The following is a 144,179-nucleotide window of genomic DNA, read 5'->3' as shown; positions in this document are numbered from 1 at the left end:
GTAACGGAGAGCTGTACAGGTGGAGCCGGGAGCTGTCAGTGCTGAAAAAAAAAAGCCCATACAATGAATGGGCAGCCTGTGATTGGCTGAGCGCTCTCTTAGCCAGTCAGCAATTGGCTGAGAGAGCGCTCAGCCAATCACAGGCTGCCCATTCATTGTATGGGCTTTTTTTTTTTAAGCGCTGACAGCTCCCGGCTCCCCCTGCCCGGCTCTCCGTCACTGTACCCCGCAGCATCCCCTGCACGCTGCCTCTGCCCTTCTAGCAGCGCACCCCACCAGCAGCCCAGCAGGTCAACTTTTTAAACAGGATTTACTCGAACCGCTCGCGGCTACACCGGTCCCTGCGGCGAGCGGGAGAATAGAAAAAATCCTATTCAAAAGACTGGGTTGGCTGAGAGCTCAGCCAATCAGCGGCCGGCCACCCAGATTTTGAATAGGATTTTTTTTACTATGCTCCCACCGCTCGCCGCTGCTGACTCTCCGGTCCCCGGGGCGCCCCCTGCCACGGACCCTCTCCTGCAGCCCCCCACTGCTCCCCGGTTTACATGTGATAAATCGCATCCGACTTATCACATGTAAAAAATGGCACATCAAGTGCCAATCTTATCAAGCTCCCCTGGGGAGCTGTCGGGGAAGCTCAGGGGAAATCGGGGCTGACTTGTCCTTAGGACAAGTCACCCTAGTGTATGGGGGCCTTTAGAGTTAGGCTGAGGGAGGGTCCGGTTAGCATCCCATCAGTCAGGATGCCAGCGTTCAGTATACCAACATATAGAGACAGGCTATGGGCGTGCAGGAGGGTAAAGCTGGCCATACACTACTGCGATGACATTGCTAAATGTTGACTCAAGAAAAATGTCAACATGTCAATGGTCAGCACAGGAAAAGGTTGACGCAAGTTTTTTCACATGTTTTTTTTTTTACCGATTTGTTCTTACCTCAAGATCCAAGTGGGCATAGAAGGAGAATACAACAGTGTTCCCGAAGCAGCATGGTGAGCACAGCGACCTATGCATGGGGACGTGATGCAAAAATATGGTGTCCATGTCGACTAACGTCACCAGAGACAAGAAAATTTGAAAAACTCATGTCGACCTTTTCCTGTGTCGAGCATTTCCATGTCAACGTTTTGATTGTGTTAACCTTGTCAATGTCAACCTTAGTGTCGACCTATTGCCTGTTTAGCAATAGTGGTCGACCTGTTGGCGAAGTGGGCTTTAAATGGCTAGAGCTGGGGTAGACCACCTCTAGACGTCAGATAAGGTGGCAGGGCAGAGCGCTGAGACGTGGAGAGGGCATCCCTGGCACATGTGCTCCTGGAAATGGGGTTTTGCCTCATGCTGCCCCGTTTGTCAGTATAGGGGGTCCTTATGGACATGCTGGGCTGCCCCCTAGCTCTCCCTCACTGTGAAAAGATGCCGTGTGCATTCACATTGGGGGGAGTTTACTAATACCCCTTTTACACCAAAATCCCTGGTCAGACAATGGTCTTTGAACACGGGAGTTTCCAGGGTTGGACCCAGCTTCCTACCCCCTTTACACAGCACTGTTACCCAGGTCGGACCCAGGTCTGCGCCGTTTACACTGAACCTGGGTCAGCCTTGTTTTTTCCTATGGATGACATTAAAAATGTCCATTTTAGGACAGATAAACTGCCATCCAACATTCCCTCAATGATTTCAAATACAAATTAGAAGACATGATAATTGAAAAATGTTGGTTTGTTTATTTTGTAAAATATTTTTCAAAAAGTTGTATTCAGTGCTCAAGCGCACATAGCGGTATAAAAGTGCAGCATCACCCATGTGCTCTCCCCAGCCCCTTCCCCTGCAGCAGCAGATTGAGGGGCAAATTTATCAAACCATATTTGCGGCGGAATCCCGGAAAACGCACATTTTCGGGGTTTAGCCGCAAATACTAAGTATCCCCTAAATGTATCATAGGGGGACCGCAGTAGGAATCTCCGATCCCTGCTGCGATCCTCCCTGCAGTGCCGCCGGCCGCATTCCCCATAGGTTTCTATGGGGGTTGCGAAGCTGCCCGATGTATCAACATCGGGCAGCCCGGCTTCGCACCCCTGGGCCATCGCCATTCTGGGATGGCGATAGCCCATTGTAGCCTATGGCTGCACATCGCACTGCCGAGCAGGGTAGTGCGGTAAGAGGGGTCGGCGGGGGTCAGCGCATAACCGCGCATGCGCAGACCCCCTGGCTTCCGGCTTAGCACTTCGCAGGGTCCCTGCAGTGCCAGGGATGATACATCCCAGTGATCTGATCGCATTTTACAATGCGATCCTGGGCGGTAATATTCTGCCCAGATCGCATTGTAAATGCGATCATGATAAATGTGCCCCTGAATCTCCCATGTGCTCCCCCCAGCCCCCCCCCCCCCCCACACACACACACAAAAAAAAAACCTACCATAAATGATACTGCATCCAATTATGATCTCTGTGTGCACTGCCTGTATCCTTCCTGGCTACTGTCTTTTGTCACTGCAGCGCACTGTGGAAAGGCGTCCAGCACTTCTGGTATACTTTCAGCACTACCCAAATGTCCCAGCCTGGGTTGGGACCATTTACACTGCCCACGACCCAGGTTCAACCAGTGTTCAACCCTGGTCAGGACCTGGATAGGAGACCAGTGTTACTGGACCTGGGTTGGCCCCTTTTACACCAAAGCTGACCTGGGTCCAACCTGGGTTTTTCCTTGGTGTAAAAGGGGTATAAGATGAGAGTTCTATGTCACATGGGAAGTTGCTATGGGCAACCAATCAGATCCTGTCTATTATCTTCTAGAAGGTGCTAAATAAATAAGAAATAGGTTCTGATTGGTTGCCCATAGAAACATCCCATGTGAAATAGTACACCCATCTTAGTAAATTTCCTCCATAGTTCCTATTCAAGGGTGGTGACCATTAACCGCACGTTTTCTGACCTGCAATACACTGCCATGCTCAGGTGGGGGCAGCACAGAGCAGGCTGTTTTTGTGGGGCACCGAGATAAGGGCAGGTGCATTTGGTCATTTAAAAATCGGGCAGGGTGTTGCGCCCCGCTAGCATGAACACTATGGGGGGTATTCAATCTAGGGTGACATTTCCACCAGGCGGAAATACCGTCCGCTCCCGGCAAGATTAGGTCAAATTGACATTTGACCTATTTAATGTCGGGCTCGTTTTTCGGCCTTTAGAAATAGATTCCGACACTCCGAATCTCTGTCAAAATCGGTGGTGGACGACTTTAAGCAAAGTCGAATCTGCATGAGGAGAAAATGGATTGATAACCAATATTTTCGCCTGTCGGAAAATCGGCCACCACTGAATAAACCCCTATTGAAGCAGAATTTTTTACGCTGCATTGCTTTGCTGGAGGTAGCGGCAAAGCGGTTTCTCACCAGCGACATGGATATTAATTCTACTATATAATATACAATTAGTACTTCACATTGTGTACATACAAGCAGGTCGTATTTGATTGCAACACTCGCGCGTGCCTGACGGCTGTGTTTTCAGTCCAGGGGTGAAGAAGGGTGAAGAGCCTGCGCGGTAACAGTATATGAAGGGCTTAGTCTGACGCATGCAGTATAGAGAAATTGTGGTTTGGTGCTGGGCATGTGTCAGCCGGTCACGTCTCTGAGGGATGAATCAGCAGCCAGTGTGTTTTGGGATTTTAGACTTCGGGGTGAACAGCTGCCAGTTCGGACAAGTGCTGAGAGCAAGGTGTGAAATGTGCAGAGTGGCATCTGAGAGTTTCCATGGCACATCCAGCTTAGTCTCCCCCGCTCTGTTTGCCCTTTTATGGGTTGACCCAGATCTAGGGATTATCAGGGAGGTGAAAATTGACATGAGAAGGATTGAGGGGCTTGCTGTGTGTGTGTCAGGCCACAAGGTGATAGATCCTCTCCTTGTAGTAGCAGGAACTGGGCCCTGAACAGATGACAGGCTGCAGCACATCGCACCTCCGCAGTAATGCCCATGTCAATATTTGCCACTTAGTCAATTTGCACCAGTTCTACCTGTACCTTCAAAAGGTTCTTGTTTGCCGTCAGCTCCGGAAACAGGTCCAACATCACTGTACAATCTATTACGCTCATGTAAACATCGCGTACAAGGCTGAACTGGGGATAGAGGGATGTTACACAACACAACAAATACATACAGGTAATGTGTTTGCAGTAACTAACAACGTCCAATAGTAATGGGCCTACACACGGGGCGATTTCAGGCCATTTTCTAAGCGATCTTACTAGATACATAGTTGCCTACTTTTGAAAACTATTTTCAGGGAGATTATAGTTGGTAGTCGAATTTTGCACAGCGCCCGATTGAGGGGGCGTGTTATGCTCCACCCAAAAGGGCGTGTCTAGTTCCATATATGGAGAGATTGTGAACGTGGCACCTAGAAGCGTGGGTGTGTTCTGTTACATCTGAGAGGAATCTTGTAAATGACTTATATCCAAATGTAGATAATCCCCCAAAGCAGTTAGTAAGAGATACTATACTTTCTAAAGTGCTGGGAAATGGTGCTGACGATTCAGTGTAACTGTATCTATCTCTGATTCCTTTTCCCCCCAAAAATGTAACAGTGTAATGTGGGCTAGGAGAAATAAGGGAGATTGCTAGACTAATGAGGGAGAGAGGGAGATTGCTGCTATGTCAGGGAGTCTCCTGCAGAATGCAGGAGGGGAGGCAGCTATGACTAGATACGGTGGTTAGGTTGGCCCAAGAAAGGTCGACACTCCTTAGGTTGACACCGGAAGGTTGACAGGCAGAAGCGCGGCAGGGACTGAAGGTCGACAGTGTCCTTAGGTCGACCTTTTGTAAGGTCGACAATGCAGAAGATCGACACAGGTTTTTTTTTTTTTTCCCCCACTGTGGTTCCAGAACAGGCGGTATTTCATGCCCTACCATCCACTAGGGCATGGAAGGAGAACAGAATAGTGTGCCGAGCGTAGCGTGGCACTGTGTCCGAAGCATGGCGCGCGCACAATGTGAGGGGCTGCTGAACACTTAGACAGTGACCCAGAACTAGACGTCTAGATGAAGATGCCTAAAAGAAATCTTAAAAATACGTGTCAACCTTCTGCATTGTCGACCTTCTGCCTGTCCACCTTCTGGTGTTGACCTAAGGAGTATCAACCTTTTTTGGGTTGACATACCCCTTGACAGATTGCTCATACACAGAGCTGACACATCGCCGCAGGGCCGCCAGTAGGGGGGTGCTGTGAGTGCAGCTGTCCCAGGCCCTGGCCTCTGGAAGGACCTGGGCAGCTCATTTTTCCCACAGCAACCCACTGCAACCCCCCTAATGCCTCCGCTGCACTCAGTGCTCTGAACAAAGCAGGTCCTGGAGCGCAGGCTTATCAACCCAGGACGCCAATCAGAGCGGCTGCTGGTATGCAAGCTCTGATTAACCCACCAGCCGGTGCTGCATTTTAATTGGCCGCCAGAATCCTGAGTTGAAGAAACCTGCACTCCGGGACCTCCAGGCTGCAGCTCAGCGGAAGAGGAGATGGGGGAGCAGGAGCCGGGTTACAGTAAGTCAAGTGAGGAGGGGGGCCCGGGGCTCTGACTGGCTATATAAGAAACTGTAAACAAATACATAAATGAGTCCCGGGCCCCAAAATTCCTGATGGCAGCCCTGCATCGGTGTGCAGCGCTGTGTGCTGAGCGTTCTTGCTGAGCATTATATGGTATACCACTGAAGGTTGACGGGTCCTAGGTCGACACAGGAAAAAGGTCGACATGCCTAAGGTCGACAGGGTCAAACTGTCAACACAAGCATTAGGTTGACATTGGGAAGGTCGACAGTCAAAAGGTCAACATGTTTTTTTTTACTTTTTTTAGCCGACGTGCCGACAGGCGGTATTTCATACCCTGCCATCCACTAGGGCATGGTGGGAGAACAGAATAGTGTCTGAAGGATTGTGAGCACAGCGAGCCATGCCAGGGGACGCGTTGCACTGATACGGTGTCCAACATGAAAACCCATGTTGACCTTTTCACTGCCGACCTTTCCATTGTCGACCTAATGCTTGTAGTGACCTTAGGCATGTCAACCTTCAGTGGTCGACCCAATGTATGTCAACTTTATGACCCATACCCTTCTGAGCGATTCTGAGCAATCTACATTGCTCAGATCGCTCAGCAACATCTCCCTGTGTGTGTGTCCCCTTTAAGAAAATGTTGCCGGACCCCAGACCTCCACTGTTGGGTTGACACCATTTCATACCTGCCGACTTTTTAATACTCCTCTCCAGGAGAAGCCCGGAGAGGAGTGAAAGAGGGGTGGGGCGTGGCTTCGTTCTGGGGACGGAGCAAGACTGACATCACCAAGCCCCGCCCCCATGGCAGACAACCACATTCATTCGCGGGTTCGCGGATGGGGGAGGGGCTGAAATGACGCAAAATGATGCAATTTGCTGCATTTTAGCCACGCCCCCTCCCCGCAGACCCACGAAAAATCTGTTTTATACCGCGGGGAAGGGTGGGACCATGGGGCTGTGGCGTAATGCGGAAGACTTGCCCACCTTCCCTGGGGGCTGGTAGGGGGTTAATTTTGTTGGAAGACAATTAGCCTACCAGTATAGTTTTGGATTGTGGGAGGAAACCGGAGTACCCGGAGGAAACCCACGCAAGCGCGGGGAGAATATACAAACTCCACACAGTTAGGGCCATGGTGGGAATCAAACTGCTTACCAGGTCCATTAGACTGTCAAATCTATTCTATCACGCAACCCACATAGGTGCTTATTCCAATGCACTTTATTCTACAGAAACAAATATCGCCAGCTTATTTACTGCAGTCACAAAATGAGAAACAGACAACAAAGGTGCCCTTTTCTCTTAATTGCATTCCTCCGAGCCCCGGCCTTTGCTGCATTCTTGGGCTACCTTACGTACAGGCCTTACATTCAATGCGCAGATTTGTTACGGAAACACTGAAAGTACAGAAAAAAAATGTATATATAAACACTCCAAACCCCCCCCCCCACACACACACACACACCCACACCCCACCCTGCCAAAATAATAAAGTGTGCTAAAGGCGACCAGCGACCTACCGTCCTCCAGCTGGCACATTAAGTGCGTGAGTTAATAACTGTAAGAAACCAAATATCCCTGACACACGTGTGTCGCTGGTTGGACAAATGTACAAGATGCGGCTGTACTGTAGCCAGCAGCTGCTGGGAGGGTCAGCTGCACAGCTGATGATACAGACAGCGGCCCTCTCTGACCAGGCCTGATTTGATTACTGTGCGGGCTGGTAACAGAGGACCATGGTTTTATTATACCCAGAGTCATTTTTCTGTTCCTCCTTACCACTATAGACGGCTGCTAATTTACAGATAAATACTGGATCTTTTATTTAAGCAGATGAACGCTACCACTGAGGACAGCAGTAGCAATGACAGAATGTCCCCTGGGGGATTGCTAGCGGCAGCTGGCATGAAGTGTGGTGAGCGGGTGCATATTTTCGGTGGGGAGTTGGTGATGAGGCAAATGTACATATGCCTTCATTATAGAGAAACACTAAATAAATGGGATGCAGTTACAATCCCGGCGGTCAGAATCCCGGCGGTCAAAATCCCGACGCCGGGATTTCGGCCCCCTTTGTCAAGATTTCGGCAGTCGGGATTTTGACGCCGGGATTTCGACCGCCGGGATTTGGTACCAATCCCAAATAAATACGCTTAAAGCACCTGTTATATGGGGTTACAGTGACAATTAGTCATTAGGGACATCACTTCCCCGTTCTGTACCTGATATCAGTAAAACTAGCTCTTTAATAATACACGTTCGCAATGGGCACGGTTATGCCCTCTAGGGGGCGATACGCCATTGTGTGGTGTGAGGGCTACAGGGCAGGGATACGATCCGATGCGCATCCCTGCAGCAGGTACGATCTGGAAATGACCATTCAGCTGGGTACAGGTCGAGATCGGATCGGATTTAGATCGTAAGCAGATCATGTGCTCCAACAGATCGTGAGCTGATCGTGTGATAGTCTTACCACCAGCTCAGGACCTGCATCGTTCTGGTGTGTACCCAGCATTACTGTAATTAGGAGGTTCATAGGGATGTGCTGCAAGATCAGACTTAGCCGCAATACAGCCATTGGGGGTCAGGCTGCCCCTAGACACAACAAAATTGGTCGACCTATTTCATGTCAAACTTTTGTCTGCTCCAACTCTTCTTCAGCTTTTAGCATGGCCTGGATCAGATGGCCTGGGTCACCTATTCACATTGCAGGCTACCCGGATCCTTGCTGAGTCTCATCCTGGTAGCTACCAGGAAAGGATGCCAAGAAGTCATTTTTTAAGGACCCTTTTACCCCAAGCTACAGTGAAAAAGTGATATAAACCTAGGTATGAGCTTGTTCATTCTAATATTCAAAGCATTGGGCAGCATTATAAAGGATTTAGGGACACATTTATCATTGACCGCTTTTACAATGCGATCTGGGCAGAATATTACCGCCCAGGATCTCATTGTAAAATGCGATCACTTCGTCGTGCTGTATCATCCCTGACAGTGCTGTATCATCCCTGACAGTGCTGTATCATCCCTGACAGTGCTGTATCATCCCTGACAGTGCTGTATCATCCAATGACAGTGCTGTATCATCCAATGACAGTGCTGTATCATCCAATGACAGTGCTGTATCATCCAATGACAGTGCTGTATCATCCCTGACAGTGCTGTATCATCCCTGACAGTGCTGTATCATCCCTGACAGTGCTTTATCATCCCTGACAGTGCTGTATCATCCCTGACAGTGCTGTATCATCCCTGACAGTGCTGTATCATCCAATGACAGTGCTGTATCATCCCTGACAGTGCTGTATCATCCCTGACAGTGCTGTATCATCCCCTGACAGTGCTGTATCATCCCCTGACAGTGCTGTATCATCCCTGACAGTGAAGGAAAGAAGAAGATTTGTCATGGTGTGGTGCACCAACAAGAAGTTTTATTCATAAAACATAACTTTTATTTATTGATCTTTAAAGCAAGCAAAAAATATTTAAAAAAAACACAAATAGACAGACAAATGACGGGTAGTGCCGTGTGCTCCACTTGTTTTAAGCTTTCAAGCAATTTCAGGTCAGACAAGCTCGATCCAGCTTATTACTCAACCTGGGAATTTATAAAACTCCTTTGAACAGATAATATTTATAATATTTATGTTGTGTGCTAAACAAGCAGATTCTGCAACAATGTATCGGGTTCAAAAGATAATTGGTAACAGATGGTTTCCCCCCATCAATGGCACAGCAAAATAATGTTTTGCTTTTTCCCCCCAAAGTGCCGGGGCATGTTTTGATTGGCTAACAGCTCAATCAGTCAAACACAATGGATGACCATCAATAGGTAAAAATATCAATGGTCATCCATTGCATAGTAGCACTATTGATGGCCAGCTGCACTATTGTCATCGATGGCAACAATCAATGGCAATGACAACGATGGCCATCCCTAATACCTGCTGGTTCCTCCTGAAAAATAGCACTGGTCATAGGTATAACTTCCATTTCTGTCGGCGGGATGTACTAAAGGGAAAATGCGGTAAAACGGGGGTATCTGGGTGGCGATACCCTATTGAAGCCTATGGGCTTCTATTGCCGCCCGCTGCCTGCTGACCCCTCCTCTCGTCCTCCATCGATCTCCTCCTCCCCCAGCAGGTGTCACAGCCGGGAGGACATCCGGCTGCAGGGGGGAGGAGGAGACGCAGGGGGACACTGACAGCCGCCGGGATGTGACGGAGACCCCCGCACACCACATTACAGGTATCGCGGGGGTCTCCGTCACCGCACCCGGATGCGTGACGGAGACCCCCGGTAGCATCGCGGTGGCTGGGCGGCGATGTATATTAATACATCCCACCCACAGAGGAGAGAGAACTTTCTAACATTTGTCTAGCAATGGCAACGATGTCCATCCCTATCCCCCCCCCCCCCCCCCCCCCATCCAGTGATTGTCTGCACAAGGAGGGGTGGTGTTTGTGGGGGAGGGGGGGGGGGTGTCTTTCTGAAATAGCCAAGTGCCTTAAATCCTTCAAAACGTCAGTTTCCATGGGATTAACAGCTTATGTGCCTTTGATAAAGATCCATTAAAATGTTATCTTTTCAGATGTGATACTGCCCAGAGTTTCTTAAAAGTTTTCAGAGAAAATGAAAAGTAAAAAAAAATACCTCATGGAAATTTAAATAAAGTTCTGCATTTATATACTGTATGTAAATAAACCGGCGATTATACTAGTCAGATTGTGTTTTTGGTTTGGCGGTACTTCTAGGGGACAATCTTCGGAGTCTGAAGTTGACATCCTCGTGTGTCCCAATGCTATTTTCAGACCATCACCTGTCCTATGATGAGACACCTCCCAACAGTTGTTCCGCTTTACAGCTTGAAATAAAGTAGACGTATGTTGTTTTTCCATACCACACAGATAGCCGGGAGACCATAACATGCGTACGATGCCACTTGTCACCCACCTACAAGCCACCCAGGAATAAGGGGGTTATAAGCAGTACTATTTTCTGGAAAAATAGGTCCAGAAACTCCAGATCTGGGAGTGGATCAAGGAAATAAATATTTATTATATTTATTTAACAGTTTCTTATATAGTGCAGCATATTCCGTTGCGCTTTACAAAGGAGACAGTGATACAACAAACAGGGTATTTACAGACAATCAAAAGGTAGGAGGGCCCTGCTCGCAAGCTTACAATCTATAGGGAAATAGGCATTGATACATAAGGATAGATACTGTGTTCTTTATTGCATGGATTCCACCAGAATGAAAGGTTCCGTGACTGGTTCTGGAATTTGATAAGCTGCCTGAAGAGATGAGTTTTTAGGGAACGCTTATAGGTTTGGAGACTGGGGGAAAGTCTTATTGTGCTATTCCACAGAGTGGGTGCAGCCCGTAGAAAGTCATGCAGTCGGGAATGGGAGCGAGTAATGAGTGTGGATGAGAGACGCAGTTCTTGGGAGGAGCGTAGAGGTCGTGTTGGATGATATTTTGAGATAAGAGAAGATATGTATGTTGGTGTAGTTTGGTTTATGGCTTTGTGTGTAAGTAAAATAATTTTGTATTGAGTACGGTAAAATACAGGTAACCAATGAAATGACTGACACAGTAGCTTTGCAGATGATGGCTAGGAAGATTAGCTGCATTCATGATGGACTGTAGTGGTGAGAGTCTGTATTGGGGAAGGCCAATAAGGAGACCATTGCAATAATCAGTGCGTGAGATGATGAGAGCATGGATTAGAGTTTTTGCAGTGTCTTGTGTAAGGTAAGGGCGAATTTTAAATATGTTTTTTAGGTGCATGTGGCATGATTTAGAGACAGATTGAATGTGGGGTACAAAGGAAAGCTCAGAGTCAAGGATAACAACTAGGCAGCGATCTTAAGATGTAGGAGTGATTGTCATCTTCTCAACAGCAATAGAGATATCTGTTTGGTAACTACTATTTATTGGCGGAAATATAATTAATTCTGTTTTTGAGATACTCAGTTTGAGGTGGCGAGATGACATCCAGGATGAAACAGCAGAAAGGCATTCAGAGACACGGCTCAATATACAGTAGATGGGGACAGGACAGGGGAGGATAGAGCTGAGTATCATCCGCATACAGATGATACTGAAATCCAAAGGAGCTGATTAGTTTGCCAAGAGATGAGGTATAGATTGAGAAAAGTAGAGGACCTAAAACTGAACCCTGAGGTACTCCAAGTGAAAGAGGTAGCGAAGAGGAGGTACTGTAGAATCAGAGAAACGAACACTAAAGGAGCGGTTAGATAGGTAGGATGAGAACCAAGAGAGGGCTGTGTCTTTAAAGGCCCCCATACACTACACGATTTGGGCCCGATTTCACCCGATTCTGGAGGATCGGGCTGAGAAATCGGGTGAAATTGCCCAAATTGTGTAGGGTATGACATCCAATCCCGGTCTTGTGCGCATCGGATCAGATCTGGATGTCGGACGGTCTGCACATAAGATAAATCTTATATACAGCCGGCATTGAGCTGGTCAGTGGGCGTGGGGACCGGAGAGCAGGGTCCGGTCCATGTGTGATGAGAGAGGGTAGTCACCTAGCGGCAGGAGAGGTGGCGAGGAGCGGGGTCCGGTCCAGCTGCAGGAGGGGTAGTGAGCTAGTGTGTGGACTGGAGACTAGGTAGCGGCAGCTGCAGGCGGGGAGCACGGAGCGCACGGCGCATTATAACAGAGTCCGGGTAGCGGCAAGTGGGAGAATAGGACACATCCTATTCAAAAGACTGGCCGGACGCTGATTGGCCGAGAGCTCAGCTAATCAGCGTCCGACCTGCCTGCCCAGTCTTTTGAATAGGATGTTTCCTATTCTCCCGCTCGCCGTTACCCGGACCTCTGTTATGCGCCGTGCGCTCCGTGCTCCCCTCCTGCAGCTGCCGCTACCTAGTCTCAGCTGGACGTGCTCCCCTCCTGCAGCTGGACTGGACCCCGCTCCCCGCCACCTCTCCTGCCGCTAGGTGACTACCCTCTCTCATCACACATGGACCGGACCCTGCTCTCCGGTCTCTGGTCCCCGCTCCCCCAGACGGACCCTTACGCCCCCCTCCCCCCCGCCTGCAAGCTCCCCCAGACCCTGCTCTCCCACAGCTCCCCCGGATTTACATGTGATAAATCGATCTGATTTATCACATGTAAAATATGGCACATCAAGTGCCAAATCATATCAGGAGCTGCTGGGGGAGCTCAGGGGAAGTCAGGGCCGACATTAGGCCGACTTGTCCTTAGGACAAGTCAGCGTAGTGTATGGGGGCCTTAAGACCTAGGGATTGTAGTGTTTGTATGAGAAGTGTGTGGTCAATAGTGTCAAAAGCAGCAGGGAGATCTAGAAGAATTAGTAGTGCATAGCGGCCTTTAGACTTAAGGCCCCCATACACTATGAGATTTATCTGACCTGTGAAATTGCATCTGATTTCCCTTGAACTTCCCTGGCAGCTTTCCAGGAGGCCTACATAAAATTTGACACTTGATGTGCCATTTTTTTACATCCAATTTGCGTCAGATAAATCACATGTGATTTATCGCGTGATAAATCACTTGTGATTTATCTGAAGCAAATTGGATGTGCCATGAGATTTATCTGATGGGATGGCCCTAGGGAGTGGCCTGAACAGTGCTATATAAAGCAGGGGCCCTTTTAACTTTCTGCACACTCTGCTTTGTAACTAGTGAGGCACTCTTGTGTACTTGCGCATGCGCAGAGGAAGAACGGGTGGCCGCCGCCGCCGCCAGGATGTGCATGCATGCGCAATAGAGCTATACCTGATGCAATGAATAATAATGTTTCTTCTGCGCATGCGCGCGCCGTGCATGTACCCGGGATGGGTGCGTGTGCTGCGCGCGCATGCGCAGAAGAAATATTATTATCCAGCACGTCAGGTTAGTTCTGTCACACATGCTCGCACCTCCCGGCCGGGCACATTCTTCCTCCGCATGCGTAAGACTCCCGGCTCCCACTGTGCCGTGGTGGGTAAAAAATTTTTTTTAATATATATATATATATATATATATATATATATATATATAGCGAAATCGGATGCCATCCATCGATGGCATCATACTATTTGGCTCTCGACTATCGATGTCCAAAACTTCGGGCACTAGGTCCTGACCATCGATGTTTGTCCCGACCATCGATGTTTGTCCCGACCATCGATGTTTTGGAAACATCGGTAGCCGATGGCCATCCCTACACAGAACACTCACCCTCCCCCAGTAAACAGTATGCTCACAGACCACGGCAGAACTCCAGCAGCAGGGGAGTCTCACTTCTGCCGGGACTGACAAACTCCTGCAGCACGAAGAAGGGAAGCTGGCTTGGAAGAGGAGGGAGGAGGGGGCCCTGCTGGAGACTAGACTAGGCTGAAAATAAACTGCAGCAGGACGGGGGGGGGGGGCTGGCTTCGGGCTGCTGCCGGAGCTGAACATGACACCCAGCAGAAGGGGAGAGGTAGGGGAGTCGGGCTTCTGCTGCACAGGCGGAAAAACTGCAGCAGGATGGGGCAAAGCTGGCTAGAGTTTACCATGACACCCAGGATCAGGGGAGAGGGGGAGTCGGGCAGTGATGCTCGCGCTGACAGTTCTGCCCACAACCATATTTGGGTCTTCCCTCCTCTGTCGCTTGAATGTGGGACGGACGCTGCTGCTGCTGCTGTCTCCTCTACCCCTCTCACTGGCTTTCCTCCCCCATTGCGCCTGCCCCCTCCGGTGACGTGTGTTCCGGATGTAGCTACTGTGGAAGCACCGAACAGGTACACACAGATATATCGGATCTGAAGCATCGTGGGTGCTAAAAAGCACCCACGATGTGCCCATGATGGGTCAGATTCCGATATATCTGATGTTCAGCAGGTCCGACGCCCTGATCCGATCTGATGCGCTCGTGAACGCGCATCAGATCAGATCAGATGTCAAACACATGCGATTTTTGTCCGATTTCATCCGATTTATCGGCCCAAAGGGCCGAAATCGGGTGAAATCGGCCGAAAATCGCATAGTGTATGGGGGCCTTTAGCAGTGACCAGAGCATTCACAACTTTAGTCAGTGCTGTCTCTGTGGAGTGTTGGGCAGGAAAGCCTGACTGAAGTGGGTCCAGTAAGTTGTGCGAGTTAAGAAAGTGTGTGAGGCGAGTGTAGTCAAGTCTTTCAAGTAGTTTGGAGGTGCATGGAAGTTGAGAAATGGGACGGTAGTTTGAGAGAGAGCTTGGATCAGAATTCTGTTTTTTCAGAATCAGAGTAATAGCTGCGCATTTGAACAATGAAGGAAAGACACCAGTAGAAAAAGAGAGGTTAAAGATTTTAGTTAAGACTGGGATGAGCACAGGAGACAGAGATTTACTTATTTGTAAGGGTATAGGGTCAAGAGAAGAGGTAGTAAAGTGGGAGGAAGAGAAAAAGTGCAGATACTTTATCATTTGTGGGATCAAATTAAGTAAATGTGTGACAGGCTCACTGCCACGGTGCGGTGTGATGAGTACATCAGAGGGCTCAGGTATGGAATTGAGCAGATCACCAACTGAGTTGGAGCGTACCAATTAATTAAAAGTAGGAAGCAATATCTTGTGCATGGATAGTGGTTGGTGGCAGTTTCCAGGGCATAACTATAGGACTGGTAGATAGTCTTATATGTAAAGAAATCCATTGATCTGTGAGATTTACGCCATTTACCCTCAGCTTTGCGTGAGAGATTTTGTAGGCATCTTGTTAATTTAGAGTGCCACGGTTGGCGTCTAGGTCTACGTGGCGTGTGGTGGGTAACTGGAGCCACTTCATCCAGGGCTGTTTTGAGGGTTAGGTTTAGGTGTGATACCGCCATCTCAGGAGTAGTGAATGCAGAAATAGGAGCAAGCTGTTGTTGCAGTGAGGAGGAGAGTACTTGAAAATTGATATCATTAATATTTCTGCAGGCTTGAGGTGGATTAAATAGAGAGAGAGAGAGAGAGCGAGAGAGAGAGAGAGAGATGTATATATTGTATTTAGAAACAAAGGCAATCAGCGGTGACTTTAAAATAAAACTTATCTTATGGAAAGTACATTTTGGCGCAGTACTGGTTCCGGAACCCTGATCCTGATGATGTCATATTTAATTAGAGGTTCAGGCAGGGCCGGATTAAGGTCTGTGTGGGCCCTGGACAACAAAATTGTGGGGGTCCCCCCAGACCAAGACGAAGGTAAGTCGTAACTGGGCAGCATGGGGTCTAGGCAGCGGGGATCTGGGCAGTGCCGCAGCAGGGTCTGTGCAGAGCTGGAGAGGCAGCGGGGTCCCTGCGGCAGATGGGCAGTCAGCGGCGGATGGGAACTAGTAGCAGTATGGGCCCCACTGCTGACTTCCCATCCACTGCGGAGATCCCGCCGCTGCCTGCCCAGCCACCGCAGGGACCCCCTGCCCGCCCCGCCCTGCCTACCCACCTGCCGAACCCCACTGCCTGCCAGCCACTGCCTGCCTGCTGCCCAGGTACCACCTTTCTACCCTGTGCTGCCTGTCACGAACCTGCCCGACCCCCCCTGCCTACCACCTGCTGCAGCAGTGCCGATATGGGGGCCCATGAAGAATTGGGGCCCCGGGGCGACCGCCCCTGACACCCCGTGGTTAATCCGGCCCTGGGTTCAGGAACTGAGTTCCTACTGGTTCCTGCTGAAAAATAGCGCTGGTCATAGGTATAACTACCATTTCTGTATGGGATAGACCTTTCTAACATTTGTTTTATACCTGATGTATTTATATCACTAGTTAGATCGAAAAAAAAAAATGAACCTTATGTGGTACATTTACTAACACAGACGTTCTGCTGAAGATGGGACAGTGTCCATAGCAACCAGATTCTAATTATCTTCTAGGAGGTGCTAAATAATTAAGAAGTAGGATCTGATTGGTTTCTATGGGCAACATCCCATCTTCAATAGAACTCCTCTCATCTTAGTAAACGTAGCCCTCTCACTGCGGTGGAACGAGCGATTGTATGGGCTCACACTCCTTCGACCGCTCCATGACCTGCATACGACCTGGTCGTATACAGGTCATCTTGATGTATGGCCAGCTTTACCCATAGCAGCCAATCCGATTGTAGCTGTTATCTGCCAAAAAGATCCTAGACAATGATAAGTCAATTATAATTGGTTGCTACGGGAAACGCCTCCACTTCTATAAACCCACATTTAGTAAATATCCCCACTAGAGTATATTTATTTACAAACATTACTGATGGCAGCAGGCGTTCCCCCAGAATCTGCCGGGGCCATGTCCTATCCCTGTGTGACCTTGGCATTACCCTACTATTAATTTGGTGATTTCTTTTGTGCTCTGTAACCTGCAAACTATCAAATAAAGAAGAAAGACATGCCGACCCTTAGGGACCACACTAATTATTTCACATCGCCCTTATCCACAAATCAGTGGCCTTAATCTGCTGCATTCGGCTATTTGCCCTTTTGCACTTTCTGGAGACATTGTGGGTTTGATATATAGGAGAAAGGATTCTTATCTCTGAACTCTGTGTGAATGGGCCAAGGGCACGGTCTCCTTAACCTGCCAGCCTGCCAATAAAACACACTAGCAGCAGATAGCAAAAAGCATCTGATCAGGTTTTCATGAGATTTGGGAGTCCTGGAAACCCGGGTCATAAAACAGGCCCCCTGCGCTCTCTGCCTTTGTATATTGTCAATCTCTTTGGGACGATAATGGAGGGAATGAGGCAGCATTGAAGGCCCTTAGGCACACAGAGCAGCACATATGTGTATACAAGTAACAAAAGACGCGTGAGTTACTACTATGTGTGTGTGTGTATATGTGTATATAGATAGATAGATAGATAGATAGATACCGGGGCGTAACTAGATATTCCTAGGCCACATAGTAAAAGTTTGTAAGGGCCCCTATGTAACAACTAATGGTGCAAAATTTATATAGCATATAATCAAAATGGGCCCCCTCAGCTCTGGGCCCCATAGCTGCTGCATCCCTTGCACCTATGGTAGTTAGGTTCTTGTCTATATATATATATATATATATATATATATATATATATATATACACACACACATATAGATACAGTTGAGATCAGCGGCACTCATGGGATTTATAATTAGAAACAAGACAGACACACGGGTCCTCAAGAAACATTTCAGTCTTTAATGATCGTTTTTAAGAACGTTTTGAGCTTGAAAACGGTCATTAAAGACAGAAACATTGCTTGGGGGCCCCTGTGTCTGTCTTGTTTCTGATTATAAGTCTCGTGAGTGCCACCGATCTCAACTGTATCTACCTATCGTGCCACGTGGGAGGCCAACCGGGCAGTTATCACAACTCTTATTTGACTGGAGTGCCACTCACCTGCTTTGTATATATATATATATATATATATATATAGAGAGAGAGAGAGAGAGAGAGAGAGAGAGAGAGAGAGAGAGAGAGAGAGAGAGAGAGAGAGAGAGAGAGAGAAATACAACACTATCGGCACTCACTTTACCAACTGAATAACTGGCCCCGGTGCCCGAAAGAAAAAGTCCATATATCTCTCCAAAGGGAAACAGCACTCAAGAGGCAATTTGTGATAAAGAAAAAAGGTGTATTTAAATCATAGCGACAAGCTTTCGGGGTATTAGCCCCTTCGTCAGCTAAGTAACACCTACTGGATATATATATATATATCATACTTGCCAACTTTTGCTGGCTGCCTTCCGGGAGAGGGCAGCCAGCTCTGTTGTACAGGGGGCGGGGCTATCGCCGGGAGCTTAAAAGAGGCAGATTGGGGGCGGAGCCACAGACGGGCTTTCCTGTTGGGGGGCGTGCCTACAGTGATCGCGTCATTTTAGCCACGCCCCCCGCCGTGCAATGCCGGTATTTCAGGCATTGCACGGTGGGGGGCGGGGTTAAAATGACGTGATCGCGTCGTTTTACTCACGGACCCCCCCGCCGAGGGGCGGATCGCGGGGGATTGGGGTTAATGCGGGAGGGTTGCCCCCCTTTCCGGGGGGCTGGGAGGGGGACCCGATTTCCGGGACCCTCCCGGCCATTCCGGGAGGGTAGGCAACCCTGATATATATATATATATATATATATATACATTCATTCAGCATCTGTCAGGGGTGCCTTCTGAATGAGAGAGGATAGTTTGCGGCGTGTTCACAATCAGCGGCACTCCCAGGACTTTTTAAATGGTGCTAATATATAATCCTACGTTTTGGGGCCTTAAAACCCCATTTTCATGTTTTTTGTACAACTGGAAAATGGGGTTTTAAGGCCCCGAAACGTTTGTTTACATAAAAGAACCATTTAAAAAGTCCTGGTAGTGCCGCTGATTGTGAACACGCCGCAAACTATATATATATATATATATATATATATATATATATATATATATATATATATATATATATATATATATATATATATATATATGTTATCATTTATGTTAATAATGAGGTATAAAAGTACAGATTAAGCAGATCATTGATTTGGCCCTGGAAGAGCATACTAGAGACAGACATTTGAAGCCTAAATGGGAATAAATAAATAAATTGAGTTCTGTAACAAAAAGATGAGCGCTGTAATGAATGTAATATATGATGTAACAACAATACCATATGAAAGCTAGAAAAGATAAGGCCCCCATACACTACATAGTCCGATTAGGACCCCTTTCCACAAGATTCCAATGCACTGGGCCAATAAATTGTGTTAAAAGTGTCAAAGTGTATGTCTTTCCGATTCTGATCCGATGCACACTTCGCATCGGATCCTCAGATTGTCACTGCTGTGCCAAGGATACATTGTGAATCACTCAGTGATAAAGTCTGTCCCAGTTACGTGGAGGCAAGATAAATATTGGTCCCCCCGCATACCCAGGATTGGAACCTGTGACCTGTCTTACTGGTGGTAAACACCTTACTGATAGAGCAGATTGCTTGTGCACTCTAAGTATGCAGATTCTGGCTATGTATAATTGTTACTTCAAAACCATTACTATGGGGCAGAGCCATGTAGTGTAGTAACTTCATATAACTAGAATTTGCATGCTTCCTATGCAAGAGCAAATAGCTCAATCAGTAAGGTGTCTGTCTCTAGTGTAACAGGCCATAGGTTCTAATACAGGGTGTGACACTTGCAAAAATTATGTTTAGAATAAAGAGAATGTGACGTCTATTGTCCTGCTTGGAGGGGAGTCAGCCACAGAAGCGATATCAATGACTTTCAAATAATTAATTCAAACTAGCAAGGGAGGAGAGGTGCCCCCTTGGGAGCAGGAGCCCGGCGGCAGATGACTCCATTGCTTCCCAGAGTTACGCCTCTGGGATCATATACAAAATGATTGCATGTATGTATCATATACGATCTTGCTAACGGGGAGTTGCCGAGATATTGCATGCGATACCTCAGCTTAATGTATGGGCACCTTAAGAATGTAACACTCGTTTGCAACAGGACCGACCTTGCTTGGAAACAAGATATATGATCTTTTATGAACGACTGAGCTTGGGGTTACACAGGCAACCATGTAGCTACGAGTAAAGAAACGCACAGTTGGTTCCCCTAGTAACTGCCAATCACGTTCCCGTCAACCCAACGCTTGTGTCTAACTTTCGTTACTGTCGATGTAGATCTCTCCACTATCTTTAGGCGTCTAACTAGACGCGTTTGGCCAAGATTGTTTGACCACGTAATTGCGAATCTAGACGCCGTCGATTCGTCCAGTGGATACGGAGATCTATGGGGATTGAGATAGGAGGCGCTGACATAGGCGAATCTAGAATTATGGTAATGGGTGGTCCCAAATCTAGACACAACAGCAGGGGGACCTTAGCGCGGCGCAGCCGCACGTCAAAAAGGGGCGTGGCCTCATTGGGAAGGAGGCGTGGCATCACAAAAAGGGGTGTGGTGTTACACTTTAGACCATACACAGTAATGCCCATAACACATTTTAGCAAACTCTGTAATACCCATTACACATAAAGCCACACGCCGTAATGCCACTTACACATAAGGCCACACACCATAATGCCCATTACACATTGTGCCACACATCATGATGCCCATTACATACTATATAACAAACCGTTATGCCCATTACATATTTGCCACATAAGTGCTGCTTACCTACGTGCTCATTGCTAGGGGGTTCTTGCTTGATGGCACCATAGTACCCACTACACATGATGCCGCACACCATAGTATCCATTACACATGATGCCGCACACCATAGTACCCATTACACATGATGCCGCACACCATAGTACCCATTACACATGATGCCGCGCACCATAGTACCCATTACACATGATGCTGCACACATAATGTCCCTTACACATGATGCCGCACACCATAGTACCCATTACACATGATGCTGCACACCATAGTTCCCATTACACATGATGCTGCCCACCATAGTACCCATTACACATGATGCCGCGCACCATAGTACCCATTACACATGATGCCGCGCACCATAGTACCCCTTACACATGATGCCGCACACCATAGTACCCATTACACCTGATACTGCACACATAATGTCCCTTACACATGATGCCGCACACCATAGTACCCATTACACATGATGCTGCACACATAATGTCCCTTACACATGATGCAGCACACATAATGCCGCTTACACATGATGCCCCTTACACATTAAGCCACACATTATGCATAATGCCCCCACATACCGCTACTTGTAGCGTCCCTTAAGCAATGCCCCCAAAAGTGCCACTTACTGTAAATTTTTATATGAGCCTTCTCTGCTGCTGCAGGGAGAGATGGAGAGCGGTGCAGCTGCTTCTATGGGGAGAGGAGCAGAGCGCAGCGCAGAGCACGCTCACACTTCCCTCCTGGTGTCCCCTCTATCAGAGTGGACATTTGAAATATTGTGCGCGCTGTTGTTGTGCGTGATGTCGGGGGAGCACGCCGGGCGCCGGCACCACATGATTAAGGGGGGGGGGAGGCTGAGGTGAAAGCGGGAAGAAGAATTGGAGTGGAAGCTGCAGGGGTGACAGTCATTGACAGCTGGGCAGAGAACAGGGGGCTGCCCGGCTGTATTCAGAGCACTGCAGGTCACAGCTGTTTGAAATAATACCCCTTTCACAACAGAAAATGCAGGGATTTACCCGGGAATATGGTCCCAGGATCATGCAGGGACATTCCCAGGCTGACCCCTTATACACCAGCCTAGTCCCTGCATTTTCTGGTGTGAGGGGGAGAGACAACCACTCCCCTCTCCCTATCCCCCTTTAACCAACCAGCTATATATTCAGAACCAACTGACCCATTTACATGAGACCAGTATCATATTGAAGAACTTTTGAGTTGGCTTCAAATGATTTTGGTCCCATGAAACTGGGCTGTTTGGTTACAGAGAAATCTGCCCTCAAAGAACATAAACAGTCATGAAATTACATTTAAGAAATGAAAAAAAAAAAAAACGGTTTAACCTCAATATCCCTGGAACCAATTAACCCATATGGATCCAGCCTGGTATCAGATTAAAGGCCCAGCAGTTTGTGTTCGACTGAGATCAACCTCAAGCTTCAGTGATGCCGAAGGGGGAACTGGCAGCCGTTGAACTGCATACCTCCCAACTTCTGGCCGGAGGAAATAGGGACACTCGCGCGGCGAAGCCGCGCGAGCGTCCGAAAAGGGGGCGGGGCGTATGCAAATGAGGGCGCGGCTTATGCTAATTAGCCGCGACCTCATTTTCATACGAGAATAGACGCTGTGCGCATGCGCACAGCGTCTATTCTACTAGATTGGGGGGTCTCCCAACTGCCACCCCCCGCAGCGGGACAATGCCTGCCGCGGGTGGGACGTCGGGACAGGACCCGAAAATCGGGACTGTCCCGACGGAATCGTGACAGTTGGGAGGTATGGAACTGGGTGGGGGTCGAAATTAGCGGGTCCCATGTTATCCTATAGGGAAAATGTTCCAACTTTGCCTGGTCGTATCTCCGGTTCCCAGGGGGCTAGAAACACGGGGCTGGGCTCGTTGGAAAGCTCCATCCCTCATCTACAAAATGGGCTAATGGGTGGTCCTGTGCACCCCCGGACCACCCCCTAGATTCGCCTATGGGCGCTGAAGTTCTGAAGAAAGTTGAGTAAGGCTTCAGTTTCATAAATGGACCGCGATAACTTAATTTCTCATGGATAATCCAAATAATCCAATTTTCAGCCACTCTCTTGTGTCTCTATATTAATGGTGCAAATCTAAAGCAATTAGAAGTAATAAATGTTGCCTGTGTCTCCGAGCTTCCTCTGTGGTTACCTCTAAGTGGTGGTCAGTAATAATTCACAGACATTTGCTGCTTAGACACTAGGGAGAATGGTTCCCTCTTACTGTAATCGCCACGTTTCCTGTGTCGGAGTAAGACTGACAGAAGGTACTTCAGGTCTCAATGTAAATTCATTTTTAGCATCTGCTTGGGGACAGTTTTACAACATCGGTCCTGTGACTTGGGCCATAAAGCAGGGCCGAGTACCGGGGGAAGTGCGCTAATTATATACAGGCTTGTGGCTGTCTAAATCTCTCTAGAAATGTCTTCTACCGTCTCCTATGAAAGGAGGGCGGGGAGGTGATTGTTTGAAGGACAGATGTCACTGGAAGACCCCCAATGAGTTACCCTAAGGCCACCCAGCAAGGACAGCTGAGGGAGAGCGGTTCCTGAGGACATATAAGTGACAGCAAGACTTTATCTCTTTGTCGCTGTCCATCATGGCTCAGTGGGGTCTATATCTTGGTCGTCCAGCGACAGGTGACCTTGTCAGGCAGGGCGATGTCGGCTCCTTCCGGCAAGGAAAGTGTTAACCTATTACTAAAAGAAATACACAAAAGTCAACTGGCTATAAGTGAGTGCAAAGTAAAGGAGGGATTTAACACCTCCTCCTATTCAAATGATGATTGGGAGATCATGAGGATCCCAGAGGCTTGTGCCGGCCCTAGTAGGGGGGTATTGTATCAATGGTCTGGTGTTTACAGGCAGGAAGCAGCCCAACTAACACCCCATTAACAGTGTAAACTGCTAACAGCTCCTCCAGGGCTCCCAGCAATGCGACCGGCTCACTTCTTTTTTCTGTTTTGTCATGTCGTATTTGGAATGAGACGTTACTTTTTGTAGTGTAACAGTCACCGGCTCTGCAGGTGATACAGGATCATCTCTGTCTAGCCAGCCCAGGATTGTGCCCAAATCCGATTTCTGGAGATATGGCGGATAATGTAGTGTCGCACGCCAAGTCCAAGATCAGGATGGATATTGCCACTCTCCCCGAGAGGACAGCCAGTAGGCAACCCTGATATATAGGGGTACATTTAGTAAAGGGGTATGGGTCATAGGGTTGACTGTATGAAGGTCGACAAGGTTTATTTCCACACAGGAAATAGGTCGACATTACTAAGGTCGACAGGGTTGGGAGTTCGACACAAGCATTAGGTTGGCAGTCAAACTGCCTGTTTTGGGGGAAAAAATTTGAAAAACTCATGCTGACCTTTTAACTATTGACTTTCCTATTGCCGACATAATGCTTGTGTCGCCCTTTGACTTGAAATTTACTAAGACGGGATGTTTCCCATAGCAGCCAAACAGATTCCACTTCTCATTTAGGGCGAGATGTACTAAAGGGAAAATGCGGTAAAACCCCCGTTTTACCGCATTTTCCTATGTACTAAATCCCGTTCGCAGCGGTTTCGCAGGGCAGGGTATCGCCACCTTTGGGTGGCGATACCCTATAGAAGCCTATGGGCTTCTTTTCGCCGCCCGCCGCGTCGCCGCAACCCGCCGCCTCGCCGACCCCCCCTTTCCCCCCTCCCTTGGGCTTACCTTCTTGCAGGTCCTCCTGGACCCCGGAAGGTAAGCCCTTCCTCCCCCTAGCAACGCAGCCGGACGTCCTTCCGGCTGCAGGGGGAGGAGGAAGCGCCGGGGACAGCTTCCTTAGCTGTCCCCGGCGTGAAAGCTGCAGAAGCCGGCAGGGAGGTGACGGAGACCCCCCGCAGACCACAGTACAGGTATCGCGGGGGGCCTCCGTCACCGCATCGCGATGCCAGCCGCATATGTTAGTACATATGCGGCGGCATCGCGGCGGGGGGGGCGCGAAGGGCGGCGATGTATTTTAATACATCCCGCCCTGATTTACCACCTTCTATAGCAGGCATGTCCAAACTATGGCCCTACAAGTCCCAGCATGCCTTGCCACAGTTTGGCTATTAGGAAATGATAAAACTATTGCAAAGCATGCTGGGATCAGGGGCGGATTTAGGGATGAGGGCGCCCCTAGGCACAACAATAATGTTTACTAAGTAGGACAGTTTATAGGGGCAGTATCTGCATGTCCTATCCATTTACACTCTATTTAAGATGGAATATAGTACAGTACAGTGGATATTTTGCAGTTATTGGTACATTTTGGGCTGACAGTACTATCACAGGCATCCAAGTGCCGCCCCCAAACATGTGCCGCCCCTAGGCCGGTGCCTCACGTGCCTAATGGGAAATTCGGCTCTGGCTGGGATGTGTAGTTTCGCAACAGCTGGAGGGCCGCAGTTTGGACATTCTACCTGTTCTAGATAACAATAGATGGAATCTGACTGGTTGCCCATAGCAACATCCCATCTTCACTAGAACTCCCATCTTAGTAAATTTACCCCCTTGTATCTAACAAAAAGAATATTTACAAACCGTCGACTTTCAGTATCAACTGATAACCAACATCGGTATCAGACAGTTCCTGATGCAGTAAATGCCGTCGGTATCGATCTTTTCAGTTCAGAACCAACAGTTAATAGCAGTTACAATGTGATGACATAATCCCCCCCCCCCCCCCAAAAAAAAATCCCACATATAATGAAAACCGAAACATCGCATAATTATGATCTGTGCGGGCAAATAAAATAAAGGGTTAGGGTGGGATATATTAAAGGGAAAACCGCATTTTTTTTAAAACCGCATTTTTATATGTACTAATTGGGAGATGCCGAGCTTTTGTGCAGAGGGTAATACCATTGCCCTATAGGAGCCTATGGGCTTCATTCCACATTGTGCTGTCATAGGGATCCAATCAGATCTCTCCTAGCACCCTTTGTGGAAGTTGAGAATGCGCTGGCCCCAACAGCAGCTCTTATTGGTAGAGCTGCCCTTAGAGTTACTGATTGCCTATGTCAGTGCATACGCGGTATACTTAGACAGTGTCCATGCTGAATATGTCAGTACATACCCGATATACTTAGACAGTGTCCATGCTGAATATGTCAGTACATACCCGGTATACTTAGACAGTGTCCATGCTGAATATGTCAGTACATACGCGGTATACTTAGACAGTGTCCATGCTGAATATGTCAGTACATACGCGGTATACTTAGACAGTGTCCATGCTGAATATGTCAGTACATACCCGGTATACTTAGTGTCCATGCTGAATATGTCAGTACATACGCGGTATACTTAGACAGTGTCCATGCTGAATATGTCAGTACATATGCGGTATACTTAGACAGTGTCCATGCTGAATATGTCAGTACATACCCGGTATACTTAGACAGTGTCCATGCTGAATAAGTCAGTACATACGCGGTATACTTAGACAGTGTCCATGCTGAATATGTCAGTACATACGCGGTATACTTAGACAGTGTCCATGCTGAATAAGTCAGTACATACGCGGTATACTTAGACAGTGTCCATGCTGAATATGTCAGTACATACGCAGTATACTTAGACAGTGTCCATACTGAATATGTCAATACATACGCGGTATACTTAGACAGTGTCCATGCTGAATATGTCAGTACATACGGGGTATACTTAGACAGTGTCCATGCTGAATATGTCAGTACATTCGGGGTATACTTAGACAGTGTCCATGCTGAATATGTCAGTACATACGCGGTATACTTAGACAGTGTCCATGCTGAATATGTCAGTACATACCCGGTATACATAGACAGTGTCCATGCTGAATATGTCAGTACATACGCGGTATACTTAGACAGTGTCCATGCTGAATATGTCAGTACATACGCGGTATACTTAGACAGTGTCCATGCTGAATATGTCAGTACATACGCGGTATACTTAGACAGTGTCCATGCTGAATATGTCAGTACATACTGGGTATACAGTACTTAGAAAGTGTCCATGCTGAATATGTCAATACGTACGCGGTATACTTAGACAGTGTCCATGCTGAATATGTCAGTACATACGCGGTATACTTAGACAGTGTCCATGCTGAATATGTCAGTACATACGCGGTATACTTAGACAGTGTCCATGCTGAATATGTCAGTACATATACGGTATACTTAGACAGTGTCCATGCTGAATATGTCAATACATACGCGGTATACTTAGACAGTGTCCATGCTGAATATGTCAATACGTACGCGGTATACTTAGACAGTGTCCATGCTGAATATGTCAGTACATATGCGGTATATTTAGACAGTGTCCATGCTGAATATGTCAGTACATACGCGGTATACTTAGTGTCCATGCCGAATATGTCAACATTCAGGATAACAAAATCCCAAAAAACTCATGTCAACCTTTTTGACTGTCGACCTTCCCATTCACTGCCTAATGCTTGTGTGGACCTCCCAACCTTGTCGACCTGAGCCATAACGGCCTATTTCAGGTGTCAACCTTTGCTGGCCAACCCAATGTATGCAGACCTTATTTGATTCGACCCATAGACCCATAGCCAGTTGGAGAAGGCCTTGTGCGTGGTGATGAGGAATTTGACGAGGATACTTTTAAGACAATGGGGGTCTAGTGAAATCCATGGTATTGAATACAGATTACAGAGGAGCGAGATGGGAGCGAGGGAGTCTGGTGAGATGAAGGTTGCTGTAGTTGGGGCAAGAGATGATCAGTGATTGGACAATGATTTTGGTGTCATTCTAGATCCCTGTTTTAAGGACTGTGATGATCAGGTCTCGGGTATCAGGATTCTCCCTATGGGCGGGATGTACTAAAGGGAAAATGCGGTAAAACAGGGGTTTTACCATATTTTCCTATGTACCATTACCCGTCCGCCCCGTCTCCGCCGGGCAGAGATGTACCATTACCCGTCCGCGTGACCCCCACTCCCGTCCTCCATCGATCACCTCCTCCCCCAGCAGGTGTCACATCCGGGAGGACATCCGGCTGCAGGGGGGAGGAGGAGACGCCGGGGACACTGACAGCCGCCGACATGTGATGGAGACCCCCGCACACCACATTACAGGTATCACGGGGGTCTCCGTCACCGCACCACGATGCTAGCCGCATATGTTAGTACATGTGCGGTAGCATCGTGGCGGCTGGGCGCCGAGGAGCGGCGATGTATATTAATACTTCCCGCCCTAAATCTTGTTCACCATTTGGGACAGCGCCTATTTCAGACAATTCATAACCTTTTATTGCATTTTTAGGAAATAAGGTGGAAACTTCTGTATTTACTTCCCAGGTGTATTGCACATATTAACAGAATGCTGCGCCAATATGATTATATATGATCCAGATCAGTGGTCGAAGTGGAAATTTTGAAGTGGGGGTATGGAAATTTTGAAGTGGGGGTATGGAAAAGTAAAGAGTGAATATAGTGCGCACCTTCGGACACCCCCCTGTCTATCAACGTCCCCTGCCAGACTGCCCCGTTGTACAGGGGTATTACAAAAGCACAATATGCGCTGCTGAGTGATCAGAGAGCATCCTGAGGGGGAAAAAAAACTTTTTTTTTTTATCTTCAGATTAAAGTGGGGGTATGCCATACCCCCGTATACCGCCCCACTTCGACCACTGATCCAGATAGAAGGGTCTAAAGGGGTGTACACACGGAGCGATCCTTCTAAGCGATTTTGACTACATAGAAGGTTAGTAAAGATCGCTGTCAAGGTGAGACAGATCACCACACAGACAACACCTCTGTAGTAATCATTAGCTCACATCTCTAGCAGTAAGTACATTGCTAGAGGGGACAGATTTCCTTATCAATAAATCACATACTTTTTTTTAATACCGAAACAGGCGAAAGGTTGGATTTACGCAGTCCCATAGCTACGGGTAAACGGTGCTCCTGCCTGTGGAAGGCCTTAGGTCAGGCATGTCCAAACTGTGGCCCTCCAGCTGTTGTGAAACTACACATCCCAGCATGCCTTGCCATAGTACTAGCATTCCCTAATAACAAAACTGAGGCAAGGCATGATGGGACTTGTAGTTTCACAACAGCTGAAGGGCCACAGTTTGGACATGCCTGCTAGAAGGTGTTATCATTATGATATCTGCATGTTTACTGTGTATCCTCCTCAGTTTCCCAGAAAACGAAAAATGACTGTACAATTATTGCACATACTGAAATCATGGAAGATAAGGTTCAAGGCCAGACCGTGACACTGATAACCGTAGTCAGTGCCTATCATGTTGGCCAAGGGTGTAACTAGATATTTGTAGGCCCCAAGGCAAAAGTTTGTAAGGGCCCTTATATACCACCCATCGTGATAAATGTGTATATAACACATGTAACTACCATCCACTATGGCGTGGTAGGAGAATATATAATGTACTGAGCGCAGCGAGGCACCGCGCCCGAAGCATGGCGAGTGCAACGAGCCATACAAGGGGACGCGGTACTCTTAGACGGTGTCCATACTGACCTATCTCAACATAGACACCATAGACACATTCATAGTCGACCTTTTGAATGTAGACCTTTTGACCATGTCTCCCGTATGACTGTCGAACTTTTGACCCTGATGACATTTTGACCCTACCGACCAATAGTGGTCAACCTTTTGACTGGTGACCAAGAGAGTCTAGATCTAATATACAGTAACCAACTGCCACTGCAGCCTAACGCTATCCCTCCCCCTAGTGCCTAACCCTAAACCCAACACATGTATTGACATGGGACTCTGACCGGCGGGTTACCACTTTCAGTGGTGAATTTATGAAGCTTGGAGAAGTGTTATCTATCCCCATAAAGAACGTTATGAGCAAGGTGATAATGGTTCAGCCAATCAGCTACAATATGTAAATTGACAGGTAAGAGCTGATTGGCTGAACCATTATCACCTTGCTCATAACGTTCTTTATGGGGATAGATAACACTTCTCCAAGCTTCATAAATTCACCCCTGAGTCTCCTAACTGTATGGATTCTAGGTGTCCATACACTTATCCGATTTGGGCTGATTTCATCCGTTCGCGATGGATCGGGCCGCAAAATTGGCCTAAATTGGATGTGTTTGACATCCCCTCCGACCCAATGCGTGGTTCCTTGCGCAACAGGTTGGACCCTACAGATTGAACCTGCTACAGATCGGATCGGACCCAAGAGCGACACATCGCAAAGGCTTCTTAGCACCCACAATGGGTTGGGTCCAATCCGGAGGTGTGTGCCTGTGGTGAAGCACCTCTGGCACACATCTATGTGCAGGGGTGGACAGTGGCGGGCAGCTGGTAGTGGCAGGGTCTGTGCAGCTGGTAGCGGCAGGGGCTGGGCAGCTGGTAGCTTCGGGGAGCTTGCTAGCGGCGGGTGCTGTATGGCGGGGCGTGAATATTTTGAAAAATATTTTCAAAAGAATGGCTGGCTGCTGATTAGCGGAGAGAATTCTCTCAGCCAATCAGCGGTCAGCCAGTCTTTTGAAAATATTTTTTAAAATTCAGCAGCCGCTTCCCGCCACCACCAAGCTTCCTGCCGCTACCAGCTGCCTGGACCATCCTGCCCGCCCGAGGGCAGCCAGAAAGTAGCTAACTATGTCCTAAACTCTTTAGTATATTCAGGTAAATCTAAAATAATCTGAGAAGGGTGTGAAAACACCCCATTTCACATTATTTTAGTCAAATTAATCTTAGTAAATGTATCAAAGGAAGGGAGTTAAGTTTATCGGGGGAATGTGCTAAGAACTGGAGAGTGATAAGTACCAGCCAATCAGCTTCTAACTGCCATGTTACAGGCTGTGTTAGCATACCTTCCAATAGTCCCGTTTTTCGCAGGACCATCCCATTTTTGGGGAAGGTCCAACATCCCGCCCGGGGCCAGCAGTGTCCCGTGGAGTGCAGCGTGGCAGCTGGGAGTCCTCCCAGTGTGAAGGAATAGACTAGTCTATTCAGCATACAGAGGGTGAAAAGGGGGCATGGCCTGATGGTGAAACCATTTACATATGACACGCCCATTATTTGCATATGCTACGCCCCCTTTTTGGAGCGTGAGAGTCCCGCTTCCTACTTTACAGAAGTTAGGAGGTATGTGTTATTAAAATGACAGGAGCTGGTACTTTATCTCTCTCCTGTGCTTACTACATCTGTGCCTAAACATTGTCTTTTAACATTTTCAATATGATGGTGTTAGAGGATTTAGGGCCTTTTAATTATCCATCGGAAACGACAGTTTGCACACAATGCCTGTTTAAAAAATACCTAATGTACTTGTAGGAGGTCAGGGATAAAACTGCATTAGGTAAGGCCATGGGGAATGCACTCACCGGCAATGTATCATAGGAAGTGGGTTAGTGCTGGCAACGCAGCAGGCTTCTGTGCTCAGTGCGCTCCTAGTAACCTCTCATTATTCCCTGCGCTGCTTCTGTGCTCAGTACACTTCTGGTAACCTCTGATAATTCCCTGCGCTGCTTCTGTGCTCAGTACGCTCCTAGTAACCTCTGATAATTCCCTGCGCTGCTTCTGTGCTCGGTACGCTCCTAGTAACCTCTGATAATTCCCTGCGCTGCTTCTGTGCTCGGTACGCTCCTAGTAACCTCTGATAATTCCCTGCGCTGCTACTGTGCTCGGTACGCACCTAGTAATCTCTGATAATTCCCTGCGCTGCTTCTGTGCTCAGTACACTCCTAGTAACCTCTGATAATTCACTGCGCTGCTTCTGTGCTCATTACGCTCCTAGTAACCTTTGATAATTCCCTGTGCTGCTTCTGTGCTCAGTACGCTCCTAGTAACCTTTGATAATTCCCTGCGCTGCTTCTGTGCTCAGTACGCTCCTAGTAACCTCTGATAATTCCCTGCGCTGCTTCTGTGCTCAGTACGCTCCTAGTAACCTCTGATAATTCCCTGCGCTGCTTCTGTGCTCAGTACGCTCCTAGTAACCTCTGATAATTCCCTGCGCTGCTTCTGTGCTCAGTACGCTCCTAGTAACCTCTGATAATTCCCTGTGCTGCTTCTATGCTTCGTACGCTCCTAGTAACCTCTTATAATTCCCTGCGCTGCTTCTGTGCTCAGTACGCTCCTAGTAACCTCTTATAATTCCCTGCGCTGCTTCTGTGCTCAGTACGCTCCTAGTAACCTCTGATAATTCCCTGCGCTGCTTCTGTGCTCAGTGTGCTCCTAGTAACCTCTGATAATTCCCTGAGCTGCTTCTGTGCTCAGTATGCTCCTAGTAACCTCTGATAATTCCCTGCGCTGCTTCTGTTTTTTTCAAATACAACTTTTAAATTCAAATTTTAAAATGTATTCATCCAAGGAATACAGCAGTCTATCCTGTGTTCCTGTGTTTCCCTTTACTGGTGCATTAATCTTCAGGCCTTTCAGTGTTCGAACTTCATTGAAAGTAAATGTATAAAGTCTCCATATATATATATATATATATATATATATATATATATATATATATATATATATATATATATACACAAGTTTCAACTCATTTCCTTTTTTCAAATGTATTTATTTAATAAAATAAATTGGCTCAGAGGCTGAAGACGCTGTAGAGCACGCCCACCCCCCCACCCCCCCACCCCCCCCGGTCTAGTCCGTCTCCTTCACATACACACGAACATAGCCAGTCTAAATAAACAGTACACGTGTACAGCTGGGACACCTTCCAAACCTGCAGCCAATCTGCCTTTCTACCATAAACCCTGCTCAGCACAACACGCGCTGAATCTTATACGTCCCCCCCGATTCTTCCTATTTGTTAACACCGGCGGTCGGAAAATTCATTTGTACAAATGACAGTGGAAAGATGGTTTAAGATGCTATTAAGAGAGAGGCAGCTGAAGCTTCACGCCAGCTGTCTTTCTTACTATCAGATGTAAAAAGCAGCCTTCGCAGTACAATACACGTTCTGTCAAACTCACACCCACTAAAAGTATTTTAAACTTGACCCCATCCACTTCAAAAGCGACATCTGAAACCTTGCGGGACACAGAATGTGTCTCCCAACAGCGGGTTACAGACCCATCTGGCCTTCTCCCCACACCCGAATGTTAAAAATAAAACATATTTTGCCAGTTGTTACAATGCAGGGTCTGTCACGCACACGCCCTGACGCGGTGTGCTGCGGCCTCATCAAACGAGGCCTGCAAAATCAATAAACGAGAGGACTGCTGAGGGTAAGTGGGGTACGTTTTCCGTACTGTGTTACAAGCCCTGCGTTTTGAACGGCCTGCCAGATCCTCTGTAGCAGTTCCAAGGATTTGGCGTGGAATGAGAGCGGAGAGGTTAGCAGCACGTGCGGTCGGCCCAGCTAGGTGCAGCTCAGGACAGGACACAGAGTCTTGTGTTACCTGCTCGTTGGCAGGGATCCCCGCAGCACCTGCACTGCTAAAGTAATCCCCTATAGAGGAAAGGGTATACACTCAGCTAGAGGTAAACAATATATCGGTGTGCCACATGTGCACAATCGTTACACTGTGTCATCTGCCAGAAACAGCTATTATTATACCAGCGGCAAATTCAAATATTTGCTTAAGATAATTAAAATGACTACTACATGGGGAGAACAGATGAGCCGCTGTGCTCCTGCTTTCTACAGCTTCCCACTAAGGCAAAGGTGTTCAGGGCCAAAGAGATATATGGGGGGTTCTGGATAATGCCGGGGGGGCTAGCAAATTACTGAGGCCTGTCACTTTTGATCTGAAAATGTAAAATAAAAATATAAATGTAAAATAAAATGTAAATACTATGCGTGCAGATGGGGGGGCAGTGGCTCGGAGAAGGGGGTTAAGCAGGTACTAATAAACCCAGGACCTGGCTTGTAGGAGGGGACATGGACCCCTTTTACTTTACCCTCTCTTATACCCCTTTTATACCAAAAACGCTGGGTCGCACCCGGGTTTTTGACCCCCGCTTCAAGCCGGGGATTTTGCTCCCATTTACACCACCGCCGCATCCCCCCGGCCGCTTGGAGATTACGTAATCTCCAGGCACCGATCGCCGCCGTCAGGACCCGGAGCGCTGCGCTGGGGGCAAGCCCAGCACTAAGGTAATCTGCTGGGCTGCCCCCAGCCCCGTGCACCCCCCAGCCATTGTCCGGGAGGTGAATGGATGCCGCACACAGGCATCCATTCACATACCTCCCAACTTCTTGTGAACCGGAAGAGGGACAGGGGACTGCGGAAAATGTCGGGGGCGTAGACTGATTTCAGGGGCGTGGCCTATACTCGCGGTTCACCCGCGAGGCCACGCCCCTGTTTTGACACTATGGGGGCATGACCCAGAGGCTCTGTGAGCCTCTAGCCATGCCCCCAGCCCCCTGGCTGCGGGAATAGACGCTGTGCGCATGTGCACAGCGTTTATTCACCGCTGCTCACCACCTGACAGGGGGGACTCCTAACAGCCCCCTCCTCACCGCGGGACACTGCCGGCCGCGGGAGGGACCCGGGAATGTCCCCGAAAACCGGGACATTCCCGCGGTTTTCGGGACTGTTTGGAGGTATGCATTCACCTCCTCCTCCTCTGCTGCTGTCTACAGGGTAAAGCAGACAACAGCGCAGGCTGTCTGTGCCCCCCATCCAACCTGCGGACTCTGTGGTCCTCAGGTTGCACGTCCCCCCATTGATGTAAATGGGAGCCGGGTCGGATGACCCGACGTACCCATTTACACCGCCCTCTACCCAGGTCCTAGCCGTGTTCTACCCAGGTCAGGACCTCGGTAGATGTCCCATCTAAAGGGGCACGGCGTGACACATTTTTTCTTTCCACACCTTTCTTGTAGTGGATGTGGACACACCCAGTGGGGTAACATTAGCCCCGCAGACCCAGCGGTGGCGGGGAGGTGCTTAGTAACTGTGGGCACTGGAGATCTACGAGGGATATCACTGCGCTGCACTGCCGCTGCCTGGGACGTGCATTAACCCTCTGCTTGCCGCCACCGGGACCCGCAGATCTTCTTGTCTGCTTCCCGGCACTCCTCCTGGCTCCTGCTGTTTATGAATAAATAGCCCTCTTACAGACAGCAGACCGTTTTTGAGGATGATAGAGGAGGCCATTTTGTGAAGGTCATCTTTCATGAGCAGCAGGAGCGATGAAGAGCAGTGGGATGCAGACAAGTGATGTGGCAAGCGGAGGAGTAAGGCAAGGTGGAGGTTTTTTTTAACTTTACTGGCGGGATGGCGCCGATTTTGTAGTTAGGCCACTGAACAAGCCTCTGGGATTAGGCCACGCCATTACTGTTGCCCGGCCCAGCGAAGCTCTCAGGTCCTGGCTGAAATGTCACACATTTGTTTAGAATTAGCATTGTCTGAAGTAACCTCCCACCTGTCAGTAGTTGTACTCTGCATGAGTCATCAAACTTGGGACATTTCTGAAAAGTGGTGCAAACCTAATCTCTTATATATTTAGCCAGATCTGTCACTCATCCACGTGTAAATAACACTGGTCAGGGTTACAAGAGTGATTGACAGTGTTAAACATATATAGTTTCTGCCTTAGGCCCCCGCCCAGCGTTATACACAAACCCGCCCCCCCCCCCTTGGCAAACACATCCCCCCGCCCACAGCAGCCAACAGATGAGCATCGGGTCTGCGTGCATACCAACCCCCCCCCCCCCCCGGATCAGTGGGTCTGCCGGCAGCCCCCACCGGAGCCGCAGGTCTGCCAACACCGCTGCCCACCCCCTTCCCTCCCCCAGGGCAGCGGGTCTGCGAGCACACCCCCCCCCATGATCAGCAGGTCTGGCCACAACCCCCCCCCCCCCCATCAGCGGGTCTGCACAACCCCCCGTAAGCGGGTCTGCCCCCCCCAAACCCCACCCCCGCGCGTGCAGGTCTGCCTGCATGCACCCAAACCCCCCCCCCGATCAGCGAGTCTGCCTGCACCCCTCCCCCCCACGCGCGAGCAGCGGGTCTGCTCACATACCACCCCTGGATCAGCGGGTCTGGCCGCAACCGCCCCCCCCCCCCATCAGCAGGTCTGTACCCCCCCCCCCCAACAGCGGGGGTCTGCATGCCCCCCCCTAGAGCTGGTCTACATGCACCCCCCCAAGCGGGTTTACCCGCACACACCTCTGGGACACGCCTCTGGGATTAGGCCACGCCCTTACTGTGCCCGGGCCAGCAAAGCTTTCTGAGGTCCTGATTGGCTGTACGCTAACACATTGCCTCGCATGCAGCCACATGGCCAAAAAAAAAAAACATTTTATGGTCGCTCGCCATCAAATGATTTTTCTGCCGTACGCAATGAAATGCCAGTCTGGACTGATTTTTCATTTGCATGCTGTCCTGTGAATTCGGGGCAGGTGTCGTCGGCCGCCCGTCCCAAGCAGGCATCGCCACGCCCGCATCTGCAGGGGTACGCCCAGTAGTGTGGGTGATTAAAGGATATTTACCAATGTACTACTGCAACACCTGACTGCAATCATCCAATCACAGCTGTGCTAGCACAGGGGTCAGAGAGCAATTTCCCCATTACTAGCAAATCCGTCCAGTGTTATCACTTGCTGCGTCGCATGTTCCACGTCTCTGGGGTAAAACATTATTTATTTATTTAAAAAAACAAGAACATAAAAAAGTTCCCCGCTGACCACATCCTAATGTCAGATCGGGGGACATTGGTTTAGGGTTAACATCGTCTGAAGAAACCATCGGTAAGTAGTTGTTGTACTCTGCATGCGTCATAAAAGTTGGGACATTTCTGCACAACGAATACAGTATATTCTGTTTATCCTGGTGGCCAATAAGATGATGCTTTTTATTATGTTACGTATAAGTCGTTTCTTAAATTGACAGCAAAAGAGAAACAACGACCTGAGGCTTCATATTTGGAATTAATACTTGCCAAGTTTTAATTGGTGCCTTTCGTGCCCATACTTGGAACGGGATACGGTCATTGGGCATGTTGGTCAACTGTCATTTGGTCGACAGCATTAGGTCAACATGAGTCTAGGTTGACATGCAGGAAGGTCGACATGAGTATATGCCGACATGTGTTAGGTCGACAGGGTCATTAGGTCAAAAATTAGACATGGGGTTTTTCACATTTTATTTGAGTCGACGTGCCGAAAAATTGCGAAAAACCCCATGTCGACCTTTTGACTGTCGACCTACCCCCATGTCGACCTAATGGTCATATCGATTTAATGACCCTGTCGACCTAACCCATGTCAATCTATATGTCTCATGTCGACCTTCCTGCATGTCGACCTAATGGTGTTGACCTAATGACTGTCGATCAACATTGTGGTGTCCTAATGATCCACAGCCCCCAGAACTAGGCAATGTAGCAGTAGCAGAAGACCCGTCATTTTTCCTATGAAGCCTCCATTGCAGCGTACGGTACAGTGAGCACTCCTTTGTACCAGACACAGGGCCTTATTCAAGTTCACTCTTTCTGACGAAATCCTTCTTAGATGGAGCCATGAGCACTGCAGGAGGGGGGGGGGGGGGGGGGGGGGCAGATGTAAAATGTGCAGAGAGAATTAGATTTGGGTGAGTTATTTTGTTTCTGTGCAGGGTAAATAATGGCTGCTTTATTTTTACACTGCAATATAGATCTCCCTTTGAAGTAAAACCCCACCCAAATCTAATTCTCTCTGCACAAGTTACATCTGCCCCACCTGCAGTGCACATGGTTTTGTCCATCTAAGAAGGATTTTGTCAGAAAGAGTGAACTAGAATAAGGCCCACAGTTCCGCGAGCACTCTACAACTGTTCCACATTTTCTGCTTTGAAGTCATTATGAAAACTCCTGGAAGGGGCAGTGGAATAAACACCGCAGAGGCTCAATGAGCTTTTGGCAGAATCTTGGGGTCAAAATTTTTCGACATATAAATTCTGACAATGTTACGGGAAAACTTCTAAAGAGATTTCCTTCCATGTAGCACATAACAGCGTGCGAGACAGGACAGCGTGACATGCAGGCTTTGTACGCAGGACTGGGAACCAAACAGAAAGCTATTATTTCATTTGTATTATTTCAAGTCACCCCTGATGGGAACAAGTTGTCCAAAGCTAGAACATAAACAGCCCACACCCATTGGTTAATGCATCTTTGGAACGTTGATATCACATATTTGGGATACAGATGCCTTTGCCTAATCACACACCCATTGTACAGGGAGGATACAGGGAACAAAGGGATAGTCCGAAATCAATCAGCCTGTCCATCGCCATCAGTATTTGCCTCTATATACAAATATGTGTAGGGAACCTCAACCCACAACTCCCGCTTCCAATATGGTCACAGCAAGGGAGGTTTGCTCTGGAATTTACCACTGCTCTCTGAGGGCATGGCCATAAGTGGTGCTTTATATTGTTGTTTTACCATCAATTGCTCTAAACCATCGATGGTGTGAACCATCGATGAGCATCTCCACTGTGGGAAACGGCAGGTTTATCGCGAATGAGGGCAGAGCTCACACCTTCCTCCTGCAACAGGGAAACAAAAAACATTGTTGAGTCTCTGCCATTGATGGTAAAGAACCATTGGACCTACACCATCGATGGCCAAACCATCGGTGGTCAAAATCATAGATATTGGTTTAAACTACACGCGTTCCGCGCATGGGAGGATATAACATAGAGCCACATTAATTATATGTATTGCTTTGTCACTAAAGCTGGGCAAACACTATGCAATTATTGCCCCGATCCGCAGATTATTGGTGGAATAGGCCTTAAAGCAAAATGTATGGCTGTGACCAATCAGCGATGATCGGATGTTCAGGCATGCAAAGTCTTCCAAAATGCCCAACTGATTTGATTCAGAAGAAGCAACGGGGAAATGTTGAAGTTGCAATGTTCCAATGCTGAAAGTTCCTTCAGGGAGGCTTCCGGTCCCTAACCAAGATGGCCACCAAACTTATTACTGAGCCTGTACAGCATCATCTTGTCCCTGTGTTAAAGCACCATAGTTGGAGACGTATATCACATCCGCAGCAGTTAGACACTGCTATCACCACTAGGGAGGTTGGTACAGCTTCCATCCTCTACTGCAAACCAGATTTAGGCCCTCATTCTGGTTGACTTGGTAAGCAGCGAAGCTCGAAGTCTCCCAGGGCGCACCCCACCGCCCCGCCACGGAGATACATCCCCTCGCACGTCCTGCTGGCGGAAAAATCATTAGATGGCCGAAGACAAGGCGAGAGGCTGACGTCATGTGATGTCAACCGCCCGCCCCCGGCGCCCCGCGTCACACCGTCATTAGCATGGGAACGCCCAGCGTTTGCAAGGGAACGCCCATGAAATGTTGGGCATTACCATGCCCCCTCACTGCCACCGCCCCCATCCACCCACATTGGCCCACCTCTGCGCCCCCCCCCCCCCGTGCGAGCACCATGCCGGGGACCGAGGGAAATAGAATAAGAGCCACTTGCGACTAGAGGTGTACATACACTCATACCACTGCAGCCTGCACATACATGGTCCAACAAATGTCTCCTTGAAGGGGCAGGGCCAGATTAACAAGGGGGTGAATGGAGCTCCAGCTCCTGCCCTCCTCATAAAAATAGTCCCATCACCATAACAGTATGTTGATAACAAGCTTCCTAGCTGGCCACATGGTCAGCCATAAATCATGACTATTAAAATTGTATTTCTACACAGTTCTGCAGTTTTTATATTGTTATGTCCAATTGTAAAGCGCAGCGAATTATGCTGCGCTATATAAGAGACTGTAAATAATAATAATAATGTATTTTGTAAGGCAGATGCACTAAGCTTCAAAAGTGATAAAATGAAGTGATAACCAATCAGCTCCTAACTTCCATGTCAGACTGTGTTTGAAAAATATCAGGCAGGAGCTGATTGGCTGGCTGTTTATCATTCTACATTTTATCACTTTTGAAGCTTAGTGCATCTGGCCCTGGGTCTGATAGTGTAGGGGGTGTACACAGCCACACAGCACTGACCACAACCACATGGAAGTGTCCACACCCACACAGCACTGACCACAACCACATGGAAGTGACCACACCCACACGACACTGACCACACCCACATGGAATTGATCACACCCACACAGCATTGACCACACCCACATGTAACTGATCACACCTACACAGCACTGACCACACCCACATGGAACTGATCATACCCACATGACACTGACCACACCCACATGACACTGACCACACCCACATGGAATTGATCACACCCACACAGCATTGACCACACCCACATGGAATTGATCACACCCTCACAGCACTGACCACACCCACATGGAACTGATCAGGGCTATTTTTGTGCAGGCTCTAGCAGGAACTGTGGCCCTTATTCTAGTTCATTCTTTCTGACAAAATATTTCTTAGATGGACAAAACCATGAGGACTGCAGATGAGGCAGGTGTAAAACCCCACCCAAATCTAATTATCTCTGCACAAGTAACACCTGCCTCACCTGCAGTGCTCATGGTTTTGTCCATCTAAGAAATATTTTGTCAGAAAGAGTGAACTAGAATAAGGGCCACAGTTCCTGCTAGAGCCTGCACAAAAATAGCCCTGGAACTGATTATACCCACATGGCACTGACCGCACCCACATGAAAGTGATCATACACACTACACTGACCACACCCACACAGCAATGGTCACAGTTTCTTCCCTTCTCAGTATAGGCCTGTAAAACATTTTCTGCCCAAGGCAAACCTCCCAACATGTGTCTCCAGGAGGGACACAATGCTCTGTTTCTGGACTTCCCTCCTAATGTATGATTGCCATCACCTGTGGTGAACCACCTTTGTTGTCAATGAAATAGAGCATTTTGTCCCTCCTGGAAAGGATCATGTTGGGAGGTGTACAAGGTAGTGACACATCCCCCCATCACTTCCATAGTGACACAACCCAGAGCCGGCCCTAGGCATAGGCAAACTAGGCAAATGCCTAGGGGCACCAGCAGCTTCTGCTGATTAAAATTATATGCAGCATGCCTTTATTCTGTGTGTGAGTGAGGCTGTATCTGCATATGAAATAGTGTATTCATGGAAATCACTGCATTCCGTATGCAGGTACAGCCACAGTCGCACACAGAATAATAGGCATGCCGCAAATCATTTTAATCAGCAGAAGCTCCTTGTGTGTCCTGGTGATATAACAGAATACAAATAAGATGAATTTTCAGCAAAAAAGGCACCCAACGTTAGCAGAACTGGCCAGGAGCTGCATGGCCTATTGAGTCAAAATGTATGAGGAAACATCTGTATCCAAGCAGAGGCAGAGGTCACAGTGTTAGCGGCTGTGCGAGTGCTGTCTGCGGGTGGGTTAGTTGTGCAATAGTGTTCGGCATATGTGTAAGGGGCATTATATGTGTCATGTATAAATGCATTAATAATGTGCGACATATGTGTAATGGGCATTATGTGTGTCATGTGTATAAGGGCATTAATAATGTGCAACATATGTGTAAGGGGCATTATGTGTGTCATTATGTGTATGAAGGGCATTAATAAAGGTTGGCATATGTGTAAGGGGCATTATGTTTATAAGGACATTAATAATGTGTGTCATGTGTAAGGGGTATTACTGTGTGGTATTAGAAAGGGGTAGGGGGTACAAATTACCCAGGCCAAAGTCTGATGGAAGGGCCCCGGGCCCCCTGGTCTCCTCCCCTTAAGTGACAGCAGCAGATGCAGTTCTCCTCTGCCCAGCACACACTGCTTTGTGCTGGGTTGCAGTGTGGCCATGTTGTTGCTTAAAATACAATATTTTCTCAGGATTTTTTTCTAATGGTATAATGTGAATAATGTGAGGAGTAATGTACAAAAGGTAAAGTGGTTCTACAGTGTGATGTAATGTTAATAAGGGACACCATCACATGATATAATGTGAATAAAGTTGCACTACTGTGTGGCATAATTTGAATTGGGGGTACTATTGTGTGGCCATGCCCCTTCCCAGCAAGAACACACCCCTGTTTGGGCTGCGCACCGAATGTGTGCAATGTTTCTATTTAATATATTGCGGGTAGGAGAACCAAAATGATGACTGCTATGATGAGGGTTAATGGTGCTGGGAAAGGGGAGCAGGGTCAGAGGCGGAACTAGTGGTGGTGCTAGGGGGCACCAGTCAAAATCTTGCCTAGGGCATCATTTAGGCTAGGGCCGGCTTCGTCACCTGTATAGTCAGTGAAGCACCTCTGTTTGCTTATCCCTCTGTAGTTACACACATTACACACATGTCTGTAGTTACACACATTAACCTAGGACAGAAGCTTCCACCCCTTCTAACATGACCTGTCTCCTCCCCATAACCAATCACTGTACTAGAAAATAGTGACATCACTGAGGCACATGGCTACTTCCTGTGCGTGTAGGCGACTAGTATAATATAAACAATCAGAGAAACCCACTTGTTGTTTGTTCTCTGTATTCCAGCATCAGTAATAATATTAGATCTTTTACACTTGGAAGGCACAGCCCTCAAATGGTCTTTTGGCATTCCATAATGTGTTCAAACATATATTATTGGCTACATTGTTTCAGGCTTCTGGATTATAGGGAAGTAGTCTAGAAAGAAAACAGCATCCAGAAGGCAGCGGGACTGAGCCTGTATCTCCAGGAATGTTATACTGATGAAAACTGGGTCAGCTGGCAGCAAACTCCTTCCCGGTCTCGTGACTTTTGGCAAGCTCCGTGTTCCTAAATGGTACACTGCAGGGCAGGTGGGTGACAGGAGAAATTATGGCCAATGCGCCACCGCACGTGGTCTGTGGTAAAATGGCGCCCCCCACTGGCCACCTTGAGCAGTGCATTTAAAGTCTGGATTTCCAGGATTAAAATATTGTCATCTGCCAAATTCTCCAAGACCATAAATTGAAATTAAATGATCAGTTTAATCAGACATTAAAAAGTGTTTAATACTCAGGAGCTTTTTTTTGTCTTAAAGTTGTAATAACATAGTAAAGAACTATAAAATTAATTAGTTTACTTATGTAAATGAAGAATTCCTTAACGTCCCATTGCCCAGCGCCACACTGTAATGATATAGATGGCAGGGGGTGGAAAAATATTAGCTACCCAGCACATGTACCATTAAGAGGCCATGTATCAGAGCAGAGTGAGGAGTGTGGGAGTGTGGCATTTCAGGGAGAGAGGAGAGACAGCAGCATGACCTTCGCATTTATAATTATCGCATATGTTCTAACATATGCGATAATTATAGCAAAGGACAGCTCTTGCGTTAAGAGCTGTCCTTTGCGGTGAGAGTCGCCGGGTCCCAGCAGGTCCCGGCGGCTCCCCCTTCCCTCACACACCCGGCGCTGCTGCTGCTGCTGCTGCGCCGGGCTCTCCTCCTCCCTGCACCCGGAAGAGGATCAGTGCAGGGAGGAGGTCACAGGTCCGGGCAGCACAGCTCTGTGCTGCCCGGACACAGGTGAGGAGGGAGGGGGCGATGCGGGGCGGTGGGGGGTCGTTGTGGGGCGGCGGTGGGATGCGGTAGAAGCCCATTGGCTTCTATGGGGCATCGCCAGATTTTTCTGGCGATGCCCCCCGCCGTGGTTACCTGGCGGGGGATGCTTACATCATCCCAAAATGCGGTAAAAACCCCTTAACGGGGTTTTTACCTCATTTTTCGCTTAGAGAATCTCCCCGAAGATCTGTTCCATGTAATAATAGGAAAAACCTCATGTCGACCTTCTCATTGTTGACCTAATGCTAACAGTAGTAGGTTATTACAGCGGGCGGTAAGATATTTTCTGTGGCCTGACAGGACAATGGACATATATCACCACATTACTTTTTGGTTAGGTAATGCATACGAAGTTTTCACCAGAGAAGTCTAGCGAATAGTGTCCTCAGCAGTATCTGTGACCGGCAGGCCGCAGTAGGCCCCAGTAACCCCATGATGTATTCAGAGGAACTCGGACTGGTGCAAGTGAAAACAAAAAATCTATATGTATTTGTGTGTTACAACAACTGGAACTGCCTCCTCTCTTGGCAGTTGTATTTTATACATATGATAACAGTGACACCTTGTGGCCAAAGTGGATATTGTTTGTTGTGCAGCTCCTTATTGAGGTGATTGACAGCATTTACAAGCAAATGGTTGTACTGAAGTTTAAGGGAAAGCTCTCATGCTGAATCTTCCATTATCAATCTCTGGCACAAATCATTTTGTAGGGCCCTTAACAGTGTGTTCAGTGTCAGGTTGTATTGCTTCCAATGCAGTCACATTAGGTATAGAGTTATAAGGAAATCACCAAGGGACTGATTCAGCCTTCCCGGGTGGCAGGATCACATGCAATATATCGCAGCCAAGCCAGCCCAAGTTGGATACAATCTAGAAGATTGCTTCTGCAGCTGGTGCGAATAGCAGGATCCAGTATGATGGGCACGGGAACGCTCATTGCTTTGGAATTGCTGTCAATCACATTCAATTTGGGAACTTTTCATACGATTGATCGCTGTACTCCCATGAAAAGTGCCCAATTGCATGTAAATCACCTTTCTGGTATCTTTGGCTCATAGTTGCCTACCCTCCTGCATTCTGCAGGAGACTCCCTGACATAGCAGCAATCTCCCTCTCTCCCTCATTAGTCTAGCAATCTCCCTCATGTCACCTAGCCCACATTACACTGTTACATCATAGTTACCTCCCCTCCTGCATTCTGCAGGAGACTCCCTGACATAGCAGCAATCTCCCTCATGTCACCTAGCCCACATTACACTGTTACATCATAGTTACCTCCCCTCCTGCATTCTGCAGGAGACTCCCTGACATAGCAGCAATCTCCCTCTCTCCCTCATTAGTCTAGCAATCTCCCTCATGTCACCTAGCCCACATTACACTGTTACATCATAGTTACCTCCCCTCCTGCATTCTGCAGGAGACTCCCTGACATAGCAGCAATCTCCCTCTCTCCCTCATTAGTCTAGCAATCTCCCTCATGTCACCTAGCCCACATTACACTGTTACATCATAGTTACCTCCCCTCCTGCATTCTGCAGGAGACTCCCTGACATAGCAGCAATCTCCCTCTCTCCCTCATTAGTCTAGCAATCTCCCTCATGTCACCTAGCCCACATTACACTGTTACATCATAGTTACCTCCCCTCCTGCATTCTGCAGGAGACTCCCTGACATAGCAGCAATCTCCCTCTCTCCCTCATTAGTCTAGCAATCTCCCTCATGTCACCTAGCCCACATTACACGGTTACATCATAGTTACCTCCCCTCCTGCATTCTGCAGGAGACTCCCTGACATAGCAGCAATCTCCCTCTCTCCCTCATTAGTCTAGCAATCTCCCTCATGTCACCTAGCCCACATTACACTGTTACATCATAGTTACCTCCCCTCCTGCATTCTGCAGGAGACTCCCTGACATAGCAGCAATCTCCCTCTCTCCCTCATTAGTCTAGCAATCTCCCTCATGTCACCTAGCCCACATTACACGGTTACATCATAGTTACCTCCCCTCCTGCATTCTGCAGGAGACTCCCTGACATAGCAGCAATCTCCCTCTCTCCCTCATTAGTCTAGCAATTTCCCTCGTGTCACCTAGCCCACATTACACTGTTACATCATAGTTACCCCCCTCCTGCATTATGCAGGAGACTCCCTGACATAGCAGCAATCTCCCTCTCTCCCTCATTAGTCTAGCAATCTCCCTCGTGTCACCTAGCCCACATTACACTGTTACATCATAGTTACCTCCCCCCCCCCCTGCATTTTGCAGGAGACTCCCTAACATAGCAGCAATCTCCCTCTCTCCCTCATTAGTCTACCAATCTCCCTCATGTCACCTAGCCCACATTACACGGTTACATCATAGTTACCTCCCCGCCTGCATTCTGCAGGAGACTCCCTGACATAGCAGCAATCTCCCTCTCTCCCTAATTAGTCTAGCAATCTCCCTCATGTTACCTAGCACACATTACACTGTTACATCACAGTTACCTCCCCACCTGCATTCTGCAGGAGACTCCCTGACATAGCAGCAATCTCCCTCATTACTCTAGCAATCTCCCTCATGTCACCTAGCCCACATTACACTGTTACATCATAGTTCCCCCCCTCCTGCATTCTGCAGGAGACTCCCTGACATAGCAGCAATCTCCCTCTCTCCCTCATTACTCTAGCAATCTCACTCATGTCACACCTAGCCCACATTACACTGTTACATCATAGTTACCCCCCCCCCCCTGCATTCTGCAGGAGACTCCCTGACATAGCAGCAATCTCCCTCTCTCCCTCATTAGTCTAGCAATCTCCCTCATGTCACCTAGCCCACATTACACTATTACATCATACTGTAGTTGCCTACCCTCCTGCATTCTGCAGGAGACTCCCTGACATAGCAGCAATCTCCCTCTCTCCCTCATTAGTCTAGCAATCTCCCTCATGTCACCTAGCCCACATTACACTATTACATCATACTGTAGTTGCCTACCCTCCTGCATTCTGCAGGAGACTCCCTGAAATAGCAGCAATCTCCCTCTCTCCCTCATTAGTCTAGCAATCTCCCTCATTTCACGTAGCCCACATTACATTTTTTATTTTTTTTGGGAAAAAAGGAATGAGAGACAGATACATTTACATTGAATCATCATCAAGTATAGTAGCTCTTACTAACTGCTCTGGGGCTCATCTACATTTGGATATAAGTTAGGCTAGGTGACATGAGGGAGATTGCTAGACTAATGAGGGAGCGAGGGAGATTGCTGCTATGTCAGGGAGTCTCCTTGCAGAATGTAGGAGTGTAGGCAGCTATGCTGCAAGGGAGGGTTTGGGACCTACGGAGCAGTCTTCGACTGTTGCCATTCTGACCACTAGGATATCATATGTACTCCATCTGCAATATAGCAGACCATAGGCTACCATAGGCCAATGCCATCTGCAGATAGCATTAGCTAACAAGATCCTTAAACCCCCCACCCCCTTAAAAAAAACAAAAAACCTGATCCTTATTTACTGTAAAAATGAAGGAAAATATATTTAATCTAAACGTTTAACAAGAGAACAGAGAATTCGGCAAAGACACAGCGGGGCCTGTACTGAACACAATTTGGGATATTACCGGCTTTGTGGTAATTATTGTGGCTTCTAACATTTCCTTTTGGAACATTGTACGGTATGAATATAAACAAAGCGAAGCGTCCAGGGGACTTCAAAGAGTTTATGACATGAAGGATTTCTCCAGGAGTGTTTGGACACATTCTGGAAAGATAACACGGGAATCTGTTACAGTTTCAAAGGGTAACCAATGTACTTCAATGGGTCTCAGGACGTTTGTAAGATTATACGGCGAAGATTAGTATACAGCAATATATAGGCTTTGGTTGGTTTATCCCACATTGCCTGAATCATCTACTGACTCAGAGATTTCGCCCTTTGTTGTCTGAGGTAATTGGGTAGAAGGTTGAATGCTTTATTTTGCTTTGAGTCCTTAAGAAGATAAGGATAATGTGGTGATCGGAAAGATAATTTAATATATATAGATTCGGTACTTGTGTAATATCTGAGCGACTGATTTTTTCATTGTATTACATCGCATCGCATGCAATATAGTGGCATACAATTCATGCAATGTGATTTTTCATTGTAAAGACCCGATTTTTAATTGTATAGTCACCCATGGGTGATTTCATGTAAAGTAATCCGCGTCCCCTCACCACGCTTCGGGCTCGGTGGCTCGCCACACTATATAAAATCAACTCCATGCGTAGTTGGATAGTGGGGGTATGAAATCACCCATGGGTGACTATACAATTAAAAATCACATCACATCGCATCGCATGCCTTAAGTAGTGGCATGCAATGAAAAAATCGGGCGCCAAGATAATACACAAGTACCATATATTCTTATTAGGTGCTAGTCTATAAATGTCATATTTCTCTTGTATTCTAAAACTAGGGCATAGCCATAGATGTTTGCTGAAGACAAGGTGTGAGGGAACTGGAGAAACACAGAGAGTCGTGGGGACTGCTGGAAGGACAGGGGCAGGGAGTGATAGAGGCAGAAGTGTGTATAAGGGGCACTACTGTGGGCATTGTCAGTGGCCTAGCTACGTTTTGGGCGCCCCTCCGCCGTTAGGGGGGGGGGGCGCCCCCCGCCGCCCATTCAAACCCCCCCAATTCCCTGCAGCCTTACCTTTCACGCTGGTCCCGGCGGCTCTGTTCTTCTGCTGAGGACCACCACAAAATGGCCACCCCCATACAGCAGACAGTTTCAGAGAACTGTCTGCTATATGGGGGCGGCCATTTTGTGGTGGTGCTCAGCAGAAGAACGGAGCCGCCGGGACCAGCGAAATAGGTAAGCCTGCGGGGGATTGGGGGGAGGTGTAACTATAGCACCGCAGCCCCCGGCGCCCCCATATGCACAGCGCCCCCCCGCGGTGGCGGGGGCTGCGGTGCTATAGTTACGCCACTGGGCATTGTGTGTCTAAAGGGTACTAATGTGGGCATTGTGTGTGTATAAAGGGCAATATGACTGTGGAAACGGTGTATAAGTGGGACTAATGTGGGCATTGTGTATAAGGAACACTACTGTGTGGCATAAAATGTATAAGGGACACTACTTTGTGGCATCACATGTATAAAGGGTACTACGGTATAGGATAACATGAATAGGGTTCAGAATGATTTCTCAACAGTCTGGATCCCGGCTCCAGAATGCCGGCAACTAGGGAGCGCAACAAGGGGGCGTGGTGGATCACTTATCTCGCCACATGTTTCTATTCCCCATCTATGGGGGATGTGGACCCCCACAAGGGAAAATAGACCCTGTGTGCCGGGATTCTGGCTTTGGGTAATGTTGGCGTTGGGATCTTGCCGTCGACATCCTTCATAATGCTCCATGAATAAGGCCCAACATTCCCATAACTAAGGACACAACAGTTTTGTAGGCTTTGTATTCAGTGTTGTCCGACACCAGTTGGAACCAGTAGTGGAGCTTCGGCGGCCAATTTGAAAACGGTAGCAGCCCGAAGTAGCCGTGACCGCGCATGCGCAGCTTCCCTCCATCAGTGCACATGTGCTCAATCATGTGCTTTTCTTCTTTCGCATTGTCTTTGCGGTATTTGTGCCCTCCGCGATCTCCGTCTTTTTTATTTTTTCCTACTGAGCATGCGCCACAGTGGCAGATATTCAATGCTGTGGGCGAGCGGCGACAGCGAGCTGAACTTCCTGCTCGCTGTCACCACTCACCCTGTCAGTGTTCAACGCAGCCCCCTCATACGCCAATTTCCCCTTGCTCCATTTGCTTTTTGAGTGAGGGGGAATTGGCGTATGCGGCTCCAGAAGCTGCGAGACTCGCGGCTAAATACAGCGAGTTTTCTGCATTAGCCGCGGGTCTCGCTGTTTTGGGGAATTCTCACCGTCCTGTGACGGCGAGGATTTCCCCAGAACGTTGAATAGAGCGAGCGGCCGGCGCGGGGGTTAAACAGCGAGGATCGCTGGTTTTCTGCAATCCTCGCTGTTTAACCCCCTCGCCGGCCGCATTGAATACCTGCCAGTATGTTGTACATTTTTTACTAACTGGAGAAAGAAAAAATGTGACTATAAGTCCCACAGAAGCGCTGGTTTGTCACTGGTGGTAATATTTAGATAACAGATTTTATTTTTTGGAGTATGGTTGCAGCTCTCTATTCAGAGGAATTGTGTACCTCTTATTGTATATAAACAGAGAATAATCTTCACCATTTTTCTGTTTATAACTGACGGCATCGGCAGGAAGGTATATTATGTAGTTTATGAATTAAATATTGTACAATGTTTTTTTTTATTTCAATAACCTAAAACACCGCAAATAATCAGCTTTAGGATGACAGGTTAACGGCATCATACAAAACAGCTACTGTATTTACGTCGACACATAATGGTCGACATGCATTATGTCAACAGATACCAAGGGTGACATTCTATGGGATGAGATTTGTGTTTTTTGGCGAAATTTGCGCAAAAAACGGCCGAAATCCCGTTTTCGCATATTTAATGAGATGCGAAAAACGGCAATCGCAGATTTTGCCGCAAAATCGCACTTTTACAAAGTGCAATTTTAACTCGCGCCGGAACTCGCATCCAGATGTTTTCCCATTGAAAAGTATACAAATCGCATATTTAATGAGATGCGAATTTGGGAAATGTGTCTTAAATTAGGCAAAAATTCAGACCAGGTTCTGATATGCGAGTTGGCCAGAACCCTGCACAGATCATTGAGATCTGTGCAGGGTTCTGTGGTAAAAAATGTTTTTTTTTTTGTTTTTTTTGCACTCAATCGCACTTTTCTTGCCGGAAAACGCACCACGTTAAATATGCGAATCCAAGGCAAAAATGCGATTTAAAAAAAGTGCGATAATGGGTGAAAAACTGACGTGCGAAAAACTCTCATCCCATAGAATGTCACCCCAAATGTCAACAGAGGATAAGATCAACAGGTACAAAACGTTGACAAGGGTAAAAATGTTACCCCTCCTCAAAAAAGTGAGATGACCACTGACATGTGTGGGGAAATTTACTAAGATGGGAGTTATATTTCTCATGTGATGTTGCTATGGGCAACCAATCAGATACTATCTATTATCTTCTTGTAGGTGTGACAACAAATAAGTATATTCTGATTGGTTGCCCATAGCAACATCACATGTGAACTAGCACTCCCATCTTAGTCAATTTCTCCCGTTGACCGTTTGAACCAGTTAACCTTTTGTACCTTTCATCCCTAAGCTCTGTTAACATTTCATTGGTCAGTGTTTTGTACCGGTCTATCAAATGCGTGTTGACTATATGGCTTTGGCCTTGACTATGGACGCTGTGGGTGAAATTTATTAGGACGAGAGATTCAGAGGGTGGGATGTATTAATATACATCGCCGCCCGCTACCGCATATGTACTAACATATGCGGCTAGCATCAGGGTGCGGTGACTGAGACCCCCGCGATACCTGTAATGTGGTGTGTGGGGGTCTCCGTCACATCCCGGCGGCTGTCAGTGTCCCTGGCGTCTCCTCCTCCCCCCTGCAGCTGGATGTCCTCCCGGCTGTGACACCTGCTGGGGAAGGAGGAGATCGATGGAGGACGGGTGGGGGGTCGCGCGGGCAGCGATAGACGCCCATAGGCTTCTATAGGGTATCGCCACCCAGAGGTGGCGATACCCTGCCCGGCAAAGACGGGGCGGATGGGTAATGGACATAGGAAATTGCGGTTAAGCCCCCGTTTTACCGCATTTTCCCTTTAGTACATCCTGCCCAGAAAGAGAGAGATTTGGTAAGAAATCTCCAGTTTTTATAAAGCAGCAATCACTTTACACTGAAAAATCAAACTGTTTTTTCCGTGTAAATGATTTCCGCTTTAAAAAAAACTGGAGATTTCTTACTTTCTGAATCTCTCATTCTATAAAATTTCCCCCTCTCTGTCAATCAACCAACCAACCAACCAACCAACCGGAAACCCACTGTTTGGCATGTTTCTACGGCATTGTTGTCACAATGATAACCGAGGAATTAAAGCCACTTTAATAGTCTGAATAAATGCTCTGAATTCTAAAAAAAACAGCATGAAAAAAGTAAAATATATAAAGTTTTATTGGGTTTGAGAAAAAATCATGGGAACCAGTAAATAAAATAAGATTTATACAGACATGTTTTAAAAGCCCATTTTTTTTCCAGGAAAAAAAAATAAAAACACAACCTATAAAAAAAGAAATAAAAATCTATAGCATTGTAAAGATAAGTGGTATTGGTAATGGTACTACTTAGTATCAATGAAATGATACCAAAGTGAGAATACCTCAGTACAAAACACAGCTCACATTCATAATTTAATAAAACTAAGACTTTAAAATCTTATTCTATTATTTGCACGGTTTTAGTAGTTAAAGTTACATCATAGACGTAAAAGTTCTGTCACAGGCTGAACATTGGTTCAACACACAAAATGGCTGCCACCACCGTGTGAGTCACAGGTACACGGTCATTCTGGACCCAATCTCATTTCAGATACATCGGTCTACATGCGAACAGTTTTATTTACACATTTTGCTTGAAGGATTACCTCAGAAAGTAATTTTCCCAGGGAAAGGCGGGAAACATGTGCGTTACTTCTGAACATGGAATGAGGGTGATGAGATCAAAGTGGATGAATATAAGAACTGATAAAGTGAGGTTTAAAATGTCCGCTCATTGACGGCTACGCAGAACTGAACTCCATAGCCTGCTACATAAGTGGTCATGTCCATATACTTGGCAGTAAACAATATGAAGTGCTGCACGGAATGAAGTTGCATTGACCTAAAAACATAAAAAAGCATTTTAGGGAGTGATTATTTTATGTTAATTCACTGATTAATCTCTTGATTAGGAAATCACTTAACTGTCATAAATACCCCTAACAGATTTTATTATACTGTACATGGCATGCGGGTAGAATTTTTTGCGGTGGTGATGCCGGCAATGAAAATACCAATGGTAGTATCCCGACTTGTGAACAGAAGGACAGCGCCAGAAAAGTGACATCGCTGGAGAGGACGGCTCTGGAATCTCGACTGACTGCACTCCAATCATAAGTATCTTGGGTCGGTTTATGCCACCGGGGTGGGGTGGGGGGGGGGGGGTAAGGTTTAGGCTGCGGGGAGGGAGGGTGCGTATTAGGCTACAGTGGGGAGGCATAGGGTTGGGGTATAGGGTAGAAAGATTAGGGTTAGCTTGTGGGAAGGAGGGTTGGGGTTGCAGGGAGAAGGGAAGCTTACTTACCAGACCCCGGTTGGTATTCTTTCCATTGGGAAGCTGCTGTCAGTCTTCTGACTGCCGGCATCCCATCTGCCGGTCACCCGAATGTATTCCCCCACCATACTATTTATACTACTTACCAGCCCATCAAAATTAAGAAACAACAGAACAGAGGCGAGGTGAAGCGTTAACCTTTTATTACGGGCAGTACGGATGGTGTAATGGTTAGCATTACTGCCTCACAGCACATGGGTTCAATACCCACCATGGTCCTAACTGTCCAGAGTTTGTATATTCTCCCCGTACTTGCGTGGGTTTCCTCCGGGTACTCCGTTTCCTCCCACAATCCAAAAATATACTGGTAGGTTAATTAGCTCCCAAAAATGTAACCCTAGACTGTCTGTGTGTGCGTCATTATGTGGTAGGAAGCTTAGATTGCAAGCTCCACTGGGGCAGGGACTAATGTGAATGGTCAAATATTCTCTGTAAAGCGCTGCGGAATCTGTTTAAAAACTGCTAATAAATAATTATAAAGGAGTCAAATGCATATGTTCATCTAAGCAGTCTGCTAGGCTACCAGCAGGGGTCACCGTAGTTGCTGGATACCTCCCTCATGGATTGATGGAACGGTCTTATTGAGATCCCATTTTAAGCTGACATTTACTTGTCATATGAAAGTGACACATGTGGGGTTTACACCAGTGTACTAATCTGTCATCATGTGTGTTCTCTCTCACTGGGATCTAGTTATGAAAGCGAGATAAACCTGGATGTTTTCTCTAGGAGTTGGGTTTCTCCAGTGAAAGCATCACCGCCGCCTATGGAAGAAGAATAGTAGCAGACAGTATACATATTTATTATTTTCCCGATTGGGCAACTGCATGCAGCAGGACTGGTTGGCGACACGGTAAAACGTATCTGATCACTGCCAACCAGTATTGCCCAGACTCTCCAGTGTCCCCGTGACCCCCGTCCCCTCCTTTCTCACCATGGCCCAACATTTCTCATGGTTGATTTTCCAGACATCATTAATCGATCTTTATGTGCCAGCACTGGCGGCTGTACTCCTGGCTTGCTGCTTACCTCACTTATAGGTGGGCGGCGGCGTAGTGGTTTTTACCATGTCACTCTGCTGGAGCGCGTCCACAATCCAGGAAAGCGCCTTACCGCAGTATTCAATCTATAAAACATATTTGTCGGATTACTCTACGCGATACCATGCACCCCAATGCTTTATTATTAATACCAACAGAAAAAAGACTTGTGGACGTTTGTCTAAAGGACTCGTGACTGAATGGGACCTACGGCCCGCCAGCGCTGGAGGGGTTAAGGTAAGATAAACAGATGATGCTATGGGACAGGATCTCATTTCTTCTTATCGCCTCAAAGCCTTGAATGAACTCCTGGGGCTGGCTGGCCGCGTAACAGGATAGCCTGGATATACATGTACTTTTACAGTCTCTAGCCAAGCTGACGTCCTCCCTCCTCATGCTGCGGGGTCACCTTCGCCAGGACGTTCAGGGATAGTTATATAGCAAATATAGTTCAGCAGGAAATGAACATGGAGAACGGTCATTTTATCCAGGGCCGGACTTGCCACCAGGCTTGTGCTGCACCCCGCTTGTCACTCACCACTGCATGTTCAGCCATGCACATGAATGATATTTGCAGTCCCGGCTTCCCGGTCCGGTGGCTGCAGTCTCGGCTCACGCGCCGCTATAACAGTTCCAGCTTCGCCTCATTAGCGAGGCGAAGCAGGAGGGGACACCGACAAGATGTATCAACATCTTGCCGGCCGAAGCAGGGGAGCGCTAACTCCCCCCCTCCGGCGATGTCCCCTCCTGGAGACAGTGCATCAGTTAATACTGATGCGCCGTCTCCTCCCCCCCCCCCAGCCGGCTGACTGCACATGCGCGGGATCGCGCTACTCTCGCGAGATCCCCAGCGCAGCTCAGAGCCAGCAGCAGACAGCACTATCCCTGCTGTGGGCATAGGGCATCGCCGCCTGCAGCTGTCAAAGTCGGTAGCTGCAGGCGGCGGAACGGTCAGCAATGCTGACCGTTCATAAATTAGGCAGGAGGCAGGTGCGCACCACAAAATATCATAGCTGCGCTATGCCACCTGCCCCACAGCACCGCACACTAGACACCCGCTCGGCGGATGTCGTAGATCAGGGGAAGCGCTATCTCCTGCCATAACGCACAGGGATAGCGCATATCCCCCTGATCGACTAATAATAAATCTACCCCTGAGCCACTGCCGCCCGGTACCCATTGGAATACACACAGCCTATTGACTGCTGTGTATAAAATTGGCGTGCAGGAACAGCTGAGGCTCCGGGTCCAGTGGGCAGCCAAAAATATTGTAGCTAGGGGCGGCCTTACCCCTTAATTCAGGCCTAATTTTAACTATCTATCTATCTAGGTGAATGTAGCTGAACCGACTAATCTCCACCACATTTTGGGTAGTTAATCTTTGACCTATTTATGCAGTGAAACGCGTCGGTGGCAGGAAATCGAAACTTCTTGTGCTACCTGCTTTCCAGTGGCGGATTAAGGCAGGGGCGATAGGGGCGGTTGCCCCGGGGGCCCCCACACTCACGGCGCCGCTGCCAAATGATGCCGGACAGCATCTGAACGAGTGCTCAGACACTGCCCAGGAGTTCCCGATCCCCGGCCTGCAGTCTGAAGCGGGTATAGGCAGTTCGACCTGCGCAACGTGACCTCTGACCATCACGCTGCGCAGGCCGCACTGCCCATATCCGCTCCAGAGTGATCCCGCCTCAGCCCTCACTACCAGTCCTGACTCCTGTTGCAGCTGCGGCTGCCCGCCCTCTGGACGGCTCTGCTGCTGCCGCCACCACCCACCCACTCCTGTCTGCCCTGCTCCTGCTGATGTCTGCCCTGCTGCCGGCCGCACTCCCACCCTCCCATGTAAGTAAATTAATGTGTGGGGCAGCCGGGGGGGGGGCATCATTGGCGTGATCTGTGGGGGGGCCCCCACAAATTTGTTGTCCAGGGCCCCCACAGACCTTAATCCGGCCCTGCTGCTTTCTATTTGTGGGTTACCATAACTGTGCAGTAACTCTTTTGCAATGTACTTTTAGAAATTTGCCCAAATAATTTAGACATTCGTTAAAAAGTCATGTTACTTTTAACATGATGGTGGCTTTCCGGACAAGCGTTCTTGTTGATATTTCTACCCTACCACAAAACAGTGAGAGATGTAGCAACTTGTACCTCTATTTCCAGAGACTTCAACCTTCGGTCGTGTTCCTTAATCTCAATCAGTTGCTTCAATGCCGTGTCCACCCTACAAGAACAAAAATATGGGGTAACAGACTGACGGGCGAGTTTTTCGAAAGTTCGTCTTGAACAAATTCCCTGATGGTTTCACTAGTGAGTGTTTTCCAGCACCGGGGCTGGTGCGGAGCTGAAACTGCAGACATTTATGTGATACCTGGCAGGCTCTAGGATCCTGCAGTTCTGCATTACAGCACATGACCCGTCAGTGTAAAGGAGGCCTAGGCTGAAGGGGGTTAATCTGCCAAGCAAGAGGGTTACGTTAACCTTTGAGTGCCAAGTGAATTTGTCAAATTAGGTGTGAAACCTGCCAAACAAACATTTTTTATTCATCATAATGACATGTAACATTTACCTAACATAATATTTTATACAAATTTTTTTTTATTTGAATTTATATAACAAATGTAAGCATTTTTAGCCAACATTATCTCTCACAGAGAGGTTGGCACTGAAAGGGTTATGGTACTAGGTAGTGGGGCAGGGGTTAGGGATAGCAGAGAAATACAGGAATGCCGATGTATTGGAGGTCTAACCGAGCAAGGTCATGTGACAGGTGACTGTCACACGACCTCGGTGGGGCCATTGCATCCATTGGGAGGTAAGTCACCGCTGAGCCACCAGGGTGATATGTCAGCATTCTAACATGTTGCCATTTGATAACTGTCTATTGTATGAAATTTGACATGGTCAATGCTGACATAATGATCATGTCAACATGATGTCAACATTATGACTGTTAATCGGTCGACATGGGGTTTTTCCCTTTTTTTATTCGAAAATGATCTGGTTTGCCATTTTGGATTGTGTGACCTGTACTAGCCACTAATGAGATATCCACACAGCGATTACTTCTACCAGCGCTGCACATTATACCATACACGGTCATTATAATTCATTAATAAAAAGGCCGCGGCAGACGCCATGTGACACCGCTGTCCTTTCAGCCCTTACTTTTGGGAGGTGCGTCTCAGGCGCTCCGTGTCGCTGTCCCTCTTTAACTTGGCAATATTCACCAGGTAGTTCTCCTTCTGCACGGCTTCCCAGGTGAGCATCCTGCTGTCCAGGGGCTCCTTCAATTCCAACACTAGGAACCAAGTAGTAATGTATTAGTGAAAGGTAAAGATGGCCATACATCAGAAAGACCTGTCATGATTGTGTCCAACTTTCCCTTCAACTCTCCGCCAGTCCTTGGTGGTTTTCAGACACATAATGTTCTCACAATCCGTCATACAATCCAGCTGCTGCATACGGCTGATCGTCTCACAAACTATTTATACACCTAAACTGCATGAAAATCGGCACTCAAATGACACCAGTTTTATGAGCCATCGTATGACGATTGCATGCAGGGCCGGTACAAGTCACGTCAGCGGCCCAGATGTGTGTGGGGGCAGGTGCGTCTGCGGTTGCCCCACCACTCACCCGCTGCACGGGGGGCTTAGATGCAGCCGATGGCGACCTGCTCCGGGGGGGGGGGGGGATGGGGGGGCTGGTGCGGCCGCCTCTGACCCGGTCCAAGGGGGGTGGTGGGGGATATGTGCGGGCGTCGCCCACCTGGCTCTACGGGGGGTTAGCCTTGCTCCAAAGTTCCGCCGCCCTCTAGTGGCCGGCACCCACAGGCAAATGCCTAAAGCTGTCTAGTTGTGGCGTCGGCCCTGATTGCAATCAGCTTCCAATCCCAACTGATCAGAAGTGCAGAACATCTGATCAGAGGACCAATCCTACAACCCGTGGGACCATTGCACAATTGTGTACATGCGATGTCAGCACAGTCTGCATACAATCCTTCATACAATCCCTTGAGATTGTATGATTGGGTGCAATGTCTTTCAGGTGTATGTGGGCCTTAAGAGCCATATTCAATTAGCCCCGCCCATTTATTTACTACATACTACATAACCCACTGTGATCATTGACAAGTGTACCGCTTAGAAACACCGGGGATAATTCATGTTTGTATCCTATGTATCCAACTGAGCATATGCCTGCAAACTGCGCATACACTGCAATACGCACTGCACACGTGCCATGGTTCCGCTTTGATTCTGCTGGCAGTGAGGATTTACTTGCAGAGTGAATGACAGTAAGAGACCTTTGGGGAAGGAGACGGGGAGTGGTAGCAAATCACAAGCCTTACGGCAATTTTCAGGGACTGTATCATCCTTCAGCTGCGATCACGTATGTAGAGAAACCTTGTTTTTCGATTATTCTGAGAGTTAAAGCAGCAATACCCTATACTTTTTACTACTTTAAGTAGCGAGTTTCTCAGCATGTATCTTAGCTCTCCAACTCCAAATCATTATCTCCAATTCAAAATCTCCCTGGAGGGCAGATTAGTATGGTTGTCTGTAACACTCCCATAAAAGTGAGCTCAGAGGATAGTTCCTTAGACTCTCTGCTGCTTATATTACATGTCATGTGACTGTGGTTGCCATGGTAGTTACATGAAATATGCAGCAAAGAATTATCATGGTTACACCCAACCACACAGCAATCTGCACTTTCTATCCATTCAACTTATGATTAATTACATTTCTAAATGCTAGATAGGTTGCTGGAATCTACATATGGGATAGAAGACTCACTGAAATGCCTGATTTTCTGAGAAGCCACTTTGCGGATCTTGCGCTTGATAAACGTGTTAATGTGGCTGATGATGATGAAGGGCGGGGCCAGAGCCGGACGGTTGTGATACTCCACAATCAGGTTGTAGCGCTGGAATTTCCAGTAGATATCACTGTTACCTTGGACTTTGGAGAAGGTGTAACTAAGCAGAGGAAAGACAGTGCAACATGAATATATTGTAAGCTTGCAGCAGGGCCCTCTAACCTCCGAGTCTGTCTGTCGTTAACCCAGTTTGTTTTATCACTGTCTACTATTGTAAAGCGCAACGGAATCTGCTGCGCTATATAAGAAACTGTATATAAATGAGCAACGGTACATGATTCAAACAGAATAAGAAAATATCTAGGTAATGTATTACCACTGCAGCAACCTATGTGTAACACAACCAAGTCTCCAGATTACATTGCATGCTTTTGCGGTACAGTTTAGAAATTCCAAATTTTAGCAATGGAGAGCTGGACGTGTTTGCACCCAACGTGCATCCATAAAACATGCAATGCAGAAATGGCCATACCAGATGCATTTGTGCATTTTTGGGTATGTGAAACTACTGGTCCCAGCAAGCTTTCGCACCCATAAACACTCTGTGCATGCCAATGCTTCTAGACCAGGGCTGGCCAAACCGGTCCTCAGGATCTAGCAACAGTTCATGTATTTCAGGCAACCTGTGGATCTATAGTCAGGGCCGGTGGGGGGGGGGGTGATTCGGCTGCTCTACGGCGGGGAAGGGGGTGTGTGATTCGGCTGCTCCATGGTGGTGGTGGGGGGGGGGGGGAGGTGTGCCGGGTGATTCGGCCGCCGGGTGCAGAGAGCTGGGGGAAACTTACCCCTGCTGCCGGTGTCCTCTGCTAGTCTGCACAAAAGGGTAGGGGGTGCCGGGTGATGCGGCGGTAAGGGCCGCCAAGTCACTCCACAGGGAGGGAAGGGGGGGGTTTCATGCGTTTGATGGGTTTGATTTGATGGTGGCCGCTGAGTTGCTCGGGGGGGCTAGTAGGGGCGCCCTAGGCAAATGCCTAAAGCTGCCTAGTGGTGGCCCCGGCCCTGTCTATAGTAGGAATGAATGCAGCAGGTTTGAAAATGTGACAGTTAGTAATGACTGCACCTGTGCACCAGCTAGGGAGTCTGGGTCATGTGACAGTTAGCAATGACTGCACCTGTGCACCAGCTAGGGAGTCTGGGTCATGTGACAGTTAGAAATGACTGCATCTGTGCACCAGCTAAGGAGTCTGGGTCATGTGACAGTTAGTAATGACTGCACCTGTGCACCAGCTAGGGAGTCTGGGTCATGTGACAGTTAGCAATGACTGCACCTGTGCACCAGCTAAGGAGTCTGGGTCATGTGACAGTTAGAAATGACTGCACCTGTGCACCAGCTAAGGAGTCTGGGTCATGTGACAGTTAGTAATGACTGCACCTGTGCACCACCTAGGCAGTCTGGGTCATGTGACAGTTAGTAATGACTGCACGTGTACACCAGCTGGGGTAATTTGGAAAGTGTGGACCGTTGGTGGATCTCAAGGACCGGTTTGGCCACCCCTGTTCTAGAACTACAAGCATGCCCTTGGATTTCATAGCAAACCGTCACTTGTACAAATACAAGCACCAACATGCACTGTCATCCAGGGCTATGTGTGACCTGTAGTGCCCCCAGTGACCATTGAGGCCACTTGATGGACCAAAATGACTCCTTTGTATGCTAAAAGATGTCGTAACAGAAAGTGAATGCAAATTTTGCAGGGACACTGATCAGTTTCAAACTTGCTGGATATGGATAAAGGGAGCTGTGAAGACAGAGATTGGAGGTAGGAGCAGATGGCGGACTAGGGATGGAGTGGAGAGTTTTTGGGCTAAAAACTGTCACCGCTCAAAGTGAAAGTACATTGCAGAAGCCGTCATTTTGACCGGCTTTCTTTAACTAGTTTGAAAATCAAAAAATATGAACAACAACATATACAAATCACAAAAATGGGATAAAAAAGGTCTCTATCTATCTATCTATATATATTATAATAACCTCAATACTTCTCCCGCGCTTGTATGCACAAATAAAATTCCAATTTAGGTTGCGGCTGCTTAACCACCAAGTTTCCTGAGGGCTCGGAAACCGTAACCACAATATACTCCCCAAATAGTGGTGTAGCGCCTAAATTTCTAAAACATTACTCCAAATGTCCCACCAAAGATCATGAAATGAGAAAGTTGGATTGTGATTGTCAGGTGATTTCCCAGGTAGAAACCTCTTAATTGGGAATATTAACTTTTGTTATAGCCAGATTGATAAAAATGGTTAAAATAAATCCTGTGACTATCCTGTGTAACCCACACTGGACCAATTCTTATAGACGGGTATCAAAAGAATGTCCTGTATCGGTGTCAGTGGATGAAATCTCCTATTAGGACTCCTGTCTCATGCAGGGATAGCCACTAGAAACATTCTAGTTTACTACTGTATCTTGTTCTAAGGCTGTTAAACAGGGTTGCCTACCCTCCTGGAATGGCCGGGAGGGTCCCGAAAATCGTCCCCCTGACCACTGCGTTTAAATTACCCGTATTGCCAATCTCTGAGGAGGGGGCAGGGCTAGTGTCATATTTGCGTCATTTTAGCCACACCCCACAGAGATCAGCAAATCTGGTTATTTTCCATCCTGGGGGTGGGGCATAATGATGTCACGCTCAAGCCCCGCCCCCGAAGTCCTGCTGAAAGTATCCTGTCAGGGCTTCTCCCAGAGAGGATATTTATTTATTTTATTTATTTACAGTTTCTTACATAGCGCAGCAGATTCCGTTGCACTTTACAATGGGATATTGCAAAAGTCGGGAACCCTGCTGTTACATGAAAATGAGACACCCCCCTCTCCCCTCCTCTCCTAGTTACCTGAACATGGCGATCAGCAGATTCAGCAGAAGGATGTTCGCAACAAGCAAGAACACAACCAGCAGGAGGATCACAAGCCAATTGGCAAACGTATTGGGACATGGGGGCAATACCTCGTTCATGATGGCCACAGGGTCATCTGTGCAGTTGACATTTTCTAGTAGTCCAGCTGTGGGGAAATGGAGACACAACTTCATAATGATGGATTCTGCACAAGGCTTTGGGGAGTAACATGAAACTGAACATCCACTAAACAAAAACAACAGAAATAACGTGTTCTCTTCATTTTCTCTATTTCGCTGTATCTACCCGTCGTAGGGATTGTCATCAGTGGGTTCTCCATCGATGGAACCATTGATGGATAACCTCGATGGTGTGAAAACATCAATGGTTTTACCCATCGATGGTCACCCATACTTTAGTGTTAGATGATCTGTGGGACAGTAAGAGCCCAGGGGTGGGTCTTTGCCGGGGTGGTCAAGGCTCCGTGTCCCCCCCACCTTGAAGAAAAAAAAATGGTAGCCTTGTATCAGTGCGATTAAGTGCGATAATGTGTGATTTTTATGCATTAAAATGTGCGAATTTGTGTTTTTTTTTAAAATGGCGTGAGGTCCCCCCTCTTGAGCATAACCAGCCCCGGGCTCATTGAGCCGGACCTGGTTCCAAAATTACGGGGCACAAAAAGCATAGGAGTCTCCCGTATTTCTGAACCCAGCCCCGGACTCTTGGACCGGTCCTGGTTCCAAAAATACGGGGGGACAAAAAATCTGGGGGTCCTACCGTAATTTGAAACCAGCACCGGGCTCCAACAGCCCGCGGTGTCATGCAACAGCCGGGGGACACTTTTTATATAAGGTCCCCCGGCCAAAACATGAGCACCATGGCTGGTCAGCCTTGGAGGGGGTAGCTGGAGGAGTGGGGACCCCCCCATCAGGCTTCACCAGTCCAGGTCTGAAGCCCGGGGCTGTCACCGGCATCCGTGGCCAGTGGACGCCGGCCTGATAAGGTTAAATCTCACATACATTGCTTTATGCAGGAGACTTATAGTTCTCCAAGTGCCAGCAGACCTCCTCCGCATGCTGGGACTTGGAGATAAGTCCCAGCATGCGGGGCATTAATGGGCCTGCTGGGACTTGTAGTATAAATAAGACACACACACACAAAAATGTATAACTTTATTTCACACACAAACACACACCTCACTTTTACACCAACATACATCCAGGATCCAGCGCTGGTCTGTCTCCTGCATAGCCAGCTCACCCCGCACTGACAGCGGGGTGAGCCGTCTTTCTCCTGCGCAGCGAACACCTTCTTTAGCGCTGTCCCAGGGCTACAGAGGCTGATAGTGTCTTGGGCTTATGCATCTCCATGGAGACGCATCGGCCAAATACGCTATCAGCCTCTGTAGTGCTGGAGCAGCACTACAGAAGGTGTTAGCTGTGCAGAAGAAAGCCGGCTCACCCCACTGACAGTGAGGGGTGAGCTGGTTGTGGAGCAGGGAGGCAGCGCTGGATTCTGTATCGGTAAATATGTTGGTGTAAAAGTGTGGTGTGTGTATGTGTGTGTAATAAAGTTATACTTTTCTGTGTGTGTGTGTGTTTTATTTTAACATTCTTTTTTACAGGTGGACTATAAGTCCCAGCTGGCCCATTAATGTCCCGCATGCTGGGACTTATGGTTCTCCAAGTCCCAGCATGCGGGGGTTCTGCTGGCACTTGTAGTTCTCCTGCATAAAGCAATGTTAGGCTTGTGAGATTTAACCCTATCAGGCCGGCGTCCACTGGCCACGGACGCCGGTGACAGCCCCGGGCTTCAGCCCTGGACGGGTGAAGCCTGGGGGGGACACCCCTTCATTGGGGGGGTCCCCACTCCTCCAGGTACCCCGTCCAAGACTGACCAGCCACGGTGCTCATGTTTCGGCCGGGGGACCTTATATAAAAAGTGTCCCCCGGCTGTTGAATGACACTGCGGGCTGTTGTAGCCCGGTGCTGGTTTCAAAACACGGGGAACCCCCTGATTTTTTTGTCCCCGTAATTTTGGAACCAGGACCGGTCCAAGAGTCCGGGGCTGGTTTCAGAACTACGACGGACCCCTATGCTTTTTGTCCCCCGCATTTTTGGAACCAGGTCCGGCTCAATGATCCCGGGGCTGGTTATGCTCAGGAGGGGGGACCTCACGCCATTTAAAAAAAAAAACTTTCACACATTGTTTTTTACACAGGACCATGCACAGATTCTCATTAAATATGCAAATTGTATACTTTTCAATGGGAAAACATCTGGATACGAGTTCCGGCGCGACTAAAAATCGCACTTGCAGAATGTGCAATTTCGTGGCAAAATCTGCATTTTTTTGCATCTCATTAAATGGGAAATTCGAGGAAAAGTGCGATTTCGGACGTTTTTGTCTAAAAAAAAAAAAACACAAAAAAAAAAAAATCACATTTTTGCTTATTAAATGTCACCCGTAGTATTATGATTCTCTAACCATCTATCTTGGACAGTTCTATCTGACCAAAGATCTGCAGATAAGGCCTGTAAAAGACTCGGCGGAATATCCAGCCCAGCCGCATGTCATTGGGGTGTAGGAGACCCTCCGTCGCCACGCCATAGGCGATAAGCCAGACAAACAGGAAGAAGAGGAAGAAGAAGACGTCCTTCATCTACGGGGAAAAGCAGAGATACAATGATTATAAAGATGATGTAGGTGTTATGCCGACACTAAGCTGGTGATAGAAGTAATGAGATGCCGTCTATGCTCAACCATTCATGGAGCAGGGAATTCTGGGAAAGCTGCTGGTCATCTTGAAATCTTTTCAGGGAAGAGATAACGGATATGACGGAGACTAGAGTAGATTAATTACTAGGTATGGCAGAGAATAAGGAGACACACTATATGGCTCATAGTGGTGATTTATCACCATATGCTTCCTCAGATGTGCTGTGATAATATAGGTCCAACCCACAATGCGATAAATGACTACACTGCACGGAGCTTGCAAGAAAGCTCTGTCCCTGTAATGCTTTTTGTGAAAAATAACCCAGTTATGAGCCCCTTCCCTTAGCATGCCGTGACCATCCACCGCATACTTACCAACACATGGTAATCGGAGCTCCAGTGGGAAGCCGGTCATGAGGGACTTCCTGCTTTTGTGACCTCCGATGCTGTAAAGTGTGCTGCCACTTTGCAGCATTGCTTCACTGCACTGGGAGCCATAGAGCAGCAGGGAGCACAATCACCAGCAGCCCTCAGTGATCTCCGTTCCCCGGGTAGAGGAGTATATATATATATTTGTTTCAACAAAGCAGATCACAGTGGCCTGGATCCCACAAGGATTTGTCTGCCTAGGGGTGGAGAGGGCAGGCATATAGCAGGGAGCCTTGCGATAACGTTGGCTAAAGCTGGCGTTATTATCACAGGGCTCACTATGGGTTTTTTTTTTTAAACTTGTCGAATTTGGTTAGATAGCATTTCTCATCAAAAGTATGGGAAATGCGATCTGGTTACTTAAAAAAAATGAGCATTTAGAAGGTTATGGAGTAGTTTTGCATGAACTGCTTTAAAAGCTCTTTAAACCCCTTTTCACAATAGTTACAAAAAATCAAGAATAAATCTGCACCATACTTATTTTAAATAAAGTTATTATAAAGAAATATTAAATTCCATACAAAAAAAGATATAATCTAAAAGGTAAAGAATACTGTAACATTAACTAGATGCCTGTAGTGCCACAGCTATGCATATAGGGAATATAAAATACTAATTAGTAAAATAATAGAGACCATCTGCTTTAATCCCCTTACAAATGAATTCACTGATAGCGCCATTCATTGTCTATGGGGAAGACAATGGGGAATATTAATCATAATCCGCATCTCAAATGCAGATGTGCTGTGTTACATTCTACCAAAATGGCATTGTGATATTGAACACCTCACAAATCATTTATGGCATTTAGCAATTATCATACGCAGGGACAGAGCTTGCAAGAAAGTTCTGTCCCTGGAGATCCACTTACTGCAATTTTCAGGGTAAAGCAGCAGTGGCACCCGGTACTGCCACTTACACTCAAATGCAGTTAGGATCGGTGATTAGGGAGGGATTGGGATCGGCAGGATCCAGAGATTTAGGCCCAAAATTTGGGGGCAATTCTGACAATTACGTATATGGTGATGCCAACAGTATACTCACCAACATGGTGGGAGGCCGTGTGGTGCAACCAATGGTGTCATTGTGGTCTCACCCATTGCAAGATAATGGGAGATACATGGAACTGGATTGAGGGGGGCGAGACCGTGAAACGCATCATTAGTGGGTTGCCTGGGGACTTGATGATGGAATGTACAGTGAACAGCTTCATGGAGGCACTGACCCATCCTCATACAATTTGTGGGAGTCTAGATGGTACTTGTTTCCTAGCATGGCGCCACCGATTTTAATTGTATGCAATCGGGTTGCAAAAATCGGGTCAATCGCATTGCATGCAACCAAATTGCATGCAATGCGACTGACCCGATTTTTTACATTGGAACCAATGTTAAATGGTCCCTGAGACCCGATATTACATTGGCCCCAATGTTAAATGCCCCCCAGACCCCATTTTTCAAATGCCCCCCCATTGTTAACGCCACGCCACGATCAACGTGAACCCGAAGCGTGGCGAGCTCAGCGAGCCCGCGAGGGGCGGCGGTACGCATCCTCCGACCTTTTCATACCCCCACTATCCACGTCGCCGTGGAGTTGATTTTGTATAGTGTGGCGAGCTAACGAGCCCGAAGCGTGGCGAGCGCAGCGAGGGGACGCGCATTACTTTAGACGTATTACGTGTCCGCGGTTGGCGTCCTTCGTGGGGTGGTGTTAACAATGGGGGGGCATTTGACATAGAAATTACCCATCAGGGTGGGGATACAATCAAAAATTGGGTATGGGGGGCCATTTAACATTGGTTCCTATGTAAAACCGGGTCCATCGCATTGGTCGCATTGTATGCCATTATAATGGCATGCGATGGACCCGATTTTACATTTGTCGGGAAACCTAAAAAAAAGCCAGAAAATCGGGTCCGTCGGGTCCCATCGCATACCTTAAGTTAAGTTATGCGATGGGACCCGATGGGCGCCGTGCTAGGAAACAAGTACCGTCCAGATTACATAAGGGAGACGGACCAGCCAATCACAGAGCTTTGGGCAACCCTCCCCGTCGCTCCCCCTCCCCCTAATCTCTGCTCCGGGATCGCAAGCCGGAGCTTCCGTGCACTTCCACTGCCGCAGCCTTCGTTCATAACATGTGGCAGGCTTGGGGATGATCAGGGCAGCTCGGGAGGACTCGGGCGCCCAAACTCCCGAGTCCCCCCGAGCCGCGCCGAACATCCCAGAGCCTGCCGCCAGCCGCCTGCTTACTACTACAGCCATTGGCGGCTGGGACACGGGATCTCGGGGGGGGGGGGGGGCATATGATCGCCGGAGAGGTGAGGGGCAGCGGTGGGTATTGGAGAGTGGCCACTGGGGGGGGGGGGTGCCCTGCCAGGTGATGCGCCAGTGGTGCCCAGCTGCAGGCACCACTGGCGCTCACCTTCTTCTTAGTGGTATGCCCGGAAAATTTCAGGGACAGCACGTTGCGGCAGCACTCAATTGGTTAAATGTGGAGTAAAGGAATGCGCCCTCTCACTAGCTTGCCCCTTTATATTACACACACACACTTTAAACAACTGTACTGTATTGTTTTTGTACCTGTATATAAGGAGTTTTGGGAAAAACTTACCATCTTTCTGACAATAATTATTTTGGGCCCCAGCTGTTTGTTGACGGCAAAAATGTGAATAAGCCGCAGGGTGAAAACCATGAAATCAAAACAGAGGATGGTCCGTCCTGACTCGTACGTATGATCCATCATCCTGCGGGAAGGACAGATCGCATTAAACGCTCCGCAGTGGAGGACACATCCTCAGTTCGCTCCTATTAACCCTTTGAGTGCCAAGTGAATTTGTCAAGATAGGTGTGAAAATTGCTAAGAAAACATTTGTACTCATCTTAATGACCGGTAATGTGACCTTATATAGGAAATATGCTCTATTTGTACACAACATTTTTTATTATTTGAATTTATATATCAAATGTGAGCAACGCCGGCGTTTTTTATTCAGATCTGATCGCAGTACAAAGTTGTTTGGAAAATGGGCAAATCCATGCTGCACTGTAGGTGGGGCAGATGTAACATGTGCAGAGAGAGTTAAATTTGGGTGGGGTGTGTTGAAACTGAAATCTAAATTGAAGTGTAAAAATAATGCAGCCAGTATTTACCCTGCACAGAAACAAAATAACACAACTCTAACTCTCTCTGCACATGTTACATCTGCCCCACCTGCGGTGCAGCACGGTTTTGCCCATTTTCCAAACAAATTTGAGCTACGATCAGATCTGAATAAAGGCCAAAGGGTTAAACATATTAAAAGACGAGATTTAGGTGGGAGATATAAAAAGAAGAGATTCCAAAAAGTGGAGAAGCAGACCAGTAGCAACTAATCGGCTTTTATCTGGTACATTCTATGAAATGGAACGAAGAAGCTGATTTCCCATTTAGTTAAATGACCCCCCCCCCCTCCCCCCTAATCCCCAAGAGTTGTTTCCAGATATAATATACAGCAAAACAATGTTATTTAGCAACATATTGATATGTAATACTTGCCTACTCTCCCGGGAGCATTCAGAAGACTCAAGAAAATCGAGTAGCGCTCTCAGCCCACAGGCAAGTCTCCCGAAGGTGCCCTCATCCTGCCACCCAGCTGCCCACTTACAAAGTAAAATGTGCAGACCGGATGGCCAATGATGCCATTCTCGCTCAGTAGCATAATCGGAGCTCCGCCCCCCCGCAGCACAATGCAACCAATCTCGGCAGTGTGTAGTGAGGGGGCGTGGCTACGATGACAGAATGGTGCAGCCACCCATAGGCTCTTGTGCTAAGCCACGCCCTCTGCATATATATATATATATATATATATATATATATATATATATATATATATATAGTTATAGTGCAGAAAGGGTTTTCACTCTATATTATCATGCACCGCTTATACCTGCAGATGACGCCGATGATGAACATAACCAGGGCTGTGATATCCACATGGTTCCAGGAGTCCTGTAAGTATTGCTTGACTTTCTGCGCTACAGGCATAGTACCAATGAAGAAACTTTGCCGGATTTCTTCACAAACCATAGTGAAAACCCAAAAATAGAGGATGATCTCTGAGGTGGCTGGGCCTTCTGGCGGTGGCAACTTGAAGTCCAGAAGGAGAACATAGGAGAAGAGGAAGAGAAATGTAAAGTACATGATCACGTTCCCAAAGAAGGCTGTGACGGGGGCGCTCCAGAACTGTTTCCATCTGCGTAACCACGTCGGCCTCCGCTTCTCCTTAATGACTTCCCCGTCATGGGCTCCATGGCTTGAGTTAGACGACTTGCCCGGTTTCAGTTCTGCAAGTTCACTTTTTTCCTTCATGATTTCTTCCCTGATTAGGAATATACGACATAACATCCATTACTAAATGCGTACAGAGAACGGTCGTTCCAAAGCTGAAAGGTATAGAGCCACCTACCCCTCCATGATTTCGGCCACCGTGGTCTTTATATCGATATCTAAGCTGTCCATTTCCACTCTTTGATTTTCAAGTCCGTTTTCACTGTCGAAGCTTCTACTAAGGAATAGAAAAAAGTGAAAAGAAGAAACCCCCCCCCCCCCCAAATAGGAGACGAGAGGCTTTTAACTCTGGGCCTTATTCAGAGCTGCAGGCCGCGCACATGTTGATGGACATGAGCAATTTTTTGTGAATACGCAGGCGTACAACCCCTAAAAGTGTACACGTTCCACACAGGTGCACAGACACATGGCGTCAGATGGACCAGGGCCTAGGCCGCACCTGGGAAACAGCTAAACAGACGCATGAAGATGGCCGCCTTATGGGTGTGTCAACAAAGTATTTGCATACTCAGGGGTAAATTTACTAAGTGTGGCATTCTATTGAAGATGGGATGTTGCTATAGTAACCAATCACATTCTGTCTATGATCTTCTAGAAGGTGCTACATAAATAAGAAGTAGAAGCTTATTGGTTGCTATGGGCAACCTCCCATCTTCAATAGGACTCCCATCTTAGTAAATTTACCCCTCAGACTCGCAGTCAGGGCCAGGTGTACTAAGCTTGAAAAGTGATAAAATAAATAGTGATAAACCAACAGCCAATCAGCTCCTAACTTCCATGTTACAGGCTGGGTTTGAAACATGGTACTTAGGAGCTGATTGGCTGGCTGTTTATCGCTCTCCATTTTATCACTTTTCAAGGCATAGTACATCTTGTCCTCGGCCGCACTAAAGGCAATGCTCAGACTCTAAATTGGCTACTGTTAGTGGCGGTTTTTACCTATGGGCTGCAGCCCCCCCCCAGGTAAAATCCGCCACTGTAGTGAAGCCAGACTTTCTATTGGAAGTCCCGGCTGCCAGTCACCCAAGGCAGTTCTCCCTTCCCAGGGGAAGACAAATTGGCACTTAAAGAACCTATACCCAGTGAAGGGGGAGAGCACAGTCACAGAATGGGACTAGGGGGCTAGGAGTGCTGGAAGCAAGGTTAGTGCTGTGGAGGAACATGAGGCAGGAGGGCCCTGCCTGTGGCACTTACCAGCGATCCCTTTAGTATGTACAGCATGTGCCAAAATACAAGGGTTGAGTTTAACGCTGTAAAGTACTGATCCACTTACTTGAATTCAATGAGATTGGTGTAAATGAGAGGCGGGCAGAAGAAGGTTAATACCATCGCCCACACAGGTGTATTCTGCGCCATCTGACCCCACCAGTTCTCTGTCAACATGGACTGCGAAACAGAGAGAGACAACATTAAGATTACAAAGATCATTTTAAATAGAAATGGTAGTATTCTGGTAATACTATAAGGCAGTGGTTCCCAAACTTTTTTGAATCACGGCACCCTATAGCATCAAAAAATTATCAAGGCACCCCTAGGCCAAATGCTTCTTATCGAGAAATTCAGAAAAAAAAATTAAAGTAAGTGCACACAGTTTGGGAACCACTGCTATAAGGGGTGGGGTACTACTGTTTTTACACCAATATAATCCCAGTGAGATCAATGACCAGTTTTGGTAGCTCTGGAGCACAGAGTGCTGTCAGCACTCCGGTGACAGGAATAATGATAGGAATAATATGGGGAAAGTGGCTATACACAAAATAACATCAATATATTCATTGGTTCGTTTAATCAATGTACAGTTGTATCAAGGGAATACATTGTATCATTGTAATTCATTGCATGTAAACATCCCGTGTGCTCTACTGGCCAAACAGAAAGGCTTTATTATGGTTTGACCAATCAGAGTGCAGATGCTCTGTATTGGTTAGCTTCCTGGTCAGTCATTATTAGGGGCTGTACCCATGAATAGTTTATTGCTCAGCTGGGTATACCTGGTCAGATAAAATGGGGACGATTCAGACTCTCTCATTTAGGTCTGAATTTGTCCCCGTCTCCGACGGTGGTGGACGGCACATAGGTGGTAATGGTGCAGACCCCTGACATTTTCACTTGCCGGGGGCGTATGCATATTAATTGGCAGCCAGGTGGGCGTGCCCACAAAACCAGTGGGCACGTGCATGAAAAAGTAAGGCACGCCCATGGAAATGCTGGGTGGGCGGATGATGTCACATGACATCAGTGCCCACCCCTAATTTGAGCGCCTACTTATTTGGGTGAATAATAAATTAGTGAAGGAAATCGATCTGCGCACTTATCTATGCTGGTGTTTGTAGTTCTTCAGGTACCAGCATACCCAACAGTTTATCAATAATATGGCATGCTGGGACCAGTAGTGCCACACAAAGAACTCATTTTTATCTTTTTCTTGACCCATCACCAGGGGCATGTGGTTTTTGGTTGGTACTGGGAATTCAGTCTTGTGCAGACATGACAATGTGTTAGGAGTCATTATTTAGGACTCCTATCTGTCTTGTCTTTCATGGGTTAATTTCAGTGTGTGTTGGTAATCGACTCTCTGGTGGCCTCCAGTGGTGAGCCTGTGCCATTTCAGCCCGGTCGTCTGTGGATCATTTATGCACAAGTGTGATCTCAATATCCTTGCTGGGTTGAGAGATCACAGCTGCGTTGATTACCTGAACCCTTGATAAGGCATCCTGACCTGTACAAACCTGCCAGTCATAGCTCATAGTTCCCAGTGTTGTGTTCCTGGTTCCTGGATCGTGTTCTGTCAGAGTCTCCAATCGGTCCTGGTATTCCTGTGCTGCAGCTACCTGATTCCATCTGTGGTTAACATCTTCCCAGATAAGTCAGGGGTTTCCCTGTAGACCTTCCTTCCTTATCATGTTGCATATAACATCTGCATTGTTGGGTATTCCCGAACTTATAGGTAGTTCACCTTTTAGACGTATCTGTCTTATACCATCTTAGTGTATTGTTACATTCATATACTGTGTATTTCCACCTCTGTGCATTGTTGCACCTGCACCGTGTACCTCACCGCCTCTGTCCACTGGTGCACCTTTATATACCATCTCTGTGCATTGTTGCATTTACATTGTGTTTGTGACCACCATTGTGTACTATAGTCACACCGGGAGTTGTTCCTGATTCCCAGGGTGGTTCTGGGGGTGTCCCAGCCTGGATATGGAGAGAGAGCTGTGAAGACTGAAGGGGTGTACACATTTTGCAATTGCCTTGCTATTCGATCCCCATTCGATGGGAATCAAATCACACACCAAGGCAAACGCATTCGATGTGAACTATATAGTACAGATCTTTACTATATAGTCTTGCCTGCACCGTCTATTTTTCTATTCAATTTCGATGCCGTGGGGCTGCGCATCGGATCAAATCGAAATCGAATGCATTTGATCTCCGCTCGATTACAATTAGATTTTGCTATGCAAAATCGAATCGAAAATAGAACACATTGAACCGTGTGTACGGGGCAAGAGATTGGTCGGAGGTAGGAGCAGACAGGGACGGTGGGGGTGGAGATTTTGTGGGCTAAAAACTGTCACAGCTCAAAGTGAAAGTACATCGCAGAAGACGTCGTTTTGACCGGCCTTTAACTAGTGTAATATACTATATATATATACAGTATATACACATGTGCAAAGAACCTTATTTATTCTCCAAGTTAGCAGACTCCTTAAGTTTGGGGGTCTGTGCTGGTGCTAGACCGGTCCTGAGCATGCACAGAACAGATCTTACTTTGTCACTCACAGCCCCGTCAGCATGTCAGGATTGACCTGCTGCAGTGTTTTGGGAGGCAGAAGAGTGTACAGGATCTGCATCATAGAGGGCATCATAAAGGAAGACGTTGGACTGATTATTGTTGTACACTCTTCTTTGGCAATATATCTTATACCACAGTTCCTCACGGTGCATGTTTTGCAGGTCTCCTCACAAAATCACAAGTGAAGTAATTAGCTCCACCTGTGGATCTTTTAAAACATGTCAATGAGTAAAAAATGCACCTGAGCACCTCCAGGGTGACCTGGAAAAACTTGAACTGCGTGGGGTCATGAGGATCGCGTTTGAGAACTCCTGTCTTATACTAATGGCTCATAACATTGAAGACACTATGTAGTTCTTTTAAAATTACATTACAAATACTGGTTCTGTAGCTTCTGTATATGTATATACTTCATCCTACCTGTACGCCATCCTGCGCAAAGAAGTTCCTAGCATCCGCCTCATAGGCCAGCTGCAGGCATGTGGCTCCACCCCACACAGTAGAGCGCCGCACCAGCAGTTTGAATGCACGGTTCTCGCTATTTCTGTAACACTCATTAAACACCCCTGAAAAAAAAAAAAAAGAGCATTGTGTTTCTATAGCACTGAGGTATGCAGGAAGCATGCGGCAGCATAAATATACTGATAGGCTAATTGCCTGCCAACAAAATGAACCCTAGTTTTTGTATGCATGTGCGCGTAAATCAGGGTTGCCGACCCTCCCGGAATTTGCGGGAGTCTCCCGAAAATTCGGGTCCCCCCTCCCGGCCCTCGGAAGGGTGGGCAACCCTCCCGGAATCAGGGGGACCCCCACTGAGCCCCCCCCCCCCCGATCGCGGCATTTAAATGCCGCAATCCGCGGGTCTCAGAGGGGGCGGAGCTAAAATGACACAATTGTGACATTTTAGCCCCGCCCCCTCCATGGAGATCAGTTATTTGCCTAATGGGGGCGGGGCTTAATGACGTCACCATTAAGCCCCGCCCCCAAACTCGTAATGAAAGATTCCTCTCCGGGCTTCTCCCGGAGAGGATATTGTGCAAGTCGGCAACCCTGGTGTAAATGTGTCAGGGAATTTAGGGGTCTGTGTACTAAACCTAGGAGAGAGTAAAAGCGGATGATCAACCAAACGGCTCCTAACTGTCATCTTTCAAACACAGCCTGTAACATGGCAGCTAGGTGTTGATTGGCTGGCGCTTATATATATATATATATATATATATATATATATATATATATATATATATATATATATATATATATATATATATATATAATGTCTACTTTATCTTTCTAAAAAGCTTAGTTCATAGATTGTATGCTCCACTGGGGCGGAAATGGATTTGAATAGGCAAATATTCATTATACAGCAGAAGAAGTACGTGCATAAATAACTGGTAATAAAGAAGACCAATGCCGGCTATACACGCTTCGATCCCGGCGTGCGTTCTGTGCTTAACTAGCACACATAGCATCGCATTGTATGCCTTGTGCATGCGATATGATGCGATAAAAAGCTAGTACAAAAAGTATGTGCAGCACATACTTTTTGTACTGTGCGATGAGGTGCCGCGGGAGCGTGCACCTCAAAGCACACATCGCACCGACGGGATCGGTGCGTGTATGGGCACCTTAAGCCAGACCTCATCTTTTGCAGCTGCTGCCCGTGTCATGTGACCTCTGGACGATGCATGGGAGCAAGACGTCTATCTGCAGCACGGAGATTTGTGACCCTTGCTCACTGGATTTAACTACTCACCTCTATGAGGTAAAGTGCTGCCAGTGATCACTAGAGGCCACTTGGCAGAACAAACTACTCCTTTGTGTGCTAAAAGAGGTCATAACAGAAAGTAAAAGCTATTTTTGCAGGGACACTGGTCTGTTTCAAACTTGCTGGATAAGGAGAGCGGGACCTGTGAATGCAGAGGAGGAAATATACTAAGGTAGGAGTTCTATTTCAGAAGGGATGTTGCTATAGGCAACCAATTATCTTTTAGAAGGTGCTAAATAAATAAGTAGATTTGATTCGTTGCCCATAGCAACATCCTATGTGAAATAGAACTCCAATCTTAGTTAATTTCCCCCAGAGACTGGAGGTAGCAGCAGATAGGGACTCGGGGTGGGTTGGAGAGTTTGTGGGCTAAAAACTGTCACAGCTCAAAGTGAAAGTACATTGCAGGAGCCGCCATTTTGGCTTATAACTAGTATTTTACCATGGGACATATTACATAACGATAACTGGCAGGACAGGTCGGCCACTGGGAGCCTCTATGCAGAATTGTGTTGGGTGTGTTCCAGCCTACACCTTACTCACATCGTCACGCTGTGCGCACACACATTGTAATCATTGGAATACCGGAGGAGGACCTGCTTTCCCAGGGGTACACGTGACTCCACAAAATCCAGGAGTCTTCCATACATATTTAGGAGTAGGTAAACACTGTCCTCACTAAGGTAATGAATCATGTAGAACACAAAATGTTCACCCATTTTATATCATGACCCCCTTAATTACCGGGGACCCAGGTTAGGGCACTAGGGGGATGGGGGGACGGGGGGGCTAGAGATGGGGATGGTTAGGGTAAGAGCACTAGGGGAAGGGTGAGGTTACGGGCAGTAGGGGGATGGGGAGACTAGAGGAGGTGATGGTTAGGGTAAGAGCACTAGGGGAAGGGAGAGGTAAGGCACTAGGGGGATGGGGGCTAGAGGAGTTGATGGTTAGGGTAAGAGCACTAGGGGAAGGGTGAGGTTACGGGCAGTAGGGGGATGGGGGGGCTAGAGGAGTTGATGGTTAGGGTAAGAGCACTAGGGGAAGGGTGAGGTTACAGGCAGTAGGGGGATGGGGGCTATAGGAGGTGATGGTTAGGGTAAGGGCACTAGGGGAAGGGTGAGGTTACAGGCAGTAGGGGGATGGGGGGGCTACAGGAGGTGATGGTTAGGGTAAGAGCACTAGGGGAAGGGTGAGGTTACAGGCAGTAGGGGGATGGGGGCTAGAGGAGTTGATGGTTAGGGTAAGAGCACTTGGGGAAGGGTGAGGTTACAGGCAGTAGGGGGATGGGGGGGCTATAGGAGGGGATGGTTAGGGTAAGAGCACTAGGGGAAGGGTGAGGTTACGGGCAGTAGGGGGATGGGGGGGCTACAGGAGGGGATGGTTAGGATAAGAGCACTAGGGGAACGGTGAGGTTACAGGCAGTAGGGGGATGGGGGCTATAGGAGGTGATGGTTAGGGTAAGAGCACTAGGGGAAGGGTGAGGTTACAGGCAGTAGGGGGATGGGGGGCTAGAGGAGGGGATGGTTAGGGTAAGAGCACTAGGGGAAGGGTGAGGATATGGGCACTAGGGGGATGGGGGGGCTATAGGAGGGGATGGTTAGGGTAAGAGCACTAGGGGAAGGGTGAGGTTACGTGCAGTAGGGGGATGGGGGGACTAGAGGAGTTGATGGTTAGGGTAAGAGCACTAGGGGAAGGGTGAGGTTACGGGCAGTAGTGGGATGGGGGGGCTACAGGAGGTGATGGTTAGGGTAAGAGCACTAGGGGAAGGGTGAGGTTACAGGCAGTAGGGGGATGGGGGCTAGAGGAGTTGATGGTTAGGGTAAGAGCACTAGGGGAAGGGTGAGGTTACAGGCAGTAGGGGGATGGGGGGGCTACAGGAGGGGATGGTTAGGGTAAGAGCACTAGGGGAAGGATGAGGTTACGGGCAGTAGGGGGATGGGGGCTATAGGAGGTGATGGTTAGGGTAAGAGCACTAGGGGAAGGGTGAGGTTACAGGCAGTAGGGGGATGGGGGGGCTAGAGGAGGGGATGGTTAGGGTAAGAGCACTAGGGGAAGGGTGAGGATACGGGCACTAGGGGGATGGTGGGCTATAGGAGGGGATGGTTAGGGTAAGAGCACTAGGGGAAGGGTGAGGTTACGGGCAGTAGGGGGATGGGGAGACTAGAGGAGGTGATGGTTAGGGTAAGAGCACTAGGGGAAGGGTGAGGTTACAGGCAGTAGGGGGATGGGGGCTAGAGGAGTTGATGGTAAGGGTAAGAGCACTAGGGGAAGGGTGAGGTTACGGGCAGTAGGGGGATGGGGGGCTAGAGGAGGGGATGGTTAGGGTAAGAGCACTAGGGGAAGGGTGAGGTTACAGGCAGTAGGGGGATGGGGGGCTACAGGAGGTGATGGTTAGGGTAAGAGCACTAGGGGAAGGATGAGGTTACGGGCAGTAGGGGGATGGGGGGACTAGAGGAGGTGATGGTTAGGGTAAGAGCACTAGGGGAAGGGTGAGGTACAGGCACTAGGGGGATGGGGGCTAGAGGAGGTGATGGTTAGGGTAAGGGCACTAGGGGAAGGGTGAGGTTACGGGCACTAGGGGGATAGGGAGGATCTTAAATGGCATGCCCGACACCTTGCTGAAAAGAAGAAATAGACGGTTTCCTTCCACAATCCAAAAATATACTGGTAGGCTAATTGGCTCCAAACAAAATTAACCCTAGAATGTCTGTGTACATGTGGTAGGGAACATAGATTGTAAGCTCCACTGTTGACCTTCCCATTGTTGACCTTCACAATGTGAATGTTCAAATATACTCTGTACAGCGCTGCGGAATATGTGTGCGCTATATAAGAAACTGTTAATAAATAAATAATAATAATAAGAGCAGGGCACTTGACCCTGTCGGAGAAGAGCTGAGCTTGTCATAAGTGGCATATTCATTGTACATAACTAATGGTGTTTACACACGGTCGAGATGCCGTGCGATGCGGGTCCGGATGCGATCTGATCTCCATCGCACGGCATGCATCACTGAGGCGAGAGAGCAAGGACAGTACCTGCAACGAGAGAGGTGATTAGTCACCATCCTCATGTTGCCCCCCAGATGCGCCGTCCACTGTCACACACACGACGCTGTACATGGCAGTACTAGAGTGCGTGCAGGAGAGGCCGAGCGCACACGCAGTGCCACCGCTTCAGGTGCCGGGCAGGGGCACAGTGTGTAGTGATGGCATGCCCCAGTTCCCCAAGGGAAGAGACAGCTTCCTCCCGCCGCCCCCCCCCCCCATGCATACAGCAGAGGCCACACAGCAGTATATGTGACCCCCCTCTATACTTCGGATAACTTCCACCCCGGGTCACTGCACATCAGCCCTGCAGCCCCAGGAGAAGCCCCTCTGGCCGCCAGGGCTATCTGCGTATGTAAGGCACAAAGACTATATCGTACAGATCTGCACTATATAGTCTTGCCTGTCCTCTCTATTTCGCTGCCGATTTGCGCTCACACGGGAGCGCATCGGGCTTGCAAGACCTAAAAAGTACACAATCAGCATGCGATATGGCTTCCGATGTTCACTATATCGGCAACATCGGAAGCCATATCGCACCGTGTGTACACACCATAACAGACTGTCCGCATCCCTTAGGTGAAATGCATGGGTGCAGTAGGTGGCATTTACCATAGGAACTAGTGGTCCCAGACACTTTTTTCAGCAACAGACAAACACTTCACCTTGGTAGAAGGAAGGAGGACGCGTCACATGTAAATCCACCGTCTCTAATATACATGTAACATAAAAACCGGCTACAACAACAAACAGATGTCAAATGTAAATCATCTATAAAGCCAGTAATGTATGAAATGAAACGTTCTAGGCAGCCACTCCCCTGTTCTACATGTTCCCGTACACTAAGACTATAAATAAAAGGGCTCATTTGTCTGGCAAATGAGGGTGATGGCAGTAACACTTCAATGTGTATGACAAGAGCAGCGCCGTGTATAAGCGTACTGATGGGTGCCGATGGGTCATTGTGTCCACACTATGAAGGTCGACAGGGTTGGAAGGTCTACTCAAGCATTAGGTTGACAATGGGAAGGTCAACAGTCAAAAAGTCGACATGATTTTTATTAAATGTATTTAGTCCTGATTATTTACAAGGTCAGTCCTTCTCATGATGAGTGCATCTCCCATTGATCTACATGGAGCAATACAGGTGTTTGTAGGGCAGGTGGTTGGTTATGAGGTTGCCATGCACTTCACACTTATAAGCAGGGGTTAAAGTGAGGGGGAACTGGGTGGAACTGAGTTCCACCACCTCTAATGGTGAGGTGGAACATTTTAACCTCCACACTGGCCCTGCACAGTAATTCTCAAAGAATTGTAGTTTGCAGGGGGATGCCAAAAACCCTACCACTGGCCCTGTCTCTGCCTAATGGGGGGGGGGGGGGGGTAATTAGGTAGCATGGAGAAATGAGTTCCCCCACATCTGCATGACCACTTATAAGGTACATCCATGGGCACCTTGCTCGCCCCAGCCACGCAGTGTCTTTTCAAGGTCTGCCCTTACTATTCCAAGTTTGCAGATATGCATGAACAATACGGCCTGGTCACGTCTGTCTAGCCACAGCCCAGGTGCCCAGCCTTTTAGTAGATTGATCGTTATTCAGTTTCTACAGAGCTGTTAGGTCTCCTCTGTTTTCATTATTATCCATGACGGGGGCCACGCAGTATAACGGAACTGTAGGGCTTACCTATTGCCAGCTGTTCAAAGTCTCCAGCTAAGTCCTTCATGGCTAATGCCTCCTCTGCCTCTGACTCCAGATGAGAAAGCTCCACCAGCAACTTGGTAGCAGCGAGAGCGGAGCTGACAGCCTCTGTGCCCTGAACACAGGAGATAATGTGAACGGGGTGGATATTAACTGCAATAATGACTTTAGAACAGTGCAACCCATCATCAGATTCATTAATAAATTGCAGTTATGAAAGAACACTATACTAGTGTTTATTCTAGCACCCGCCATCTTTGAAAACCCATGCAGTTCCTATTCACTGCCTGGGGTGTCGCTGTCTGCTGTGGTGCTTCTAACAGGTCTGGTTTGCATATCAGTGCTGATATACAGACCACACTGTGCTAGAAACACCACAGCAGACAGCGACACCCCAGGCAGGGAAGAGGAACTGCATGGGTTTTCAAAGATGGCGTGTGCTAGAATGAACACTACTATACTGTTCCCCCTACTGTAATTATATGGATAGTAGAAGTCACTGCAACCTAGAAAGGCATATGGGCTACAGATGTGACTGTTCACTCGCATTTGATTGGCTGGTGTCTTTCTATTCTAATCAGGTGACAAATGTAATAAACACTGCAGATTTCCCCCCCCCCCCCCCCAGCTCAGACTTTGACTATACTATATACATACTGTATATACACACAGGGGTAGAAATCACATCTTGTCCATGATCGGAGGACTCACCATCTCCCAGAAGTAAGTGGCCATGTCTTTGCGGTTTTGCAGAATGGCCCAGATGAAGAGGTCAATCCAGGGGGTTGTTGACCTTTTATTTTCGTATTTCTGATCCTCGCAGGTTGGGTAACCTTTATTCTGTATACAGAACATAACAAATGATTACGTAGTAGGTATCATCAAAATATAAATTTCCACAGGGGGTGAGATAACGACAAAGAGTTGTTAATTATTCTAAAAAGACATTTGTATTCATAGTTCTCTTTTTCTGTTATCCTCCTCCCTCATTAGCATCGGGAAGTTATTCCACCTGGGTCGACCATTGTCATGTTAATATGTTGACCCTGTCGACCTGAATGGTTATGGTCTGCCTCATAGACAGTCTCATGATAGACAGTCACATGGTCAACCACTAATATTCGACAGTCACAAGGTCAACAGGGCCAAATGAAGACAAAAGTTGGAAAGAAAAAAAAAGGACTTATCCAACATGATAGTAAATAGCGTGTTTTCTAGCTTCAAATGTGATAAAATGGAGAGTGATAAACCACCAGCCAATCAGCTCCTGCCTGACATTTTTCAAACACAGCCTGCGACATGGAAGTTTGGAGCTGATTGGTTGGTTGTTTAGCACTCTCCATTTTATCACTTGTGCAGCATAGTGCCTCTGGCCCATAACAAGGCATTGTGGGTCTCCAGATTTTACACATACAACATATCCTTTGTTTTCCATGGTGGCTGAGCACATGGGCACATCATATAAAGGGTTTCATCTGGGTTGCCGACTTTTGTAATCTCCTCTCCAGGAGAAGCCCGGAGAGAAGACTTTCAGTAGGACTTCTGGGGGGGGCGGGGCTTGAGCTTGGGAAAAAACCCTGTGTTGCCAATCTCCGTGGATGGGGCGTGGCTAAAACGAAGCGATTATGATACATTAGCCCCGCCCCCTCCTCAGAGATCGGCAATTCGGGTTATTTAAATGCAGTGGTCAAGGGGCAGGAAGCCGCGATCAGGGGGCAGAGCGGGGGTCCTCCAGAATCCAGGAGGGTTGCCCATCTTTCCAAGGGGGGGGAGCGGGGGGGGGACACACAATTTTCGGGACCCTCCAGGCCATTCCGGGAGGGTAGGCAACCCTGGGTTTCATGAAACAGTTACGGTCATTATCCGAGATCATACATACATTGGATTGTCGCCTGTGAACAGATCCTTTTACATTTCCCAGGACTTGTGTGTAAAAGGGGGCACAGACATCGCCCATCAGTTCTCGCAGGACTTTGGCCACTTCGTAGAGCTTGAAGCCTCGTCCTTTGCCTACAGTGTCCACCGGAATGTATTCCTGGTGCTGGAAGCCTTTGTTAGACTCTCTGTGTTCTTCATGCTTGCGCTGGAGTAAATGGTAGAGCACCGTGTTATCTAGCACTGAGCTGTACAGCTCCTCCAGCTGGCCATAGGTCAGGTAGTCCACAATGTTCAATCCATTGTCCACAAAGAGCTTCACAAAGCTGGGCTTATCATTCACCATGGCGTCCGTCATCGTGTCCTCGAGATCGCAAGCCTAGGACGGACACAGAAAGCACAGTCATCACATTCTACCCTTCATTGATAAATACAGTGTTCTATATGTTTAAAGGCCCCTATACACCGAGGTATCGCTTGGCGCCTCGCATGTTATACCACAGGTACTGCCTGCCGGTCAGGCTACCCATGCCGCCAAATTGTGTACAATACATCGTATGCGGCCCTTTTACATACGATGTATCATACGTGCTGCCATTGATTGCCACAGGATCCAATAAATGCTTGTGGCAGCCATGGCGATGGCGGTACATGGGAATGCCCAGCAAACGCTGGGTGTTCCAATGCAAATGTGGCAGTGATGCGGTGTGTTGGGGGTTGGCAGCTGTCTCCACTGACTTACATTTGCGAGCCCAGGAGAAATTATTTGATGGTCTCTGAGCATCGATTGATTTCTCCTGCTGCAGCTGCACGCGAGGGGGCGTGTCTTCATAACACATGGTTGCGAGGGGAAAATGGTGGTGGGGGGAGGGCCTTTTTTCAGTGGGGCAGGCACTTTGGGACTCGGTAAGCTGCGATGTTTGCAGTTTACCGAGTCAACCAGAATAAGGTCCTTTCTACGGATGGGCTGGGAAGGGGCTATTGGATGTGGTCTGGGGCAGTAGGCTGAAGATTCCTGAGACACCTCGGGGCTACCCTGCGAATAAGGAGATGTACTGCGTTATAATACTACCTAAATAAGTTACTGTGATCCCTCATGCCCCTCTATACTACCCTCATGCCCCTCTATACTACTCCTCCACCCTCATTGCACTGGGAAAAACAATCATTGCAAAAAAAAGTCTAAGAAAAATCTGTGCAGCCCCATGAACAATTCCGCCCCAGGCATGGGCCTAGTTTGCCTGTGTGATAGGAGAGAGAAGAGTCGGGTGCAGCGTTTTCTCAGGAGAGCGGCTGGGGAAACAAGAGCCTCGAAGGAAATGAGAAAACTGCCCAATAAGGATGGACGTACTGTACATCACAGTAATATAGCAATCCTGCACAATTATATATGTATTCATAGTTATCATTAATCATGTCTTTGCAGCAGAAGAGGCGACCGTGTGTCTCCGATCAGCCAGGCAGGAAACCATCTGGGATCAGAACAAATAACGGCACAGACAGAGAAGGTTCTGCTCTGAATTGTGCCCTCTATGTGCGCACACAACACACAGGGCTGGAACTGCTGATGTTATATGCTCTGGTTTAGATCTGGATTATTGCAGACACATAGAAGTAAATTCTGAAGTATAAATATTGGTTTTATGTATCCACAAAGGAATGTGACAGATCAGAGAGGAAGGGAGTCTCCCTGGCACAGAGAGCGGAGGCTGGAAGTCTGTCTGCGTTCTATTCCTTAACAGGAGTAATAACAATACGGAACACAAAGAATGCTGAGGAATATACTTTACAGACATGGGAAAGTGCTCAGCTAAGCAGCGAGCCAATGAGGTCAGCAAATGATAGAACAGCAGAGGGTTAGAGACAGCAATGAAAGGGGGACAGGGAGGAAGCAGAGAGACAGAGAAAAGGGGTATACGGAAGAATGCCAATGCGAATTGGAAAGAAAGGAGTATGGGGAAGAATGGCGACACAAATAGTGAGGAAAGAAGATGGGTAGAGGGAAGAGAGCTGACTGATAATGAGGAAAGAAGATGGGTAGAGGGAAGAGAGCTGACATGGACAGTGAGGAAAGAAGAGTGGTAGAGGGAAGAGAGCTGACACTGATAGCAAGGAAAGAAGAAGTGTAGAGGGAAGAGAGCTGACACTGATAGTGAGGAAAAGAAGATGGGTAGAGGGAAGAGAGCCAACATGGACAATTAGGAAAGAAGAGGGGTAGCGGGTAGCTCGTTTCGCTCGCCCACGCTGTGAGCTCGGTGGCTCGCTACGCTCGCCACACTATCTATCAACTCCATGCCAACGTGGATAATAGGGGTATGAACTATCCACGTTGGCATGGAGTTATGTTACTTTATTTTAGACAGTTTGCCGAGGGTAAAACCCAGAAGTAGCACGGCGCCATGCTGGCGCCGTGAAACTACACAAGTACCGAGGGAAGAGAGCTGACACTGACAGTGAGGAAAGAAGAATGGTAGCGGGAAGAGAGCTGACACTGATAGTGAGGAAAGAAGAATGTTAGCGGGAAGAGAGCTGACACTGATAGTGAGGAAAGAAGAAGGGTAGTGGGAAGAGAGCTGACACTGATAGTGAGGAAAGAAGAAGGGTAGTGGGAAGAGAGCTGACACTGATAGTGAGGAAAGAAGAAGGGTAGTGGGAAGAGAGCTGACACTGATAGTGAGGAAAAGAAGAGGGGTAGAGGGAAGAGAGCCAACATGGACAATTAGGAAAGAAGAGGGGTAGCGGGTAGCTCGTTTCGCTCGCCCACGCTGTGAGCTCGGTGGCTCGCTACGCTCGCCACACTATCTATCAACTCCATGCCAACGTGGAAAATAGGGGTATGAACTATCCACGTTGGCATGGAGTTACGTTACTTTATTTTAGACAGTTTGCCGAGGGTAAAACCCAGAAGTAGCACGGCTCCATGCTGGCGCCGTGAAACTACACAAGTACCGAGGGAAGAGAGCTGACACTGACAGTGAGGAAAGAAGAATGTTAGCGGGAAGAGAGCTGACACTGATAGTGAGGAAAGAAGAAGGGTAGTGGGAAGAGAGCTGACACTGATAGTGAGGAAAGAAGAAGGGTAGTGGGAAGAGAGCTGACACTGATAGTGAGGAAAGAAGAATGTTAGCGGGAAGAGAGCTGACACTGATAGTGAGGAAAGAAGAAGGGTAGTGGGAAGAGAGCTGACACTGATAGTGAGGAAAGAAGAAGGGTAGTGGGAAGAGCGCTGACACTGATAGTGAGGAAAGAAGAATGGTAGCGGGAAGAGAGCTGACACTGATAGTGAGGAAAGAAGAATGGTAGCGGGAAGAGAGCTGACACTGATAGTGAGGAAAGAAGAAGGGTAGTGGGAAGAGAGCTGACACTGATAGTGAGGAAAGAAGAAGGGTAGTGGGAAGAGAGCTGACACTGATAGTGAGGAAAGAAGAAGGGTAGTGGGAAGAGAGCTGACACTGATAGTGAGGAAAGAAGAAGGGTAGTGGGAAGAGAGCTGACACTAATAGTGAAGAAAGAAGAATGGTAGTGGGAAGAGAGCTGACACTGATAGTGGGAAAAGAAGAGGGGTAGAGGGAAGAGAGTCGACATGAATAGTGAGGAAAGAAGAAGGTAGATGAAAGAATGCTAACATGTTAATAGATGCTGATATGCATGTGTATAGTGACGGCATTCATCGCAAGTTTCCTGCGATACTTGCTGTATCTCGGCCTAAGACTATTCTCTTAGTCTGCCACCATAATAGTTACTTCAGTGTCCGGTCACCTGATGTCTTCATTTACCATGTACTTGTCCTGAATTGCCTTGTACTGTAATTCAATGCTAATAATAGTACTGGTGCCATACCCTCCAGTGGATTTCTCCATGAAACAGCTCAGTCTTAGCGATGTCCTCTCTGTTCCAGGCCACAGCTAGCTTTAGCTCGTCCAGGTATTCTGTGGCATCGCTGGAATGTTTCTTACAAGCTGCACCATAAAGGAAAGTGGAAGATTACTATCTGTGAAGATGTTTCAGCAATTACATTATGTGACAAGGACACACATACACTGGATAAGATGAAGTCTCGGTCTTTATATTGGAGCAGGTTAACAGCATACCAGGTAATCAGCATAGGCAAGAATGGTTACTGCATTGTAGTATACAAGTGTCACAGCATAGTACAAACTCATTGGGATGTTCCAGTGGTCGCTACCGTAGCCCACATCCCTGGCCTATCACCTGGGCAGCAGTTCCACCATCAGGAGCACTGACTACCTGCCCTGGACACACTTATACCAGGAAATCACAGGTGCTGCTAATCAGCCCAATCCTGATCACATCAGTGCTCCTGCTGATGCTTTAAAACCCAGACCGAATCCTTCGCATTCCCTTCATGTGGAAGTATGCTGTCCCTGGCACAATGATTATTCATATTCATACGAGACGTCACAGTGATCTAAACAGAAAAAAATCCATCCACTTCTGAATGAGTCCCAGTAAAATAATATTCACCTTTTACTAAAGCTTTCAAGATGACAGTCTCAAAATCCTCTGTCCCGTCAGCGTCTGAATACACTGTGACCAGATCCCGATTTTGCACAATTTCCTCCACCTGGATTATAAATATCACACTCAGAACTCACATTAATATTGAACTTTTATTAATTTATTCTTTGGAAAGGCAAATATCAGAAAACAAATACCTGAAGTATTTGTTTGGATCTCGTTAGCTCTCAAATAAAACGACTTTTCAAACATTGCAGCTCAGAATCATCCCGTGCTATTACGTCATTTATTTATTTATTTTAGATGTGTCCTGACTCATGCCTCCCTTTTAATTGCTGACTTTGACATTCTCTACTCGGGAGAAGCCCTGAGGAAAGATGCAGCTGACTATAGAGGTGGGGGCGTGGTACAGCGGTATGCATCACTTGGTCCTGCCCCCTTGCAGAGAATGTCTTGGATCACTTGGGAAGGGACCAATATCATGTTATTTTCATAGAAAACATCACAATGGCTCCTCCCCTCTCCGCATTTTTAAATTCGTGGGAACTCGTTTTATATTTGTTCTTCAGTTAGCCTCAAGAAACTACTCAAGACATTACTGTATTTTGAAAGATCCTTTAAAAAAAAAAAAAAAAGTACTTGTTTAGTTTCACGGCGGCAGCATCTCAGTCACAGCAGCGTCTGTGTCCCCTTGCGGGGCTTGCTTCGCTCGCCCACGCTACGGGCTCGGGGGCTCGCTACACTCGCCACGCTCGCCACGCTATCTAAAATCAACTCCATGCCAAAGTAGATAGTAGGGGTATGAACCAATTCACGTTGGTATGGACTTTATTTTAGATAGTGTTCCGAGCGCCGAACCCGGAAGTAGCGGGCGGCCATGCTGCCGCCATGAAACTAAACAAGTACCAAAAAAAACTCGCAGAATGGGCCGTACTATAAGAATGGAGAATAGAAAATGTGCCAGTAAAATGACATGGCTGCCTTAAAACTAAAATAGACCGGCCATTACCAACTTGGCACCAAAGGGGTCATCCTAATTAGCTTGGTCCTGATTTATATTGGAGCTCACACAGGGGCAGGGGGTGGGGGGGGGGAGGGGGAATGGGGGCAGTCAGTGGGCATCACAGGATGTCAGCCGCCCGCCCCTTTCTCGTACCGGACGCCACAAATCTAGTTCAGCCCTGACTGACTTAGATGAGTGAACAGGGTAGAAATCATTTGATGGTCAGCCAGCCAACCAGAATTACTCCCCAAACTGTTTTCCCAAATCCCCTACCCAGTAAATCCCATTAGGAATTAGGATGATTATCATCAAGGGCAGTGCTGGAGCGCCCCAGGCAGGGGACGACGGCACACGCTCCAGTGCTCACCCGCCCCCCGGCCATTGTACGGGGGGGGGGGGTCCGGTGATTGCGGTGGCAAGCCGCCGCAGCGTTCTGGGGGGGGGGTGCACTCAGGTGCTCACCCGCCCCCTGGCCGATGTACAGGAGGGGTGCCGGTGATTGCGGCAGCAGGCCGCTGCAGCGTTCCGGGGTGGGGGGGAGTGGATTTGGTAGGGGGTGTCGGGTGATGCGGTGGCAGGCCGCCGCGTCATTTCCCGGGGGGGCAAAGGGGGGTCGGGTGACCTAGTCGCTCCTAGGGGAACCACTCACCTCCACGGGCACCTCCTGCTGCAAAGTGGCGCTCTAGGCAAATGCCTAGAGCTGCCTAGTGGTGGCGCCGGCCCTGATCATGGGAAATGCAAACATACTGTATATGAAAATATACAATGGTATTATGACCGTGTTTGGGGTTTCCAGGTTAATACATACTACCAACCTTCCCGATTATTTTGGTCAAGTTCTCCTCAGGGAAATGAAGCTTTAACTTCTCTTCAATGAGGCTACGGCTAGACTCCAAGCTCAGAGACTCCTCCAGGATTTCTGCCAGACAGTCGGCAACACCACCGGACCCGGCCACCAGGAGACACGGAATGGGGCATTTTGTGGCTTTGTACACTCGCTGCAGGGAGGATTACAGATATGTCAGCATTCAACTACGATATGACAATACATCAGCTTCAATTAATCTTTCCACATGTATTTGTTTTTTTTCCTTTGCTCTGTAGCTATAAGTGCAGCTATATATGGCCTTGCTGTGTGTGATCAGCATCTGTGCTCTGTAGATATCAGTGTGGCTATACGTACAGTAGCATCGCTCTACTTGACCAGCATCTGTGCTCTGTGTGATCAGCATCTGTGCTCTGTGTGATCAGCATCTGTGCTTTATGCTGTATGTGATCAGTATCTGTGCTCTGTAGATATCAGTGTGGCTATACATACAGTAGCATCGCTGCTCTGTTTGATCAGCATTTGTGCTCTGTGTGATCAGCATCTGTGCTTTATGCTGTATGTGATCAGTATCTGTGCTCTGTAGATATCAGTGTGGCTATACATACAGTAGCATCGCTGCTCTGTTTGATCAGCATTTGTGCTCTGTGTGATCAGCATCTGTGCTCTATGCTGTATGTGATCAGTATCTGTGCTCTGTAAATATCAGTGTGGCTATACATACAGTAGCATCGCTGCTCTGTGTGATCAGCATCTATGCTCTGTGTGATCAGCATCTGTGCTCTGTAGATATCCGTGTGGCTATGCATCACTCTATGTGATTGTACTGTGCAGGCGCTTAGTGCTGCCGTATTGCGCAGTATTACCTCTAGCATCTTGGACTCCCCAGCAATGAGCATGACCAGGACAGGTATTTCAATACTTCCTTTCCCTGGAGGATAATGAAATAGAAGAGTCAAGTATTACAGGAGTACAGTATATAATGGAGTAAAATCAATGAGAAACTGCGCCTCTGACTGAGAATTATCACAGGCCTATTGTGAGAAGTGGGGGAGGTGTGGCTAGTGTTGTGTGGGTGTGGCCAGTACCATATGGGTGTGGCCAGTACTATGTACACCCCCTACATTGTCAACACCAATATCTCACTATATACTGTATGTCCAAGTATTACAATAGAATAGTTTTGGATGGACAACTGAAATACAATATCATTAATAATAATCAGGTGGGCAGCTGGGTGGTTGTTGAGTCACATTTACACATTCATCAGATTTTCTAGTAAGAGATGTGTGATTTAGTTCTCTGGAAATCTTAATCCACCTACATTTTGTGGATCCAATCTGAACCCAGAACCATTCTGATTTTCACAAGGATATACGGTCAGAGTCACCGTTCAAATTGTAGTAAGGAATTCGGATTTTGTGTATAAATTTGGGGGGGTTTCGATTGCAATAATGACATGATTTTAGCTGTTTTAGTTTTTTTCCCAATGATTATCAATTTTGTTTTACTGATTTTAAACTGAACCAAAATTTGAACCAAAAAAATTAACAGAATGTATCAAAGATGTCTACTCACCCCCCACACCAGTCTTCTGCCGGGATATATGCTCCTCCAATCTGAACCTGAAGCCAGTTTCCCCTCCCATTTTGCCAATGGTTCCGTCATCAGCTAGGAGAAAGACGGAGTAATTGTTGTCCAATGAATAGGTTGGTCCATCCATTTTCTCCATATAGTATTTTGCTGGAGAGGATCCCTGTTGAGAAGGATGGCAATCATGAGAGATGATGTTCATCATCATCATCATCATCAATCATGATGTTGAAGTGTGGTGGACATCAGATCATAGGTAATAAGACACGATAAGCTATGCTTTAAGATTAATAGCTATTATTTTGGAGGTGCTTATGTGAGTAACTACCAATAGAAAGCCATCGAATATTGGATTCGAATGATCAGACCAAAACAATCAACTTTGCACCAGAAGAGTTCCAGTATGGAATTCTTGGCCGTGGCGGTTATTGACCATAATTGCTGACATAATATACAGCAGCAATATCTTACCTTCGGGTTTACTAGGCTTTCACAGTTATTTACAATTCCCCAGGGGGCAATGCCCATAGCCACCACTTTGGTCCTGGAATTGGAGCTTGCAGTGGCGTGGTCGCGGACCGCTTCGCCGACGTACTTTCCGATGCCGACTTGCATTCCTCCTGTCATTATCCAGGCGCCTGATGTCAGTAAATAAAAATGGAGTCGTTATTTCACAACAGAAACTTGCCAAAACGCGTTCTGGAGGCTTTGGGCGATGTTGATTATTCCTGATCTTCCAGGAACAAAATGAACAGAATAAAATTATTCATTAAAAAGTTAAAATATACAAGGCGGACAATGCTTTATATAAGGTAAACATATTTAAATGAGTAGGTAAGTCTACACTGGGTCTCGTAAACATTTTTGAAATGCTAAGCAGAAGCTAATTAGTTGGGGGGGGGGGGGCAGTTACAGATGCCAATACTGGCAGATATGTAAAGATAGTTTCCATGGACTGGCAAGCTACAGCACCAGCCACATTATATGCAAAACGGTCTCAATGGACCATGAAGCACTTCAATTCTATTTTATTTTGATTTTATTTTATTTAACATACTGTTTGCATTTTTGGAACTCCTCTTCAGCGCTGAGGGAGGTAGAATAGCCGGTGACTTGCAGCCATCAGAACACGTCTGCTGTTTTAAAGTTACAATCATTTAAAATCCAAGACTAAACTGGAGTTGTGTAGTTAGGGCGGCGGGATGTATCATGTAACGCAACTTGATTGTGATCCATCCCGCCTCTATTTGCATATACAGATAGAGCCATCCTCATCTAGCCCTTTAATAGGATTAAATGAGTAATAGGATTACTCTACTAATCCCCTACTGTATTGTTCTATGTATTGTATTGCTGCTGAGAACAATAGGCCTTGGACAGCCATGGCTCACCATGGCTCACCATGGCTATCCAGAGACGGCTAGATGAGGATGGCTCCACCTGTATATGTTTTATGTTGGTATGCATGAATACTTACCTGCCAGCACAGCACATGCGATATCGAGCTGCCCTGGTGTAAAAGTGACCTTTAAATTGTGACTCCGGAGTCCTAATATAGAGGAGCTACTAGACGTCTATGGGCCTTGCGTTGCCGAGAGACCACATTAGATATCTCCAATATTTTCTACAGACCTTTTCAACACATATGCCAATCTATACGTGTGCCCATAAATCTCTAAAATAAGCTTTTTGGAGGTCTTATTACAATTCACTGTACCTCCTTCCCCCCTTAGTGACTAATCAGGTTTGGTGGGTTGAGCCAGGGACGTATACAGCAAAGAGTACTGAAAGTCCAATGACAGCTGCATAGCCCCAAATGGATGGGTTTGGAAGACCCATGGTCTAGGAGAGCGGCCTCACACTGTGCTGCTATTTATAAGCAGGGTGCCCTTTCCCTATCCACCTCTTTTCGAGCCAAGGCCAGGATTTTCCTTTGCAGCCGCTAAATCTCCGACGGGATGCAATTCTTTAATTCGGGAGGTAAATTAAATAGCCCCTGAATTTTGAGAAGTGGCTTTGTGAGGAGCGCCAATGCGAATGATCTGTTAGGATGGTGAAACTGTTCAATAGGTTATCAATGCCTGGCTTCACTGGTAAATCATGTTGGGGAACCTCAGAGACCAGTTGTGCGTTGTGTATGGTTGTTTTTGTCAATAAAGAATCTTGCATTCAACATTTGCCCTTTAGGAATGTAGTGGAGTAGAATATGATATCAAGAGGGACGTGTCGGCCAGTTCTTGTGTCATTCATATACAATTTATATTTCATTTAATTCTGTTCTTTATTGGTTAAAACAAAAAAGGGGAGGGTACACTACAGATTATTAAGCCTAAAACCTTTCATAGGCTTGTGCTGACTGGCCTAGCATTGGCTTGACCATATAGTGGAGGTCTCCACTCCACTTAGTTGTCACTTTTCTTCCCAGCCCTGATCCATAACCAGGTCCAGTTGTCAGTAGGCTGAAGTTGCCCTGTGTGCCGAGAAGCTTTACACTGGCCATGTCCATAACCATGGAATCAGTGGAGTCTGCAGGCACCAGGCCTCTTCCATTAAGGCACTTTCTAGCAGCATATTTTTTAAAAACATTGATGGCAGTTGACCATTACCTCTCACCATAAATGGCACAAAAAACATCAACCAACAGCTTCGAGACCGTCAATGTTTTTCACCATTGCTCGATGCCCATCCCTAGCCTGTGGCCATACAGCTTGGAACATCAATAACAAGTGATAAATGACTTTGACATGTGTCCAGAACCAGAGGATCTCAGTGCAGATGAGGTTATGCAACTACTAGCTGTGTGTGAGGGTGAGGACAACATTCTTTAAGAGGACAAAAGTAAAAAAAAAATGTCCAACTGGGGCAATTGAGCATTGGCAGAGATCGGCATTCACAATTGATTGCTTCTCTTTCAGGTGGACAGATAACCGCTTCATTGACCACTGGGACTGTGGCCCATGTCATATTGAGTTTGTAAATCTGTGACTGTAGCAGAAACTTGCATGGCTTAGCTCTCGACTTAAAATGTAACATAATAAAGCCGGTGCCCATTCCCAGCCTTTCTGTATTTGCTTGCAGATGGACCTCGTTTTGGTATAAGGGTTGCCAAGTGTCTACACGTTCTGTAGGCATGTGTGGGATGTGCTAAGCCATGCCGGCAAGCCAGCAAGCATCTGTGTTTTAAATGCTGCCAATTATGCAAGACCTGTATTAAAATGTCAAAGCACATGAGGAATGAAGAACTAGGTGTTATATGCGCTACACCCATGTGTGGGGGTGTGCTTATGGAATCAAACAACAGCACATGGAACATACAGTACCTCCTGTACCTGTACAATGAGCACATAAACAGCGACATCACAATGGGGGTGCAGGCCGCTCCCAGGTGTCACCCACCAAGAGGTGACAACAATTCCCGGCTCCTCCTCAGTGACAGAAGCTGGGTTCTGCAGAGTAACACTACATGCAGAGCAGCACTCCGCTCCTATCACACTGTAGGAGCAGGCAGTACAGTTACAGAAGTGTCTGGGAGCAGCCCAGCATCTCTCGGACCCCACAAGTGCTGAATATGATGGGTGTTCTACATGAGGCCACACCTCCTTCCCATGAGGCCACGCCCCCTTTTGTCAAAGCCCAACTTTGGTACGCGCTGGAAGGCTTACAGCACACCGGATGTCACCGTGCATAGTGACGTCCCTGCACTTCACAAACATTCTTTTCATAATGACACATGGTAAAGAGATGCATTGTGGCCACTATAAGAATAAATGATGGTCCATGGGCCTGATTCAGGCCTGTTCACTAGGCTGCGTGTAATCGCAGCCTAGCAAACAGGTAAACGCCACTCGGCCGAATGCCCGCCACCCTGCTGCGCAAATCCCATCTCTAACATGTGAGGGTATGTGCCGACCATCAAATTATATTATTTATCTCTATTTCGGCTGCAGATCGGCAAAAAGGGGGAGGGCGCTGATGTCATGTGATGACAGCCGCCCACCTCAAGCAATTATCGCCACACCTGCATATGCAGGGGAACGCCCAGCATAGTTATGGGGACACGTTCACCTGCTCCAGCCCCCTGCCCGACCCCTTCCCTCCCCTTACAGTGCAAACGCCTCGGCAAGTGTGTTACTCGCTGAAGGCATTCACGCAGGGGGTTTGCACGTGCACAGTCCCCACAATCGAAAAAAGGGGCAAATTCAGACCCAACCAAAAAGGGCTGAATCGGCCCCTGGGGGGTTATTCTGGTCCGTTAGCGCGGACCACAACATTGGCACGGTGGACCAATTGTGGGCGTATGTGCAGGGTAATTTCTGCGCATGTGCATATGCTGGGTGCGTGCGGCCATGGCGAACAGACTTCGCTGGGTGCACGGACCAAGGGCTGCGGCTGGGTGGTGCGGCGGGCGAATAGTCGCGTTCATGGGAATGTCCAGCGTTTCTTGGGTGTTCCTATGGTAATCGGGCCGTGACGTCCGTGCCGGGGGCTGGCAGCTGACATCACTGGATGTCAGCTGCCCGCCCACTTCCTCCCGAGGGTGCACGCCAATCTAAGTGACCTGAGAGTCACTTAGCTACAGTATGCCTGCACGTTCCACATCATTCAATGTAGTGAGCCTTGGTGGAAAATAATGTGGACAGAGATAAAGTACCCACCAGTCACCTCCTAACTGCAATGGGGCAGCACGGACGGGGTAATGGTTAGCATTACTGCCTCACAGCACTGAGGTCACGGGTTCAATTCCCACCATGGCGCTAACTGTGCGGAGTTTGTATATTCTCCCCGTACTTGCGTGGGTTTCCTCCGGGTACAATCCAAAAATATACGGATAGGTTAATTGGCTCCCAACAAAAATCCCTAGAATGTGTGTGCTTGTACATTTGGTAGGGAATATAGATTGTTGAATGTTCAAATATTCTCTGTAAAGCGCTGCAGAATATGTGTGCGCTATATAAGAAACCGTTAATAAATAAATAAATGTTACCCGCTGTGTTTGGAAAATTACAGTTGGAGGCTGGTTTATCTCTCTCCACAAGTCTTAGTACATAGACCCCTTAATTGAAGATCAACAGGAAATGCAGTTGAATGTAAATTATGTTCTAAAAAGGTCAAAGCCGATTTAGCGAATACAGGATATGAACAGAAACAAGAAAGAAGACAATAGAAAGTTCACAATCCACCCTCAGACGGTTATATGCCTGAGGGAGTTTCAAGCCAAGAAAAGATGAGATGACAGCGCATCATAAGCTGTCAAGTTCGGAGGACTCCATCAATTTAAACAAATAAATAAAAGAAAGAAAACCATATTAAGACACCTTTAAAAAAAAAAAAAAAAAAACAATCCCACAGGCAAAGGAGTACAGAAGTAGGCATTGCCATTAGTAACCAATCAGAAGCTATCTGTGATTTGTTTAGAAAAGGAAACTCTGAGCCTGATTGGTTGCTAGGGGTCACCTGTACGTTGTTTTCATAAACTGTTGTAGATTCCAGAGAATTGCATCATCAAGTTCAAGAAATGCTAATTGCACAACCAAACCCGGGCAACATTGGGAACATCAGCTGGGTTCTAGCTTAAATGACATTCAGCATTTATGGACATCAACATTATTTTTTATTAAAATAATGTGAAAATAAGCGTTTTCAGACCGGTTTTCACATAATATTAATATTGCCAGAATTTTTAAAAATGGCCATTTGGAGGACAATTCTCCTGCAAGCTCTTAATATCGCGAAGTACAGACAAGTATTGTGAATAATGATGAGCGCTTCAGAAGATAAAGTGAAATAACAATGAATAAGGAAAATAATAATAAAAAAAATTATTAGTAACATTTTTTGGATAAAAACTAAAAATGACAAAAAGGATGAATTTGCACCTGTGAAAAAAATAATAAGGATTAAGATACTTGGTGGGGGTATTCAATATCCTGCCACCCGATTGGCGAAAAGGGGGAGTGTCCACGTAAACGGCCGTGGATTGTCGAGATTCGTCCGCGATCGCGACAATTCACTGCCGTTATCGCTAACACGGGACCGACAGCTTTTAAAATCGAGACCGTTCTGTCGATCTGCCTCTTCAATGCCGTCGTGAAAGACAGCATTGAATAGGTGCCCACCGCTATTTCCCAAGGAAAGAGTGATGTGGGGATTGAATGCCCCCTTAATATAAACAGCTCCCTTGTGGGAATGTAGGACTCCATCTTTAATGGACATGCTGCACTGCAGGTGAGGCAGATATGACATGTGCAGAGAGAGTTACATTTGGGTGGGGTGTGTTCAAACTGATATCTATGCTGCAGTGTAAGAATAAAGCACCCAGTATTTACTCTGCACAGAAAAAAAATAACTCCCATAAATCTAACTCTCTCTGCACCTGTTACATCTGCCCCACCTGCAGTGCACTTGGTATTGTCCATTAAAGAAGTTTCTGGTTGCAAACCAAACAGAAACAGGCCCTTAATATACTACAAAAGTGTAACATTCCCACACATTGGGCCAGATGCACTAAACTTCAAAAAGTGATAAAATGGAGAGTGAGAAACCACCAGCCAATCAGCTCCTGCCTGACACTTTTCAAACAAAGCCTGTGACATGGCAGGTAGGAGCTGAATGGTAAAAACTCCATCATTCCCCCAACCAATCCCTGGCCTCTGACCTGTGCTCTGTGCTGCCTTGACCAGCCCCTTCCTCAGGATGTCCTTCAGCCAGGTTTTTATTTTAAATCTGCCATCTCCTCCAACTACAGACACCACCAGGTTGGGAGGTGGAATCTTCCAGTGATGGGTGATGAGGTTGTAGACAATGGAGGGGTCCGTCTCATTTGACAAGCGGATAAACTGGAATCAGAGCATATAAAAATACGTCAAGGACACAGACCTATGAAGAGCCACCATACCTTATCGCTAACTTAATGATTAAAAATGACATTTATGTTGACCACACTGCATAATAAATATTTTTGTGCCCTCGGAGGGGGCGACACCAAAATGCCAGTTCCAGGATGGTGATAGGACCTGGGTGCTCCAGTGTGACATTTTCCTGCAGCATTCGGCTACTGTTATAGAGGAGGAGCCGACACTAGGCTCTGGGTGGAGCCCAGCATCTCCGAGGAGGCTGAGCTTCCCCCCAGAGTAATGTAATCGGGATTCCCACCGCTGGGATCAGACTGATCTCTGCATATGCAAACTCATATTCCACCCTTAGAACACTTAGCGGTCAATGTACTAAGCATTGGAAAAAGATAAAGTAGGCAAAGAATAAGGGCGGATGTACTAACCAATGGTGGTGCATCCCAGCCATTTACCACATACTAATTGCATATGTACTAACATATGTGATTAGTATCGCAAAGGACAGCTCTACCAATAAGAGCTGCCTTTTGCGAACAAGCGCCGGATACTCCAGTTCCGGGTTTTCGCACCGGGAGGAAGACTGAGGAAAAAGCCAATAGGTCACTATAGGGTAATGCCAGCAAAAGTCAAGAGGCCGGGCCCCTCTGACTTCTGGCACACCCCCATGTTCACAGCAAGCAAATCATTACATACTGTACTAATATTATTTGATTGTGACGGAACCCTTTGTACTTGACGGCAACACTAAAGGGGACTGTGACATGTTTTTGACTTCTGAGGTAAAACATAAAATGGCGCCAGATGTATTCCTAGCACAGAGGAATTTGCATGTTGTCCTCTTACAAAATCCACAAATGGACAGAAGAGCCTCTGTTTGTTGCTGAGGTCTCTCGCCTGGAACCTGTTTTGAATGACCGACATGTGAGCTGTCCCAGTGAATGTCTGATTACCGGCTCGTCTAAAAATAGCTGACGGAGTAGATGGGAGAAGTAAAATATCCCACAGTCCCTCAAAAAAAAAAAAAAAAAAAACACAAATGTTGACAAAAAGGGGTAAAGTAGCTTCTGCAATTTTTCAAACACGATCTATTGCTTGTAATACATCCCGCCACACATATCTGTGTTTACTAACGCCATATGCATGAAAATGTTAGCAAAGCCGTCCTTTGCAATTATAGGACTTCAGGGTTTAGGACCTGGAGTCTTATATGCGCGCATGTGTCAAGTGAGGTGCACTAGCACTGAGTGCATTGTGTATAAGCAACACTTGTGTGTGGCATAACATAAATATGGAGCACTATTGTGTGTCATAACATGAATAAGGGGCACATTACTATGTTGTGTAATATGAATAAGGGGAACTACATGTGGTGTAAGTGATTATGATTGGCGCGATTTGAATTGGGGGTACACTATTGTGTGACCATGCCCTTTAATTGTAAGATCTCTGTCCCTTTATAAAATAAAAGGGACAGATTTTTAGCGGTGGTACTTAAGAATTTGGGTTGAGAATTCTTACAATCCGGGCTTGGTGCGTATGCGGATCACTGCCAAGCCTCTGAAAACGTAGGTTTGACCGCTTTGTACACTTTCCTGCATCTCACCCATGTTGGCTTGGTCTTGCGTGCAGTTCTGTATCTATCAGACCTTGGGTGTTCCAGTCCCACAACAGCCAAACCTCACAGCAAAATCAATTACCCTCTGTCATTCCAGCTCTATTCATTGATGTGGAATCCAGCGGAATGTCATTCCTTTAGATGTCATAGCACACATGGAAGTTAAAAACTGGATTTTGGTTGTGTATAACCATTGATACATTATGGGGCCCGATTCAGACATGTACGCACAGGTCCGAATTCGTGCCTGTCCCAGATGGGGGGTCTGCACATGTGCATAGGGGATAATACGCATGTGTGATGAACACATAGCGCCTTCAGTGAATTTTTTATTTGCCGGGGTGCGCTCGCAGCTAGATTGACAGGGGTGGGCACTCTGCGTTTCATGGGCGTGCCCACAAAAACAGGTGGGCGTGCCCATAGAAACGCTGGGTGTACCCCAGCAGATGCAGACATGCCCCTTCCTGCTGGGGGCAGGTGGATGATATCACATGACGTCAGCCCCCACCTTCAATTCGGCCATCACCGTTCCAATAGTACATATTTGCTCGCAGTGCAGAGAAGGGATCTGGCCAGCAGGGTGCGTGCTTTCAGCTGGGCGGCATTAACCTGCTGAACACGCCAAGAGACTGATCAGTACTGCATGTAGCAAAGTAGACCGAAGATGCAATAAAGCGGGTGCCATCAAACTTTGTCAATATGCAAGCTACAAGTTTCAATGGTCGGTCCATATGGGCACTATACAGTCCAACATGATATATAACAGCAGGATGTTGGTCACACACGGACCATTTTGCTCATGAGATGGTCATTTATTTTCTTTAACTGACTAGCCCATGGGCCAATCAGAACCTGGGGGCGTGGCACTTTGGGGAGAGTAAAAAAAAAAAAACAGATTTGGCTATGTTGTGCCATCAATGGCTATGTTGAGCTATCGATGGCAGTACTATTCTACATCAACCATAAGCCATCTAGGATTATTATTCATGGTTGATGGCCATCCCTACGGCACACATAGATGATGGAGGAAGGGGTAGTTGGCGCGTACACACTAGACGATATGTGCGATAATTTCTCCAACGATATCGTTATAATTGTATAGTGTGTATGCACCATAACCCTAGTCCACCCCTCAGGCAGCATAACCGTAACCAACCCATTTTACGCCGTATTTCAAGGTCATGATGTGATTGTTGTACTGTCTACCTGTGATAAGGTTAAATAGCTGAAGCCATTGTCTACACACAAGTCTTAAGTCTGTATTGTTGATGTTGAGTAACCAAGATAAATTGCAACATTCTATCACTTTGCAAGCAGCTCCTGCCTTAAGAATTGACATATTCAAGGACCTTTAGATAACAGTAGATCCAAAATCAACACTTTGGGAATTCAGGAGACTGTTAAATCATCCTTTTTTTTTGCAGATTTAAAAAGGCTGGAATCAGGGTACAGAAACTACACTGCGCTTTGGAATCCTGTTTGCAGTCAAATCCAGGGAATGTGACAGGTGGAGAGATTGAGTGGGGCGGGACGCCCGTGACGCAGGTGCCCTAAGGCAAGCTTTGGGAGGACAGAAGCCACCCGTGGAACAGAAAGAAACCCCATCATGCCCCATTTAGTGGTGCCGAGAGAGCGGGGGGAGATGGTACTAATTACCCAGGCCCAGGTCCTCCCCCACCGTTACCTTGCAGCAACTGTTCTCAATTCAGCACATGCTGCTTTGTACTGGGCAGCAGTGTGGCCAGGGAGGTGCTTAAAGTTCTATTTTGCGCTGTACTTTTCTATGGGTGCATGGCCACACCTCCCACAATTAGGCCACACCGCCTGAAAAGTACCTGGACCCGGCCTGGCTCTCCACTGCCCTGGCCGCATTTGAGGGGTCTTAGATTGAGGGGGCAGCTATATAAGGGGGTGACTAAAGACTCAGTTCATCCTGTACTATTTTAAATGGATGGGGGAGTCTTTCCAATTGGCCTGTGAACATAAACAAGGGTGGACTTGGTAGTGGACAGTGGTTAATGGTACTTGGGGCATCAGTACTGGACTCTATGACTGGACTCTATGGTAGTGGTGACCTACTAGGCTATTTGTTTAGTGTAGTTGCCTCTGGTTGATACTCTTCCCACTTTATCTTCAAGGTTCGGTAAATCATTTGCTGATTAACCATTGCAGCAGGTAACTGATCTTCTGCGAGTTAGTGGCGAAATCCTAGACATCTCATAGGACTATGGTTTTGGGTTAGGTATATCCTCACCTGGCTGTGCTTCTTCCCAGCGCCCACAAACTCAATGTCACCATAGGCGTCTGTGGGCTCCTCGGTCGTGTGCTCTGTGGAATCCCATGTACTCACAATGGCTGCCCCGAAATTGTCCTCTACGGCCACAGAGGCGTGATTCTGTCTTGGCAACCCGCACTGACAAAATTGTCCGTCTCTGTATATCAACATAAAGAAATAATATAAAAAAAAAAACATTCAAGAAATACATTTGCATTTTAATTTTATTATGCATTACAGACACATATTAATCCTATATAATAAATGGCTAGCGCTGCTCCTTAGGTCTATGGGGGGAATTCAAGTGTACCGCCTCCTGAAACTTCCTGAGGATGCTTTGGGAGTCCTATTCTTCTCAGAGGCTGGGAGCTCCTCCTCTTCAGCACAACGTTGTTTATTCGGGGGCGTAGCCGAACTGTTTGGGCGCTGCTCGATCGCAAACATTGAGGCGACTCCTCTATACAGGTAGAAAGCTGCGTATCGACACCACAATGCTGACAGTAAAAAGGAGGGGATTAGGAACACCTAACACCCATTAAAATAGCTAGAGATTTATCAAACAGGACAGGAAGATATGCTAGTTGCTCATAGCAACCACTGAAATTCTAAGCAATAATCTAGTACATTCTGTAGTGTTTTGATAAATCTTCACTACTCAGGAACAAACTGAAGATATGGGAGTTAAAGTTGTAATTCATGGCTAAGAAAATATAGATTTTTTTCTCTGAATAAAATGAATAAATCTTTTATTTTTAAACTGATATTTAATAAAGGGGATATATTGCAGAAGTGGCGGGCAGTATCGTTAGACTTGCAATTTGGCAAATAGTAAAAAAAAAAAAATCAGCTTCTTAATTAAACTGTTTTCTGCACAGGATTTATGTATTTTATTACTTGTAAAATGTTCAGCTTTAATTATCTGAGGGTAGAAACAGCAGAAAAAAAATAGTATTTGCTTTATCCTCTTTGTATTGTAAGTTTAGGAAATGGTTTGCTGTGCATTGTAACATCATGTCTCGCACTGGTGCCATTAGTAAGGTCTTATACTACAGCTATATTTCATAACTTTAAATAAAAATACTGTTCTTTTCTGGGTCTCGGGGCAGAGCTGCCCCTAGTTAATTTGATGCCCTAGGTAACATTTTGGTGGTGCCCCCTAGCACTGTCGCTAGTTCTGACCATGACCCATTCCTTATTATTCATATTATGCTACACTGTACTACTCGTTATTCACATTACACCACACTGTATTGATCCTTATTCACATTACACCACAGTGTATTGCTCCTTATTCATATTACACTACATTGGGTACTTCTTGACTTTCATGGCGCCACTCTAGATAGGACAGATAGGATACTAGATAGGATACGATTTGTATGCGATTTGACATATGATATCGCATAAGATATAGGATAGTAGTAGTAGTAGTACGTTTATTTATAAGGCGCCGCAAAGTGTCCGCAGCGCCGTACATAGCAAACAAAAAAAACAAATTACAAGTTAACGTACAGGGTGTGTTGAAAGATACAGTATAAATAGGGGTATAGCTGGTCGAACTAAAATCAGCATCAGTTCAGAAGTAGGTGTCAAAATTGTCAAGGAGACTGAAGATGAAGTAGAGGAAGGGAAGAACAGGACAGGTGAGGTAATGAGGTAGGGTGAGTACGTGAGGAAGGAGGGCCCTGCTCATAAGAGTTAACATACTAAAAATAGGTGGGTGGACGAACGAAATACAATAGGATAAGTAGGAACGGAGGGGAACGGAGGCAGGATATGAGGATCAAAAGAGGTTAGGAGGAGGGATAGGCTAGTCGAAAAAAGTGGGTTTTGAGGGAGCGCTTGAAGGAGGTAAGGGAATCAGATAGCCTGATGGGTGGCGGGAGGTTGTTCCAGTGCAGGGGGGCAGCGCGAGAGAAATCTTGGACACGGGAGTGGGAGGAGGTGATTAGGTGAGAGGTCAGTCGGCGGTCAGCGATGGAGCGAAGAGGACGGGAGGGAGTGTGGATAGAGATCAGTGAAGAGAGGTAGGGAGCTGTGGAGGAGGAGAGAGCCTTGTAGGTGGTGGTGAGGAGTTTAAAGAGAACTCTGAAAGGAATGGGGAGCCAGTGAAGAGATAAACAGAGGGGGGAGGCGGAGGTAGAGCGGCGGGAGAGGAAGATGAGCCTAGCAGCAGCGTTAAGAATGGATTGGAGAGGTGCGAGGCGGGTGAGAGGTAGCCCAGAGAGAAGGATGTTGCAGTAGTCAAGGCGGGAAATGACAAGAGAGTGAATGAGAATTTTGGTAGCGTCAGGTAGATAGGATAGGATACTAGATAGGATACGATTTGTATGCGATTTGACATAAGATATCGCATAAGATATAGGATAAGATTTACTATCCATTTCATTACCCCACTATCCACTAGGGCGTGGAGTTGATTTTATATAGCGTGGCGAGCGCAGCGAGCCACCGAGCCCGAAGCGTGGCGAGCGCAGCAAGCCCCGCGAGGGGACACGGATGTTGTTTCAAAGCAAGTCCCCAATATCGCATGCCATTTGCATGCAATTCCATAAAATACATTCCGTGTCCGCTCGCCACGCTTCGGGCTCGGTGGCTCGCTGCGCTCGCCGCGCTATATAAAATCAACTCCACGCCCTAGTGGATAGTGGGGTAATGAAATGGATAGTAAATCTTATCCTATATCTTATGCGATATCTTATGTCAAATCGCATACAAATCGTATCCTATCCTATCTGTCCTATCTGTCCTATCTAGTGGCGCCGTGAAAGTAAAGAAGTACCCTACATTGTATTGCTCCTTATTCACAGTACACTGTGCTGTATCACTCATTATTCAGTAGTGCACCTTATACACATAATGCAGGAGCCTGCTGGCTCAGTTATACGATTTGCATGCCCTAGGCATTTTCATAGTTTGCCTACACCTAGGACTGGCTCTGTCTCAGGGACATAAGAAAAGGTCTGAGTGTTACCTTTGAAAATATGGGAGTTCTGTGTGTTATGTGGAGCACGTGGAAAGGGGGGTGGGGGTCCCGCCTGTTATAGCTGTACAGGGCACCACAATTCTGATGGTAGACCAGGTTTTGTACATAGGACATGTTTTTATGCTCACTTGCCTGGATTATTCGCTTTCTTTACTCCTCTCTATAGGGGGAGATGTACAGGCTTAGAGAGTGATAAAGTGGACAGAGACAAAGTACCAGCAAACAACGTATCTGCCACATTACTGGCTGTGTTTGGAAAACGACAGGACCGGATTGGCCGGAAGTTTATCACTTTTGACTTTATCACTCTCCAAAGCTTAGTATATTTGACCCAAAGTACCAGTTAATCAGCATCTGTGAGTCATTTTTCAAGCACAAGCTGTAAAATGACAGTTAAGGGCCAATTGGTTGATGCTTTATCTCTCTCCAAGACTTGACACATCACCCCCTGACTGTTTAAAATCAATAATCATTGTATCACTGTATAAAGGTTAGGTTTCGTTACATGTACTGATAACTGCCACTGTATAAACTAGAACATAGTTCAGTTGGATCTTAAGTTTTGCGATAGTCTGTATAATGTTGAGTACTGTTGAATAAAACTTTACAAGAAGTTGTTTTTACTATGGTTACTGTGCTAATGTAAATATAGGGTAAGAACCCAATCCCAAGTATTTGCTGGTGCCAGTGTTCCTGAACATCATCAAACTTTAGAACATAGTAGCATACTAGATGATTGGCCAGGAGGCTTCAGAAATCAGGTGGCGCTCACAGCACCTCCCCCCTCCCTTCAGCTGTCTTAGATTGATGGGCAGTCCCTGGGAGACCATTGACACAATTTCTCTATACAATACTGGTAATGTAGGAATTGAATAGCGGGGATGGGGCCACAATGACGCAAACGTAAATCCACACCAGTAGCGCCTACAGGGGGGGTTTCTGAACACCCAGAAAGCTCAAGACGGCGGAGAGAAACTGGGCACTGTATCACAAAGCTCCGCCATGATTCGCGGGTCACTGTCGAGAGGGCGGAACCAACATGACAGGATCCATCAGAATCATGTAATTTGGCCCTGCCCCCTCCCTGTAGATCAGCAAATCAAGGCATTTTACGGCGAGAGGGCAGGGCTTAGAACATCTGTATATATGGATAGGCATTGGCTGCCCCCTCCCACATGGGGTAGCTGGAACATCAGTTAGAATGCCTTACAACCAATTACAATAGGCGCAGTACCGCTAGGAATAATGGATCCCTAATTATGTTCTTTGATTTATCCACTGCAGGGGAAACAGTACATTTGCAGGAACAAGTACTGAAGACCCAGCCAAGTATGTAATGATCATTTGAAAAGCAGCTTACCTTCCCGGTGTGTTGTCTTCTATGTAGGTGGTACATGTTTTCTTTTTAAATAGTTTGGGAATCCAGCTCTGGAGAGAGAGAGAGAGAGAAATAGAAACATTAGAGGTTGCAGAAACCTTTCAATAATAGAAAGTTAATGCATTGACTGGCATCACATTGATTAGTATCATAATGAATTCTGGGTGTTCCATAATTAAAGGGCGCAACCCATGTAACCATGATTTCCCTCATATAACAGTTACGGACTTGCTAATTTTAACGGAACCCCAGATTTTTGTTTGGGGTCTGTCCCAAAAAAACAATCCAGCAAGTCTGGGATAGAATCAGGCCGACAGCCGTTGACCACATTTTTTCCCCCTGGCAATTTCGCCGGCACACTGTAGGATCATGTAACTATTGTGCAACACATTTGAATGATATCAGGATCTATGCATATAGGGATTGATTTAGAGTTCAATGATATGCCGATGTTTTCGCAGTTGAGCGATTATCGGTAATCGGTGCGGGTTTCCAAACTGCATTGTGCTTGCAACATTGTACATTACCATAGTCACACATTGACACTTATTAGATGCATAGTGAATGACAGAAAGGCAGGATTTTACGGTGGTAGCGCGAATGGCCGCAAAAACGCAGGCATAATGCAACCACTTTCAGGGAGTGTCACAGTCCGCTCTTATTGCGGATTGCAAATTTGCACATCAGCAATGAACTCTTAATCAGGTGCATGCTTTGTAGTGATGGCTCAGTGGCCATCTTGGAATAGGGCATGAGTAGTCCATGTAGACCAGGAAGACCGTAGTCGGCGCATTAGTACACTCCTTTTAACAAAATACAGTCCTAGGTAAACTGTTCTTCTCTATCTACCACAACTCTTGAAAAACTAGTAAACTCATTAACACCCTCATACAATTTGGTGCGATTACATCCAATTTCGATGCATCGGGCGATATATCAGATGAAATCAGCCTATATTGGAGTTATTTGACATCAGGTCCAATCTGATGCGCGTTCTCGTGCGCATCAAAATGGATCCTGTGGATCGGAATTGGATCAGCTACTGTCATTTTTCAAACAAAGACTGTGACATGGCAGTTAGGAGCTGATTGGCTGGCAATTTATCACTCTCTCTATTTTATCACTTTTCAAGCTTAGTACATCTGGCGCATGGAGCTGCTGGGGGAGCTCAAGGAAAAACAGGTCCGACTTGTTCCTCAGACAAGTTGGACCATTGTATGTGGGCCTTTGTAATCTCTTATATATTTGGCTACATCTGTCACTCAAAGTGTGTCTGAAGCTGTAACGCTGGGTGGAGCCTCTGACTCACATGACTGACTCACACGACAGAGAACCAGCCCAGTGAGCCCACAGTGCCAGACACCCTCTGCCTCTCCATGTTACACAGCAAAGACACACCAGGTGAGCACCCCACACCTCCATACCTCCCAACATGACCCTCTCCAGGAGGGACAGAATGCTCTATTTGTGGACTTCCATCTTAATTTATGATTGTCATCACCTGTTTTAAACAGGGTAATTGATAAGAAAGGTGTTTAAGCACAGGTGATGGTAATCCATAAATTAAGAAGAAAGTCCAGAAACAGAGCAATGTGTCCCTCCCCCCCCCCCCCCCAATTCACAGTAACCCCATGATTAAATGGCAGATGCAAAACACTGACATGGCTATGGTCGACAATGAAAAAGGTTGACATGAGTTTTTGAAGATATATTTTTCACTTTTTCAATGTTTTCATATTCATTCTCATGTGTCGACATGGACACCAATGAAGTGCCACACTTATGTCAACATTTACATGTGTTGACCTTTCTGTGTTGATTTTTTCTTGTGGCGATTCGCGGCACCCCCCGGCGACCCCCCTCCCGCGATTCACAGCACACCCCCCCAATTCGCGGCGACTCCCGCGATTTGCGGCCCCACCCCGTCACACACCCCCTCCTGCGATTCGTGGCACCCCACGACCCCCCCCCTCCCACGATTTGTGCCAACCCCCCAGGCCCCCCCTTCCTCGCGGTACCCCCCACCCCCGCGACCCCCCCCTACTGCGATTCCCCCCCCTGTCATTGCGGCAACCCCCAGCCCCTGCGACCCACCCTCCCACGATTCACTGCAACCCCCCGCGTCCCCCCCTCCCACGATTCACGGCGCCCACACCCCCCCCCCCCCGCGACCCCCCCCTCCCGCAATTCACGGCATCCACCCACGACCCCTCCTCCCGTGATTCGCGGACACACCTCACCTCCTCCCCCCCCACCCCCGCTCGCGATTCACGGCAACCCCAGGATTAAATGGCACATGCAAAACACTGACACGGCTATGGTCGACAATGAAAAAGGTTGACATGAGTTTTTGAAGATTTATTTTTCTTTTTTGAATGTATTCATATTCATTCTCATGTGTCGACATGGACACCAATGAAGTGCCTCACTTATGTCAACATTTACATGTGTTGATCTTTCTGTGTTGATTTTTTCTTGTAGCAATTTTTTTACAGTGACAACTATGTGCACGTCAACCTACACATCATCAACCAATTCTTTGTATAATATATAACACCTGTTCTGTTTTACTGTAGGTGTTTTAAGTCAGATCTTTTACTGCTACTATTACTGTTTATGTAAATGCATTCTGAATGACAGCAACATCCTACCATCCTTCTACAAGAATATATAACCAACTAGGTGATTTATCGCGCCCCGTGCCCCCCCCCCTCCCGCAATTCACGGACCCCCCGCGCACCCCCCCCCACAATTCATTTCACCCCCCGCACACACCCCCCCTCACGCAATTCGCAACCCCCCCCCTCCCGCAATTCACGCCCCCTCCCACGATTCGCGGACACCTGCGCCCCCTCCCTCCCTTGATTCACGGCACCCCCCACGCCCCTCCCACAATTCACGGCACCCCTAAGCCCCTCTTTAGTCCCCCGTATACTCACACACCCCTATCACTACCCAGCTTCCTGCTCTCCTGAACAGTAACTTCCACCACTGGGGAGTCGCTGACGCTGTTTTGGCCACATGCCCCTATCATGCCTCATAGCCCAGCCTCCTGCTCTCATGCACCCTAACTCCCACCCAGTAGGAGGAGACACTGACTCAGGGCCACCGTCCTGTACTCCTGTGATGCCACGCTGGACCCTCACCCACTGGCAGAAGCTGCACAGTATCTCCCACCCTCCTCTTTAGTCCCCCTTATGTCCACACACCCCTATCACTACCCAGCCTCCTGTTTTCCTGTGTCGTGACCTCCGCCAGTGGGGAGCCGCTGACTCAAAAACACCCTACTATACTATTGCACACACACACACCTAAACAACATGCACACACAGCCCCCCCCCCCACACCCACAAATGTCACTGTACCCTCCACACTATCAATGTACATCTTACTCTGTAACTGCTTTTTAATTAAACAAAACAATACACACCCCCTTCCACATCATATGCTCTCTATTTAACACATTTCACCTATAACTCAAGTTGCAATATAGGCCATCTTTCATACAATTCTAACCATCTTTCTCATATACAAAAGTTCACAAATTAAGGGGGCGCAGCCCCTTACGACGGTGTGAAGAGCGCCCGTAGGGCGCGATGAATCACCTAGTGAAGTATAATCTCCATGTGAATGATACCCAGATGTACTTATACTCTCCAGATCTCTCACACTGGATGTCCTCAAACTCAAGACTTAAAACATGTCAGTTACTTTCCCGATAACTCTGTTGACAATGCAGCAATTAACCCTGCTCCACAAGCTCACTCCCTAGGTGTCATCCTCAGCTTGGAATTGTCATTTGTTCCTCACATTCAACTGGTTTCCAAACCTGTTCCATATATGAAATATATTTATAGGGTTGGAGAATCCTGCTGCAGCCCCTCCTGATACATTTGGATGATACATAATACTGTATTTGCAGCTAACCCCCGAAAATGGGTGTTTTCAGGGGGTTTAGCTGCAAATATTGATTGATAAACGAGTCCCCAAACCTTCAAGAGTTCCCTGGAAACTCACCTCTTCAGGCAAGTTTATCAAATTCCCAAACCACCTTCCCTATGCTACTCTAATTACCTATTCACAGCTCCAACAAAAAATGTGTGTGTTCTTTTCATATCCAAACCACTCTAATTCCAAGCCAAAAAGCAGGTCTTTCTCTTTATGAACAGCCAACTAAGCCCTTTGTTTATGTATCAATCAAACATTATTATTATTTTTTTTAATAAAAAATTTGAATAGCCAACTGGTTTGGAGCTTTCAAGTCACACAGAGCGCATCCAACCATTGGCTCCCGATGCAGCTCATCCAACCATTGGCTCCCCCAGCCTCTCCACTACTCTGTCACTCACAACACCTTAAATCTGGTTTCTCTTTTTAGATAGAGTGCACGCACCCTGTTCATTATCCTTACGCATTCATTATATAAGCATAATAAACTGCTTACAATAGTTAACAATATATGCATAAGGATAATGCACAAGGCACGCACACACTATCTTATCATGAGTATTTATTACAGATTAAGGACTTCCTTTGCGCTTGAAAGATTTTCTTTATGTCAATATGTTAAATAAAGAATAAGTATATCGGGCCTTATTCTGGTTCACTCTCAGAGGCAAATTCCTTCTCAAGTCAAAACCATGCTGCACTGCAGGGGGGGGGGGGGGGGGGCAGATGTAACATGTGCAGAGAGAATTAGATTTGGGTGGGGTTTTTCTTCAAAGTGAGATCTATATTGCAGTGTAAAAATAAAGCAGCCAGTATTTACCCTGCACAGAAACAAAATAACTCACCCAAATCTAACTAATTCTCTATGCACGTTACATCTGCCCCCCTCCAGTGCACATGGTTTTTGTCCATTTGAGTAGGAATTTGCCTCTGAGAGTGAACCAGGATAAGGCCCAGGTTACACTGCAAGAGAGCTCTGCTAGGCCTCTTTCCTGATAAGGACAGGAGATTTTTGTTTGTATTACCCCTTTAGATGGAGATCCCATGTCCGATCAAGATACATTAACCCCAGATCACACATTATATAGATGGGGACCCGAGTTTAACCCTTCTTATAACCTGGGTCGAATTGCCGGGTTGCTCGACTTGGGTTACAATCTTTGGTGCTTTCACAATGCGCCTCAACCAGGGTCTTTCCCTCTGCAACCTGGCAATTACCCGGGTCTGAGGGTCTATGCATTTGTATATTTTGCAATTGCCACATGAGGTTCGGGCAATGGGCTGCAGATTGCTGGGAGGTGGGGGGGGGGGGGGGGGGAGGTTGAGGGTGCTTTGGCGGTCTGGAGGCCCTGCAGTCCAGCCTTGTTATAAAGGGGGCGAAGGAGTCAGTGATGTGATGGAGTGCAACAAATAATGTTGTGCCCAGGGGGTGGTTTGCCTCCTTAATCGATCCCTGGCTGGGGTAATGTTATAGGAGAGGGGACGATTAATAAATATAGTACATTATAATTACCCCAGTGGTTGAGGGGAGGATTGTGCTACCATACAGATAACGGTTGGAAAGCGCTACAGTAGAGGGGTGTGCTGGTGCATACCAATATGGTGGGGCGGGGGGGGGGGGTTAGTCTAAATTTAGGTCCCCTCTCCTTTTGCTGGCAGCACATCACCCAGGACCCTAGTAGACTGGCACAGTCTACAGCTCTCTGGGGCTACAGAACATCGTAGGTGGTACTAATCTATGCAGTGCTTCCATTCCGAAGCAGCCTGTAAATAGATTTAGACGGTCAGGGATTCTATTGCTAATCGGACTTAAATCACACAGTCCTAAAATCAGCGAGTGTCGCCATTGGTTGAAAACAGCAGAAAAGTCCTGGGCTACTTATATGCTGCGACCATCAAACGATTTCTCCTCTGTGGGGCGAGCGAATGTGTAATACGGCAAGAGTAATGAGTGCACCTGTGCACATGCTGGGTGACCTAGAAAAGGTGAACTGTGTGTGGAATGAGGTTAAGAACCACTGATATAGATGAATGCAAAGGAATACAGAATACGGAGGGTTATCCAGAACCCACACCAGAGATTACAAGCAGCTGCGGTGAGTGCAACCGTTTAAGTTCATAGTAAAACAGTTTAGTCAGGCGGTGTGACAGGTCGCGCCTCTCCCGATCTGCGGTTTCACCCTTTACACAAACAGGCCTCCGTCTTCTGTGATCTTGTGAACATGGATTCTATAGATGTTTGCAGTCTTTTTTGGTGTACAGCCGGCAGGCTGAGCCCACACCACCACTCCCCTAGTTATTACCAGTGTTTACACGGCAACAATGCAAAGGCCTGGATGTAGGCACCGGAGCGTGTGGTGGATCTGCAATTGAGATGGCTTGCATAAAGAAATCCCTAGGACAATGGTTTCCAAACTTTTTTGAATCACGGCACCCTAGAGTATCAGAATTTTTTTCATGGCACCCCTAGGCCAAAAGTTACATACGAAGAACTTCAGAAAAAAATGTTACATTAATTAAGTTGTGATTAAATGTTGTCCTTAGGTCCAGTTATGTGGTGAGGAACTTGGTTCACTTCGGTTTATCCACATATTTTATAATTGGAAGCCACAAGCCCTGATTTTCCTTATTACATTGACCATGTATATAATTTGAATTTGTCCTGAACCCTCAACCCAGGGCAAGTGCTCCGTGGCACCCCTGGGAGCCTAGGCGCACAGTTTGGGAACCACTGCCCTAGGAGAATACATATATAGGTAGAAAGTGTTATTTTGTGAGAGGTTCTGACGTGGTATAAACTTTTAGAACCTAAGGGTGCGTGTACTAGAGCCCTAATGATATATGCCCCCTATATCAGTAGATCACACGTCTAATAGCCATCACGGCGCTATATGGGGGTAGTTCTGGTTTATTCGCTCAGATGCAAATTTGCATCCTTACGAGTCAACCTAACCCCCGACCTTGCGAATGGTGGTACGCCGGCCCACCATTACATAATCATCCATTTGCAGCCTCCGGGGTAACACCCACATCATTTGATGGTCGGCGACCATCGAATGATGTGGAATGTGCACGCGTATGTAAGGTTGCTGAGCAACCTTACATATGCGTCCACGTTCAGAAGGAAGTGGGTGGGCAGGTGGCATCCGGTGATGTCAGCTGCCCGCCCCCCTGCCCCTGCGTTATCTGCCCATTACCAAGAGAACGCCCATCGTTCTCATGGGAATGCCCATGAAACACTGGGTGCTTTTATATGGTAATGGGCACCATGCCCTCCAGCCGCAAAGATGGTTTGTTCGCCATGGGTGCACGCATCTAATGCATGCACATGTGCAAACCTGAAACGCACGTGGCCGGCCGCACGGACTTGAATAAGGTCCTATGTACAGTATATTTATTTATTAACAGTTTCTTATATAGCGCATACATGTTCCGCAGCGCTGTACAGAGGATATTTGAACATTCACAATATATGAAAATTTGGCAAAGGAGGAATAGGACAACCCCAATCTGAAGGCTGGAAATCTCCCTTAAGCCAATCCATATAAGTGCAGGGAGCAATCAAGCTTAATGACGTGATCTGCGCCATCCCACCCCATTTTGTCCGGTGTGATGAAAAAGTGTACACCGTCATGTGGTGGCTGTGCGTGTGAGTGGGCACAAGTCCCTTCATTAAGCCTGAGATAGTGCATGTCAAAGTGGTGTTGCTTTGTGAGGAAGGGATGTGGCTACAGTATAGCACCAATTCACATTTTCACATTAAACCTCACAGTAGTGTCCATTATTGATGCTACACCGCACAGTAGTGTCCGTTATTCACATTACACCGCACAGTAGTGTCCGTTATTCACATTACACCGCACAGTAGTGTCCGTTATTCACATTACACCGCACAGTAGTGTCCATTAAGCCCCGTACACACGGGGGGAGATATATTGCCCAGGAATATATTGCTAGCAATATATTCCTGAGCAATATATTGCCCAGTGTCTCCTTTGCAATAGCGACCAGAGATGGTCACTGATGAAAAGGAACCTCTGCTGGTGGAGCTGCAGAGGTAATTAGCTGGTCGCAGGAGCAAGCTCCTACGACCAGCGATTACAATGGGGCAGAAAACGGGAGCGCGCACCTGGCGATTTATCGCTGGTGCACACTCCAATCACTGGCAATATGGTCGCCTGCGACCATATTCCCAGAGATTATAGCCCCTATCGCCCCCGTGTGTACACAGCATTATTCACATTACACCACACAGTAGTGTCCATTATTCACATTACACCGCACAATCGTCTACTTTATTCAGGTTACACTGCACAATATCCATTATTCACGTTACACAGCAGAGTAGTGTCTGTTATTCACATTACACCGCAATTAGTGTCCATTATTGATGTTACACCGCACAGTACTGTCCATTATTCACATTACAATGCACAGTAGTGTCAGTTATTCACATTACGCTGCATAGTAGTGTATGTTATTCACATTACACCACACATTAGTGTCCTTCATTCATGTTACACCGCACATTAGTGTACATTATTCAAATTGCACTGCACAATAGTATACATTATTCCCATTGCACTGCACAGTAGTATACATTATTCCCATTGCATAGGCGCTGTGTGCTGAGCACACTTGGCATCACTCTAGTTACAGCCCTGCATTAAGTACTTTGAGAACTGAGGAAACAACGCACCAACTAACTGGATTGTATTGTGCATGACTGACAAGTGGGAAGATCTGAGACGCTTCTAATACTGTATATGTGCACAATGGGGGTCATTCTGGTTAATCCTCACCGTTGCGAATACGCAGTTGTGAGCGATGTTGACGGACTGCGCATGTTCAGCCCATCTGTGCCGACTTGTTTAGTCACCTGCCTGTTTGCACAGGACAGTGAGGGCAGTGGGCGTGTGGCCGCAGATTGCAGTCGCGCCCATGTGAATGACCAGCGTTTCATGGGCGTTCCCATAGTAATTTGCTGGTGATGCGGGTGCCGGGGGCGGGCAGGTGGCATCCCGTACAGGGGCACGGCAGATCTAAGTCAGCAGAGATTGACTTAGATCTGCGAGCGCTTGAGGAATCCATTTGCATGCGCGCAGGTGAAATCTGTGGGCAGGCGTTCGTATGGGCAGCAGTTAGATGACCCGCAAGCTGCACACTTCCATTATTGGAACACAACATTGAAGCCAGGAAAACACCTGGAGGTGCGGATCTCGCTGTCACTAGGCCGATACTTGTGGAGAACAAGAAGAACAGGGGGGAGAACAGTAATTGAGACATTGAGGATTATCATGTTTAGGTAGTGCTTAGAAGCTGCCTGTAAAACTTGTTTGTTGGCTTTTACTGAGCTGAGTCACTGATCTGTGTGGTGTGTGACTAATCCGAGGGTAGCGGCCCATTTCCATTTTCAAGTTATTTACAGCATCCTTCGAAAGCAACCTGGAGTTGTTGGTGGTGACAGAACTTTGGCACATAGGAATCTATAGTAATATAGGGTTCATTCTAGCACCCGCCACCTTTGAAAACCAATGCAGTTTCTGCTCCCTGCCTGGGGCGTCGCTGTCTGCTGTGGTGTTCCTAGCACAGGTCCGGTGTGCATATCAGTGCTGATATACAGACCACACTGTGCTAGAAGCACTACAGCAAACAGCGGCACCCCAGGCAGGGAAAAGGAACTGCATGGGTTTTCAAAGATGGCGGGTGCTAGAATGAACACTAGTAATATCCACAGCAGATACACTTTCTATCACATTAATAGTCTTTTTGAATCAATGCTTAAAATGTAAAGAAAATCCCCTTTAGCACCAGGAAAACCTGACACGTGAATGGTGGCAACATTAAAGACCAGAGGCGTATTTACCACGTGAGACATGGCTGTTACCGCAGGATCTATATCGTGGTCGACCGTGTTGACATTCGGGACAAAATAAGTGAAAAAAAATCACGTCGACCTTTTTACGTTCATCCTAGCCATTGTCGACCAAATGCTCGTGTCGACCTACCAACCCTGTCAACCTCAGTCACGTCGACATATTTCATGTGTCGTCCTCAGCCATGTCAAACTTCTGTGGTCGACACAATGCATGTCAACATAATAGGTGTCAACCCAATGACCCAAACCTGCCATCGAGCTAAGAAATCCGGTGACATCGGCCCATTCGCATTTGTGTATGACATCCGATCCGTAGTTCCGTGCTCATCGGACCAAGTCAGAGGCCGAAAGTGCTGCATGTCCGACCTCCGAATCGTGTTAGATTGCAGCGCTCAGCGCCTGTCTCCGCATACACTGCTTAGTGTAAGACTTACAGTCTTCCTTTTTCCCCCTTGCAACCAACGTAGTTAAGCGTCACCCTGAGTGACAGGTCGCTTAAGCGAATAGCAGGGCAGAGACCCCTGACCCTGCTGGCAGCGTTACTTTTTCCTGTGAGGAAGTCCCCGCGTTAGAGTGTGCCTCAGATCGTGTGTGACTCCGTCCATGCTGTTTGTAGCTCCACGTGCACCGGAGCGCATAGGAGCAAGCCCCCGCTGTAATCCCGTTACCAGCGTGACTTTTGCACAGGGAGATCAGTCATCATTGGCAGCAGCGAGACTGGGAGAGATACCGCAGCGTAAACCAGCAGACTGTCATTTACCCTGCACGCGCCAAAACGCTACAGCTAAGTAACAACCAGAGACTGTCGTTACCAAATGTACAAGTTGTATTACTGCTTGAAGTTAACTACTAAAGTACTGTTGTAACCTACAAGCCTGCCACTTGAATAAACCCTTCAAACTGGTTATATCTTCTAAGTGTGAGGTCTAACAACCACACTGCACGTACTTATATACACTCTGCCAATAGGTTATGGGCCCAGCACGTCACGTGCGCGAAGATTAACCCCCTGAAGACAAAGTGCTAGCGCAGTACATAAAAGAACACAAAGGAATTATTTCTAAATTGCCATTTGTGGAAGAGTTAACGAGAATGCACAGTACAGGGCATAGCATGAACTTTCCAAAGCTCAAAGGCTCAGAGAATTACACTACATGGAATTTCGCTATGGAAATGCAGCTTAAGAGGGAGAAGCTATGGAAAGTCACAATAGCCCCAGGAGAAAGTCCAAACCCAGAAGAGGTAGACAAGGCCATTGGCACAATAGGCCTGGCTGTGGAGCAGCATGTTTATTCTACTATCTGTGGGAAGGAGTCCGCTAAGGACATGTGGACAACTCTACAAGGTGCTTATGAAAATAAAGGCTTAATGAGAAGGATAAGTCTGAGACGCACACTGTATGGAACAAAATTGAATGCATGCAAGGACATGAACGACTATATTGATAAAATACTATCGATAGCTCAGCAATTGGCGTGTGTAGGAGCAAAAGTGGATGAGGAAGAAGTAGCAATGGTAATGCTGCAGAATTTGACAGAGGAATTTGACTTTCTGGTTGTCGCACTAGAGTCAAATGAGACCAAGCTTACAACTGAAGTTGTGAGAGCCAAACTACTACAGTTCCAAGAGAGAATCCACAAGGATGCCATAGCTGAAGGTTCTGCCTTAGTAGCAAAGGGTGCGAAACCCAAGAAATGCACATTCAAATGTTATGTGTGCCACAAAGTAGGGCACAAGGCTTCAGAATGCAGGCTGAAGAACACTAGTGGCATGCACAAGCGGCATGATAAAAAGAACGAGTCAGCACTGAATGTAACAGACAAGCCAAGGAGGGATCTCTGGTACATGGACTCGGGAGCCTCTAGACACTTCAGCTGCAACAAGGAGTGGTTCAATTCTTTAACACAGTGTAACCCCACAACAGTTACCGGGATTGGTGAAAAGATCCTTACTGCTTCAAGTGTTGGGACAATCACAGTGAGACTAAGAATTGAGGGACAGACAGTAGTCACAGATATCCAAGACGTCCTGTATGTACCAGAATTGGGAAGTAACCTCATCGCTATCAGCGTACTCGAGGCAAAAGGCTACAGAGTCCAGTTTGCAAAGGGCAAGTGCATGGTGCATAATGAAAGAGGGACTGTAATTGCTTCAGCAACCCGATGCAACCAACTATACGTCCTAGACACAGATGAATGTGTAGCTTTGGCAGCCTCTGCTGAAAATGAGTCCATGGAGCTCTGGCACAGACGTTTGGGACACTTAGGATATGATAATGTCCAGAAATTAGCTGATGGGATGGCAACAGGAATCACAGTGAAAGACACCGGAAGACCTGTGTGCGAGAGTTGCATAAAAGGCAAGCAGACCCGCAACCCATTTCCCAAGTCAGCAAGCAGAGCAGAAACACAACTAGCTCTGGTACACACAGATGTGTGCGGACCAATGGAAGAGGAGTCAACCAGTGGTTACAAATACTTCATGACTCTCATCGATGACGCCACAAGAATGACACACGTATACTTCATAAAGAAGAAAAGTGAGGTGGTCAAGAAAATTGTGGAGTACAAGAACCTAGTGGAAACTCAGACGGGCCTAAAACTAAAGGTCCTGAGATCCGACAATGGGGGAGAGTACGAAAATGAAGTACTAACCGACTTCCTAAAAAGGCATGGCATAAAGCATCAGCTGACGATGGCCTACACGCCTGAACAGAATGGCGTAAGTGAAAGGGCGAACAGAACAATCGTTGAAAGAGCACGAGCGATGGTGAACGATGCTGGCCTGGAGAAGAGTTTTTGGGCAGAAGCTGTATCTACTGCAGTATACCTGAAAAACAGAACACCTACAGTGGCCGTGAAGGGAAAAACCCCCTTAGAGGCCTGGTCTGGGAAGAAGCCAGACATCAGTCACCTCCGTGTCTTTGGGAGCAGAGCTTATGCACATATACCAAAAGAGAGAAGGAAGAAACTTGACCCAAAATCAAGACAGTGCATATTGCTAGGCTATTGTGAGGAGAGCAAAGGGTACAGGCTCTGGGATGCAGAGAACAGACGTCTCCTGAAATCAAGAGATGTGATATTTCAAGAAACAGCATCACCCACAAAAGCAAAAGAGCAAGAAAAGCAAGCACTAGTAGAGGTATGTGAAATAGAAAGCATACCTGCAACAGAAAATACTGAAGGAGGAAGCGAACCAACTAAAAGAGCTTCTGTGAGAAGAAACAAGGGCATACCAGCCAGAAGATATGAGGAAGAATATGCGAATATTGCTTTCAGTGAACCTCAGAGTATTCAAGAAGCGAAAGCGTGCAGTGATTGGGCGAAATGGAAATCTGCAATAGACACAGAGTTATCAGCACTGAGAGAGAACGATACTTGGACCATAGTAAATAGGCCAAGCAACCGCAAGACAGTCAAGAACAAGTGGGTCTTCTGCAAGAAGTTAAATTCAGACGGAGAAGTTGCCCGTTACAAAGCCCGTCTTGTTGCTAAGGGATACACACAGAGATCCGGAATTGACTATGGGGAGATATACTCACCTGTTGCGAGGTATAACACTCTCAGATTAGTAATTGCAGTCGCCACTTTACAAGACTTACTGCTATACCAATTAGACTTCGATTCAGCGTTTCTAAATGGAGAACTACTTGAAGAGATCTATATGGAATCACCAGATCATTATGATGAGAATGAACTTCAGACAGAGAAAGTGTGTCTTCTGAAGAAATCCATATATGGCCTAAAGCAGAGTGGTCGTTGCTGGTACATAAAATTGGACACAGTACTGCTTGAAATGAATTTTATTAGATCAGAGACTGACCACTGCCTTTATCACAAAACTCTGGGAGAAAAGTTGTTCATCATAGCAGTCTATGTGGATGATATACTTATAGCAGGTCACGAAGATCACATCACAAGTGTAAGAGATCAACTGAAACAGAGATTCAAGTTGAAAGACTTAGGTCCAGCCAATCATCTGTTGGGCATGAGGACTGTTCAAAACTTGCAAAAGGGAACAGTCACAGTCGACCAACAAACGTACATCGAGGCAACAATCTTGAAGTATGGGATGGCAGACTCCAAGTCAGTGAATACACCAATTGACAAAAGCATCAAGATTACAAAAAGTATGTCACCAACCACACAAGAAGAAATAGAGGAAATGCAAGATGTTCCTTACAAGAACGTGGTTGGAAGTCTTATGTATGCAAGTATTGGAACTCGTCCAGACATCACTCATGCAGTCAGTCGGGTGAGCCAATTTGCAATAAATCCTGGAAGACAACACTGGATCGCAGTGAAGAGGATTCTGAGATACCTAAAAGGTACAAGTTCCTTGAAATTAAAATTCGCCAAGACAAGCAATTCAAATTTGAAAGTCTTCTGCGATGCCGACTGGGGAGCAGATGAAGATGATCGTCGTTCCCACACCGGTTACCTGTTCACACTGGCCGGAGCAGCAGTTAGTTGGGCGAGTAGAAAACAACCGACCGTTGCTCTCTCAACAACCGAGGCCGAATACATGGCTCTTACAGAGACATCAAAAGAAGCACTCTGGATCAAAGAGACTTTGTGTGAGTTAGGTCTACTTTATGAAGAAGAGACTATCAGTATCGCATGTGATAACAGGGGAGCAATAGATCTTTCCTGTACTACCAAGCACCATGGAAGGTCAAAGCACATCGCGATAAGACATCACTTCATCAGAGAACTAGTGGAGAACAAGTCCATCGATGTTGAATACATTGCAAGTGAACAGAATGTCGCCGACATGCTTACTAAAGGACTGTCGGGAAACTTGCTTATTAAGTTCGTGAAGGACTGTGGACTTGTCTAAGTTCAAAAATGTTGATTTGAAGTTTTGATGTTCTGAATGTCTTTTTTTTCTCTCTAACCATATTTTCGGTTACAGGTATTACAAAAGGACAAAGCATTGTATTGAGTTCTTTTATGTAGCCGAAGACAGCCTTAAGCGAGGGGGAGTGTTAGATTGCAGCGCTCAGCGCCTGTCTCCGCATACACTGCTTAGTGTAAGACTTACAGTCTTCCTTTTTCCCCCTTGCAACCAACGTAGTTAAGCGTCACCCTGAGTGACAGGTCGCTTAAGCGAATAGCAGGGCAGAGACCCCTGACCCTGCTGGCAGCGTTACTTTTTCCTGTGAGGAAGTCCCCGCGTTAGAGTGTGCCTCAGATCGTGTGTGACTCCGTCCATGCTGTTTGTAGCTCCACGTGCACCGGAGCGCATAGGAGCAAGCCCCCGCTGTAATCCCGTTACCAGCGTGACTTTTGCACAGGGAGATCAGTCATCATTGGCAGCAGCGAGACTGGGAGAGATACCGCAGCGTAAACCAGCAGACTGTCATTTACCCTGCACGCGCCAAAACGCTACAGCTAAGTAACAACCAGAGACTGTCGTTACCAAATGTACAAGTTGTATTACTGCTTGAAGTTAACTACTAAAGTACTGTTGTAACCTACAAGCCTGCCACTTGAATAAACCCTTCAAACTGGTTATATCTTCTAAGTGTGAGGTCTAACAACCACACTGCACGTACTTATATACACTCTGCCAATAAATCGGACCCCCTCCTGGCGGCAAGGAACGCGATACATCGCATGTGAATGGGCTGCATGTGATGTATTGCATTTACTCCTGCCGTCCAGAAAGGTCCTGGGCAGCTCCCCTATTTGAATTTTGAACTGTGCTGCAGCCCCCCCCATGGGCCCACCATGGGATACAACTGATTTTGAGATGCCACTCTTCCGTTACCTCCCCGAAAGCACTGTCTGCTACTTTTCCAAAAAATCCTTGCTGCGGCCCCCAACTGTAATATAACTTGATGCAGGGTTGCCTACACTCCCAGATTGGTCCCCCTCCCGGCCCCCCAGAAAGGTGGGCAATCCTTCCAGATTCTGCCTCACCCTCCGGGCCGCATCGCCGGGAGGAGGCGCGGCTAAATATCCAAATAGCGTCATTAAGACCCAGCCCTCCGCGAGGCCCTACAAATCAGGGGAGATTTACAGTGCTGGGGGCGGGGCTTGATGACGTCTACATCAGTCCCCTGCCTCCACACGTGATGCTGACAGACTCCTCTCTGGGCTTCTCCCAGAGAGGAGAATTTTATATTAGGCAAGTATGACTTGATGCAAACGCAGGGTGATATCTACACGAATGACTTGCCATCTGTGAAAATATTGGATTTGTGCCCATTTTAGGTCAATAAATACTCATCATCAGTAATTTACCATCCTGCCTCCCTCCTCATCCCCCCAACCCCCCTCCTCCATGCTTAAGGAGGATTACTACGAGAAACCAGAAAAGCAGGAACCAAAACAGGAGTAAACATTTTAAAACAGCAGCAAAGTGACACTGCGGCCCCATTATCAGGGAGGCTATAGATCCAGGGACCGGTTCATTGTCAGCCAATAGGCCTGTTTTCATGACTGGGCCTATTTTATGCTGGTCTGGAGGTAGAGTTCTGCTTGTAATAAAGATAAAGGGTTCTGCATTTGACTATGTGGACTGTTATCAGAGAGTAACACCCTGTGTAATATTACTAATACCAATATGGCACCAATAAAACCATTCAAGGCTTGGAGCCAAAGACGGGACTTGTATTAGTACATAGGTGAACAATGCTCAGCTGTGTCATTAGTACACTAAACTTTTTTTCCAAGGTTAACAAATACAGGCTATATTCATTAAAATGCTTGTACTTTATTAGGAGATAAAGAGAAAGGTTCATACTGTGCACAAGGGTGCTACCGATAAGGTATATTAGATATAGTAATAGAATATGTGGAACATTAGAATAACATGCCAGTTAAATTATATATGTAATAGATTAGTATATATATATATTTTATTCTCTAATAAGAAAAAGAAATATAAAGGTTTTCAAATATATTAGAAAATAGGGACTCTGTGTGCTCTCTGGGTGAGATTCAAACCGAGAGCTGCTGGGTATCTCTTACTAGAAGTCCGTGTCTTTACCGCTGAGCCACGGGCTCTACATGCGCTGATGTGAATTGGTAGAAATATATGAAGTTGATCAAATGAGATTTAAAGAACAGAAAACTAAATAAAAGGTTAAAGTATTAGATATATTGCAACTTTTGAAGATGCCACATTGTTTGAATGTATATGTTTATAATGTAACGTTGTTGATAATAAGAAACAGAAGTGAAATAACAAACTTTCCTACAAGGACATTTGTGATAATAAACCAGGCTCTTACCCTAATCAAGGGTGTGCTGTGAACACAGGTGATCTGTAATTAAAGGAAGGCCATTTTGATTGGCCGGCTCACACTTAAATATGGACAGCCAGTTACCCTCCCATAACTTCTGAGGAAACCGTCTGATCCCACGACGGAGAAACGCGTTAAGCCCGGGAGGACCACCCGGCACTCACCTTTACCCACCACTTTGCTTCAAATCACCAGATTTATTTCCTATCCTCGGGGCCGATACCTGTGAGCAGAAGGGTGACCTGCGGCGATCCCGGACTTTACCATCCACAGGCTCCCCCGAGAGGTGTGACTCGCTCCAGACCCCGAGACCAAGTGCAGCAGGTACTCCGTCACTCCCACCGTTGGCTCTCTTCCCCAGAACGTCACGGTGGTAGATGAGACAGACTTCTCCAACATACACCTAGCCGCGCCGCTTGTTCACTATGGAGTGCTCCCGGCTCATTACCATCATATGCCGGTTGTAGCACAGATACATCTATTTCCAACAGCAAAGCTGTTCTGCGAGTCACCTTTTCATCTCTACAAATCCCCCTCCGTTTTTTTCCCCCCAATCAAACATCACATATTTCCATAAACTTACTGGATGGACTTTGTCTTCTCATATCTCATCAAACTCAATTACAAGTTCCACGCTATTGGACATAACATCATCCTTAGTGGGTAAGAGCAACTGGACATTATTCATATAGCATTGTGTGGGGCATCAGTGATTGCCCAGTGGTCTATAACTATTTTATATCATATTGATTTTATTGTTATATTTTATTAAATAATTGTGATCGTTTATATGAGCTTTTTCATCTATTGTTTTTTAATAAACATTTGTGCTTAATTCAGTGCGCTCTCTATAATTATTTGATTAGAATAATTATATCCCCTAGAGTACACTAAACTCCCTATTGGCTGATGCACTACACACTAAGGGCCTGATTCTGGTTCACTCTCAAAAGCAAACTCTCTCTCTAATGGACAAAACCATGCTGCACTGCAGGTGGGGCAGATGTAACATGTGCAGAGAGAGTTACATTTGGGTGTTATTTTGTTTTTGTGCAGGGTTACTGGCTGCTTTTATTTTTACACAGCAATATAGATATCAGTTTAATCATGTTACATCTGCCCCACCTGCAGTGTATAGTGTTTTGTCCACCAGAATCAGGCCCTGAATTTTGTCACACAAACTCCATATTATATATAGGAGACAGATTTTTATTTGAGTATTAACTTAAATATTGGGTATGGTAGCGGAGGGAAGAACGGCTTAGCCAGGGTTGCCGACTTGCAAAAAATCCTCTCCGGGAGAAGCCCGGAGAGGAATCTTTCATTACGAGTTTGGGGGCGGGGCTTAACGGTGACGTCATTAAGCCCCATCCCCATTACGACAAATGGCCGAAATAACTGATCTCCATGGAGGGGGTGGGGCTAAAATGACACGATTGTGCCATTTTAGCTCCGCCCCCTCCTCTGAGACCCGCGGATTGCGGCATTTAAATGCCGCGATCGGGGGGGCTCAGTGGGGGTCCCCCTGATTCCCGGGAGGGTTGCCCACCCTTCCGGGGGGCCGGGAGGGGGACCCGATTTTCAGGAGACTCCCGCTAATTCCAGGAGGGTCGGCAACCCTGGGCTTAGCTTAAGCGATAACTTGCTAATGTGACAAAAAACGAACGGGCCATGAAGGTTTCTGACTCAGCTTTCATATTAAATGCCCTCCGTATTCTTATTGGTCTTAAAGCAATATTTAAGTGTTTGAGTAAATGGCCTGTGAGTTTTAGCTATTTAAAACTCATTGAATATGACATATAGTGCTCCAGCCAATCAGCTCCTGACATTTCTGAAACACTTGCCAGTTAGAAGAAGATTGTTCACAGCACCAATTATTATATGTAGAGAGTTTTAAATAGCTAAAAATCCATAGCTAAATAGGCCCCAACGTTTTAAATTAAAACAGGTTATGGGTTGAACAATCAAACGTACTAGAGGGTTTCTCTAAAGATTTCCTACCCTCACTGGGCTGGGCGTATGTAGAAAGCACAGCCTCCACCATTGGGTGTAAGATTTGGTGGTGGGATTCAAGTGTATATACGGAACTTCATACATTCTGCTGGAGACAGACAGAGGTACTTATTAGATGCTCTCTAACCAACAATTAGAGAACGGATAAAGTTTACACATGCAAACTGGACCACTTATGTCTATTTTGAATATTTAACCCAGTTACGGGAAATGGAAACACATCGACCATAGATGGCTGGAACCCATTGATAGTCTGACGGTCAGTGTTTTTCACCAACGATTTGAGGAGACCAGTGGCAAAACATCGGTGCCCGTTCCATGGTGGTGACTGCTGAGCCGGTGTAGGGCTCAGTCTGCACATCTGCATAACTTAACCATCGATGGATAATTTGTGATGAAGGAAACCCATCAACATTAATTGTGGGAACATTGATGGGCCTCACTAACTTTATTTAAAAACGTCTGGAAACGGTATTTTGAGATGGGATATACAGCCCTGTGCACTGATTCAGAAATGTATGTAAACCTGCATGGTAACTCTGAGTAGGAACTAAGCACCAGCACCTGATTACTGCTTACCACCAACGAGGCTTGTTGGGCAAACTTATGGGTACTTCCTCATCTTTGCGGCCACCGCTTACGCTACGGAACTTACTTACTGCACGGCGGCACCACCACCCTGGGTCCACGCCACCATATATTACCTTTAGTAAAGTTGTGGCGAACGAAGCGGAGTGAGCCACCGAGCCTGAAGTGTGGCGAGTGAAGCGAGTCCGCGAGGGGACAATGGTGCTGTAGCGGTTAAGGAGCGGCTAATATAACTGGCGTAGCGGTGGCCGCAAAGATGAGGAAGTACCAACTTATGTACCTCAGAACTGTGATTCAATGCCCATAGGGGTTTAGTTACTAAGATGGGAGATACAGCGCTTGCGAAACGATACAGCGCTTGCGAAACACTTGTGGCGCCTTATAAATAAAATTATAATAATAATACAGTATATCTCGCATGGTGTGTTGCTATTGGCAACCAATCAGAATCTACTTTGTATTAATTTAGCACTTTATAGAAGATAATAGATAGTATCTGATTGGTTGCCAATAGCAACATCCATCTGAAAAATAAATCCCATCTTAGTAAATTCCCCCCATATTATCAGTTTGATGTCACTCTAGGGTTGTAGTCTCACACTCCACCTTGCTTGAATGAGGCTTACAGATTTTTGTCCCCTCTTCAGACCCCCAAACCACAGTGCAAGAGTCCCCTCTACATCCCTTTAATGGAATACAGTAAATTCACCAACGGTGAAAGCACCAACAACTACTGTCAAAATATCGACAGGTTCTAAACGCCGATGTACATTACGCCGCCACTGTCAAAATACCGTCATTTAAAATGCAGGCTTGTCAAACAGTCGACATGAGTTTTTCGTGATTTTTTCTTTGAAACCGAATTACTTCACGATCCAAGTGCGCAAAGGGTTCAATTATAATCGCTAGACACTGTGCCTGAGGCATGGTGACCGCAGATATACACTTATATGGTGTACATGTTAACCTATGTCGACATAGACACCCCCCCCAAAAATAATTTGACGATTTTTAAATGACAGCATTTAGACCGCCTCGCTATTGTGACCATGTCGGCATAATGACCATGTCGGTATTTTGGCGGTCTGCCAATGCTTGTCTGTATTTTGAATGAGGGTAAATCCTACTGAATATGTAGATATGTCCAGGGCGCTCCTGGCCGGTAACACGGAGCACTCAGTAACGCACCCTTGTGACAGTGGGCCTCATTCAGACTTGTGTGCTAGGCTTCATATGTTTGAAGCTGAACAGGAGAATCATTCATTGGTCACACACCAGCAAATGATTTATCTCCCCTTCGGGAATAAATGCCAGTCTAAGCTGACTTTCATTCGCAGATCGCCAAAAAGGGGACAGGCTGCCACCCCCCGCCCGCCCCCATTCCGCCCTCTTGGAGTCGAGTGTGAGACTCGCCGAAGCCGTTTGCTGCTGGTGTTTGCGCATCCGCATATTCACGCATGCACATACACAACCCCCCCTCCCACACACACACACACACACACACACCATTGGAGAGGGGGCCGAATTCGGACTGGAACGAGTGGGTCTGAATCGGCCCTAGGTGGACGTGGTCCTGACCTTACAGTATGAGGTAGGAGAAGTTCTATAAACCAGTTTGACAGGTTTTTCCTTTATTTCTAAAGGTTCCTCTTTTGAAAAAGAATTGCCTTAAGGAGAGAACACTCTTTAAAGATCGTCCTATGGGACGGGTAATTGTATTTAATGGTAATACCTGTAGACAGTCAGTGATGGTATCTGGATGATAGATCGGCCCTGTAGGGTTACAGTCATTATGTCAGCAGCATTAGTGCTGACATAACGACTGTAATAAACAAATAGTCAGCGTGCTTTGTGTTGTTATTGTGTCCTAAGTTTAGGATGTGCCTTATTTACCACCCACTGTGAGCCCACCGGAAAAGATGCTACATCTGGGACAAAATAATAAAGTGTGTCAACTTTGTGTCGACCATGTTCATAATGGGCTGTCAATCTTGAGCACTGTCCACTCAATGCATGTTGAACTAATAACGGTCTACCTACTGATCCCCACCCATCTGTTCGAGGCAGACAGAGTCCTCCACGGGGGATGCTGAGAGGAAATTAACTGCGGGCTGCGAGTGTGAGCAGTCACATGACCTGTTCACGGTGTGGTAGAGACTTTTAGGCCGGTTTCACACACTCCGGCTCCTGCCGGACGGTGAAATCCCGCACGGCCAGGGAGCCGTGCCGCACACAGTAGTTTATCATGGAAGGGATGGCCACAGCCCGGCAGCCGTCCCTTCCAGTGGCGCGATCCGGCTGCAACAGTGCGGCCGGGTCGTGGCTGTCCCGTGTGAATGGACACAATAGTGTCCATTCACAACTAATGTGTGCGGCACGGCTCCCTGGCCGTGCGGGATTTCACCGTCCGGCAGGAGCTGGAGTGTGTGAAACCATCCTCAGGCCGGTTTCACACACTCCGGCTCCTGCCGGACCGGAAATTACCGCACGGCTTAGAAGCCGTGCCGCCCCTACAGTGTGTGATGGACAGCTCTGTGTCCATTTACACTGGACGGTCACGGCGCGGCCGCCGGGTAGCAGCCGGATCTTGCCTCTGCAGCGTGCGGCTGCCGGGCTGTGGCCATCCCCTCCATGATAAACTAGTGTGTGCTGCACGGCTTCCTGGCCGTACGGGATTTCACCGTCCGGCAGGAGCCGGAGTGTGTGAAACCAGCCTCAGAAGATCATTCAGTTTTACTTCTCTGCAGCAGGGCTACAGCATGTAGGCCTAATTGGTAATCCACCAGCATTTGCACCCAGTGGCGTATCTGAGTGTCCCTCTGAGTCCCAGGGGGCTCACGCCGTGCACGCTGCACCCATTTTTCTATATACTGACCCCCTGTAGTCCGGCAGCAGGAAACCGCCAGAAAAATGGCCAATTTTCTGTCAATCTGTCCCTGCGCAGTGGAGTCTTTTGGCTCTAGTGCTCAGACTCCACAATGCTGCTGCTGCTGCTGACATAAATGCAGTATTTGCAGAATAATGGATTAAAAGACGTGGGACAGGTATATGGGGAAAGCTGAATAGATGGGACAGGTGTTTTTTTTATTCTACACTGGGCGATTATATATATCGATATATACACTGGAACACGACAGCACTTAATTAGGTTGACACCGTTGGGTCGACAGGTGGCAAGGTCGACAGGGTTCTAGGTCGACAGGTGTCTAGGTCGAGATGGGACAAGGTCGACACATGCGTTAGGTCGACACATGTTAGATCGACATGGGTTTTTTCACAGTTTTTTGAGCTGACATGTGCCAACAGGCGGTATTTCATGCCCTACCATCCACTAGGGCATGGTGTGAGAATAAAATAGTGTGCCCGAAGCATCGCGAGCGAAGCGAGGGTCTGTGGTTCACTTTCAACTGTGTCCATGTGTCGACATTTGGGTAAAAAAAACCTGAAAAAACCCATGTCGACCTATCGACCTAACCCATGTCGACCTTGTCAACCTAGTCACCTGTCGACCTTCACCCATGTCAACCTAGAACCCTGTCGACCTTGCCAACTGTCGAACCAACAGTGTTGACCTAAGTGTGGTTGATAAAAGGATCCACACCCCCTGTGAATGGTGTTGTTCACAGATACAGTATATCACGTCGGTTGTGCAACACAGCCGGTGCCTGATATATCGTGCTGATATATCGTGCTGTGTGCGCGGGCGATCAATTGATCTGCAGATATATCTTCTTGTGTGTACCCAGTCTTACAGATATTTTTATAGCCAATTTTTGAAAGGGACTTCCAATGACTCCTCTAAATGTAACTACAGCATTGATTTGCACAATTAACTTGGATGCCATCATTGTTTGCGGTTTTATTGCAAAATTAAAAATCAACTATTTCAAACCATTTACAGTAAGAGACCCAAATCTCTCTAATGTCATCCTGTGAGTATTTGCAGGGGGTTTTCGGGTACAGTTTGACCCCATTTTCCAACATAATTAAAAAAATTGACCTTGCAAATTTTTTTCCCGTTCATCAAAACTTAGGCGCAATAGCAGCAGGCGTAGGTGAACCACCATTTATTTTGGTACAACTGATACTTGGGCTAGTTAGTATATTATACCTCCCAACATGACCCTCTCCAGGAGGAACACAATGCTCTGCTCCTGGACATTCCTCTTATTGTATGATTACCATCACCTGTGTTAAACAGGTTCATTGAAAAGGAAGGTGCTTCACCATAGGTGATGGTAATCATACAATAAGAGGAAAGTGCAGGAGCACAGAAATGTGTCCCTTCTGGAGAGGGTCCTCGCAGGTGTACTCATTACTCACTGACAAATTATAAAGGATCCACAGGTGGAGATAATGACTTGGAATCTCAATAACCCCCAGTAGCTGCTAATGACCAGCGACAGTAGGTTCACAGCATAACCTCTTCATCAGACCGATGCAAATGACCAATCATTTCTGCTCTGTTGCTTTAATTGCTGTATAAGGGTAGTTGGAGCCGTACACCTGCCAGTACGTCCTTCAGCCCGCTGCTGGCAGGACACACACAGTTGCAGCTCAGTAACAGGTAGTCTCGTTCTGGGCCAGATGTATCAAGCTTAAAAAAAGTGATGAAGTGGAGAGTGATAAACAACCAACCAATCAGATCCAGTCTGACATTTTTCAACCCCAGCCTGTAACATGGCAGGTAGGAGGTGATTGGCTGGCTGGTGATCACTCTCCACTTTATCACTTTTTGAGGCTTAGTGCATCTGGCCCTCTCTCCTTATCCTATATGCTCTCCCGGAGGCTGATACACCGACACATCACCACAGCTGCAACATTTTCACTCTCACAATAGTTAACAACTTGAAAGAACAAGAAAAATGTACATAACCGGCAAGTCCACGCCTGATCCATCTGCATAACTACAGACACACACACATGCCAGAGGCAAGCCACACATACGTCACACAGCTAGTACAGGGGTCGCCCTCATAGCCACATACCTGGTCTTTAGGGATGTTGCTAGCCATGGTTCTGGCTTCCTGGGATAGTCCAGCACGGCGTGTGTGCAGCCGGCTGTCAGAGCCGGGACTTGTCTGCAGTGTAGATTCCTGCTGGTAGAGCTGGCTGGGAGCTAAGGAAGTTAAAGTCCCAGGCTGTGTGAGGATGGTGTTCCTTACACTGTATGCCACACCTACAGCAGCTCCAACACTACTGATCCACCCCAGTCCCCTCCTGCAGTACACACACACCTGCACAGAAGAACCTGTCTGTCAGGATTGCAGGACCTTTGTGTGTGTGGGGGGAAAGTGGTGGCAGTGACTCACAAAGGCCCACTACTCCTCACACCCACACACACACTGTCCCTGCATCTAGGTCCGGGAATTGCAATAGAGCAAGAAGAAACATATAATGCTGGGACTGTATATAGAACTATATATTGCTGTAATAATAATAATAAAAATAGTTACATAGCGCTACTGTAAAGTGATTTTACAGACATAAGTGCATAATTGCTTGGGAATGGCTGGGAGGCTCCCGAAAATCGTGTCCTCCTCCCGCCCCTAGGGATGGCCATCGACCATCGATGATTCAAACTCATCAATGGTTTATGGCCATCGATGGGGAGGACCAGATGTTTTTTTTATTTGAAGGTGCCGACGCACCCCCGACAACTCTGAAGCCCCGCCACCGCAGCCAGTCAGTCAAAGAAAATGAGAAAACTAACAATGGTCATCCATCACATAGTTTGTTACTATCGATTGCTGGTTGCAGTATTGCCATCGATGTCGACTGCACCAATGGCCACGCCTACACAACCCCCCCACCCCCACGGTGAAGGTGGCCATGTCTCACACACCCCCCTTCCCTGCTGACACAAATACCGTAATTTCGGGTCCACAGAGAGGGGGCGAGGCTAAATGACGTGATTAGCTTAATTTTGTAACCTGTAAATCGTGGTGTTTGTGTGGCATGGGGGTGGGGCTCGGTGATGTCAGCCCTGTCCCTGCCCCCGCCTCTCCAGCAACAATAAAAGTATACATAAATGGGGTCTATGTACTAAGTTTTCGGGAGAGAGAGAAAGTTGGGGGAGATGAAGTACCACCCAATCAGCTTCCAATTGTCACTTTTCAAACACATCATGAAACATGGCAGTTAGGAGCTGACTGACTGGTATTTTGGGGGTGGATGTATTACCTGTAATTGTGGGGGAGAAGTGGAATCAGCGCTGTTATGTTCAGTGGCGTATCTATAATGGGTGTAGTGTGTGGTGCACATGGGCCCCTGACTCCCAGGGGGGCCCACACCACGCACTGCACCCATTTTCTAATATCTCCAGAGTCCCGCGGCAGCGATCAGGCAATCTGCATACTGGAACGGAGATGTAAATGCACACCTCCCAACTGTCCCGCTTACCGCGTGACCGTCCCAGTATTTGGGTATGTTCCCACCCCCCGCCCGGGGCCACCATTGTCCCACGGTGGGGGGCATTTGGGAGTCCCCCCCCCCCAACATGAAGAGAATAGACGCTGTGCGAATGCGCACAGCGTCTATGCAGCGATGTAGAGTGGCGAAAATCGGGGACACAACGTTATCCCATGAGGCCACGCCTGCTTTTCGGGGCCGAACCCAATCCAGGGGAACGCAAAGTTTCGAGGTATGCAAAGACATTACAGTGACGCTACGAATCAGGCCCATTCCCAAGCTGGCCATACATCAGGACAACCTGCATACAACCCTGATCACATGCAGGTCGTGGAGCGGTCAGAAGAGCAATTGTATGGGATCATTTGGTCTACAGCATGATGGTTGACAGTCATTAGGTTGACACCATTAGGTCGACATGGGAAGAGGTCGACATTGGTATAGGTCAACATGGATCTAGGTCGAAAGGTCATTAGTTCGACAGGTCATTAGTTCGACAGTGTCTATGTCGACAGTCAAAAGGTCGACATGGGGTTTTTCAGGTTTTTTTTTTACCTGAATGTCAACACAGTCGACATGGACACAGTTTCAAGTGCACTGCGTCGGGCACTATTTTATTCTCCCACCACGCCCTAGTGGATGGTAGGGCATGAAATACCGCCTGTTGGCACATGTCGGCTCAAAAAACAGCGATAAAACACATGTCGACCTTTTGACTGTCAACCTGGACATTGTCGAACGAATGACCTGTCGAACTAACGACCTGTCGAACTAATGACCTTTCGACCTAGAACCATGTCGACCCTTTCCTAAGTCGACCCTTTCCCACGTCGACCTAATGGTGTCGGACTAATGACTGTTGACCATCATGCTGTAGACCAAATTACCACATCCCGTTAAAAGCACATACCATCGCTTGTTCGACCATAATGAGACCAACGGCTCAGACGTGCAGGGCCGACCTGCGGGAACGCTCATCGTGCACGTTGGGGTCCCATGTCATTCTGGTGTATGGGACTTTCACTCCTTTAGACACAAAAGTTTTTTTTTAGGAAAAGGGATTTAAAAGGAAAACCGTCTGTAGCTGCTGTAGTTATACAATATAGCTGCAGCTACTACACAGAAGGACAACCGATCCTGTACAGACACGAAGCACAAACATATATAAACACTGGGTGATTCATCGCGCCCTACGGGCGCTCTTCACACCGTCGTAAGGGGCTGCGCCCCCTTAATTTGTGAACATTTGTATATGAGAAAGATGGTTAGAATTGTATAAAAGATGGCCTGTATTGCAACTTGAGTTATAGGTGAAATGTGTTAAATAGAGAGCATATGATTTGGAAGGGGTGTGTACTGTTTTGTTTAATTAAAAAGCGGTTACAGAGTAAGATGTACATTGATAGTGTGGATGGTACAGTGACATTTGTGGGTGTGGGGGGGGGGCTGTGTGCGCATGTTGTTTAGGTGTGTGTGTGTGCAATAGTATAGTAGGGTGTTTCTGAGTAAGCGGCTCCCCACTGACGGAGGTCACGACACAGGAAAACAGGAGGCTGGGTAGTGATAGGGGTGTGTGGGAATAAGGGGGACTAAAGAGGAGGGTGGGAGAAACTGTGCTGCTTCTGCCAGTGGGTGAGGGTCCAGCGTGGCAGCACAGGAGTACAGGATGGTGGCCCTTAGTCAGTGTCTCCTCCTACTGGGTGGGAGTTCGGGTGCATGAGAGCAGGAGGCTGGGCTATGAGGCATGATAGGGGCATGTGGGCAAAACAGCGTCAGCGACTCCCCAGTGGTGGAAGTCACGGTTCAGGAGAGCAGGAAGCTGGGTAGTGATAGGGGTGTGTGAGTATACGGGGGACTAAAGAGGGGCTTAGGGGTGCCGTGAATTGCGGGAGGGGCGCGGGGGTGCCGTGAATCAAGGGAGGGAGGGGGCGCAGGTGTCGGCGAATCGCGGGAGAGGGCGGGGGTCCGCAAAGCATGGGAGGGGGCGTGAATTGCGCGAGGGGGGGTTGCGAATCGCGGGAGGGGGGGTGCGCGGGGGTCCGTGAATTGCGGGAGGGGGGGTGGGCACGGGGCGCGATGAATCACCTAGTTGGTTATATATTCTTGTAGAAGGATGGTAGGATGTTGCTGTCATTCAGAATGCATTTACATAAACAGTAATAGTAGCAGTAAAAGGTCTGACTTAAAACACCTACAGTAAAACAGGTGTTATATATTATACAAAGAATTGGTTGATGATGTGTAGGTTGACGTGCACATAGTTCATAGTTGTCATTGGAAAAATATTGCTACAAGAAAAAATCAACACAGAAAGTTCAACACATGTAAATAGGGTAAAATAGAATCAAAGCGCTGGGAGTAAATGGGGTGGAATGGATAAAAAAAAAATTAAAAAAATGAAAATAAATAAGAAAAAATAAAAATAAAAATAAAAATAAGCAAGAATAAAAAAACAAAAAAACAAAAAAACAGACAGAGAAAACACTTAGCAAAGAAGGTTTAAAGTGAAAGGAGAGAAATCAGGTGAGTATGCAATACCAATAGAATAAACAGCGGCTTTTTATGTTTAAGCTCTTTTCAGAGAATGTGGCAAAGTCTTTTAGCGAGCGTTAGTGAGGTCTTTCAGTACAGGGAATAACTGACTAGCCCTAGCTACGATACCGTGACGGGATGCGGCTTTCTCTCCACGTTCGGAGTCCCGTGCGGCGGCTTCCGGCTTCAGTGCTTGTACTTCCGGCAGACGTATCTCTCGCTCCTGGCTTTGCTGGCTCCAACGCGTTTCGTGCTTGCGCACTTAGTCATGGATACCTGTGCTGGTTCTCCACCCTCTATTTATGGGGAGGTTTCTTTCTTTTTTTTATTTTTTTTCAAAAAACTTTATTTTGTAAAAAACGGAAAAAACGGAACTTGCAGCAGGAAGTTGTATAAAAATTGGAGGCAAACACATGTTGCTCTCCAAGTAAAATATGGGTATTGCAATGAAAGAAGGTAGATAAGAGTATAGAGGCAAAGATTGAACATTATATTTAAAGAAGAAAGAATAAACGAATAGGAATAAATATATGGATAAAATTAAGTAAAAATAAAATAAAAATAAATAAAAATAAAGATAAAAATAAACAAAAATAAAAATGACTAAAAACAAAAATATATATGTCAAGAATTTCTGAGGAATTTTCTAGTTATAAAAAACTCTTAATGTCAAAGTCTATATTTAAGCCTTGAGGGTGTAAGGTTTTCAAATGGTAGATCCATCGTGTTTCATTCTGTAATAAAGATGCAATATGATCTCCACCTCTCCAGTGTTTGTTAATTTTTTGGATTCCTATAAATTTTATCAATGATGCATCTTTATTGTGGTGTTCCCGAAAGTGATTTGAGACACTGTGTGTTTGTAATCCTTTTTGATGTTGTACAGATGTTCTCTTATCCTTATCTTCAGTTTCCTCTTTGTTTGGCCGATATATTGGAGCCCACATGGACATTCCAATAGGTATATAAGGCCTTCGGTCTCACAGGATATTGAGTCTTTTATTTGATGGGTTTTGTTTGTTTGATTGGATTTGAATTCTTTTTTTGATTTCGTGTGTCTTTGTCTTGTGGTTTTGCAGGCCAAACAGTTAAGGCAATGTGTGAAGCCTTCATTTTGTTGAATTTTCATTTTTTCTGGTGAAATGAAACTCTTCGTTAGTTCTTGCTTCAAATTTCTAGCTTTTTTGAAAATAATTTTAGGCTCGTTTGGTAGGATGTCTTTTAGGTTTTCATCTGATTTTAATATGTACCAGTGTTTCTTCAATATCTTATTTATTTCTTGATGTTGGCTGTTATATTGTGTGATGAAATTTAATTCATAGTCTTTGTTTTCAATTGGTTTCTGTTTGTATTTTATGAGATCTTTTCTGTCCATGTTTTCGATCTTTTTATGTTCTTCTTGCAGCTGTTTGTTTTTGTAGCCCTTTTGGGAAAATTTAATCCTCATTTTTTGACTTTCTTCTCTGAACGTTTCTTTCTTAGTGCAGTTTCTTCTTACCCTTCTTATCTGTCCCGTTGGAATATTTTTGAGCCATTGCGGATGATGGTTACTTTTTGTGGATAAGGCGTTATTCCCACTCACTTCTTTAGTATGGTTTTTTGTTTGGATACAATTGTCTTCAATGTAGATCTCTAGGTCAAGATAGACCACTTTGGATTTGCTGGTGATTGAGGTGAATTCTAGACCATGTTGGTTCTCGTTCATATATAGTAAGAATTCTTCTAGCTCTGTTTCAGGACCCTCCCAGATGAAGAATAGGTCATCAATGTATCTTTTCCAGCTTGTCAGATATTTGGTATATTTGTTGTTCTTCCAAATTTTTTCTTCTTCCCAGTGGGCTACAAATAAATTCGCATAGCAGGGTGCGAATGATGTTCCCATTGCGGTCCCTTTAATCTGCTTAAAAAATTCGCCATGTGACCAAAAAAAATTGTGTGTCAAAATAAAGTCAATATTTTTCATCAGAAAGTCAATCTGTTCGGTTTTCAAATCACTCAATGTGGTGAGGAAATGTCTTGTTGCTTTTTTTCCAAGTTCATGGTCTATGCAGGTGTATAGTGATTTGATGTCACTAGTGCACAGTATTATGTCTGGTTTCCATTTTATTGTGTCCAAGTGTTGTAGAATATGCATTGTGTCTTTTACGTAACTTTTTTGCTGTGTAACCATTTCTTGAAGGAAGCTGTCAATGTATTTTGATAGTTTCGAGGTAATGGAATCTATCCCCGAAACAATCGGGCGTCCTGGTGGGTTATTTTCATCTTTGTGCAGTTTTGGAAGCTGGTAAAATGTGGGTATTTTTGGGTGTTTATTGTAAATGTAATCGTGTTCTTTGTCATTGATTATTCCCGCACTTTTTCCATTTTCCAAGATGCCTCTTAGTTCTTCTTGAAATTCTTCGGTAGGATCTTTGTTCAAAGTCATGTATGTTTCTTTGTCTTCCAATAATCTTTTTATTTCATTGGTGTATTTTTGTCTGTCCATTATCACTAGGCCTCCACCCTTGTCGGCTGGCTTTATGATCCTGGTTTTGTCTTGTTTTAATTCTTTTGCTGCATTTTTTTCTTCTTTTGTAAGGTTGAATTTTATTTTTTTCTCTTGTAGATTTTCAATGTCTTTTTCTACTAGTTTCTGAAATGTTTCAATTTGTGCACCTTTTATGTGGGCAGGGTAGAATGAGGATTTCTTTTTTAATTTGGTGTGTCTGTATTTTTCTGTTTCCATTAGGTTCAGATCATCTGTTTTCTCTTTTGTGGAAAAGAATTTTTTTATGCACAGCTTTCTGACGAAGCGTTGTGTGTCTATAAATAAATTGAATTTATTTATTTTTGAATGTGGGGCATATTTGAGGCCCTTTTTTAGGAGGGAAATTTCATGTGTAGTTAGTACTTTTGAGCTAAGATTGAATATTCCGCTCTTTTTCAGGTCCTCGGGTTGTTGGTTTTTCATTCTCTTCTTATTCTTGCCTCCTCGGACCCCCCTTCTCCTGGTGAGTGGCCGTTTCGTGATTTCTTGGATGGTATCAGTGCCCAATCTGGTGGTTCTTCTTCCCAAATTTCCTCTAAAAAATCAGTGTCATAGTCTTCTGTTTCATTATCAGTTTCCAAAGTTCTTTTTCTTTGTGTGCCCCTTTTTTTCTCCTCGATTTTCTGTATTAGGAGGTGGTGTTCTGAGTGTTCTTCTGTTTCTGCAGCTCTTATTCCATTTTTAAAGGATTCTCTTATGAGTTTATATGGATTTTCTTTGTTGTCTCTTTGTTTATAACGTTGATTTGTTATTCTTCTAGGTGTATATGTTCTTTTCTGTAGTTGAGGTTTCTCCTCCTCTTGTTCTTCAATTGAGATAATTCGTGATCTCTGTTTAGAGTTTGTACGTGTTGTTGGTTTTTTGTTCCATACTTGATTGCGGTTCAAATTTTTTGCAGCTGTCAGTGAGCCATTTTTTCTTCTTTCTTTGTTTGGTATGATTTTCATTTCTTCTAGGTCTCTATGGAATTTTCTTTGTTTCTGAGAGATGATGTCATCCTCTAAATTGCCCATTTTTTTATTTGTCATTTCCATTAGGTTTTTATACTCCGTCATGTTTTGTAGGGGTATAAAGTTTTTTTCAAATTCTTTAATTCGCTCGTTTGTCTGTTGTAGGGAGGATTTCCTGTCTTCTATGATCAGCTCCATTAGTTTGTTGGAGCAATCATCCAGTGTTTGGTTCCATTTTTCAAAGAAATCTGTTTGGTGGGGTTCAAAGGTCGGATTCTTTTGTAATCTTAATCCCCGTGGGATCATTTTTTGCTTTAGGTAGGTTTCCAAAGTACTCACTTCCCACCAATGTTTGATTTCTTGGATGTAATTTTTTTCTAGTTTAAAAAATTGTTCACAGAAATGTTCATCTTTTTCTGGTAGTGGTGGTGGTTTTTTGTGAATACAAAATATGTCTTTCAATTTATTTCTATTCACATGTGTGATGTAGTTGGTCATGGCAGCAGTAGCAATAAAATAAGGTTTGTAATGAGTTAAAAAGAAAAATTGCTATTTTTTGCGCCAATACTTTTTTGAGGGGGAGGGGGGAGCAGCTCTGATAGGATAACAATGGTAATAGGGTAAAATAGAATCAAAGCGCTGGGAGTAAATGGGGTGGAATGGATAAAAAAAAAAAAAAAAAAAAAAAAAAAAAATTAAAAAATTAAAAAAATTAAAATAAATAAGAAAAAATAAAAATAAAAATAAAAATAAGCAAGAATAAAAATGAAAAAAACAAAAAAACAGACAGAGAAAACACTTAGCAAAGAAGGTTTAAAGTGAAAGGAGAGAAATCAGGTGAGTATGCAATACCAATAGAATAAACAGCGGCTTATTCTATTGGTATTGCATACTCACCTGATTTCTCTCCTTTCACTTTAAACCTTCTTTGCTAAGTGTTTTCTCTGTCTGTTTTTTTTTTTTTTGTTTTTTTATTCTTGCTTATTTTTATTTTTATTTTTATTTTTTCTTATTTATTTTAATTTTTTAATTTTTTTTTTAATTTTTTTTTTTTTTTTTTTTTTTTTTATCCATTCCACCCCATTTACTCCCAGCGCTTTGATTCTATTTTACCCTATTACCATTGTTATCCTATCAGAGCTGCTCCCCCCTCCCCCTCAAAAAAGTATTGGCGCAAAAAATAGCAATTTTTCTTTTTAACTCATTACAAACCTTATTTTATTGCTACTGCTGCCATGACCAACTACATCACACATGTGAATAGAAATAAATTGAAAGACATATTTTGTATTCACAAAAAACCACCACCACTACCAGAAAAATATGAACATTTCTGTGAACAGTTTTTTAAACTAGAAAAAAATTACATCCAAGAAATCAAACATTGGTGGGAAGTGAGTACTTTGGAAACCTACCTAAAGCAAAAAATGATCCCACGGGGATTAAGATTACAAAAGAATCCGACCTTTGAACCCCACCAAACAGATTTCTTTGAAAAATGGAACCAAACACTGGATGATTGCTCCAACAAACTAATGGAGCTGATCATAGAAGACAGGAAATCCTCCCTACAACAGACAAACGAGCGAATTAAAGAATTTGAAAAAAACTTTATACCCCTACAAAACATGACGGAGTATAAAAACCTAATGGAAATGACAAATAAAAAAATGGGCAATTTAGAGGATGACATCATATCTCAGAAACAAAGAAAATTCCATAGAGACCTAGAAGAAATGAAAATCAAACCAAACAAAGAAAGAAGAAAAAATGGCTCACTGACAGCTGCAAAAAATTTGAACCGCAATCAAGTATGGAACAAAAAACCAACAACACGTACAAACTCTAAACAGAGATCACAAATTATCTCAATTGAAGAACAAGAGGAGGAGAAACCTCAACTACAGAAAAGAACATATACACCTAGAAGAATAACAAATCAACGTTATAAACAAAGAGACAACAAAGAAAATCCATATAAACTCATAAGAGAATCCTTTAAAAATGGAATAAGAGCTGCAGAAACAGAAGAACACTCAGAACACCACCTCCTAATACAGAAAATCGAGGAGAAAAAAAGGGGCACACAAAGAAAAAGAACTTTGGAAACTGATAATGAAACAGAAGACTATGACACTGATTTTTTAGAGGAAATTTGGGAAGAAGAACCACCAGATTGGGCACTGATACCATCCAAGAAATCACGAAACGGCCACTCACCAGGAGAAGGGGGGTCCGAGGAGGCAAGAATAAGAAGAGAATGAAAAACCAACAACCCGAGGACCTGAAAAAGAGCGGAATATTCAATCTTAGCTCAAAAGTACTAACTACACATGAAATTTCCCTCCTAAAAAAGGGCCTCAAATATGCCCCACATTCAAAAATAAATAAATTCAATTTATTTATAGACACACAACGCTTCGTCAGAAAGCTGTGCATAAAAAAATTCTTTTCCACAAAAGAGAAAACAGATGATCTGAGCCTAATGGAAACAGAAAAATACAGACACACCAAATTAAAAAAGAAATCCTCATTCTACCCTGCCCACATAAAAGGTGCACAAATTGAAACATTTCAGAAACTAGTAGAAAAAGACATTGAAAATCTACAAGAGAAAAAAATAAAATTCAACCTTACAAAAGAAGAAAAAAATGCAGCAAAAGAATTAAAACAAGACAAAACCAGGATCATAAAGCCAGCCGACAAGGGTGGAGGCCTAGTGATAATGGACAGACAAAAATACACCAATGAAATAAAAAGATTATTGGAAGACAAAGAAACATACATGACTTTGAACAAAGATCCTACCGAAGAATTTCAAGAAGAACTAAGAGGCATCTTGGAAAATGGAAAAAGTGCGTGAATAATCAATGACAAAGAACACGATTACATTTACAATAAACACCCAAAAATACCCACATTTTACCAGCTTCCAAAACTGCACAAAGATGAAAATAACCCACCGATTGTTTCGGGGATAGATTCCATTACCTCGAAACTATCAAAATACATTGACAGCTTCCTTCAAGAAATGGTTACACAGCAAAAAAGTTACGTAAAAGACACAATGCATATTCTACAACACTTGGACACAATAAAATGGAAACCAGACATGATACTGTGCACTAGTGACATCAAATCACTATACACCTGCATAGACCATGAACTTGGAAAAAAAGCAACAAGACATTTCCTCACCACATTGAGTGATTTGAAAACCGAACAGATTGACTTTCTGATGAAAAATATTGACTTTATTTTGACACACAATTTTTTTTGGTCACATGGCGAATTTTTTAAGCAGATTAAAGGGACCGCAATGGGAACATCATTCGCACCCTGCTATGCGAATTTATTTGTAGCCCACTGGGAAGAAGAAAAAATTTGGAAGAACAACAAATATACCAAATATCTGACAAGCTGGAAAAGATACATTGATGACCTATTCTTCATCTGGGAGGGTCCTGAAACAGAGCTAGAAGAATTCTTACTATATATGAACGAGAACCAACATGGTCTAGAATTCACCTCAATCACCAGCAAATCCAAAGTGGTCTATCTTGACCTAGAGATCTACATTGAAGACAATTGTATCCAAACAAAAAACCATACTAAAGAAGTGAGTGGGAATAACGCCTTATCCACAAAAAGTAACCATCATCCGCAATGGCTCAAAAATATTCCAACGGGACAGATAAGAAGGGTAAGAAGAAACTGCACTAAGAAAGAAACGTTCAGAGAAGAAAGTCAAAAAATGAGGATTAAATTTTCCCAAAAGGGCTACAAAAACAAACAGCTGCAAGAAGAACAAAAAAAGATCGAAAACATGGACAGAAAAGATCTCATAAAATACAAACAGAAACCAATTGAAAACAAAGACTATGAATTAAATTTCATCACACAATATAACAGCCAACATCAAGAAATAAATAAGATATTGAAGAAACACTGGTACATATTAAAATCAGATGAAAACCTAAAAGACATCCTACCAAACGAGCCTAAAATTATTTTCAAAAAAGCTAGAAATTTGAAGCAAGAACTAACGAAGAGTTTCATTTCACCAGAAAAAATGAAAATTCAACAAAATGAAGGCTTCACACATTGCCTTAACTGTTTGGCCTGCAAAACCACAAGACAAAGACACACGAAATCAAAAAAAGAATTCAAATCCAATCAAACAAACAAAACCCATCAAATAAAAGACTCAATATCCTGTGAGACCGAAGGCCTTATATACCTATTGGAATGTCCATGTGGGCTCCAATATATCGGCCAAACAAAGAGGAAACTGAAGATAAGGATAAGAGAACATCTGTACAACATCAAAAAAGGATTACAAACACACAGTGTCTCAAATCACTTTCGGGAACACCACAATAAAGATGCATCATTGATAAAATTTATAGGAATCCAAAAAATTAACAAACACTGGAGAGGTGGAGATCATAATGCATCTTTATTACAGAATGAAACACGATGGATCTACCATTTGAAAACCTTACACCCTCAAGGCTTAAATATAGACTTTGACATTAAGAGTTTTTTATAACTAGAAAATTCCTCAGAAATTCTTGACAAATATATTTTTGTTTTTAGTCATTTTTATTTTTGTTTATTTTTATCTTTATTTTTATTTATTTTTATTTTATTTTTACTTAATTTTATCCATATATTTATTCCTATTCGTTTATTCTTTCTTCTTTAAATATAATGTTCAATCTTTGCCTCTATACTCTTATCTACCTTCTTTCATTGCAATACCCATATTTTTCTTGGAGAGCAACATGTGTTTGCCTCCAATTTTTATACAACTTCCTGCTGCAAGTTCCGTTTTTTCCGTTTTTTACAAAATAAAGTTTTTTGAAAAAAAGAAAAAAAAGAAAGAAACCTCCCCATAAATAGAGGGTGGAGAACCAGCACAGGTATCCATGACTAAGTGCGCAAGCACGAAACGCGTTGGTGCCAGCAAAGCCAGGAGCGAGAGATACGTCTGCCGGAAGTACAAGCACTGAAGCCGGAAGCCGCCACACGGGACTCCGAACGTGGAGAGAAAGCCGCATCCCGTCACGGTATCGTAGCTAGGGCTAGTCAGTTATTCCCTGTACTGAAAGACCTCACTAACGCTCGCTAAAAGACTTTGCCACATTCTCTGAAAAGAGCTTAAACATAAAAAGCCGCTGTTTATTCTATTGGTATTGCATACTCACCTGATTTCTCTCCTTTCAATTTAAACCTTCTTAGCTAAGTGTTTTCTCTGTCTGTTTTTTTTTTTTTTGTTTTTTATTCTTGCTTATTTTTATTTTTATTTTTATTTTTTCTTATTTATTTTAATTTTTTTAATTTTTTAATTTTTATTTTTTTTTTATTTTATTTTTATTTTTTATTTTTATCCATTCCACCCCATTTACTCCCAGCGCTTTGATTCTATTTTACCCTATTACCATTGTTATCCTATCAGAGCTGCTCCCCCTCCCCCTCAAAAAAGTATTGGCGCAAAAAATAGCAATTTTTCTTTTTAACTCAACACATGTAAATGTTAACATAAGTGTGGCACTTCATCTGTGTCCATGTCGACACATGAGAATGAATATGAAAACATTCAAAAAAAGAAAAATAAATCTTCAAAAACTCATGCCAACCTTTTTCATTGTCGACCATAGCCGTGCCAGTGTTTTGCATGTGCCATTTAATCCTGTGGTTGCCGTGAATCACGCGCGGGAGTGGGGGAGGGAGGTGAGGGGTGTCCGCGAATCACGGGAGGAGGGGTCGTGGGTGGATGCCGTGAATTGCGGGAGGATGGGTCGCGGGGGGGGTGTGGGTGCCGCGAATCGTGGGATGGGGGGGCGCGGGGGGTTGCAGTGAATCACGGGAGGGTGGGTCGCGGGGGAGGGGGGTTGCCGCAATGACAGGAGGGGGGGTCAGGGGTGGGGAATCGCGGTAGGGGGGGGTCGTGGGGGGCACCGTGAACCGCGGTAGGGGGGGTCGTGGGGGGCACCGTGAACCGCGGGAGGGGGGGCCCGGGGGTTGGCGCGAATTGCAGGAGGGGGGGGTGTCACGGGGTGGGGCCGCGAATCGCGGGAGTCAGTTATATCTCCAGACACACTTTGAGTGACAGATGTAGCCAAATATATAAGAGATATACATATATTCTCCAGTTTATGGACCGTCGGGAGAAGTGTTTAATATAAAAAGTTGAACATTGGTTTCCTCCCTTCTCTCAGGGGATTTCCCAAACACAGTCATAAAAAGGTAATTAGGAGTTAATGACCACTCTTATCCCTTTTTACTAATAGCATCTGATGCTGTAAATATGCCAGACTTTCTTATAAAGACATATGTCATTTATGTTATCACTAGTATGCCTGCTCGAAGCAAATGCTTCGAAAGCTAGTCGGCTACCTTGTGATTGCCTCTGTGTTTGTGCATGTGGGCCTTATTTTAGGTCACTCTTTGTGACAAATAAACATACTACTACTACTTTGAAGAAAACCCCCACCCAAATCTAATTCTCTCTGCACATTTTACATCTGCCCCCCTGCAGTGCACATGGTTTTGTCCATCTAAGAAGGATTTTGTCAGAAAGAGTGAACTAGAATAAGGCCCTGGGTGAGAGAGATGGAGACACACATTCAGACACTAGGGATGACATTTAATGAGATGCAAAAATGCGAATTTTGTGATATTTTCGCCAAAAACGGCTGAAATCGCACTTTTTCCCGAATTCGTATATTTCGCATATGAGATACGAAAAACGGCAAAAACCACAGATTTTTACTCGCACCGGAACTCGCATCCAGATGTTTTCCCATTTAAAAATATACAATTCGCATATTTAATGAGATGCAAATTTGGGAATTGTGTCTAAAACTCGCCAAAAAATCAGACCAGGTTCTGATATGCGAATTCGCCAGAACCCTGCACAGATCATTGAGATCTGTGCATGGTCCTGTGTTAAAAAATGTGTTAACGTGTTTTTTTTTTTTTTTTAAACGGCGTGGGGTCCCCCCTCCTGAGCATAACCAGCCCCGGGCTCATTGAGCCGGAGCTGGTTCCAAAAATACAGGGTACAAAAAATCTGGGATCCCTCGTATTTTGAAACCAGCACCGGGCTCCAACAGCCCGAGGTGTCATGCCACAGCCGGGGACACTTTATACATAAGGTCCCCCGGCCAAAACATGAGCACCGTGGGTGGTCAGCATTGGACGGGGTACCTGGAGGAGTGGGGACCCCCCCCAATAAAGGGGTCCCCCCCAGGCTTCCCCTGTCCAGGGCTGAAGCCAGGGGCTGTCACCGGCATCCATGCCCAGTGGACGCCAGCCTGATGGGGTTAAATCTCACATCCTCAATGAGACCGGGGGTGGTTATGCTCAAGAGGGGGGACCTCACAGCTTTTTTTTTTTTTTTACAAACACAAAATCGCACATTACATCAAATTCGCACATTTTCATGCCTAAAATTCTCACATAATCGCAGTTTTCTTTCCGGAACACGCACCTCATTAAATATGCGAATCCGCAGGAAAAATGCGATATTAAAAAAGTGCGATAATGGGCGATTTTGAAAGTGCGAAAAACTCATTCTATTAAATGTTACCCTACATATACATATACATAGAAACAGAATTGGACGGCAGGTAAGAACCACTTGGCCCATCTAGTCTGCCCCTTTTTTACCCTTCAGGTAATCTCAACCCTTTTTAATCCTTATTTCTTTGTAAGGATAGTCATATGCCTATCCCAAGCATGTTTAAATCGTTCTACTGTCTTAGGGGCCCATTTATCAACTAATCTCCGATCCGTGCTGCGATCCCCCCCTGCACCGCCGCCGGCCGCATCCCCCATAGGTTTCTATGGGGGATGCAAAGCTGCCCGATGTATCAACATCGGGCAGCCCGGCATCGCACCCCTGGGCTATCGCCATACCGCCTGATATGGCGATAGCCCATTGTAGCCTATGGCTACACATCGCACTGCCCGAGCGGCAGTGCGGTCAGCGGGGTCGCGGGGGGGGGGTCATCTCATAACTGCGCATGCGCAGACCCCCCGGCTTCCGGCTCCAGGCATCGCAGGGACAGGCTCCTTTCGGAGCCCTGTCCCTGCGCCTGCCAGATGATACATCCCGGTGGTATTGCAGGGTACCGCAATGCGATGTCGGGCGATGTCACCGCCCCGGCATCGCATTCCAATGATAAATGTGCCCCTTAGCCTCTACCACCTCTGATGGGAGGCTATTCCACTTATCCACTACCCTTTCTGTGAAGTAATTCTTTCTAA

The 144,179-nt window shown here is 46.4% G+C and overlaps 1 protein-coding gene across 2 annotated transcripts; it reads right to left on the bottom strand.

The window, feature by feature from the left end:
• Positions 1-51,164: 51,164 nt before the first annotated feature.
• Positions 51,165-128,705, bottom strand: TRPM4 (transient receptor potential cation channel subfamily M member 4). 2 transcript variants are annotated; one of them, XM_083162272.1, is made up of 25 exons: positions 128,471-128,705; positions 103,786-103,853; positions 99,419-99,596; positions 95,354-95,534; positions 89,170-89,336; positions 88,684-88,861; positions 87,972-88,036; positions 87,095-87,277; positions 85,283-85,382; positions 84,638-84,756; positions 80,802-81,176; positions 79,634-79,762; positions 78,908-79,037; positions 72,827-72,972; positions 69,881-69,993; positions 68,726-68,824; positions 68,207-68,638; positions 66,892-67,024; positions 63,619-63,793; positions 61,129-61,297; positions 58,214-58,395; positions 56,580-56,712; positions 55,563-55,635; positions 53,407-53,503; positions 51,165-51,885 (listed from the first exon to the last, which is right to left on the bottom strand). In XM_083162272.1, exons 1-24 carry the CDS (start codon positions 128,495-128,497, stop codon positions 53,408-53,410), a joined length of 3,651 nt encoding a protein of 1,216 aa, XP_083018398.1. In that variant the 5' UTR covers positions 128,498-128,705; the 3' UTR covers positions 51,165-51,885; position 53,407. The 2 variants fall into 2 exon arrangements, with proteins under 2 accessions (XP_083018398.1, XP_083018399.1); XM_083162273.1 differs by having other exon boundaries at positions 68,726-68,821.
• Positions 128,706-144,179: the final 15,474 nt, after the last annotated feature.

Source organism: Crinia signifera, chromosome 19, assembly GCF_055691185.1.
Source record: "Crinia signifera chromosome 19, ASM5569118v1, whole genome shotgun sequence".
Classification (NCBI taxonomy): Eukaryota; Metazoa; Chordata; class Amphibia; order Anura; family Myobatrachidae; genus Crinia; species Crinia signifera.
The sequence above is the reverse complement of the archived record's forward strand: the minus strand, read 5'-3'. Positions and strand labels throughout refer to the sequence as shown.

What these genes read in the sequence shown, in the direction of transcription:
- TRPM4 (XM_083162272.1), bottom strand. Translation starts at nt 128,497, where the DNA reads ATGGCTAGCAACATCCCTAAAGACCAG. An exon ending in GGGAGTCCAAGATGCTAGAG is followed by an intron (nt 87,278 to 87,971) that starts GTAATACTGCGC and finishes TCCTCCCTGCAG; the next exon opens with CGAGTGTACAAAGCCACAAA. An exon ending in AGAACTGTCCAAGATAGATG is followed by an intron (nt 61,298 to 63,618) that starts GTTAGAGAATCA and finishes ATTTCCCCACAG; the next exon opens with CTGGACTACTAGAAAATGTC.